The 129,339-nt window shown below is 41.2% G+C and overlaps 1 protein-coding gene, 2 long non-coding RNA genes and 1 pseudogene across 3 annotated transcripts; 2 read left to right on the top strand and 2 right to left on the bottom strand.

The window, feature by feature from the left end:
- Window positions 1-31,989: 31,989 nt before the first annotated feature.
- Window positions 31,990-56,625, bottom strand: LOC141573131 (uncharacterized). Its single transcript, XR_012498726.1, has 4 exons — window positions 56,495-56,625; window positions 47,377-47,525; window positions 38,469-38,692; window positions 31,990-33,192 (listed from the first exon to the last, which is right to left on the bottom strand). It is a non-coding gene; the product is annotated as an uncharacterized LOC141573131 (long non-coding RNA).
- A 7,224-nt stretch (window positions 56,626-63,849) lies between these two features.
- LOC141573130 (uncharacterized) lies at window positions 63,850-68,896 on the bottom strand. The gene is made up of 4 exons (XR_012498725.1): window positions 68,774-68,896; window positions 68,221-68,274; window positions 65,932-66,149; window positions 63,850-64,308 (listed from the first exon to the last, which is right to left on the bottom strand). It is a non-coding gene; the product is annotated as an uncharacterized LOC141573130 (long non-coding RNA).
- PMAIP1 (phorbol-12-myristate-13-acetate-induced protein 1) lies at window positions 68,862-74,038 on the top strand. Its single transcript, XM_019729355.2, has 2 exons — window positions 68,862-69,245; window positions 72,417-74,038. Exons 1-2 carry the CDS (start codon window positions 69,188-69,190, stop codon window positions 72,521-72,523), a joined length of 165 nt encoding a protein of 54 aa, XP_019584914.1. The 5' UTR covers window positions 68,862-69,187; the 3' UTR covers window positions 72,524-74,038.
- Window positions 74,039-105,266: 31,228 nt separating this feature from the next.
- Window positions 105,267-106,018, top strand: LOC109446198 (nucleophosmin; annotated as a pseudogene).
- Window positions 106,019-129,339: the final 23,321 nt, after the last annotated feature.

Genomic DNA, 129,339 nt, shown 5'->3' with positions numbered 1-129,339 from the left:
TCTGAAAATTTATTGGTTGCCATGGCAGGGGAAGGGGAAATGGCAAATCAAATACTTCATCTAAAAGTCTTCTGCCTTTTGCCTAAAAGTGGTGCTTGTCGTTTTCATTCATATTTTATTGGCCAGAGAATATCACATGGCCAGCTAAACATCAAGGTGGCAAGATGTTATATTCCTTTCATGCCTGGGAAGAGAAGGCCTGGAAATATTGGTGAATAGTCCCAGTGACAACTAGAGTGTGCCCTTTTGGCTACTGAATGTTCAGTTCACTTTCTTTTCTGCATGCAAAACATACTCATCTCTTCCTCCGAGAAAGACTGCCTGCAATTTTCATCCCAACATGGGTTTTAGTTCCAAACCCAGGATTTGGGGAGATTCACAGCCGTTTTTACACTCAGCTCTCACTGAGGCAGTGGTGCTCCATAATTAAGACAGTGACCACAATTCACAGAAAATGTGGAGTTTTCAGGGAACCATGAGCGACAAAGTCAAATTATCTGCCCTCCACAAAACCACCCTTCAACAGTGGAACCAGGACAAGATAATGACACTAAGTACCCCCATTCAGAAATGGAGAGAATAAGAGACATGTGGCAGGACCAGTCCGTAGCAATTCTAAATCCCACTGGGCAGACATGTTGAGGGTTCTTAGGTGGGGTAGAGAATGTTCCTTGATTATGTTCTGGTCCTGCTTCCTGGGAAAAGCTCTCTTATCCAACATCCTGGCTCCATTTCTGAAATCATCTTCTTTTTCATTATCCTCTGTGGCCACATTTGAAGTGGGCAATGAAAAATATACTCTCTTTGGATGAGCAGTTTTCTCAGCCCACTTCCTGCTCTTAGATGACTGAAGTCCCAAAGCCATGTTAAGACTTAAATAAGTACGTCTTAAGTACTTAAGTAAGTCTTTTGTCCAGGCTGGTTAATATTTCTTTTGTCAATACAACTGTGTAAAAAACACAGCTTCTTGTGTATTCTCTTCTAGTCAGCTCCATGTGCCAGTAGCCACGGCTCCTTTTGAGACACAATTGTTACATTTACTATATTTTTTGCTTTCTTGCTCCCATACCTCTCTTTATCAATTTAATTTCAAATCTCTGGTGCCATCAGGTTTCCATGAGAGAGCCACATACATACTTCATTTTTTTTCCTGAGCCAGTTTGTACAAGTAGAAAGACTTTTTTGGACACCACACCATTAATGGGAATTTTACTCAGAGATGTTTTAATTCATTCACAAGTTTTAACAGTGAGTGTGATGACCATAGCCTTAATTTGCCCCTTGATGCAAGGTCGAGTTTTAATTCATCTTTGCCACCTCAAATTTTCTTCATTTTATCACTTGCTATTTAGAATTGAGTCTTCTTTCAGTCTTTTAAGTCTCTGAACTCTTTTTTTTTTTTACATTCCTGCTTGAAAATGAGCCAATTTCTTTTTAGAGCTCACCATTTTCTTGTAACATCTTGCCAAAAACCACTCATTAGCAAATAACATGTGCTACTAACAATAATGTATTTTTCCCTAATCTTTCCCCCTAGAGTCACAAGCTCATCAGGAGTAAAATCTACATCCCCAATTACTGCAGGTACAGTGTCTGCGCCACCCACTACCTGGACCTTAAATCAATATCACTTATTTTAGGTCTTTGCTATACCGTGTTTCCCCGAAAATAAGACCTAACCGGAAAATAAGCCCTAGCATGATTTTTCAGAACCACGTCCCCTGAACATAAGCCCTAATGTGTCTTTTGGAGCAAAACTTAATATAAAACCCGGTCTTATTTTCGGGGAAACATGGTACCTGCAGCCCTCTTCTATGTACCAATCTTTGCATTATTCAGCCTACATGCAAGGTGATGCTGCAGGAAAAAAACAACCTTGATCCTTCAGTGGCCTAGAATAAATCATTAATTCCCTCTCCTGCTACATGTCCATGTCAGGTGAGTGTGGGACACTTCTTTATATTATCCTCACTCCTGGACCCAGGCTGGTGGAAGCTCTACCAACTGGCATCTTACCAGTTGCCATGGAAGATGGAAGGGAACACTGAAAATTGTGCATCTGCCCCAAAGTGGCACATTTCATTTCTGCTCATAGTTTCAGTGGCTGAAGCAATTCAGATGGCCAACCCTAACTGCAAGTGGGCAGATAAGTGAACTCTTTCCGTGTCCCCAAAAAGAGGAGAAGCAGAAATATTAGTAAATAATAGCAATGACTCCCCACACCCATTTAGTAAAATTAGAAGTGTGTATATACCCTCCCCCAAACACACATGCTATTAGGTTGGTGCAAAAGTAATTGCAGTTTAAAAGGTTAAAAATAAATGCAAAAACCGCAATTGCTTTTGCACCAACTTAATATTTATGTTGGGCTTACAGCCTTTAGGGACCTGCTCCTACAGTAAATTAAGGAGACCAAAATGGAATTCCCACAGCTTCCAGTTTCAGGTGGATGTCATTAGCATGGTTGACATATTACAGAAAAAGAGTTAAAATGGAGAGAAACATTCATAAGCAGATGTTGGAATAAGGCAACTGAATGTGAATATTTTATTTGCTGAATGCCATAAGAATGCATTTGCTTCTGAATGTACGTCTTCTCCTTTTCTAACCAAGGAGATTCTTTTCTAAGCTCCAAAGCAAAATATGAGCATTGGTAATTTCAACTGCCTGAGGCTTTAAGGCAGATAGTATCGAACACAATATGGTCCAAGTGTCATCTTTCCATTGGTTGTCTGGTTACTCAATAAATATCTAATTACTTGAGTAATCCCATGGCCCAGACAAATATTGTGGCCACAGAAAGGAACAACAATAAGCCAGATGACAAGGAAAAAAGTTTCCATTCCAATCCCATTTGGCCACAGGCACACAAACTCGTCATAAAGCTGGAAGTACTTCTCCAACGTTGATGCTGAAACTGATAGCTAGGCGCTATTTATAAACTTTGGGAAGATTTTCTAGATAAAACATTTAAACATGCTTTCGGAAAGCAAACGTCTTTGTTTAGTTTGTTGTCGGAGCTCTCTTTGATCCATTCATTTCACTTTTCTGTGATTTTCCCAAAAATTTCGAAAGAGAAAGTTCATTTTTTTCACATGGTGAGCAGCAAATAATTTGCTCATGACTGAGAGACTTTGTGGACGTACAAAATGGTATCTTCCTCAGCCCTAAGCCTAGTGTTCTCTAGAACAAAGGTATTGCCAAAAATGTCTGCCTCATGTGCATAAAACAAAGCTTTGCTAATCATAGCAGAGCCTGCCTGACTCAGGATTGTGACGAAGGAAGGATGTTCCCAGGAAACTCAGCATCATCTTTCAGTCTTCCCGGAATCTCCCATGGTGAAACCTTCTGCTGAGTCAGAGCTCCAGTGAGTAGGGATATGCCAGAGCAGGGCCGGGCCTCTCCCTGCCAGGTTGAAGTGGCTTTAGCGATAAAGAATAAGTGGGAGGCAAGTGTGGGCTGGTGGGTGTCCCGGGGAGTACAGGTGGGGATTCCTTTGGGACAGACAGAAAGCGAGAAGAAGCAGCAGGCTCCAAACAAGCAAAGCTGAGTGGAAACTACAGAGGGACCAGTTCACAGTGAGAGAGCCCTGCCACAATTTCTTCCATTGAGGCCACATACAGCAACAGGGGCTTGTGGTCAAAGGCTACACGTACCAGAGCTCATCTGGGGCCCCGGGAAGCCTGGCTGGAAGAGGTCTTTCTCTAATCTTAATGGGGCACCAGTATTTTAGAGCTCTCATTCAGTTGAAGGAGTTCTCATTCAGTTGAGGAAATAGCATCATGCCTTTTGGTCCAAGATTCCCCTCAGCAGGACTTGGGAAAATAGCAATTTATCGAGGCCTTAAAGAGAGAGGCACCAATAGCTCCTAAGAGCCATGTTTCCCCACAGATGATACATGTGTCCTTGGAGGCACCTAGAGTAACACATTGGAAAAACTATTTGCAACTCATATCTCAGATAAAGGGCCAATTAACCTAATAAAGAGCCGCTACAAATCAATTTTGAAAAAACCACTAACCCCATAGGAAAATGGGCAAAGTATAAGGAAACAATGCAGATGAAAGAAAATCAGATGAAAAGTTACTCAATCTCACCCATAAAAAGAGATGTACAAAATAAAAATGGCATGAGTTATGTTTTGTTTTATTTCTCTTACCTATCAGATTAGCAGTAACAAGAAGACTTGTAACACACTTTGTTGTGGAAGTAAGGAAAAATGCACTCTTGTACGTTACTCACTGCTCATGTAAATCATTCAAACTTAAAATAATGATTAAAATATTTATTTATATAAAGTTTCAATGTTGTGGCATTTAGTATATTTATATTTTAAAGTGTAATAAGTAGGGGAATTTGCTAAGTTCTTCCTCAGCTGAGTGTTACCTAATGAGTAAAGTCTTCTAATTTTGAATCATTGCTACCACTTGGTGATAGCATACACTAATTTCACGTTCATATCTTTCGGGTGATAAATCAACCTCTTGAAAAGTGTATTTATAGCAGCTTACACTGTCTCGCACACCAAAGGCTCTCTTGTTTTTCTCATGTTAGTCCTGTCCTCTATATTCCCTCCCAAACACACATAACAGAAACCTAAATCTTTAGATAGCTTTAACCCATTAATGGCCACATCAAACGTCAACAAGAATTTCACTGAATTCTGCAGCTCTCACTAAGAACCTATCCAGGAATCAGAGTGAGGTTTTTGTTATTTTTGTTGTTGTTTTGCCCCGTAAATCTTCTGGACTAATAGCGTTTAACTCAAAGACTGTCATCCCTGGTCCACTAGATGTCACTGTCACCTAAATTAATAGTGCTCTAAATATAAACTGCATCTGGAGGACTAGACGCTGACGGTACACCAGGTTAGTTGCAAAGAACAAACTATTCATCGGCATTACACACACATGTATACTCTGGGGGTAGAAGGCAGGGTTTCAGAATTTTGGGAAGGGAGGGCTGCAAACAACGAAAGAATGCTATGGATAGAACCTGAGATTATTGCTTGAGTCTGTGGCTAAACGTACTTGAATGAAGTGAGTGAGCAAGAGAAGAAAAGACCTAGGGAAGACCATACCAGGGAGTGGGCACCGCAAGTGCAAAGGGCCGAAGGCAGAGAAAGCCAGGAGCCAGTAGTGAGGAAGCAGAGCTTTGTAGGGCTTGGTAAAGTGTGTAAATTCCATCATCAATGAGATGGGAAGCCACTGGAAGAAACCATGATTTTGAACTTTCCATGGAAAAGCCCTCAAAATCTACTTGAATGTAATGACAAGGAAATACCAGACCTACGCATATTGAGAAAGTTTCTATAAAATAAGTGGCTTGTATTCTTAAAAATGTCAGTGTCGTAAAAGACAAGGAGACGCTGGGAAACTTCCAGAGTAAAAGAGACTAAATACAAACTGTAATCCTGAGCTGCCTCCTGAAGGACCTTATTGGGACAATGAACAATATCGGCATATAGATTCCAGAATAGATAAAATTATGGTATTAATATTAAATGTCCTGAAGTTGATAGCTGTGCTGTGATTATGTAAAGTAGCATCTTGTTTTTAAAGTAAACACAATAAAGCATTAATAGGTAAAGTAGTATGACTTAGGGGTTTAATGCCTGTTAGATAGTGGAGAACCCTCAGAAGTAAGAGCACATGCAAGTTTATAGTGTTTTGACCACTGAGCCACGCCCCAAAGGAGATTAGGAGCTCAGTAAGAAAGCTGCAAATCTACAATCATGATCCTCACAACCCTTATTTTTATACAACATTGTTATATTTCTGTTAATTTTTTTATCCCATCCCCAAAGCAGTTTCTGGGAGTCTATATTCCTAGAGACTTTCCAAAGAATACACAGCTATCCACTTGGGAAGACTTAAGATGCCTGCTTTTCACATGAGTAGATGACAGCCATTCTTTGATGATGTGATAAAAAAAAAAAAAAAAAAAAAAAAAAAAAAAAACTTTGCTCAAATAGGCAACAGTCTCAGATTTGTCCAGAACTGAAATTCCTGAGAGCACTGATTTTCATCCAAGAACATCATCCCTAACGTTTAATCCTTGTGCTTTAAAAGCCAACTCAAAAATGTGACAAAAAAGCTTAAGCCCTGAGTCAACAGTGGGCATAAATTGCCTTTGTTTTGAGTCCACGTTTTGTCTGTTTGCTAAATATGAATGTTGGAAGACATGGGAAATATACTAAGTAAAAAGATGGTTTGGGCTGAAATGGCCATTCTTCAGCGCCAAGCATTTTAGGAGTACCTAACAGTCAAGATGGCATGCTAAGGGCTACGAACAACGTACAGATATTTTAAACATGAAATCTGCTCCCCCTGCCCTGATTTTGTATCTTCATACTGGAGGACTTTGGCGAGATTTGGTGAAGCTCAAGAGAGAGAGGCTGTGATGCAGTCATTTTATTTCAAAGTTGAACGTGTTGGGAGGCATGGCGGCTGACTGACAGTGCCTCTGGGAAGGAGCTGCTCTGTTGACCATGGATGAAGCTACACTGGCCCTTGGCTTTCCAAATGAAACACAATGAGGTACAGACCTTGCACTTTAGGAATTAGGTGAAAATATGGAGCAAGTCTGGAAAAAGGTTATGATAGTGCTAAAGCAGTGCAAAGGGGGTTGTTTTTAAGAAAAGTCTAGAGAAATTGAGGCTATTTTGCCCAGAGAGGATGATACTTAATTACTTTGTTCACAGACATAAAAGAAAGCTTAATGAGAAGAGTTAGAGCCCACTTGCTCTCCATCTTCACTGAGATAAAAACAGGAGAAAACAAGTTCAAATTTTTAAAGAAGTCTTTTTAATTCAACATTTGGATTTATGGAGTTTGGAAAATCAAACCCCAAAGCAAGGACCTTCGGAAGAATATATAACCACCTACCTACTTGGGAAGGCTTCTCACCTGAGTGCATGACAGACACCCTTTGATGTGGAAAAAAACTGAAAAGCTTTTGCACAGCAAAGGAAACTATCAACAAAACGAAAAGACATCTTACTGATTGGGAGAAAATATTCACCAGGGATACACCTGATAAGGGCTTAATATCCAAAATTTATAAAGAACTCATACAACTCAACACCAAAAAACCAAACAATTCAATTAAAAAGTGGGCAGAGGACCTGAACAGACATTTCCACAAAGAGGACATACACATGGCCAATAGACACATGAAAAGATGCTCAACGTCACTAATCATCAGAGAAACACAAATTAAAACCACAGTGAGATATCACCTCCCTCCTGTCAGAATGGCTATCATCAGTAAATAAACAAACAAGTGCTGTCGAGGATGTGGAGAAAAGGGAACCCTCATAATTACACCATTTGTGGGGTTATGAATTGGTACAGGCACTATGGAAAATGGTTTGGAGATGCCTCAAAAAATTAAAAATAGAACTACCTTATGACCCACCAATTCCACTTCTGGGTATTTATCTGAAGAAATCTAAAACACTAATTCAAAAAGATATATGCACTCCTATGTTCATATGTATCAAGATATGGAAACAACCCACGTGCCCATCAATAGACAATTGACTAAGGAAGAAGTGGTATATATATACAATGAAATGGCCATAAAAAAGAATGAAATCTTACCATTTGTGACAGCACGGATGGACCTAGAGAGTATTACGCTGAGTGAAATAAGTCAGACTGAGAAAGACAAATACCATATGATCTCTTTTATATGTGGACTCTAAAGAACAAAATAAGTGAACAAACAGACTTACAGATACAGAGAACAAATGGTTGTCTGTTCCAGAGGGGAAGGGGGCTTAGGGGCAGGGTGAAAAGGGTGAAGGAATTAAGAACTACAAATTGGTAGTTACAAAATAGTCACAGGGATGTAAAGTACAGCATAGAGAATATAGTCAGTAATGTTGTAACAACTATGTATAGTGCCAGGTGGGTACTAGACTAATGGGCTGGGGGAGAGATCACTGCATAAATTATATAAATGTCTAACCATTATGCTGTACACCTGAAACTAATATAAAATAATATTGACTGTCACCTGTAACCGAATAAATAAATAATAAATAAATACCTAAAATGGAAACTCATTACCCACGTCCCAAGTAGCTTTCCCACTGGCCCTCCTATGGAGCCTGAGGTTCTCACATTAACCTCTTCTTTTTCTTTCCGATTAAGGCATTTAGGACCTCAATTAAAATATGAATGAGACCTACTAAGGATGACACATCTGCTATTACCAGTCATTAACACCTCGTCTCATTAAGTGCTCAAGTTAGTGAGTCACCTATGGGGACCCTTAGCAATAAGGGACAAAACAAGTAAGTTTTGATGATAGAGGACTTGGGAAAACTCTGAGAACTGGGAAAATATGGATAGAACAAGTAGGTGTTGATGGTAAAGAAAGTCCTGGGAAAAAGCGAGAATTTTCCTGGGGAGCAGAAGTCCAGGGGGGTTGCCACTGTTAGCAACCTCAGGGGTTCACATGACAAAGCTCTGAGCATGTGGGCTGGCTTTTCATGTCTTCTTCACATTCTTCTCACCACCACCACCACCCCCATCCTCTCCTTCTTTCTCTTCCCGTCTGCCTTTTGCAGTTATTTCTGCAATTACCTACTGCTCTGCACTAGATATTAGCAGTATGGTCCTCGGTTCTCAACATGCCTTGAACACACTTTCGTGTCATTTAATTTCCCAAAGGGGAATGCTATTCTTCATGTACTGCACAGAATTAAACTGATGACTTAGCCCCTTTTGTTCCCTAGGACTCTGAAGACTGGAGCAAACAGCACATTAAAGACAAAGCCTTCATCTCGGAGACTTCCTCACCACCAACACCACCTGCAGCAGCAGAGCCTTAGAAACACAGCACATGTGACTTTGTTTACCATGTAGACACGTATACTCATTAACTGTCAGAACGACATGGAATGCCTGTCTACTTTGTTTGATTCACCCCGGCATCATTTATTAACTTTTCTTTATTCTGGAGAGACTATTGTTTGTTCTGTCACATTGACGATGGGATTGGAGAATATTGCTATTGTCTCCTAAGTACTTGGGGTGCAATTAATTTGTGAGGCCACATATTGACTGTTGCAGCCTCCTATATAGCCCTTTCATTAAAAAAAAAAAAAAAAAAGTTCCCTGTAGGTATGTTTAACTCAGAAAGCTCAACTTACTTAGCTGTTTGATTCTGTACTTATTTTTTCCAAAATAAAGTTTAATGCAATAGCATTGTGCTGAAAATATTAAAATCACATTAGTATGAGAAATAATAGTCTGAATGATATATAGAAACACATAAAAGATTAGACACAAATATTTACCACTGACATTTTCCTCTCTAATTCCTAATGACTTCAATTACTTCATTCCACACATTTTTACAGAGTGCTTACTCTACGGGCTTTGCGCCAGGCACCGAGGATACAGTGTAAACAAAATTACTGCGAAGGTCTAGCAATCCTTCTCTCCTAAAACCAGCCTCTGGAAAGAAAAAAATGGCTTGCATACTAAAGGTCTGGTTTTTAAGTTGACCACTGGGCACTGGCAACCTAATTTCTCCTGGGAAGAGAGATATCAGGGACAGTTCGATTCCAGTCCTGCCTGTAAATGTGATGTACAAATCTGCCCGGAGTGCAGTCCTGAGGAATCGGTCTCCCCTCCCTCTAACTACGATTAGGAGAGGAGGGACACATCAGTCTGTCCCTGGGATCTTCTGCACCAAGGCAGAGAACCCAGAACACAGCACACCATTTGGGACTGCCACTGGCATACGAGAAGCCATCTCTCCAAACAAACAGTCCTCATGTGTTCCCACTTGTGGATCAAAAGGCATCTGGACCCATGGGAGGGGAGAAGGGTGAGATCATTCCCAAATGCGTGTTTACTGCTCTCTGGACTGAAAATCGCTAAGCCTCTCGTACAAGTACCTGGCACTGGAATCCAGGCAACCCCATCAAACACAAGCTTTGAGGGTCTGGGCCGCCACACTGGCCCTGTGTACTTAGCGACTCACCGCAGTGACACCCGCCCACAGCCTTGGCGGCCAGATCATTAACTCAGGTTAGTGCTCTTTCCTCAGCTGCACTTGTTATTCTACGAACTGACTGAAGGATGGAGAAACTACCCATGAGTCTCCACTGGCATTTTCCTGGATGCCCCAGGCAGTTTAATTTTTTCTACACTCTCCAAGATGCCCTTCTCCCCCACTGGTCCAGCTGGGAGCAGGAACTAGTGGGACATTTTCTCAGGTATATGTTCTGACTCCGCCTCTTCATCCTCCTTCCTGCCTTTCCACCCACCCACCCACCTTGGGATGGAATTGGAATGGACCTCTGTCCTGTGTACCAGCCTTGCTACGTCTCTCTGACACTCCCACACCTGTTCGTGTTTTCTTTCCCCACAAGATTCTACATTTGTTGAGGGCTGGGACTTTGTCTTTCTTACCTTTGACGTTCCAGTCAAACATAACAGCAGGCACTTGAGAAATGTTTGATAAATGAGTGAATATATCTAATAGCATGGCTGACTTCAAAATAGAGAGAGTCACAGCACCAGTTTCAATTCCAGATCACTTCCCTACCAAAATGCCAACACATGGTGGCAATATGTATGATTTGACATAGATTTATATTCAGTTTTTTTCTCTACCTCCAAAACATAATCACTGTTCTCTGATACAGAATAGCTTCTCAAAAATGTTTGTACTAGGCTTATAATAGAATTTACAAAATAGAACTAAATAAGTTTCAGCAAGACTTTAAGAAGATGTGAATTGATTTCTCATAAACTTTAGAGTACCAATCTAAGTAGTATTGGGTAAATAACAATCTTCTTAAAATTCAAATTCCAAAGCTGATGTCAGTAGACAGTCTGTTCTTTATTTCTTTTATTTTTCTGACTAAAGAGAGTGTTACTCATACTGAATGTGTGTGTTCCTGTATATCGTGCCACACTACAACAGACTATATAAATCACATAAACCATATAAGAGTTTGCATTATTTTAATGCATTACATGCATTAACTTAGAGTATTATTTTCCCTGCAGTGGACAGTTCTCCTTGTGCTAAAGAAATAGTGTTGCATCTAGAAAGTCAAAATGAATAGTAGGAAAACTACTGTATTTTACCGGGTATAATGCACACTTTCTTTGCCCAAATTTGTGAGGGGAAAATAAGGATGCACATTATCCATGGGTAGTACTAAAAATTAAAACAAAAGATTTTTTTCCCCTGAAAGTTTGGGCCAAAAACTTGGGTGTGCATCATACATGGCAAAATACAGTATATCCGTTATATTTCTTGTGCATAACAGCACATACATGAAGGCTGGACTAAATTTTATAGTAAACTGTACTAATGAAATAGCTTCTGTAACTATTGTTTTCTAAATGTCACTAACATGTAGCCCTTTTTCATTTTGGAAGTATTGAATTCAGATAAAGATTCCTGCATGCTTTAGTAATAACGCTTGTACTGAACAGAACAAAAGCTAAAAATCATGTGATCATCTCAATAGATGTAGAAAAAGCATCCGACGAAATACAATATCCTTCCATGATAGAGACTCTCAACAAATTAGATATACAAGGAATAATGCGCCGTCCCGGAGGCTCAGGCGGTTAGAGCTCCGTGCTCCTAACTCCAAAAGCTGCCGGTTCAATTCCCACATGGGCCAGTGGGCTCTCAACCACAAGGTTGCCGGTTCAACTCCTCGAGTCCCACAAGGGATGGTGGGCAGCACCCCCTGCAACTAAGATTGAACACGGCACCTTGAGCTGAGCTACCACTGAGCTCCAGGATGGCTCAGTTGGTTGGAGCGTGACCTCTCAACCACAAGGTTGCCAGTTCGGCTCCAGCAGGGATGGTGGGCTGAGAACCCTGCAACTAGCAAAGGCAACTGGACTTGGAGCTGAGCTGCGCCCTCCAAAACTAAGATTGAAAGGACAACAACTTGCCTTGGAAAATAAGTCCTGGAAGTACACACTGTTCCCCAATAAAGTCCTGTTCTCCTTCCCCAATAAAATCTTAAAAAAAAAAAAAAAAGGAATGAACCATAACATGTGTAGCACATGCAAATATCCGATTCTCCATATTTCTGCAGATCCTAGCTGTTATAATATTTAAAAAATGTTTTATTGCAAGTATAATTTTATTATAATAATTAGTGTAACCACATATACAGAGGGTGCCAAAAATAATATACACACATTTTTAAAAAGGAAAAAACTGTATTAAAACTGTAATACTGATAATAGAAGATGAATATAAGTTCATGTGTATACATTTTTTTGGCACCCCAGTACTTATAATAATCATTTTATTATAATTTATTATATTTTAATATTCATCGATTTTATATAAAAATCTTATATTAAAAATAGAATTTTTGAATCCTAATTGTCATTGTCTTGCTTGCAAGTAAGGTCTAAAATTTCTATAGTATGATCTGTCTTTCACATTCTTCTGCTTATTTCTCTACTGATTTTAAAAAAAATTTATACAAGGTCAAGAGCAGATAGTATCCCCATGTGGTCGTAGGAGTCACCATTTCTGGTGTCTGATCCACCTGTGGTGACCCCTTTTCTCTAATAACAGCCCCACACGTACCCTCAGCTGTGTGTGTTTCATGTGACCACGGCCCCCTGGCCCCAGACATCTGGATTAGGAGTTTACAACTGGAAAAATGGGCCACTAAGATTTTGTTATGGAGACAAGGGATGGCAATGAAAAGGCAACTTCTGGATGTGGGAAGAAGTGAGGACCTACAAGGTCAGGAGCAGTGAGGTGCATAGAGACAGGTGGCGGGGGGGGTCAGCCTGAGAAAGACAAGAAGGATGTAATGATGTAATGGTGTACACCAAGAAATGAGTGACAGGAGACTCTGGTCCCAGGACAACTCTGAGAGTGGCCACCTCATTCCCTCATTCCCAACAGCTTCTCAGCCCCTGGTTCCCAATTTCTGCCGTGGTCCAGCTAAGCTCCTGTCCTTGGAGTCTGTGAGATACTCCTATATTTTTATCTTTTGTTCTTTTCCTTTTGTAATAAGCTAGTTTGGGTGGATTATGTGCAACCCAAAGAAAACTTGAGAATTTTGTACACATCCTTTCAAAGTTGGTATGCCTTTGCTTATGGTAGTTTTAACCTGAATAAATGTTTTTTTAACTTGAATAAAGTCAAATCTAGCTCTTATTTCCTTTATAAATTTTGCTGTTGTTTTTGTTTTTTAAATAGCCATTTGTATCTCCAGATTATATATTCACCTGTGTTTTTTTTTTCTTTCCTGTATTTTTTATACAGTTTTAGTTTTTACATTAAAATCTCAAATTGGTCAGGGACTTACTTTAGTATAAGGTGTGTGGTACAAGAGAGGTATCAATCTTTACTTTTTTTCAATAGTTAAAGAATAAAAAGTATACGTTTGAGAAAAAGCTCTAGGAATGTTGTTTCATATCTAGACTAATTCCAGTTCCTTTATAACTGACCTTTTGTTTTCTAAAAACCTTGAATCTGTCATGCTTCTTCTGAAGTTGGTCCTTTGCTCTTGCTTGTTCTGTCTTCATGAATTCCTGGCCGTGAAAAAAAAAAAAAAAGAATTAGTAATTGATTTCCTTCCTAGGTTTTGTTCCGTGAATATTGGTACCCTGGGAGTGGAGCCTGCAGTTTTTATATTCCTAATCTAGCCATCTATCTACATAAAAGTCTCCTAGTCTCTCATGCCTGAAATAAATTCACTGTAATCAGCTCCCCCCCGCCCTTCACTGTATTCCTGGCATCTAGTGCAATAAAGTCCACTTCTCTAGAGAATAAGTAAACCAAGGACACTGTGTTCCATTTTTATGATGAGACACATATTTTCCAACAAGAGACAAATCCTTTATTTTAAAGGATTGAAGAGATGGTGCTTATAAAACATTCCAGCTGGTTTTATGAAGAAGGGCACTGACAAGTGTCGGTGCACATACTATTAGTTGGCTCGGGACCCATAGCATGCTTATTTGATTGCGAATTGGATAAGCCTTCGCTCATATGAAGCTCTTGTCCCTCATTGTTTTGTTCTAAAAGAGGAAAATGTGTAAGCAGCCATGTTGGCCCGCTTTCAATCTACGGAGTGGGAGGTGTACACTTCTGTTTAAGGTCGCCTCGTTCATACAGACCTGTCGTCAACAAATAGGTGTGCTAAGTAGTGAGCTGTGTCTGTGCCACTTTGCCTCTTCATCTACTGGTCTGAGTCCCACGGTACCATCTTTCTGTGAATGATTTGCCCTGGTTAGACTCTCATTTAGCTTTTGTTTCATCCCTTTATGTGCACTTCTCTCTTCCTGCCTCCTTCCTCTAGCTCCTTTCACTGTCCACAATATAGAATGAAAGTGTAATTCACATTTTCCTATTGCATTTATGATTACTAAATAGTGCTCCCTGTTAACTTCTTAAAATTTGAAATGCAGATACCCAAAACATTTTCAAATTCTCGACTGAAAAGATAAATCAAACTGTTTACATTAATATGACCCAAACTGATCGTGAGTATAGTTGGTTTTTACTTTATCTTATTGTTATATTTTTAATCCCAAAGCTGTGGATTATGAATGGATCCTGGAAAAAGAAAATAAATTGTTCCTATTCTATTCCTCCTGCTGGAGTCATCCTCCTTTTCCGTCTCCCCTCTCCCAGTCCACAGCCTCCTGCTTTGTTTCCTATTCATTCAGACTTTATTTTCCTTATATCGTGTGGCAAAAATTTGTTAAAACTTCTGAAAAATGTTGAGAAAACTGCGACCAAAAGAAGGGCAAGAAGACAGGAGATTTTAGACCAAAATTGCTACAGGAGAGAGAAGGTAGCAAGATGGGGACAGAACTGAGGCTGTAACTTGAATTCCTCAATAGATATATAGCCATCGTGTTGATAAGCCTGTGGGGGTTTTTTTTGTTTTTGTTTTTAATTTTCTGTAAAACATTTACTTAAGGTTTGGTAAAGAAAAACTTTGTTTTGTTTCTGCAGGCTGAAAGTGTCCTTAAATCTACAAATTCTAATAGCAATAAGGAACCAAGAAAGAAAAAGAAGACTATGGGGGTAACCAGTCACAGGAAAGGTCTCAGGTTGAGTTGGGGGGAGGCAGAAGAACGGGAGGAGCAAATAAAAAAATAAATCCAAACAAACCAAAATTTGAATCCCACATTTATTACTTACTAGCTATATGACCTTGGGAAAGATATTTAATCTCTCTAAGCCTAATTTCTTCTTCTGTAAAATAACAGTTATGAGAAATAAATAAACAATGCATGTAAAATCCTTGCAGTGGTGTTTAGTAGAAAAATACATGTTCAATAAAAGTTAGCTATCATCATTTTCCCTCTGTTCCACCTACCCATCAAAGATTCTCCAGAAGGAAGACGGTGCTCCATTTTCCCATAGTAAAATGACCATTGGTTCTCCAAACAATCCAAGCCAAAAGAATGTAACAGTATATTTCAGTGGTTACCATGGTTACAGCTGCTGGTTATGAAACTTCTCATGCAGATAAATCAGGCTGATCTGGCTGACAGATGGTAATCACTATTGACACGAAGGAAACCAGGTTCGTGTCACAGCATGATTTATCTGCTTTAGGGGAAACTATCAATACCAAATTGCTTTTTTTTTTGGAAACCACAAATGGAAACCTTCAATGCATCTCCTCATGTTCAGTGAAAAACAAAAGTTCAATATCAAACAATTGTTTGTGGTTGACCAACTTTGTTATTGTTATTAAGGATCCCAGAATAAGTCCACTCCATCATATTATACTTTCAAGAGTATCAGTTGATGCCTACACTGGCATTTCTTTAAAAGTCTTTGACTCCTCACCTCACTGGTGAAAGCCCATGCTTTTCTTTGTGTCTTAACACCAATACCACCTCTGTCTCACACACACACACACACACACACACACACACACACACACACGGAGTCACTACTCTTGATGTGAAAAATACAGTTCTGTCCTTTTCTGAAATTTTGCCTCCTGGTTTTGATTAACTGAAAAGGGTCAAGACAAAGTTTTGATAAATGGCAGGAGGCAGATCGTGCAGAAACGTGTTATTCTGGCCAAGAAATGGCCTCAATTTGAGAACGTAAGAGACAGGAAATGAAAAAAGAAAATAAAAATCTCCCCCAATTGTAAAGTGTATTAACGGTCAATAACTTTCTAGAGATTGTTTCTCTTTAAACATCCAGAAATAGACTCTTGGTGACTTCTTGGCTAGTTGAGCGTTATTTTTTATGAGATACAAGACTAAGATCCACACGAATTTAGAACAAAGTTAAATGAGCCACATTTTCCCAGTGAGGAATAGTTCTCTTTCTTTCTTCCTTACTTTCTTTCGTTATTCTCTGTAAATTAATAGAGATCATCTCTGTCTCCACAGGAAAGAATTTTGTCAATTACATTTTATTTGTTTATGCATTATTCACTCAACAAATATTTATTTTAAGATGCCTATTATATTTTAAATGACTGAAACACATTTTTCTCTTTTTCTGTACTCCTTATGAAATGACTAAGGAATAAAGGGTCATAGAAGTGTGACTATCCACTAGTGACACTTGAGAAAATAGAGGAATGTCACAATCCAGGTAGCAGAAATCCACTGGGAATGTGTATAGGTCACTTTAAGTAAGATGACTTTTCATCCTGGTTGCCCTGGATGGTTCTAATTTATGCTGCAGTCCTGGAGTAATTATTAACAGCTCTCCCAATCAGCTAAAATAGGTGAAAATTCTTTTGTCTTAAGACGGACATATCAAGATTGGGAAGGGGAAGGGCAGAGGTATGCTGGTTTTCATTTTAGGCAATGTAACTATTTGACTTGCAAAATTGTGCATGTGCTTAGATTTTTAAAAAATATAAATTACATGAAAAGTTCGCTTTCCCAGAACACTTAAAGTATAAATTGTTTTAAAGAGATTGGTTTTCATCCAATTTATCAAGTACGAGTTTCCTAAACACTACTCCTTCTAAAATTGATCAAAAATGCTTAATGAGAAATGGGGGGAGGGGGAGGGCTAATTTCGTTCATTCAGTTATGCAACTCAAATATTTGTGGAGAGTTTGCTGTTCTGGTCACCTGGCTCCCATCGGTGAACAAAACTGAAAAAGGGCCCATTCCTGTAGAGCTTCTATTCTTGTGGAGGAAATACGCAATAAACCATTCGTGTAAAACATACACACATTATGTAGTATTTTATAAAGTAGCACTGAGTAAAGGCAATCGGGAGTGCAAGTGAGATGGAAGGATGGCAATTTAAAATAGAATAGTCAGAAGAAGTCCCACTGAAGGTGATAAATGAGAAAGATGAGAAAGAAGCAAGGAAGTTAATTCAGAGGAGATGACTATTCTAACAGACAAACGAGACAGTACAAAGGCCAGAGGTGGGAGCGTGCCACATGCTCAAGAAACACCAAGAAGATCAAGATGATGAAAGGTGGTCAACAAGAAATGAAGGTGGGAGAGGAAAAGGCAGGAGAGGGGAAGGTGGTGGATTGGATTCAGGATGCAACAAACCCTGAGAATAGATAAGAGGAGGACTAGGGGGCAAAGGGAAACCAGTCAGGTAGCCATGTAGAAGTAAGACGGCCTACACCAGGTAGCAACGAAATTTCTGAGAAGGAGTTAGAGTCTGGATGTATCTTTTTTTTTTTAAAGATTTTATTGGGGAAACGGAACAGGACTTTATTGGGGAACAGTGTGTACTTCCAGGACTTTTTTCCAAGTCAAGTTGTCCTTTCAATCTTAGTTGTGCAGGGTGCTGTTCAGCTTCAAGTTGTTGTCCCTTCAGTCTTAGTGTGGAGGGTGCAGCTCAGCTCAAGGTGCCATGTTCAATCTTAGTTGCAGGGGGTGCTGCCCACCATCCCTTGCAGGACTCGAGGAGCTGAACTGGCAACCTTGTGGTTGAGAGCCCACTGGCCCATGTGGGAATCGAACAGGTAGCCTTTGGAGTTAGGAGCATGGAGCTCTAACTGCCTGAGCCACCGGGCCGGCCCTGGATGTATCTTAAAGGTAGGGCAGACACAATTTACCTTTGGATCAGATGTGAAGTAAGAGGAAAAAGAGTCATAGAAGACTCCAAAGTTTTTGTACTGAAAAATAAAGTTAGATTACCTGAGATGGGAAAGAACAGGTGAAGCAGATTGGGGAGAAAATCAGGCACTCAGGTTCAGTTATATAAAGTTTATATATCCAAGATTAATCGAGAGAGTGTGAGGTGTTCTGAAAACCAAGTGAAGAAGCAAAATGGGGGAAAGGGAATGGTCAGCTGTGTCAAAGGCTGCTGACGGATCAAGTGAGGGGCTTGAAACTACTCGATTTAGACATGGGGAGGTCATTGGTGACCTTACAAGAGCAGTTTCCATAGAGGAATGAGGGAGGAAAACCCAAATTACAATGAATTTAAGAGGAAAAGGGAAGAGAAAATGTGGAGATACATATAGATCACTGTTTTGAGGAGTTTTGCCTCAGAGAAATGGCTGGTTGGTGGCCAGGAAAAAAGTGTCAAGAGGAGAGTTTTCTTTACTTGGGAGAAATAATAACGATTGTTTGCTGATGGCAATGTATGAGTATAGAATTAAAATAATGTATGTGATGATGCAGGAGAGAAAGCTCATTTCTGGAGTGACTGAGAAGGATGGGGTTTGGCAGACGGATTTGGGGGAGCAGCACGGAGAGCTTACCTGTGCTAACGGCAGGAAAAAGCAGAGTACATGGTGGAGACCCTGGCAGTGGGGAACTCTAGTACCAGGCAAACATGGAGTCTCTTCTAATTGCTTTCTTCTGATTCAAGAATTAGGAAACAAGGTTGTTAGCTAAGAGCGAAGATAGCTGAGGGGGGTGAAGGTTGGAAAAGAGAGTGGAAGGCGTGAAGTAGTCACCAGGAGGGGGACAGTGGGAATAGACGAGGGAAGATAGTATAATTGGTGGTTGGCATGCAAGGCCCAGTGAAGTTTGTGGTCATTGTCCTTCCCCTCTATCAAACACCGCTTTGTACATCTGTGACCTGCTCTAAGTGTCAACAAGGAAGCTCTAGTCCAACAGGAGGAAAAAACTGAACTCAGTTTGAAGCAATGCCCAAATATCTATTTTATTATGAGACACAATAGAATTGGGACACCTTCGCTACCACCCACTTCATTTGTCATAAAGGAAGCGCCGGTGCAACTCAGCGAAGCTTTGTGAATTCTTTTAGTCAAGAGCACTATCTGGAGACAGGGAGCCGGGGAGAGAGAGAGAGAGAGGCAGAGACAGAATAGAAGGGAGGAAGAGCAAAAACTGTTCTTTCCAGAACGATGTCAGCTAATAATTGGAAGGAATAATAAAATAGGAAAAGCACCAGTTTGCAGCCCTATTGATTCAGGCAAAGATCAACAACAGACAACAAGACCCCCAGGTGTAATATGATTGGAGAACATGATATCCACACAGGCTCAAAGTACCACTCACACACTGCTTAATATAAGGGAAAATACATCTTTACCTTGGAGAGATTTGGTGGACATCACCTTAGGAAAGTGATCCAATTAGTGTCAACCTTGTGGCCCTCCTGCTGTGATGTAGAAACCAGTGTGGCATTCCTGGCAAAAACGTTTAACTCAAATCTTAACCATAAGGAAACAATCAGACAGTGTGGGACATTCTACAAGACCAATTGTCCTGGATCCTTCAAAAAAGTCAATGTCATAAAAGAAGATAGAAAGTGAGAAGACTGCTCTTAATTAGCAAGCGACTCCGGAGACTAAAGAAACCACTGCAATGTGAACCTACATTGGATCCTGGATCAGAAAATAGAATAGCCATGAAAAGACATTTTGGAGAGAGCTGAGGAAATCTGAATATGGAATGTATATTAGATGATGTTATGGGACTAATATTGATTTTCTTAGGAGTGATATTCATATGTTTATGTAGGAGACATTCTTATTCTCAGATGTAGGCTGAAGTTTTTAGAGATGAAGTTTTATGATGTTAGCAACTAATTTATTTTCAAATGTTTCAGCCAAAACAAGAATTGGGGGGGGGGGTGTCATTGTGGGTGTGTGTGAAGAGAGTGAACAATGACGTAAATGCGGGGAAATATTAACAACTGGTGAATCCGGATGGACAGTATATGTGTGTTCAACTTCATTGCTGATTTGAAATTTTTCCAAATAAAAGTTATATGAAAAAAAGAGCCCTAACTGCTGAAAGTATCCTGAATGCATAAATGGCGAAAGGGACAGGAGACCAGAGTCATTGGATGCCAAATGTTCTCTGTGTGTGTTTTTTTATAACAGTGATTGCTACATTGTTTTCCATGCCTAAAAATTTCCTAAATTCCAGCACGACAAATAATTCTACAGGAGTTCCAAAAATGCCTGACTGTTTCCACATTCTGGGCAAATATTTTCTGGGTACAAAAAACAACAAACAAAAAAAACCCCAAAACAACAAAATACCAAATATCCCCTGCTCCATGGAAAGAAGGAAGATATGAGCTGCTGATGGTTGAGTGAGAGGGAGGGAAGACTCTCCTCCCAGAAGTAACCAGCACCCCGGCTCTCTGGTTTCCTCCAAGATAAACTCAGAACGCGGCTCACGCCAGAAAGTACCAACCATTAAGTAACTGGAGATCCTGGAAGCCAAATAGAGGAAAGCAATTTTCTCTTCTACGGCTCTTCCTTTAGAACTCAACACTCGCCAGCACACTGAGCCGAGTGTCAAGCCATGCAGCTGAAGAGGGTGTAGACAACTTGGAGAAGCCTCCAACCCCATAAAAATGACTTCAGGATTAAAAGCCCAGAGGACAAACTTTCTGAGGAAGTTCTAAGAGAATCTGCCGCTTTGCCAGGAGAAGAGCAACTATGTGGCAATTTAATGATGGGTCTTCAGATGTACAAAGAAAATGGCAACCAGATGCTCCCCGCTGCCCCGAGAACGGAAAGAGAGGAAACTGGCTTGCCATAATGCAGGAATGGGTTTCTTGGAAGGTTGTTAAAAAGGGGTTGGGCATTACCAGAAGGAGAACTAGGTATGCTCTCCAGGTGATTCAAGACTCGGTCACAAATATGTTTAAAAGAACATTTTTTAAAGCAATTCAAACTGTGAAAAATCTCGTTCACCCCCAAATTTCTAGCTTTGTTCAACTTATCCAGTAGATGCTTTATTCTTCTATCTATTTTCTTTTTTTTTAACCCACCTACCAGGGAAATGAGATGGCAAGGTCTTCAGTAGGGGGATGTAAACATGTTCTCATCGTGAGTCTCTGACCATAAGTGGCATGAAAGAAAGTTTATTCCAAAGCTGTCAATCAGCCATAGTGAATCCAGATTTGGCCATGGGAGCCTGTGGTTGGAGCATTGTGCTAGGGGGCCCAGGGGCCTGGGGTTGGCTGAACGACTGACTAACTGCAGATTGGGTGAGTCACCTCACTCCTCTGGTCTTCAGTGTCTTCACCTGTAAAATGAAACTGGACTAGCCCAGCAGTCTGCAAATTTTAGCCCTAAGCTTGTTTTTATAAATAAAGTTTTATTGGAACACAGCCATGCCATCATTTACATATTGCCTATGACCACTTTCGCACTGTAACAGAGTGGTTGTACCACAGATTGTATGATTTGCAAAGCCGCAAACATTTGCTACCTGGCCCTTTATTTGCAGTTTACTGACTCTTGGACTAGAGAATTTTTTTAGGCACTTTTTCCTAAGTTTCATGATAAGAACCCCCTGGGAGGTAAGTGGGGGTGGGGGATTTATTAAAAATACATATTACCAGGCCTTACTCTGGAAATTCTGATTTAGTAGATCTGGAGTTGGATCCAGCTGTCTCTATTTTTAAGTAGCACTCTGTCACCTTCCGGCAAAGGCGTGCTAAGTGCCCTTCAAGCTCTAAATTATAGCAATACATTATTGAGTGTGTTTTTCACTTTGACTCTATCTTTCAAATTACGTTTATTTTGATAAGCACACTAATTGGTCTGGGTAAGAGGACTGTCGTATGGGGCGGCCTGTGGGATCTCTGCTCCCGCTCCCCACATAAGAACGTTGGACATGGTGAGGCCAAAAAGGAATACCCATGGAGCCATAGATAGGGCAGTCATACTATTATATTCTCGCTGGCGGCTGGGTTGGAGACACAGGAAGCAGGAGCCACACTGTCCACAACCCGCGCTTGCCAGCCACCATCTTCTTGCTAGCCCCCATTATCTGCTAGCGTAGCCACAGCAGTTATATTAGTGGCCAATGGCTCACTGGTTACAGCTGACGGCCATCCAATCACAGTTGATGGCCATTTACTACCTGAGCCAGCACGTTTCCACGTGAGGCCGAGAGCCTGAAACTGCACTCCTGGCTCTGTTCCCACAAGGATGAAGGTGGAAATGAGGACAATAGTTAAAATATGTTAACTCTCTAAGTCTCTTTCGAGTAAACATCTTCCACACACACAATTCACCAAGTTTGACATGTCCATGGAGCTAATCAGGAGTTGGCACCATGTCAGGTCTGAAGTTAGCTCCGTTCCTTTTTAATTACTGTGCTCTCTAGTATAAACGGTCTCAGAAAGTTCTCTTTCTTTTTGTAAGGGAGCATACTGGTCTTAACATGGCAGGTTACATGTGAGAAAAATAATGTGAGGAAAAGAAAACAACGAAAAAGATGGAGGCCGATTTTATCAGAAGAGCTTTAAAAGGAATGATCCTGCCGTCAGAGTGGTTTAACTTTCTATGAACAACTGGACAAAGTGGGACCAAATGTGTTCATCGCATGAAAGCAAAAGACTAATATCATCCCAAGAGTTCAGCTGTGATTTACGATGCCAATTACTTTTGTTTGCTTTTTGCTTTGGTTCAATGGTTTTTCTCTCGTTCACCCATGCCCAACTCGGTCATTTGTGCCAGGATATCTCTATGACAGTCACATCTTTCCAAAGAACATTCATAAGTTACCTTCCCCGCCCTCCCAACCCCTGCAAGATTCCCTTGTCAACAAAAGTAGAAACTCACAGGATTGGCTCAGTCTTCCGTTGCATTTTTATATCCTTTGCGGCTGGGAGCTGAGCCCTTCTAGAGGATGAGGAGGAAAAGAGTCTTATATATGCTGGCATGTGCATTTTTGTTGGGTTTGAGGAAGCTACTAAGGCCATGAGAAAGCAAATCTGAAAAGTCCCAGGCCTTGCATTTTGATGCCCTTCATCTTCTGGGAAGTGACTCCTTCTGTTGGGCTCACAGCGCCATCTCTTGGCCTCCAGCTAACAATGCTCTTGACTCCAGAAGAGGGAAGAGATCTAGAGTGCAACGCATGCGTATTATCTTGGGCTGCTATGAAAGCCATTGCCACCTGTAGAAGATATCCTGCTAGCAAATCTTTAAATAAGCAATCCTCCTCATCTGAGGTTGACTTTCGGATCCTGACACCAATAGGAGCCCCCGCAAGCCGCAGAGGTTAGGGTTCTTCATCCTTACGCCACCTGTATCTGCCTTGCTCCAGTTAATGGCTGTCTTTCCACACATCTCAGAAAATGACGTGTTTCCAAAATATCACTTAAAAATCATCATTTTAGTTCCTGCACACGCAGGTAACTTTGAGGCACAGCGTGGTCATTTTGGGGTGAACTCCAAATATCAATAAACCAAATAGACAAAAATTGTTTTTTAACAGAGACTCTCTAGCAGTCTCAGAAGACATTTGTTCTGACACTTCAGAGACCAACAAAACAGGAAGACTGGGAAAGATAAAGTGAGCAGGAGGGAAATTGAAAAGAAAATGGGTAATGTTACCACTCAAAAAAGCAACTCCCATTTTTCTAAAGCATATGTTTGTTTATTGTTTCCTTTGCTGCTTATTTGAGAATAAATAATGCTCTGCAGAAAAAAATAAATGCACAGCAACCAGACTAGAAAGCGACAATTTAATTTCATAAGGAGGAAAATAAAAATGAGTTTGAGTTCCTTGGGGGTCCGGTGTCGTGTTTGTCCAAATCAACCAATGACCCATGTTTATGCCTGGATAAATGAACACAATTCTATTAAAAACAGGAATCGCTTCCCAATTAGCCACTACTCCTAAGACACACACACACACACACACACACACACACACACACACAAACTTTTTAGAATTAGAAAGGGATTGAGAATGAATTGGATATAGTAAGCATAAGACAACAGTGGTCTTATTTCTGCTGAAGTTTTCTCTCCGTAACATAAAGAGCCTGGCTTTGGAGAGGAAGGTGCTGGGCACACCACTGTGCCCAGGTCTCGTTCCAGGGCCTTCACCCTAAAGCATTCAGCTTGACAGCACAGACCCTGGAATAGTCTATTACTTTGCACAGGTGACTTAGGTTTTCTGTCTTATTCCCTCATCTGTCTAATGGGGATGCTAACAATAATACCCACTTCAGAGCGTTGTTCAAAAACTAAATAATAAAGGTAAAGGCATAGAACAGTGCCTGGCACTTAGTAAGTGAGCACCATATAAAGCAGCACTATTACTACTATTACCCCAAAATAGGAGATTCTATTTCTTGTCGTGGTGGCCATTTAATGTCTTCTCACCCTGGTGTTTCAGTTGTTTGCTCTCCTATATGTGAAGTGATCCCTCACCATCCATCCCGGGTTAAGCTTTATCTTAACAACAACAATTAGGGGCGCCCGGGTGGCTCAGCTGGTTAGAGGGTGAGCTCTGAACAACAGGGCTGCTAGTTTGATTCTCACATGGTCCAGTGAGCTGTGCCCTCTACAACTAGATTGAAGACAACAAGCTGCCACTGAGCTGCTGCTGAGCTGCTGGAGGGGTGGAGGGGCGGCTGGAAGGCTCAGTTGCTTAGAGCCCAAGCTCTCAGCAACAAGGTTGCCGGTTCAATTCCCTCATGGGATGGTGGGCTGCGACCCCTGCAACTAAAGATTGAAAACGGTGACTGGACTTGGAGCTGTGCTGCGCCCTCCACAACTAGATTGAAAGAAAACAACTTGGAGCTGATGGGCCCTGGAGAAACACACTGTTCCCCAATATTCCCCAATAAAATTAAAAACAACAACAAACAATTCACTCCTTCTCTGCTTCCCTTCCCTCTGGACACTCAGACAGAGTAACAGGGGTTGGGGGGTGTGGGCTCCCAGGCGAGTAGGTAACTAACAAGATCTGAGGTTTCAGCAGGCCCCTGTGAATCCCAAACGAGTAGAAGCCCTGTATATCAAGAGAAGGCTAGAAGGTGACGACCTGTTAATATGGATTGTATTAGTCTGCTAGAACTGCTGTAACAAAATACCACAGACTAACTGGCTTAAACAACAGAAATTTATTTTCTCACAGTTCTGGAGGCTGGAAGTCCAAGATAAGTGTTGGTGTTGGCAGGTCACTTTTCTTCCGAAGTCGCTCTCCTTGGTTTGCAGATGACCACTTTCTAGCTGTATCCTCACATGGTTTTTCCTCTGCACGTGTGTCTGCATCCCAACCTCTTCCAAGGACACCAGTCATATTAGATTAGGGCCCACCCAAACGACCTCATTTACCTTGCTTATCTCTTTACAGCCCCACTCTTTAAATACAGTCACATTCTGAGGTACTGGGGGGTTAGGACTTCAACATGTGAGTGATGGGAGGTGAGGTGTTACAATTCAGCCCATAACATTTATTATAGATGTTTTAATGAAACAAAGCCATTGTTTCACTAATTATAAAATAAAAATTCTAAGTCCTTCACCCCGTAGATTTATCTTCTCAATCCACAAGAGAAAACAACCCACATGGCAAACTGGATAGTCTGGGCAAGTAGATTTTTACCAGCTGCTTTAGTTAGGAGTTTAGCCCAAAACAAGTTCATAGTAGAAATCAAATATGATCCTTCACAATGATTTAGAAGTGAAAATTATTTTTTATTATTATCCATGTATCTGTTTTTCCATGTAGAGGCTCTCCATTCAGCCACTCCGTTGTTCTATTTTTAATCCTATTCAGCACTTCCTGCAGGGACTATATTTGCAGTACAGAGATGAACGATACAAGCTCCATCAACTAGGCACAGATGATAACATGGGGGCTGGAAACAGGGAGAAAAGATTTAAAGAATGACAATGGCTGACATGCTGTGGCTTGTCCAGAGTGAAGGTGAGGCTGAACATGGGGGTCAAAGATGGCCAGGGAAGGCTTTCTGGATAAGACGGTGCCCAATCCAACCTTGAAGAGAGAAGGTTTTGACCAGAGGAAGGTAGGAAGAGAGAGCAGGTAGACAGACAGGTGCCCAGGCCCCTGGTGAGGGAACAAATGCCCCCAGGGCAGTTCACTTCTCAGTGAGGAGCACGTGTGTCCCCAGAGGTAATTTCAGGAAGAAACATAGCACATCTTTGGAACTGGCGATTTTACTCATTAATAAGCAATTTAAAATATACCTTTCATAATACAAGGGGTCTTGGCTAGGTCAGAGCTGAGATCTGTTAGTTAGCTGACTCTCTTCCACACCGAAAGACCGACCAGCTTTGTCCCTGTATTCTGCACGACACTTTCTGAATGGCCACTGAGTGTGTGGGAGATGTTAACAGAGGTCTAAATTTGGGTGGGACCCAGGGACCCCATGGGAAAGAATTTGAACCCTGTTCACAGACTTAATTACGAACATATCTAAGGGTCTGAGACCCTGATGACAGCCAGGCCATAGAGAAGGACAGTGGAGCCCCTGAGATTTAAAAAAAAAAAAAAAAAGAAAGAAAAGAAAGCTCTTCAGTGAGCAGCCCTGGCTGGGCTGGCCAAACTCAGCAGGAGGTGTTTAAGTCAGGGAGGGGCAGTGATGCCAGACAGTGTGGGGCTGTGCTCGCCCCTCCCCTAGGACCCCTCTGCCAGCCCCACCGGAGCCCAGGAGAGCCTGCTTGCTCTAAAGTGAGGACTGGGAGATAAAGGGAAGATGTGAAAGTTATGCGCTCCTAGGACGCTGTCCTGTGACACAGGGACACAACAAGGGGAAGGCCTTTTTCCCCAAGGCCCCAAAACAGAATGGTCAGCGAGGCAGAAAGGGGCCCAAGCCTAGTAGAATGACACGAGATGGCAGAACACAGGGTTTACAGAGCTGCCAGACATCGATATAATCTAAGGGAGACACTCTGCTCCTTCCTGGCTCCTGAAGAAACACTAGAAAAAGTCATGCTGTCTGGAACCCTCCCCTGGGTGGGGCCATTGATTCAGTGAACTTAGGAACAAACTGTGAGAGGTTGTGAGCTTGTGAGACTAGAGCATTAGGGTACTCATATAGAATCCCAGGGTTTTCCCAGAACAAATAGGGCAATAAAGGCCTGGAAAAGATGGGACAGCAGATGGGGACGGGGCGGGGGGTGGTTGGCAGTCTGAACTCTGATCTTTTCTGCAAATACGACTTCAGTTCTCTGTGTCTGGTGACACCTGAGGCCAATTGGTTGCATTATGCCCAAAAGCATATGACTGAGCTATATTTTGCAGTAGAAATGCAAAATCACACTCGCTTTTGAAATAAAACATAAGGTTTCAAAAATTTCTAAAGATAACCTGCTCGAATCTGAGAGTTTGATTTCACTCTCCTCTGGATAAGGAGGGTTCAAGCAACTTGAACTTCAGGGAATCACAGATCCTGGGGTGGAGTTTAATGCACAGGAGGGGTGCAGAAGGCAGGCGAGAGGAGAGATGAGATGAAGAAGGGGGTAGGCAGATGTGCCAAGGCCTTGGACACCCCCCCTCAGGGTTCCCCTCCAGGGAGCTTTCCTCCCTCATCTGTGGGCATCTCCACCTCTCTCTCGCCCTGTTCTACCGTAGCCACTACCCATTTCTAATACCAACTTTACCTCCAATTTCCTCTCCCTTCACTTGTCAGAATTTACCTATTCTGTGTTCTTTACCAGAATATCAGTCACATACAGAGCGTGCCAAAAAATGTATACACATTTTAAGAAAGGAAAAAACTGTATTAAAATTGCAGTACAATGAATGATGCCAGCATTCATTTGATTAGCGCCATCTTTTGAGCGCACGTCATACTACACATTGCTACTGTAATTCAACTTTGAAAAGTAATAGATAACATCTCTTAAAATGTGTACATTTTTTTGACGCCCCGGTATCTGAATTACAGCTGATACGTTGATGTATGCAAATAGATTATATATGTGCATTTTTCACAGTGGTGTCTCAGAGACAAATCCTAATTCAAAGGCTGATTCTTGGCAGAGGCGTCCCAGGCCTTTCTAGGCATGAAAGCTACCTGTTCGATCTCACCTTGGGCATCAACCTATTAGAAATTCAATTTAACCAGAGGGTAAGGGGGGTGGGGGGTGGGAGATGAGGGTAAAGGGGATCAAATATATGGTGATGGAAGGGAGAACTGACTATGGGTGGTGAACACACAATGGGATTTATAGATGATGTAATACAGAATTGTACACCTGAAATCTATGTTATTTTACTAACAATTGTCACCCCAATAAATTTAAAAAATTATAAAAAAAAAAAAAAGCAGTTCAATGTATGATATTGTCTTCTAATTGGCGTGGACGTCACCACGTCACTTGTAGTATAGTGGACACATGTCTGGAATGCAGAGCCAGACAGAAATGAGTTCAAGTCTCGACTCCAATCTTGTCTGGAGCATGTGACCGAGACCCTCAGAGCACCTGTGTCCAAACTGTGAAAGAGGGCATTGATGGCATCTGATCAGGCTCTGGTGAATATGTCAGTGAAAAACTGGTGTCAAGTTATGGCAGACACCCTTGTATGTCTGTCCAAGAGCCATTCCCCTCCCCTTCTTTCTTATAACACAGCCTACTTTCCATGCAGATGCTACAATTGAAAAGTTTCCAATCACAGAAAGGAGACACTGGGGTTGGAGGTGGGGATACTGCTTTTCTGCCCCTGGCCCCTTGGGTGTGTGGAAGTGCGGCGGCCCCCTTAAAATCCTCAGGGGTTCCCCTAATGCTGACGAAGGCAGAGATAAAAAGATGAAAGACCCCGTGTCCTGGAAGACATCACGAAGCTGCTGTGTGAAGCAATCCTGGGCTCCACTACCCGTGGGGCTCTTATCATGGGAGATAATAAACCCCCCGAGTTTACACCATTTTCAGTTGGGTGTTCTGATGCTTGCTATCGAACCACTCTGGTACAAAACCATTTTGCAAAAGTCCCTGTAAGAACTTGGTAATGTTAACTGCCTTTCTTCACCTTGATTTTCACTGATCAGGCAGGATGAACCACTTCCAGGCATCCTGCTAATTGAAAGCAAAAGACCCAGGTGGTCTAGACAGGCAGCGCCCCCCTTCCCCAGCGTCTGTGCCGATTACGCCTCTAGAGACAACAGAATGTGAAAAACTGAGCGACTGTTTTGACTAGTTATCTCACCACACCTCAAAACTTCACACATCCCCAAATGGAAGATCAAACTAGCCTTTTTCACAAAAGTAAAAGAGAATTGTATTTAGTGTTACAAAACACCCTAGCAACTACTAGTGACTGTTGACGCTATTCTAAAATGAACACTCTTTAAAGCAACGAAAATTCCAGGAGAATTTACACCCTCACCAACATGACTGGGGTGGAAATGTTACTCCAGGTCACAGTATTTGTAACAATACATTTACTTTCTCCCTCGTTCTATGTGATCCCATATGTTGTGTCTGGGGATTTCTGGGGGGCTGGTGGTGACTGGCCTTCTGGTAGCAAGACTTAAGCAAACTCTAGCACCTTAATGCAAGTTAGTTACCCATCCATCTTGATTTTTCTCTTCCTTGATCAATAATGTTGTGTTGAAAAAAAAAAGGAGCTCGCGCTCTAACCAACTGAGCCATCTGGCCACTCCCTACCATTCAAAAAATAAGAATAATAATGTTGTGTTGTTTTAGACTCTTGATTAAACAAGACAACAAGGTGGGGTGCTTTTTTTTTGTGCTCATTGTAACTCAATCTAATTCTTATTCAAATCCGAAGTTAATTTGCAAAGCAAAAAGGACAGTGGCATCCAGCTAAAATCGTTTTGCCCAATCAGACACTTGGGAAAAACAGCAGGGAATTGAGAAGGGCAGAATCAACAAAAACAAGCCGGTTGCTTGGTGCACACTTGATTTTTATTTTTGCATATGGCATCTTCCCAGACAAAAAAAATTAAGCTTTCCAACTGGGATACCTCAAATGGAATTTTAGTTCACCTCCAACATGTTGTATCTTGGGGACTTCAAAGGGGCGTGAGGAAATATTTGATAACCTTGTTTCTGGTGGCGCCCATCTGACCATATTCATTTGTCCAAAGTCATAGTACTGTACACATAAAAAGAGCGAACTTCATTAAGTGTACATTTTAAACTCGATTTACAATTAAAAGGAAAATATAGTACTTGTTATTTCACATGCCCACATCCAGCCAGTTAAAGTAATATTTTGCTACCTCCTACAAGGGTGTTAAGGGTTTTCTTTAATGTTTTATTTACCTCTCTTCTATTTTGTCTCCCAATTCTCTTCCAGGAAATACTATTTCAGGTGCTACAAACTTGAATTCAGTATGGAATCATTATGAAATGGACATTTTCTTCTTTATTTTAAAAACTGCTGTATCATGAATCCAACAGAAGGGGTTAAGAGGGATCTTCACTGTCTGAAAACATGATGGTTTCTCAGAACGATTTATTTTATCTAGCACATCTCTGAACAAATTCTGAGAGTGGCCTAGCTCTAAAATAATAAGAAAATTACCTATCTTTTCTGTTTTCAGGTTTTTAGCTATAAAATGTAGGGCGGACTACACTAACCTTATTTGTGCGACCCCAATAGCTGGTAGTGCTGCCGGAATCATTGCATTGAGGGAAGACGGATGATCTCCCACCCATGCCTCCCAGTGACCCTGGCCTCAAGGGCCTGGAGAATTTAGGTGCTGACATCCCATACTCATTTGCCATCTTGGCATCTCCTATGTGACAGTCAGTTCCATGTCGATGGGGACCTGTTTGCTTAGTTCCCTTCAGTACCTATAGTACTCAGCACAGGGGAACTCAGAAGGCATTCAGTGACTAGTATTACAAACGAGTGAATGAATATACCACTGACTTGTAAAGCCCTTGGCAGCTCTAAAGATTGAAAGATGGAAACCGTGACAACTGGTGGGCCTCAAGTTGGTTTTCCTGAGACCTTAGCACACGGATACTTCTCCTTACTGTCTTTCACTGGGTTCCCCTTCACGAGCCTCAGATTTAGATTGTAATTAAAATAGAAACACTCCCGGGCAGTATAAACCATTAAGCTGGTTATAATAATCTTCAAATTTCCCTGAATAAGAGCCCTGAAGGCATTTTTTATTAGGGAGGGTGAAATACAGCGTTGCTTGCCTAAGGGCATGATGGAACGAGGTGAGGGGGACTGATTTGGTTCCAGGGAGATGGAGGAGCAAATCTTGCTGATTTTGCAAGTGTGTCCAGAGCCTCCCTCGCCCCAAATGGCCACCTCGAGTTTACACACAGGCAGGCAGCTCGGCTTTAGGATGTCATTAAATTGATCCATCTCCAGTATACACTGTAAAACATGACTGTAAAAACACACACCTGTGCGGCCACCCTCCAATCAAGATAGAGCGCATGTCCACCACTCCAAAATAATTCCCGCATGTTCCTTGGAAGTTAATCCCCAACCCTGGGCTCCCGGGGGCCACTGATCTGCTTACTGTCCATATAGATTGGCTTCACCTCTTTTTTAAGGTCATATACATGGCTTATTTCACACAGCATATTTTTGAGACTCAGGAAATTGTTACATGAATCGGGAGTTTATTACTGGGTAGCATTTCAATATGGCTTTTGTTTAAGGATAACAGCTGTGCTTTTGTTTAGTTTTCAGTTTAAGCAACCAATTTTATTTATTTGGCTTGATTTTGAATATAACGTTAATTTTTTTTAACGAAAGGATACTCATTTGTTTATTTATTCACAAGATATAGAAAAATACAAAGAAGATGGTAAAAAATACCCTGCAATTCAAACATCGAGAGATAGCCGCCGTGAAAGTTCTAGTATTCATCCTTCCAGGCACCTTCCTGTGTGTGTACACACACAAGCATACCCAGACACACATTTTATAATAAATGGAATTCTAATATTTATTCGGTCCCATAATCTTTTATTTTCACTCAGCAATTTATTGTCAAGTGCAGATCTGCAATATTCCATTGCATGTATGAACCATATTTATTTAATTGGTTATTTATTTGGGGACATTTGTGGTTTTCAAATTTTTACTCTTAAACTACGAATATTCTCCTAGATACACCTTTGGGCTCCTGTGTAAGTATATCCTTCATAAACTCCCCAGGTCAAACAATATTAACACACTATTTTTGAAACCTATTACCAAAGGGCCTCCCTGAAAGGTTAAACCATTTATACTCCCCGCAGTGGTGCTCACGTGTTCATTTTTCATGCATTTCTTGGGTTTTCGCAATACGTATTTTAAAATGTGCCAGTGAGTAAAAATAACAAAGAGCCCTCACCACTTGTAAGGTTTCCATCTTGTTTGGTACTGTTGACTGAATAATCTAATCATTTCTATGAGATGATTAGGAGACTATACCTGTTTTTGGAGCTGTAGTTTTACACTCTAATGGATCCTGAGGCCTATTTTTCTCCACTTTTCCCACTAACACTTTTTCACCACTAGAGGGCGAAGACGCTGCAGAAACATAACCTTAAACTGGGACACAACCGACAGCAGCAGGAGGCACTGCTAATACTTAGGCAGGGACAGCAGGCCTCATCCCGGAAGGCCATGCGCATCCCCCGACATAATTAGCCCAGTACAGTTGTCTGGCTTTGAAATGTCATTTAGAATAACAACCAGTGATAACTATGTCTAGATTTATGATACCTGCATTATGTTTAGAGTTGCTCTAATAACCTCAAAAAAATTTTCAAAACAGTATTTTTAAATTTCATTCCATTAAGTATACTGTATATAACATGTTATTCCTACATCAAGTCTAAATTAACATTTTAAACACCCCAGATATGCAACCTAAGAGACAGAAACTCAATATGAAAGAAACTCTACTACCGTTATGATGAGAAAATGAGGGCGGCCGGTTAGCTCAGTCGGTTAGAGAGCAATGCTCGTAACACCAGGGTCTCCGGTTTGATCCCAGCGCATGAGCCAGTGTGAGCTGCACCCTGCACAACTAGACCAAAACAACTACTTGACTTGGAGCTGGTGGGTCCTGGAAAAACACATTTAAAAATAAATAAAATTTTAAAAATATGTATGGAGTTGGGGCTTTTTAACCAGTAGCTGGGGCCTTAATTCCTATATTACTTGGAAGACTGAGGCCATGAAGCTGTCGCATCAGCAGAGCAGCGGTTAAGTGGCGTCTTTCTCCATGAAGGTGTCTCTTCTCTGCCGGAGTCAACAGGATGCCTCTGTTACACAAATACCTCTGTTAGACATCTACCCTGTATTCCACCTCCTCCCGATAGGCACTGAATAAGTGTCTTCTCTGGCTTTTTTCCCAGAACTTTGGACGACCAATGAGCCCCCCTCCAAACTCTCCAACACTCTGTTCACACTCTTCCTCTTTCCCCATGAAACCAACTTCTCAATGAATTAGCCAACCTTGGTGGAGCCCAAGCCCCACCCTTCACTTCTTGGTGAGTGCCATTCTGCCCACAAGTAGGCAGAGATGAGGTTTTCCCAAACGCGCCAGTATCCTCCTGAAGAAAGCCACACAGGTGTAATCAATATAGTACGAAGCATTCTACAAGCTTATTTGTGAGAACATATGGCAACCTCATGAGAAAGGGCCTAAAACGGGGGAAAGGAGAGTAAAAAGTGGGGATTCGCTTCATAAATAGTGATGGAGCCAGTTGTGTGCCAGGCACTGTTCTAGGAGCTGTGAATAAATGGAAAATCCATCCTGGCTTTTGCCCTCACGTTGCTTACAGGCTAGTGTGGAATACAGACAATAAAGAGTTAACTAATGTAATGTTAGGGAGCGACCACACAAGGGGGTGGAATCAAACACAGGAGCAGAGAGAGAGGGGTGGGCAGGGTCAGGCAGATGTGAGCAGGGATCTGAATGAAGAGAGGGAGTGAGCTCTGTGAAGTTATAAGGAAGCACATTCTAGGCCAGGGGTGTCCAAACTTTTTTCAATGTTTTTCACCAAGGGCCATATGTAGTAAAATGCACAAACAGCCGGGCCACTCACTTGAGGTGAAGTACGTATTGCCTCACCTGGTTTATTTAAGTAAACTAAATATATTTTTGGAATTTGCTGCGGGCCAATAAAAAATGGATTGCGGACCGCAGTTGGCCTGCGGGCCGCAGTTTGGACACCCCTGTTCTAGGCAGAAGGAACCGCAAGGGCCAAGGCCTTGGGGTTGGAACCTCCCTGGCAAGTTGAAGAACGACAAGACCAGAGTGGCTGGCGAGCAGAGAGGGGGAAGGACAATGTTGAAGAGACCAGGGGGAAGGCTTTGCAGGGCTTCACTGGCCGTGGCAGGAATTTTGCACTTTATTGCATGTGTGATGGGATGTCACGGGAGGGTTGAGAGTGAGGAAGTGGCATGATCTAACTTACGTTATGAAAGAGCTCCGGGCGGTTGTGTGGTATGAACGAGAAAAATAACCAGAAATTGCTTGGTATAACTCAGACTGATGACAATCTGTGAATGAGGAGTATGATTAACTCAATTCTGTACTTGGCATCCAGGACGGAAGAAAAGGAGGGAGGGAGGGAGGGAGAGGACAGAAAAAGAAAAAACAAAATTTATTCTGACGCCTACTTTTCAATCCCATGAAATCATTCTCATGCTTTCTCTATGACTTTCCCAAACCCTTCATAATCTTGCCCCTCCCCCTATGCTAAACTGTTTCCAGTAAGTTCTCCAGTGTGCCTCAGTGGTCCCATGGTATTCAGTTTCTAAGGGGCCTCCTAGTCGTTAAATGTTTGCAGCTCTGAGGTTCTTAAGGATCAGCCAGTGCCACCCTCTCACTGCATGAGGTTGGTTTGACTCAGAGGTTTCCCCAGTTCTCAGTCCAGTCTCCAGAAAGAGCGGAAATAGGTGGCACAATTTGAATTCACTGCCACAGAGGCCCTGCTAAAGTAGTGGCTGTCTTCTCCCTTCAAGTTGGAATGTAAACAAATTGAAGAAAATAAATGTGTCATGAATAAATAGGACATAATAGTATCAAGAGACTCCAGAATTGAGGGAGGATGGTTTCTCTGACATTTGCTGGTTTTCCCTTTATTTTCTTTTGCCCTGGTGGTTTGGGACCCGCCCTCACAGAGATGAAATCGGGTTGGCCTTCCCTGTGTGATAGGAGAGGGGTCTCAAGGGCATCTGGGACACTGAGGGGAACTTAGGTCACTTCCATTTTATTGAGGTTCAGGTATATTTAAAAATGAGGACACTTTGAGAATATTTGCGTGTGGTAGGATAGAGCAAATGAGGAAATATTCCGAAATTGCTGGGAACTAGGGCTCTTGCTGTGGGAGAAAGAATACAGAAATAGATAATAATGGAAAATAAAGAAAAATCCTATAGTGTTGGATTTGGATTTGAATTGGAGGTATCACTAAAAATTCATTATGTAGCTATGAGTTCTGTTCACCGAAAGTGTTGTGCTGTGAAGCAATAAAACCCAGTAGTAATTAGCAAGCTAGGCATCCTGATCTTGTTCTCCAAATACAACTTCCCTATTAAATGGAATTAGGGACCCTTGAAGATCTGGTTGATTTTATATCTGAAACAAAGCACAGGTGAGCCTAGAATATCTTCTTGTACTACAAGCAATGAGGGGAAGAGGTGTGAAGGGACCCAGCATGGAAGGGAACCCACTGGCCACATTTGGGACAACTAGAGCATCAATAAGAATAATGGCAGACGTAAAGAATACTAACACTTAGAATTTTTTTTTAAGTGAATGAACAATTAAGTAAGTAAATGCAGATGGCAGAAGCCAGGTTTCTCACTATTGGAATGGGAAGTTACAGATTTGCAAGGGGAGGAGGCTAGCATGTGGTAATGGAATAGAGTTGGAGATTCTAATCAGCATTAACTCAACGTTTAGCGTAATGTAGACACAGATGATCATACATCGAAATATTTGGAGATAGGTGAATACCCCAAGAATAAGACCGGAAAATAAGCCCTAGTATGATTTTTCAGGAGGACATCCCCTGAACATAAGCCCTAATGTGTCTTTTGGAGCAAAAATTAATATAAGACTCGGTCTTACTTTCAGGGAAACACGGTATGCACAGGTTGGTATACAAACATAGGTGTCATGCTCTGTCAGCTGAGAGGGTTTAGAAGTAATGACAGCCCAGTAGCAACAGGCCTACCTAGCACCCAGATCTTTGTTTCGCATCTCATTCTCCAATAGAAAGAAGCAGGACTCCTTGGAGAAATGTCTGGCTCTAGGACCGAGGCAGAAAATATACCAGGTGAGCCAGAAAGTAAGAAAGTGCTGCAAGCAAAACCTAACCAAAACATCCGCAATGATGGAAGTATATCATAGGGACACAGGAGACAAACAAAAGAGCTCCCTTCAATGGCCAAAGCTGAAATAATTTGAGCAACAAAATTAATAAAACAGCATCAGATTGTAACCTGGAGTATAACATACATATCTGTGAGTCCACACTGATGTGAATAAGTGATGGAGAACTGTTAAAAGAGGAACTGAGCAAAAACTTTAAGAGTTTATTTGAACTAATATCAGTTTGAATCAGGCAGCACTAAACCTGAAGTGGCTAGAAGTGCTTTATTGACGGATCATAACTCCCCATTTGTTGACAGTATGTACCTTTGATGTGATGTGATAGTAATCTGTGATAATAGCATTGTCATTATTAGGAAAATGTTCTCATCCTCAGGAGATATATACACTGACGTGCCATGAGTTCTGCAAGTTAATTTATAATTTAGCAAGAAAAAGAATATATGTATGTGTGTGTGTCTGTGTGCAGTGTGTGTATGTGTGCTTCCATATATACTTGTATATAGAAATAGGAACAGAAATAAAGAAAATTGGCAAAACAATAACAGTCACTGAATTTGGTGAAGGATGCATTCATTGTATTATCTTTCAACTCTTCTGGAGAATCTCAATTTTTCAAAACAAAAAGTTGGGAAAAATAAATTTCAAAAACAAAGTATTTTGAATGTACACACTTAACAAAGGACTGCTTTTTAAAGGAAAACACAATAGAATGTAATTATGCTACATTAGGATTTCAGAATCAAACAGTAATTACAAAATCCATACAAACAGTTGGTCCATGGTGCCCCAAAGGCTCTGTGGTCTGCTAACAGACACAGGTTTAAAGTTATAAGAAAACCATCTTTTATTACCATTGCCAATGTGAGAAATATCCAAAGCTGTAGAGAATGTTTATGAGTTTATTTGAGCCAAACTGACAACATACGCTGTGGAGCAAGATCTCAAATGCTCCGGAAAGGAACACTTTTGCTGCTTCTCTTAAGCATTTGAAATTAAGGAGGGAATTTAAGGAAGCTTACATGGAGGTGAGAGAAAGCAAGGGGGGTTGGATTACAGGATGGTTGTGACTCTGTGCTCTCTTGAGGGTGGTTATGCCTTATTTCAAAGTCCTGTTAACCCAGATGAATAGAAACAATGGACAGGGCTGGCTTAAGACAAAGATTTTAGTATTTACTTAAAAAAAAAAAAAGTATATGCCTGGGGCGTGGGGCGTGACTACCCAAGGTGACCTGCCCAGTTAGGAATTAATGATCAGATCACTCAGTGAGAATGCTTTCCATAGGACCCCTTTTTTCATCCACAGCATGAGGTTATGGGGGGGATGGTTCTTTAGGGAGAACATCAAGGGTCCAAACTTGAGGCTCTCGGGATGAGCCACATTCCCTGTCAGCGCAGACCTAGCTCCTGAGTCACTGTTTACAAAGGCCTCCCCCAGCCACCCCACCCCACCCCACCCCACCTCCGAGAGCTATTCTCCACTGGGGGCTGGGAAATTCCCTCCCAAAGCATAGAACTACCGTTCAAATGCACAAACATCCCTTTTACGGTGTCTCCTTAATCCTTTCCCTTCCCCACTGCTTAGTTTACAAAATTATCACTTTGAAAGACACAGCAGGAAAGAGTATGGGCCGGTAATGCGTCCAGTGGACGCAGGAAACTGAAAGCCTGAGCGGGATGGTTCCTGGGGACGGAGCCTCACAGACTTGGAGGGATCAAGCAGCTGGGGTCTCGGGCTCCCTGTGAAGCTGGGATCCGAGGTGGGGCAGTGACACCAGAGTAGGAGGGGAGCCCCAAGACAAGGGAATAAGAAGGGAAAAGTGAGAAGGGTCCCCCCTGACTACACCCACCTGACTATTTCAGGTGCCTTTTGGGAAGGAATGGAAGTGCTTGGAAGGGGGGCGGGGAGACCCCAATTTAATACATGGGAAGGCAGAATTTCCCCTTTTCCCTTTGCTCTCTCACCTGATCAGCTCTGAGACCGGCTACCTTACCTTGTGGCGCCCTGGTTGGGTGATGCTGTGTGCAAGACCTCGAGCCTCAGCTCTCTCCCGCCGCCTGCAGACCCAGTCACTTCACAAGGCCGAGGGTGCGGAAGAGTTAGAGTCGGAGAAGACCCGTTGCACCTGGAGACCATTCCGCCAAGGCCCAGGAGAGTTACCTTTAAGTAGCAAGTGCACGTCAAACGTTTCTGCCGCTACCAGCCGAGCGGTTACTCCTGGGGGAGGAGAAGGGAGGAGGTTGGGGAGGGGTGGGAGGGAGTATGAAATTCTGGTGGAAACCGTTTAATTCTTCAGCTGGATGGTTCTTCACAGCTTCCATTGTGCCAATGCCTAGGTTATTGGTTTGCCTAACACATGTCATAATAAACCATGTTTTAATTAAGTAGAGCTCACACATTACTTGAGCGCAAGCTTTGGAAGGCATACTGCTGTCCTGATTTCAGTTCACCCGCGCAAGCATATTGCCAGGGAAGAGCCCTGTTTTAGGAGTCAGTTACACCCGGAGTCAGCAATCTGGAGCAGCTGCTCACTAGTCCAGCAATTCCGCGCAAAGGCCTCTGTGCTTCAATAGCCCACCTTTAACAGGAAGAAGCTACCTGTTCTGCCCACCTCTCGGGAAGCTCATGCAAGAAAGTCCTGTCAACAACATAAAGCGACATATAAATACAAACCATTATGAGTGGGATTTGGGGTCTGGACTGTTCATGACGTTAAATTCGTAAGTGCTGGATGTGGGGGGTTGTTAGCTTGATTGCTTTTGCAGGCGTAAAGGATGAGGGGGAAAAACCTGGTTCCAGAAGCATGAACTGGGTCACCACGCTTCCTACTCACCGCAGACCTGTTTTTCTCCCTATTTCTGTTCTGCTCGCTCTGTGTCTCTGCAAAATAGCTGCATGGGAGGCCACGAGCGAGTTTTCATCTCATTGTCCTGGCTGAGGTGGGGAAGGCAGTGGAATTATTTTCTCCCTATGCATGTGGTTTAAAAGTAAAAATTGTAAAGTTTTCTTTATCTTTCCCTAAAGTATTTTCACCTTCAGAAAAGTGTTTCCTGAACCTAATATAATATTGTTATGTCACCTATGATTGAAAAATAAATTTTAAAAAAGTGTGTGTGTGCCATGACCATAAATTCACACTAATTTATTTTAAAATGCATTGTGATTTCTAACCAGATTAATGGCACTTTGAAACAGCCGCTTTGGGAAGCTATACTTCTTGCCGATGACCTTTGCTTTGCTTAGAACATGTATGAAACTCTTCCGGGGTTGCTTTCAGAATTGCCCCACCCCCACCCCCAAACCACGCAAGAAAATCCATCCCATGAATCCAAACAGGGTTTAGACCCAAATCCTGTTACTCAGATGGACCACTTGACTGAAAGAATAACCTTGAAAGTTGTTTCTGGAAAGCAAAGCTTCAAAGAAACAAGATTTGACACTCTAGAGGATATTCAAAGGATCGACCTTGGGATCTAAAAAGTTTCTAGAATTTTCTCAGCAAAGACACCACTGAACGAACATTGAGGACAACTACTCTTCTCTGGATGTAAAAATTTTAGTCCAGCTTCTTTTAGAATTGCGCTTTTAAACTTTGTAATTATTAAAATATTTTTTGGAAGTACAATCTAATGAGAGCATCAGTGTTATTATAGTTCAAAGACTGAACCAGTGACAAAATGATACTGGAATTTGCTTTGGGGCAGAATAACTCTCAGATTAATCATTCTAAGAGACAATGACAAGGAAAATGAAAACCTGGGCGATTAGGCAAAGACATTATTACGTTTTTAATATAAGAAACTAATTCTGGTTTTGACTTTTGATTAGGTCACTGTGGTCGTTTTTGCGCCCCACTCTCTTACTGAATGATTCACAGATTTGTTTTTTCTTTTTGTCAAAATTTCATCATTTTCTACCATTCACTTTAGATTCCTGTAGATAGCTGAATAATCGGAATGCCACAACATAAGTTGAAAATCTTTTCTTCATTAACTAAATTTTAACTGGAAAAATGATTGTTGCTGTGACTAAAATAATCCTCAATCATCATTCTATTTACATAGTTACAAAAATAACATTAAATATTTGAGGTTTCTATTATAACCAAATTATTTTCTGGAGTTTAGCAGTAGACATTCTAAACAATTATTTACATTTACCTGTTATACAATTTGGGTGTTTTTAAATGGCATTTCTATGGCAAAGCCAATAAATTGAAGAGAAATTGAATAGTAACAACTGGCAATAAAAAAGGAACTATTTCAAAGAAATGAGAAAAATGTTATTTCCAAATTACCTATCCTGAAGAGGAATTAAAACAATAAAAGACCAAGCAACCGGAAAATCTTTATAATTATACCTCTTATAAAAAGCCCAAGTGTGTTTGTGCACATAAAGGTACATTAAGACAAGGGCATTTCACTGTATTGAGTGAGAAATCTATTCAGATTCCATGGTCTAACCCCAGCCCTCCAACTCCTGGCTTCAGGGCAAGGTTGCATTATCTAATCTGACCTCAATTGCTGCCAGAGGAAAATTTCATCCAGGACAAAGCCTGACTCTGAAGGCTTGTTGAAGTACACCATAAAACTTTACTGTTCCTTCTGGAAACCTGGCTAAGTCAACCAGATAATAAAAGATTTATAAGCCTACTGCCTGTTGGCACCTCAGTAATTCAGAGTTCAGTGGCTTGGATTGGCTCCCACATGCTTTATTGGTCTGAGGTATTCTTAGTGGACCAATCAAAAGCAATGAAGGGGCAGGCAGGAAGGCTGTCATCCTGTGCCCCTGACCACCTGGGCTGTGTCAACTCTCAGACCTGATTACAGTGCTTACATTTCACCAGGTTGTTTTTCTAAGTCATATTTGTTCCCTCGGTGCTCCAAAATTTATCTTTGCAGCTCACATAGAACTTTCTAGATTTAGAAAATAGCAATAGAAGCATAAATAGACACTGCTGCCTGCTTCCCTTCCAGTTAAAGCCAAACTGGAATATTTGGTTCAGTTCCTAGAAACTGGAGGAATCTTAGTAGACCATGCCCTCTGAGGATCCTCCCTCCCTTTCTTCCGCCCACTTTTCCTTCCATCCTTCCTCACTGGGCACCAGGCATGGCTCTCAGAACTCATTTGTGTTCCAGGTCCAACACTGAGTTTCCGTCTGACCTCCAAGACATGGTCACTTCTTTTTCTTCAGTTCTGGCTATTCTCCATCTCTCTCCATCTTGGGTGGCTGACCAGTAATATTCCTCTGCAGTTCCCTTGCGTTGCTCTTGCCAGTTCCCCACTCTGAGACTGGAAGTCCTGTTCCTGAGTCCGGGATGGTGGCCCCGCCACCTGCACACACTCCAGATGGTGCCCACCTGCTCTGCCTCCTGAAGACTGACTATTCCTCATGATCTATCACGGTGCTTTGCTGAGCTCTACAGGTACCCCTGGGCTGGACCTGGCGGTATACGGGACCACCTTCTGCCATCTCTTGGACTGACATTTGACCTGAGTGGTCATACCAAGAAATGAGCAAATGTGCCAGACTTACTGGGCAGTAAGTTCCTCCACGCCAGGAATGGAGTCTTGGTCAGCGTTCTATGCCCAGGGCCTAAGTGCTGGCCTGACCCAAAACAGATGCACTAAATCTTCGTTCAAGGATGGGTGAACACTGTAATTATTGTGTCCTCCCCGGGGCCCACAGCAAGCTCCCACTGGGTCTTACTGTTCTACTTAAGTGACCACATGTAGCCATGCTTTGGGGTACCAACAATTAAGTCACTCAGTTGATTTATGCAATGTGCTCATGGGCATGCGTTCACTTTACAAATATTACTGAGTGTTTTACTGTGTGTCAGGTTGTACTATAGAAAAGTGACATTTCATGTTCCCAGATAGAGGAATGGGCTGTCTGGAGCAGCATTTCTCAAAACTTAATGTGCACATGAGTCACCCAGAGACCTTATTAAAATGACATTCTGTTCTGTGGGTCTGGGGTGGGGCCCAAGATTCTGCATTTCTAACACATCCTCCCACCTCACCCCCCACAGACATAGATAGAAGCTACTGGACTAGGAAGGGTCACCAGTGGTCCTCAAATTGTGAGACCGATAGCTCTGAGGACCATGTAGGAACATGTTAGAAATGCAAACTCACCTAAACCAATGAGATCAGAATCTCGGTAGGTGGGACCCGAGCATCAGGAGTTGCTTCTTTCTTAAACTTCCCAGGTGACATTAAAGAACAGCCAGTTTGAGAAGTCTGAGCTAGAAAAGCTGCCACATCCGCAGACATATACAACCCTATGTCATAAGTGTCACTATTATCATCTGGAAACAGTCTGCCTGGGAAAGGCAGCGGGCTTCTCAGAGGAGGGGACACGTGTGAGCCATCTCTTGAATCTAGCCAAAGGTTTGCCAGAAATTGACACAGTGACACCAAAGCAATCTGTGGTTATGTCACCAGGTGTGTTCTTAACCACTTCCTAGCCCCTCCTTGAGAAAAGGGCTCTGTCTTTCATTGCTACATCCCCCGTACCTAACTTAGGGAAGTCGATAGGCAGCGAAAGATGGAAGGAGAGAGAGGTGCTATTCTGAAAAAGAGAAGTAGGAGTATTCTGCTGCTACTTCCAAAAGTGCCGTTAGAACAAGGGCTGACTGCTCTTAGGTAACACAGCGACCGTAATTCTAGAGAGGAAAACATCACTAACTTGTCTCTGAAGCCAAATGATTGAAATTTGTCAACAATTTTCTTATAACACACATTTTTTCCTACACAAAGGAGAAGAGCAAGTTTGTTTTTGTTTTGTTTCTTAACGACTGGGTGGTAGGGTTACAGGTGGGGTTTATTTTCTTTTTATATTTTTCTGTATTTTCTAACTCAAGTGAGGAGCCTTCTATAATTAGGAAAAAGTCACAGAATAAAGTCATGAACTTTTGCTAAACAGAAGACCTTCGCCATCCCGACTCCCTTGCATCTCCCATCCCCCTCACCTCCCCCCACCCCATCAGGCATCCCCTGGATTCCAAATTAGGCTCCAGTTAGAAGTCAGTTCTCCTTCCTTAGGACATTCTGGCACCGCATTTCAGCTCAGTGAAGTGGTCGCCCTCACTAGTTTATGTCTTTCTCCTTTCATCAGCCACTTCTTCCACCAACTTGGTGGCAGCAACCATTGCTTTCCCTTTGGATCTCCCATAGCACCTTTCTCCAGGCGGTTGCCGATGAAATGAGTGGGACGAAACCAAGAATACACACTAGCCTCCCCGATCACAACTCCTCAGTCTCCTCGAGGCAAGACCTGATGTTTCCCCACTTGGAAATTTTCCCTCCCCGCCCAGTTAAAATTTCCACTCTGGATTATGGAAATCACCCCCTGGAGAATGACAGGTTTCCCAATCAGGGGAAACTGACTGACCTCAGACTTGTATGATGAGGTCTGGAGACCGTGGAAAGTGCCAGGGGCACTCTGGTTCCAGGTTCCTTTAAAGGTGGTGTTTGGGTGAGTGAGCCAGCTAAGATTTTCTAGAAAAGAATTCCCAGTATATCACCGCTGCCCAGCACAACCATCTTTAAAGAACAATAGCTGATACATAATATGCAACCACTGGGGGAAACTGGGTGAAGGATCTAGGAAAGCTCTCTGTACTATCTTTGCAACTTTCTATGGATCTATAATTATTCTTTTAAAAAAGGTTAAAAAAAATAAACAGGTGGCTAACTGTCATTTGCTAAATCCTGATGTAGGTCATTATGTTGGATTCTCTCCTCTGAATAAGAGAGACACAAAAGTGTCTGAGTGAATTAAGCTTTGGGGAAGGGGATTGGGGTTCCATTGTATCTATTTCTCTATATCTGCTGATAGATTTTTGCTTTCTCTCTATCTTTACCAGCTGTTCACCACACTACACGAGATACCAATATGATGTGCTGTTAAATTGCTGAGGCTGCAGCCATAGAAGTATAGAAGCCAAAGTTTCTACTAAAGCACAAGAGAAGAAAACCCAGCAATTCCCCTAGGGTTCCTTAATTCCGATTGTTTTCAGGTGCTTCTGTCCCTCCCTTCCTGTATGAGATGTCACCATGATTATCTAGCCCATCTACAGCCCAAGCTAGCTGGGGAACATAGAAGTAAATATCGATTAAACACATGTCATTTGAGGCACTGGGATAACAAATATGAAAATATTTTAATAAGTATAAAATTGCAGAGCATGAGACAGTATGATATCTTTTACCTCAACTGGGCCATAGCAAAGAATTGGATGGAAGATGTAGCTGGGTTAAGAGTTAGAGGCAAATTCTAGCATATTCTTTACATCTCACAGGGGCTGACCAAATCCTCCCCATCGTCCTGCAGACTTCAGGGGCATGTGGAGACTGAGGCAGAATTAGGGGAGGAAATGGCTGTCTCAAACCATTTCCATATTCATTTTGCCTGTCTCAAAAGGACAGATGCTGAGCTGAGTTATGATGAGGAAATGCATGTGGGTTTTTTTTCCACTGAACATCGACACTTGACTGTTCTGACTGCTTTCTAGAGCTCTTAGGCAAGAAGCAGGCAGGGTGTGTGGCCAGCAGCCTGGGTGTCACTCACCCCTTCAACATGGTGCTAAGGCTCCAAGGTGATACCAGTACAGCTGCTCTGCTCCAGGAAGACAGCCAGCCAAGGCCTTCGCTCTTTCCCCGTGGGGCTGTGCTGGACAATGAGAACCAGGAGGCCCCCACGACAATCACATTTCACTTTATCCACTCAGTACATATCGAATACCTCGTCTGTCCCAGCCACAGCACCAGGCACTGGGTCCAAAGACATGGACATGGATCCCTCCTGCTGGCCGTGTAAGTCTCTGGCTGGGATACGTAACTCGTACTTGCTGGGCTATAAATCAAAGTAGAAAGAGATGAATCTCTGCTCTAAAGAGAAAGTTGATGGGTAATCAGCACTTCCCGGTCTCACGCAGAGCCAACATCCTAAAGAGCCAGTAATTAGTGACACAGAGACAGGACCTGGGCCTGGTTATCTCTGGGGTGCCGGCAGATGTCTGGAAGTTCCTCTGGTCCCTGGGGCACATCTGGCCTGAGCTGGGCCCGGGGAATGTGTAATTAGTGTCAGGACCAGGCTTCTCTGGCTATGACCACAATGGTTATTGAGATTCTGTTTATGTTTCCCCAGCTGGTGGACCATCAACTCCACCCCTTCCAGAAATACTAGGAAGAGCCTCCTCCTCTTATCGGAAAAAAGGATGCATCACCCAGTTAAGCACCCCATTCCCAGTACCAATAGGAAAGGGGTCAACATTTGGCACTGCCCTTTAGGAAGTTTCAGACCTCCTCAAGGAGAGGAGCAGACAGCCAAGACAGAAGTCTGGTTCTGTCCACAAAGGTTGAATGGATGCTCAATGTGGATACTCCGACCCACCTGGAGTCTTTCTGCAAATTCCCAGGATCTTTAACACAAGTCATCACCATAACAATAAGCCAAGGCTCTGGTCACTTTGGGTACTATTCACCTTTGTGTGGGAAGTTTTTGTATGAGGCTGACACTCTGGGAAACAAAGTTTGCATCACTGATAGGATTACTCTTTCATGCCTGCTTTTCAAAACCAGCTCTGGAAATGTGTACGGTATCCTGCCATGACTTCATGGCCTTTATGACACATATCGGAACAAAGGCCAAGGCAAGACTTAAAAATAAGTATATCAGTAGGTGAATGAAATTGCAAAACGAAGTCTTGATTTCTAAGAAAAGTGATTTCCAGGGAAAACGCTCAACATAAAAATTATGCAAGTGAGATAAGGGAGATAAAAACCCTGGTCATGTTATTTATAAAGTGGTTGTGTGGCTACATGGTTGTGGAGGAATAAGAGGGACTTGAGAAACTATTAGTAAACACCGTTATTATCACCTAAGTTGTTAGAAAAGGATATTGAAGTTTGGAGTAGATGTTCAGGCTAAAAAAACCCACAAAAAACATAGAACCAAACATCATTGAGATGCTGAGATTATAGAAAATGGCCTGCAATAGTTAAATTGCACAAAACTGCACTGATTAAAAGCTGTAAGGGATGGCTAGTGGGCTGTTGCTTTTCATGTAAGAAAAGCCTGGGGGGAAGAGGGGGTAGTTCAACTCTAATGTACATTATCCCTCCTGACTACACACTGCTAATCCAAAAAAGCATTGTTTTTACCCTCAGCAATACAGACTTTCACAGTCACCTCCCTCCCCGACCACTTCTGGAGTGCCAGTGTCTTACCCAGCAGCCCCAACCTTGTCACTCGGGGCTACCGAGCAATTCGGGGTCAGACAAGTGTCCTTAGGAGTGGCCCGTGTTTTCCCTACACACACGCACAGCTTTAGCCCTCCCAGAGTTGATGACCTAATCCTCAGTGGTTTGCTGACTCAAACTACGTAAGGATGTTTCCCTATCATCACCGTAGCATAAAGGAACTACCGGTAAGATGCCTCTCAACTCATCTAAGCGGCTTTAGGTAAAAATAGAGCTTTTCAGAGTGTTTCGAGAAGCTCACGGCATGCCGATGCCATCCTCCAAGACTATAGGCTTTCCTACCAGACCACCTCTGCCTGTTTCTCCTCTTTTCCCACCCCTCAGCACTGATCTTTCTTCGCCTTGACTGAACACGTTTACGATTCAATGCCACAGGAAAAAAAAGGGAGGTGCAATAGGGGCCACAGAGAGAAGATAAAGGTATGTGCTCCCCTCACAACTGCACAGAGACTCGGTCTCACCTTCCTAGTGAGCACATGATTTAATGAGGCCGCCTCGTCCTTCCTTTTCAAGACGGATCACGGACCTGTCTGTGGCAGGTTACAAGCAGCAGGGAGAGTTTTGTTTACCTAATTCTGCGCAGACTATTAGCAGTAGCTCCCAGGTTCAGAGCGAGGAAAAGTGCTCACCTGTGACCATTGCACTCCAGCTCACTCGCTGGTGCTGGTTGTCGTGGGGTTTGGCTTTGATTGAAAGCAGAGATGCGTGGAACTCAGGAACCATGACGGTGAGTGGACACCCGTTAATCGCCAGGCAGAAAGTTTTCCAATCGTTCTACCTATAATAAGCAGGAAATGTTAAATAAAAAGTGATATTTGCAGGTTCACGACAAACAAAAGTGCAGCAAATAATGACAAAGGTCGACCAGGGAGACTATCTGATCTGAGCGCACTGACGCTATGGGCTTGCAGTAAGCATAACGAAGAGGTATATTTCCCAGTATCGCTGCCTAACTCGGAGACAACATGCAGATACCAATGCAAATGTGTACAGTGGGTGGAAACCATCATGTTCTTATTATTTATGTGCCACATTTTAATGAAACAAAGAAGTATAGATAAATGGTGATGTCACGTAGCGAGGTGTAGCTGTGAGAGGGCCAGGGTTCCAAATTCACAGCTTTGAAATAGAGGGAGATGAAAAATACCACGTTTTGAATTTGAGCATTACAGGCAAGGTTTATCATAAAATAATTTGTTTTCTGTGTTGGTTGCCGTGGTGAGTGAACTGTACCGGTCTATGATTGCATAGGTGTGTAATTTGGAGCCCAAACCTCCATGACTCTATAGAGCTCTGGCTTAAGGGAAAAAAGCACAGTTCTCTTATATGGCACAGTATTTTATGTACGTCATTCTGTCTCACCCATGCATCACATGGGTAAATCAAAGCAGAGACAAAATGCATAATTTTGTCTATGGGAATCTGCAAGTGTCACCAAGCATTTTATGGAGATTACAGGTACGGTGAGCCCTCAAGATCTCTGGAGGTCCTCCCTTCTAGCCACTCAGCCCTTCTCTCAGCTTCCCTCCTGGCCCTTTGTGGTGTGAGTCCAGACCCACACACCTGAGGACACCATCAATAGATGGGTGGTACCCATCTATTGGGTCATGCTTTGCAGCAGCTCCTTGTGGGGGAGGGGCTTGTTTTGTCCCAGTATTTACCATAAACTATTTGGAAACTTTTCTCCCCCCCACCCCCCCTGCCCCCACCTTGGTGTTTATCTCCGGTCCACAACTCAGATGACACAATGTAAGGCTTCATCACTATCCCATACAGTTTAAAATACAATTCAAAATATTTGCAATGTATATAATGCACCGAAAGGGTCATATCCTTCACAGCTTCTTCTGGAAATATAAAGAACTCTTGCGAATCAATGTTTAGAAAATGAAGCTCAGCAGAAAAATATAGCCAGCACATAGCTGAATATGTTTTAAGAGAAAAAAACGACAAATGAACATATCTTACAAGATGGTTTCATGAAAAAGAAAGGATATGTGAAGTAATATGAAAAAAATACTCTTTTCTCTTCAATTTGACAACTATTAACAACAAAGACAATATGCAGTGCGACTGATGACTGTGAGAACATATTTTTGTTCACTGCTGGTGGAAACGTGAAATGGGGATAACCTTTCAGGAGGGCGGTTTGCATCAAATTGTTTTCCTCTGGGGAGCAAAAAGAAAGAAGTAACTGCATGGATGACCTTAGTGACGAGAAAATATGGTAGAACACAGTGGAAACTATTTTTATAAGCTTGATGGAGTAGTACCTGCCTAGAAGAGAACTGATTTTAAAATCTCTACAGGGAAAGAGACAAATCTGCCTAAAGAGATTACAACGCTATATGCAAACTATATCATAAAGTTAAACACAAAACATCCAATTGGAAAAAAATAATTTCCTCAATGTGTATGAGACACAAGTGCTTGGTAAGGATTGTAGATCACGCTTTCTCAAATGCCATCGGAGGGAATGTACAGCAGAGTAGTATATCAGAAATTACAATGTGTTTGATTCAACAATCCCCCTCAGAACAGATACATATACAAGAATATGTTTCTGTTCTGAGGGGGATTGTTGTAATTTACCTGTTACAGATACATATACAAGAATGTTCGGATACTCTGTTCCAGGATGTTCCTTGTCACATGTATATAATAGCAAAATACTGAAAAGCCACAAAATATTCACCACTAGTAGAATGGTTATTCATAATAGCATGTTCTATTATTTATGCCACTTACTTAATGAGAAAGCTATATGGAAAAGATACTAAGATATACCACTAAAAAGAAGATCACAAAACAGGAAACGCAGTATAACTTGTTCTAAATAGATATGTTCACCTAGGCTTGTATAGTCACGTAAACAAGTCTAGAAAATTTTATATCATCTCAGGTTGCATAAGATAACAGGGGATTTGCTTCTCAATTTTTACATTTTTATGCTTTTGAATATATATTTTTTTACAATGAACAGACATGGATTACTTATATAATGAAAAAAATGCATTTATATTTTAATTTGAAAAATGAGAAAATATCCTTATATAAAAGTCATTCTTTCTACGACTTAATTTTTAATGCATTCAACAATATAGCAACATTATGGACACAGTAAATGGTTTAATCCAAATTTTATTTAAAAAAAGAAAAATACTGTAATCTAAAGATTACAAATGAGAGGAGAAAATCCATGTCATCATCAGCTTTTAGGATTGTATTCGTGTGACAGTTTTTTATTTATATCTTAGCCATCTTTTATTATATTTTTAATTTTTTTTAAACCAACACAGTTGTTTAAGAAAGAACATGCATTTTCAAGTAAAGAGTATATTAAAATAAAAAGGAATTTCACTGCTATGGAGATAGGTGAAAGCGTTCCAATTTTACTGAGCTGTGTGGTAATGTGGGAGTGGGATGAGATAATGAATGTGTAAACCACGAGAAAGATCACAACGACAGATACCCCACAGCAAATTTTGATTAAGACATTGCTGTATTAAAAATTGCCTTTAGTATAACCCGAAGACTGAGAGTTCCTTTTTCAAAACTTTCTTGACTATGCAGATGAGGAATCTGATATTTAAAGAGAGTAAACAAAGTTTAGGTCCTAGCTTATCAGTATTCCACACAGTTTTATTTCCCCCAAAGTCCAGAAACCTGAGGTAACCTGCCCAAGCTCACATACTGACTTTGAAACAAAGTCAGGATTAGAACTCCAGACCCCCAAACCTAAACTTGTTTCCCTTCAATATTTTATAAAATGACTTTAATCCTGGATTCTATTCCTCTTTAAAACTTAGTGTTTTTAAGTATAGCCTTTCACTATTTCCTTGTTTCTTTTCAAAACTGAATGAGTTATATACATTTAAGCAACTATTTCTGAAATTTATAAAGGATAGAAAGGTTTGTTTTTCGTGAAACATTTTTGAGGACTTCTTTTTAATGGTATGCCATTTTAAAAATCTAGAATTATTAATAATTTGCCTTCAAATATTAATTATGCTGTTGCTTGCTATTTCTTTCAATAACACTGTTTAGATGAAAATACAGTTCTAGACACCCACTTAAATAAGTAATGTCCAGCTGGGAGATCTATCCCAACACTGAGCCTTATGACATTGGGCCTTCACAACAAAAACTTTAGCTTTCATCTTCATTCTTAAAAACAAAAGAAAAACAAGAAAAACCCGAGAGACAGGCATACATTTCCGGGTTTCTTCCTGTGTCTGAGTAGGGCAGGGAGAACTGTGTGTGATGGTGATGTAAAAACAACCAGCCTGTCCTTACACTTTACACAAACATGGAGAAATGAGTATCTCTACGCCATGAAACCTTCAATCTATAGGATGAAAGTCCAGATTTTGCTCCAAGATTGTGTTCTTCATCTTTCACAAAGAATCTTGGAAAACAATGAGGAAGAAAAAAAACCTGGAAAACTTCCAAACAAAAGAAAGCAGAGGAGAATGCCTCCTATTTCAGAGCCTAGCGAAATAATCACTGTTCTGTGAGATAAATCCTTTTAGGACAAAACTCTAAATGAACATGATTCCATTAGAAAGCATTACAGCCTATGTATTACAAACTCTACCTGGAATGACACTTTTCCAGAATAGCTCCACTTGAAGACTGAATAAACAAGCAACTCATAACCACAATAGAGCTGCAATAAACCCTCCTACTTTTATAAAGTTGTTTTAGGGTTTACAATGTCCACGTAGGAAACGTGCAAACCTGTAGAGAATTTTTATAAGATTTTATTTGAGCCAAACTGATGACATATACCCGGGAGCAAGATCTCAAATTCTCCAGAGATTAACAGTTTTGCAGTTTCTTTTATGCATCTGAAATCAAGGAGGGACAACAGGAGGAGGTTGGAGAAAGCAAGGTAGGGATTGCATTATAGGATAGTTAACAAGATTATGTGCTCTCTTGAGGGTCATACCCTCTTCCTAGGGTATTACTTCCGGCATTTCAATGGTATGTTAGTAGTCTAGATGCACAGAAAAAATAGAGCTTGCTTAAGGCAAAGATAAACCTTTTACTAAAAGGTTATATGCCTGGGGCATGTAACTATCACCCTGTCCCACCCAGTTAAGAATTTCCTATCAGATCACCCTGTGAGGTTACTTTCCACAGAACCCTGTTTTTCCATCCACACCAACAGGACTTCACACATATTTGGTCTTTTGAGCAGTCAAAGGAGAAATTGTATTATGCTGGTACATTTTCAAATTGTCCGGACTTAATCATTCTTGGTGATTGAATTCAAGATGCTGGTGTGATCTACCATCAAGAATTTTAACCTTTCTCATCCACTCAGGACACATCAACCCATGTCTCAGACTTTACTATTGACATTCGAGTTCAGATGCAGATCTCTCTTTTAAGAGCTGCCCAAGAGAAATCCATGAAAACAGGATTGAAAGGTGGTATGGAACAATGTAAAGATCTTCAGTGTCAAAAAGGTGGCCTGAATTTCAAAATTTAAAACTCTCATGTTTGAATCCCAACTCTGCCCCCACTTGGCTAGCTATGTAGCCAAGGGCAGTTTTTCATATCTTGTAAAATTGAAACCATACTCCTTTCACATGGTGGCGGTGGCAAGTAGATAACATACTATATATGTGAGATTTACATTATATAACCCATTTATTTACATTATTGTAGTTACCTATAGGTATAAAAAGCAAGAACAGGAGACACATTTGCTGAATAACAACATGGAACTGAAAACTTGCAACTTAAAAACAAAAACAAACCCTCAGCTGAACATAATATCTCAGGGAGATTTCCTCCCGGTGGAAAGTCACATCAGAAACCACAGCCACAAAGAATCTTCTCAAGATATGGGAACTGATGGAGGGCATGGGTGATTCTGGAACTCTCGAGGAGTGTCTTTTGTGTAAGCCATCACTTTTTGTCCTGGCTGGTCAGAGGTTTGTGTTCCAGTCCCAGAAGTTCTTTTCAGATAATAGTGTCCTAAATGCTCCATCAGAAATATTTAACATAACATATATACTCTTGTGTGTGTATAATATTTATATAAGTATACATTTATATAAATATAAATAAATGTCTATATAAATATAATATACTGGGGGGTGTCAAAAAATGTATACACATGGCTTGTATTCATCTTTTGTTATCGATATATATTGGGTATTACAATTTTAATACAGTTTTTCCCTTTCTTAAAATGTGCATACATTTTTTTGGCACCCTCTGTATATTATGACCCTGGTTATGAAAATGTCTGTAATCAGAGAAATCATAGAGACAACATGTTTAATTTTACTGACTTCTCCTAAGGTAAAATCACATTTTTGGCTGGGGGCATAGGGGCTTTTTTTCCTCTTCCTCTTTTACATAGATGGATATCCAAGGAACTAAGAATAGATGACTTCCCCTTTTCACATAAGAGATCTTACCCAAGTAAGAAGCCATTCGATTACACAAACATTCTGAGTCCTTCCAATGTCATTTTTCTCTTTATATTTTCTCTTTATTTTTTTCATATATTATTATATATTGTGTTTGGTTAGAAATATATTGCTTTGTTTAAAATTATTTCTAGGCTCCTGAGAAAGCATAACAATATGTATATTTCCTCTTCTCATTTACAAGCTATCCCATAACTCAGAAATTAGGAATTAGTTCCTTTCATAACTATACCCATTTGCCTTGGTTGTTGTTCGTGTGTGTGTGTGTGTGTGTGTGTGTGTGTGCAGTGTGCCAGCAGAATGATCTTGGACATTGTGACCAAATTGTCATGCAAAGCCATGGGTTCTGTCCAGAGTCTAATTAGAGATCTCTTTTCATTAAGAGTTGTATGGTCCTTTCAGTTATAAGTTTTGAGGATCTAATATACAGCATGGTGATTACAATTAACCACACTGTATTATATACTTGGAAGTTGTGAAGAGAATACATCTGAAATGTTCTCACCACGAGAAAGAAAAGGTAATTATGTGAGGTGATCGGGGTGTTAATGAACTTTATGGTGGTAATCATTTAGCGATATGTAAATTATCAAATCAACAGGTTGTTAAACTCACACAATGTTATATACGGAGTACATCTCAATAAAACTTGGTGGGATATGAGTTGTGTGATTGGAAGTTTATGAAAAGAATCCACGTGAGATGGAAACATATTTATTTATCTTAAGATCCAAAGAAATACAAAATCAGTAAGAGACCAACAGGATGGGAATTGCAGAAGCCCAGGGGTAGGAGAGGATGAAATAAGGTCACAATAGGCTATGGGACTTCCAAGTGACAAAGTCCTTGTTCTAGACTCTTAATAAGACTCAGCATATTCCCTTGGGGGAGCTGATGAGACTCCAATGAGCATTCCAACTCCCCAGACTACATGGGAAGATAACCCTCAAATTTGTGTAGTTTGAAAAGATAGTTTCAACCTGGGAAAGCAATGGACAGGTACAGAAGTGTTTAAGACGTCAAATCTTTTAGGATTAGTGTTTGGGGAGGAGATTGTGCATGTTTAGTCCTCTCTACTCTAGCGTTTAAGAAAATATGGTGTGTAAACATTTTGACCTATAGGTTATTCTCTGTAGTGTGTGTTCAAGAAAATTAAGCCTACATTTAAAGGAGGGGACTAGGCCAACTCCTCTCCACTAGGCTCCGGGCCAGCCGACTGCCAAAGGTTTTTGCCTATCTCCGCCCACCTCCTCAAGTACAAAAGTCATCTGAACAGGTATCGTTAACTTGTTCGCGATCCAGTCCAAGGGGCGCCACTTAAGCCCTCACCACATGACAACACAATGGTGGTCCTTTTAAAGAGCTGTCCATTGATGACCCTCACTTTACAAGGAGCCAGCTCAGGGGATCCCTCTCGCCCCTCCCCCACCTCCTATGCCTAATTAATCAGCACTGCTCTTTCACAGAGGTCCCTAACTTCAAACATCCCTTTATTTCCTTATTTTACAAAAACTGTTAAAATTTTTAAGTTTTACAGATTTTGTTAAGTTTGGGAGCAAGTCACGCTTCCTACTCTCTGTCTTCCACAAAAATGACCTAAATAAAACAAAACCCCAATCTTCCTTTTACAAATAAGACCGAACACGTCAAATGAGAAAAGGATGAGAAAATACAACTTTTATTCAATCCCAACAGGTGTCAGAGGTTTCCTAGTTAAAAAAAAAACAACTGCAAAATGCGTGAGAATTATAATGTATTTTCTTTTCCCAATTGTTCTGTAAATGCCCTGACTTCAGGACATTTACATGGGCACAGAAATGCTGTATAAATTCTTTGAGATTGCATGGTGCTAGTTTAAAAAAAAGTGAACAGTGAGTGAAGCTAGACAGGACTTAAAGTTTAAGGTGCATACAAATCCCCTGGAAATGTTGTGAAAATGCAGATTCTGACTCAGTAGGTGGGGAGTGGGGCCTGAGAGTCTGGATTTCTAGTTCCCAGGAAATGCAGAAGTCTTGGTCCCCTGCTGTCTTATTATGGAGCCAGGATGGTGGCAGTGAGTTACAGCAGTCTGGAACTTGAGAGTTTGGTTTTGCTTTGGAGGCAAAAATTTTGGCAAGTTCTGCTAAGAAAGATAAGTTTGTTCTGTATGTAGCATTTTCCCTTAGAAAACACTGGGGGATGGGTGCGTTTTTTCACAAGTCATGCAGACACTGATGGGTCTCCCTTTTTCTTGGATTTCTGTCATTCAGTGTATTAATGGTGATTCCACTGGAAATTGCCTAGATCTCTTGACATCCAGGGCCTATAAAAAAGAAAGGAAGGGAGGGAGGGAGGAAAGGAGGAAGGGAGGAAGGAAGGAGAAAGAAGGAGGGAGGGAGGGAGAGGGAGAGGGAGAGAGAGAGAGAGAGAGAGAGAGAGAGAGAGAGAGAGAGAGAGAGAAAGAAGGAAAGAAAGCGATTCTACTACTGAGGTGGGAGCCAGCAAATTTTGGCCTAGTGCTATTTGTTTAAATAAACTCTGATAATAAACCTTTAGTGCAGGGAGGCTGAGTTTTGAGGCTGAGATGAAAGAAAGTACTGGCTGAAGAAACAATGACCAAAGTCATTCAATTGTCACTGCAATGCCAGTGAGTGTGGATGCAGGTGCCCAGCCAGGACAGACGGTCACATCCCTGGGGGTTCGTTATGACCCAGGCATCAGACAAGGCCAGCCACCTCGAAGCCCAGCTGGCAGGAGGAAAATGATAGCCAAAGGAAAAAACAAGGGTGGGGCCCCTGTGAAGAGACGAAATGTACCCTCATTTTCATCAGGAGCTAGGATCAGCTGGGCAGATTACTGAGCTCTTGGCTGGGACCCTGGAGGATTCAGATTAGAGAGAGAGTGTGTGTGTGTGTGTGTGTGTGTGTGTGTGTGTGTGTGTGTGTGTAAGGACAGCGGTGGGAAGGGGACCCTCCCTTCCCCCACACACTGCTTCAGATTTTGTAACAGCTGGACCAAAATAACTAAAGAAAAGACTGGATTTGCCCCATCCTGGGCAAGTTCTACATTTTGTCACTGTAACCAATACTGTTATTACTCTCTTTGTTCTTCTGAGACAACCTTTGTCCCCACCGCCCTGACACTAATTTTCCTGGTAGGACATTTTGAGTTCCACAAAGATAACAGGATGAATAACTGCAGGCTTGGCAAGAGACGATTTCTACCCCACATGCAAAACCGCAGTGCCTGCCCCCAGACAGAGCCCCACACTTAGAAATAGAAAGGAGAAATCCTGAGGTTGCTAGAAACCAGAACTTACTGGGACCATGGGACTTCAGAGGGGTCGCTGCCTTCCTGGAAGGGGGAAGAGAACGAATGATTTTAAGAATCCTGGCGCTTTTGAAGTTCTAGTTGAAATAAGGAGAAGGCAAGACTGAAGCTGGAACAAGCAGGAGCTATTAGGGCTGCTGACTCACAGGTTCGCCCGCCCCCTGAACAAAATGATCTCGCGCCAGTCACGTCCGCTGTTTTCACTTATCATGCTGCCTGATAGCCTAAAACTACAGATCAACGTGGAGCATTATTTTTTAAAAATGCAGCCCTCTCTGGGAATGCTCATAAGCCATCAGTCATTCACATGCTGTGTATTTTAATTTCTTCTGCCACTAACAGGATAGCATCTGTGCATTCCTTAAACTTCCCCTTAAAAATGAAACAAAATGAATACCATTTAGCGAATACTGTAAAAGCTTGGATCAAAATTTCTTTTACTGTTCTGTCATTTCTTTGTGAGCCCCATTAGGATGGCTCCTACTCCTGTCTGTCTGTCTGTCTGTCTATCTATCTATCTATCTATCTATCTATCTATCTATCTATCTATCTATCTATTCATACCTTGAATTGATGTACAACATACAGACAGAAAAGGGATAACTTTTTACAAATTAAACACACCCACATAAAGAGCATGCAGTTCACGAAATGGAATATTATCAACACCCCAGGAACCCTTCTCTGACCCATTTAGTCCCTGATTCCTCTAAGGGCAACCACTATTATCTTGTCTTCCAACAGCATAGATTCCTTGTGTCTGCTTTGGAGCTCTTTGTAAATGAGACCACACACGATGTACTCTTTCCTATCTGACTTCCTTTTTTCCACATTGCCTGTCATATTCACCCACGTCGTTGCTGTGGTTGTGATCATTTATTGCAGCTGTGTGTAGTATTCCACCACGGGAACGGACTGCAATGTGTTTCTCCATTCCACAGTTGTTAGGCAGTTGTGCAGTGTCCCAGTTTGGGGCCACTACAAATAAGCTGCTGTGAGCATTTGTACATGTATTTATTTATTTGTTTGTTTGCTTATTTATTTACGTATTTTTTATTAGTTTCAGGTGCACAAAACAAAGTAATACTTAGACGTTTATCATTTATATCCCTCACACTGTGTCAACCCCCCTCCCCCATCCACTACCCCTCTGACATCGCACACAGCCATTACATTTCCACTGTCTCTATTCCTTATGCTGTGCTCCGCTTCTTGTAAGTATATCTATATCTATATCTATATCTATATCTATATCTATATCTATATCTATATCTATATCTATATCTATATATATATATATATATATGAACTTGTAGTTGACATTCATTATTGTTCAGCTTCAGCTTCAGGTGTACAGTGCAGTGATCAGGCATCTACATCATCCCTGAGGGGGTCTCCCTAATGAGACAAGTGTCCATCGATACCCTACAAAATCTTTACATTATTGATGACATTCCCCAAAGTAACTTTCGTATCCCCGTGGCCATCTTGTGGTTACTGACTGTGCTTTCTAATCCCCTCACCTTCCCCCTTATCCCCACCCCGCCATCTAGCAACCCTCAGTTTTTCCTCTACGCACATGTATTTCGATGAACATATACATACATTTCCATTTGACGTGTACTTAGGAGGGAAGTTGCTCGGTCCGTGTACATTTGAACTTTATTTGCATATTCTTTGAACAATTAATATGAACACATGTTTGAAAACACTCAAAAGTAACAAAAGAGTATACAGAGGAAAATAACTATCGCTCGTACTTCTGTCCACCAACCAGTCATTCTCCTTCTATGAAGCACACCGTTACTGGTTTCTTGTGAGATCATTTTTTTCTTGTTGGAACAGCCACATTTTATCAGTATTACAATTATAGCTTTATAACACATCCTAATTGATTGAGCTGCTCTCCTATTAATACTAATAAATTACACGTGTACATTACAGTTTATACCATATCTTTAAATCTACTGTTTCAATTAATTAATCTTCCCCAAACTTACGAGGTAGGTAGGGGGTTACAACTACCATTTAACAGATGGGTTAACTAGGTCCCAGGAAGTCAATGCTTTGCCTAAGAACACATTGGTTTTAAGTGGCAGAGCTGGGAGTCAATCAGGACTTTTGACTCTAAAAGTTGGCATTTATTGTTTCTTCATTTAAAAAAATCAAGCTTACTATCTGACAACAGCGATATAAAAGGTGACAGAATCCTATATCCTCCTGACAGCAGCTTGTAACCTCCTGACAGTAACTTGTAACCTGATAGCAGCTTGCATCCTCCTCACAGTAACTTGTAACCTGACAGTAGCTTGTATCCTCCTGACAGTAGCTTGTATCCTCCTAACAGTAACTTGTAACCTGACAATAGCTTATAACCTCCTGACAGTAACTTGTAACCTGACAGTAGCTTGTATCCTCCTGACAGTAGCTAGTATCCTCCTAACAGTAACTTGTAACCTGACAATAGCTTATAACCTCCTGACAGTAACTTGTAAGCTGACAGTAGCTTGTATCTTCCTGACAGTAACTTGTAGCCTCCTGACAGCAGCTTGTTTCCTCCTGACAGTAGCTTGTAACCTGACAGTAGCTTGTATCTTCCTGACAGTAACTTGTAGCCTCCTGACAGCAGCTTGTTTCCTCCTGACAGTAGCTTGTAACCTGACAGTAGCTTGTATCTTCCTGACAGTAACTTGTAGCCTCCTGACAGCAGCTTGTATCCTCCTGACAGAGGAGCCAGCTGGCAGGCTGTGCCCCTGAGCCCCTGAGCTGAGGTTTTCTTTACCACAGAGCACTACCACTCAGAATTGTTGGGTCCTCCAAAGGGTTCCCATGCTTCCCCACAATAGTTTCTGATCCCATGTGCCTTTCCCACTGGAATTTTATTTAGTCAGGTAAATTTGGATATTTACTTTTGCATATTTCTCAAGAGACAGCTCCAAAGAAGGAAAAAAGTCACCTGCAACCTGCAGATGGATTGGCTAATCCACCCCCACTCCCCAGCCTGCTGTGTGTGTTCAGGACGAAGGCTCAGAAAGTGATTCATTTCCTCTTTCTTGTAGTTTCCTTTCTCTGCCTGTCACCTCTTTCCTTTCTCCGAGGAACTCAACAAAGTGGTCCTGTTTATAATCATGAAGTCTGGGTGGAATTTGGGCAGCTTTGAGTTTTCCCAGGCAGGGCTTCTGTGTGGGGATAGGAACACAACCGATTACGAATTGTGTTTGTGGGGACTTTTGGGATGGAATGGATGGCACTGGCACGTTCTTGCCCTGCCTTCTCATTCTGGAAATGGTAGTGGACGAGGTAGGTAGAGAAAGATCGTACGATCATAAGTCTTCCTCACGTGACACACACTGTGGTAACTGATTTCTTGTAGTATCCTTTTTCATTCTCAAAAAAGCCCCGTAGGGGAGGTATCATTATTATTTTCCCTTTCCAAAACAGGCATCCTCGACTCAGAGAAGTGAAGCAACTTGCTTAAGTACACATATCAAGTAAATAGTGAAGCTGGAGTACAAATCAATTTTTTTAGAAAGGTAAAAAAGAACTTCATACAAAATTCCCCCATTAACCTGACTTCTGTCTATATATTGTAATCCTTTGAGACTTCAATCATTATTTCAGGTACGTATCGTCAAAGAAAATAAAGCTCATTATTTTAGCATTTCAATACCACACCAAACTTGGCAGATTTAAAAAATCCCCTAGGGATTTTGATGAAGATGAGGATGAAGGAAGATTGGCTCTGGGTAATGGAAGAGCTTAAATGGTTTGGAGGAAAGATAGCAGTGAGGGAGAAAGGAAGTCCTTGCCCTTAAGGAGTATGCAACTTTATTTTAGGGGACTCATAAAACAATCTGTGACACGGTGTACCCATGAGCCAGAGCAATGAAGTACAGACCTGCTTGGTGGACAGTGGGGCGTTATCTATTAATCCTTCAGCGAGGGAATGAATGTCAAGAAACTGGTGTTTTATAGGCAGATCGAAGGGTGAGGGGGCTCCACTGGCAGAGCAAGGCAGGTGTCCAGCTAGAAGACTTTTGAAATAATGTCAGAGTGAAACAACACGCTCTGTAAGCAGAGAAATTTGAGTAGGAAGGTTAAACCCTAAGGTCACTTTAAAGAAAGATGTGCTAGGATTGATGAATTGAATACAGGGGGTAAAGAGAGGAAAAGAGAGGAGAGAAGCTGATCACTGTTGCTGGTTTTAAGTGTTCTAGTCTGAAAGGCTGGAATAATTGTCTCAAGTTTCTGCAAAAGTGGGCTGGGAAGAGCCAAACACCTGGCTGCCAAAGGCTCTATAAAACCCTCTCTAAGGCTTTTCTCTATGCCTTTCCCAGGCTTTCTTGCAGAGAGAGAGAGAGAGAGAGAGAGAGAGAGAGAGAGAGAGAGAGAGAGAGACCCTACAAAGCTGCGTATTTTCCAAAAAAAAAAACTGAGGGGAAGGTTGTTCTTACTATAGAACATCTTTAATTCTCTGTTCTGCTCAACTATGTGTTTTCATAATTTTGTCTTTATATTTGCTTTTAATTTTAATAAAATTTTTAGTAAATGGAAGGGCTAGTTCTCCTCAATTTATTGCATTCCTGAAAAGATCCCCACGGGTTCTAACTGGAATTGTATTGCATGAGTAGAATAATTATGCAGAGTTTTCTCATCCGGGAATAACTCTTCCATTCTGTCCCTCGTGACACAGCCAGGACTCTTCATTCAGATTTTCCAGATGCCTCCGGGAGCACATTTATAAATTTTTTGCTGTCATAAATGGATGGTATTAAAAAAAAAAAAAAAAAGCATTACACTTTCTTAGTGGTTAATGTTGGGCTATAAGAAGGCTATTTAAAAATACTAATTTTTTATTATTGATTTTTATTATTGGTATCTAATCTGAGGTGGTATCTAACCTGAAATCGTTTTGATTTCTAATGGTTCTTTTTTCTCACTCTTTGTTTTTCCTGCTAGGAATGCCAAAAAACTGGGCACTGCTTCCTCCCCTGTCCTATCTGGCTGTAAGAACAAACTCTCACTCATTTTTTTTTTTTCCCTTCAGCTCTGGCACGTGGCTTTTGCAAATTTGATTTGACTCTGGGGCACCTGGAGACACCCAAAAGCCTTTAAGCTGAAAAAGGAAAATATGATCACTCTGGAAGCAGTGTAGACAATGGATAGAGGGCTTTAAGAAGGGGCATGGGGAAATTAGTATTAAAGAAAGTCACACTGGCTGCAGTGTGAGGAATAGAGAGAAGAGGGGTAGGTGTGGTGGAGGAAGGCCAGGGAGAAGGCCCCTTACATTAGCCCAGGTAAGAGGGGGTAATGGCTGGAATGCAGAGAGTCAAGGGGAGATCAGAACGACTTCCCACTGATTGGCTTGAAGGTGCCTAGGGGCGTGGGTCTTGGGTCTTAGGCTTGAGCCTCTGGAGGGGGCGGGGATGGAGGGCAGAGGATGGTGCTGTGTGTGGAGACTTCAAATCTGCAGGATGAGTGGAGACTCCAAGAGGACTCAGTGTTCACTTTTGAACCATACACATTTGAAGTTTGAGAACATGCAGGTGGATGTGGGAAAATTCCATGTTTGAAATGTGGGTGGTATTGGACAAAATCTATGAGAATGGGCTGTGAGAATGCATGAGATTTTGTAGGGGAAGAGTAAGAAGTCGGTGACTTTGGAATGGCCTGTTCCAGGAGGAGGGCCAAGAGATGAACAAGGAAAACCAGAATGCTTCGGACGATGCTAATTCTTAATGGTGTTGATTCCTCTTCTTCCTCTTCCTCTTCCTCTTCCTCTTCTTCTTCTTCTTCTTCTTCTTTTTAAGGAGGGCACAGCCCACAGTGGCCCATGCGGGGATCAAACAGGCAACCTTGGTGTTATCAGCACCACGCTCTAACCAACTGAGCTAACTGGCCACCCCTGAGTTTCTAACCGTTTAATTCTAGAGGTTTATTGGTAAAGACAAACACTTTTATAGAAAAACAACAACAAAAAGGAGAGGCTTATTTTAAATGTCCATTGTCTGTGATCTCTTCTGATTGTTGTCAACTGTTCTGTCAACCAAGAACTTTAATTACTCTATTAGCTCTGTGAATTTAGGCAAATGACTTAACCTTTTTTAGCTTGGGTTTTCTCATCTGTGTGTGGAGAACTGGAATCTTAGTCCACAAAATTTTTTAGAGAAGTTCCTTCTCAACATACCCCACAAAATCCATGCATTTACTCAACAAATACTGCATTTGTCAAGTGTCTACCATGAGCCTAGCACTATGGGTCTGGGCACTGGGCATAGTGGAGAACAGTCATGTAAGGTCTGAGCTCACGTGGATTTTGCTCTCAAAAGGGGAAGTTCCTGACAACAAACAAGTCAGGCAACTAAATAAAATAGATTTCATGGTGGATAGTCCTTTGGTGGGTGGGGAGGGGCCATTTTAGATGAGATAATCTGGGAGGGCCTGTCTAAGAAAATAGCATTTGTTCTGAGACCCTAGTGGCCAAAAGTATGTAGACATGGAAAAATCAGGAGAAAGAGCATTCTGGGCAGAGTCAAGGGCCATGTCCCCGAAGCAGGAAGGAGCTCAGTGAGTTTGAGGAAGAAGCCGGGGGAGGTTGGTATCACACGTGTTGGTGTTCTGCTGCCCTCCCAGGGTTCACAGTTCCTCTGTATTAGTGACACTCAATCCACGGTGTGGGAGGGATTGTGGATTCGATTAGGCACGAATGATGGTAATCTAGAACTCAGCCTTCATCCATTTCTAAGTCTATCTATATGCAGAAGTGAAATTGTATCCCCCCTTCCCCCACCCTTGAAGGCAGCAACTGTCAATTATCCACACAGCTGGATAACAATTCTGTTTGCTGGTAATAACACTCAAAGCTTCCAGACACTCAAAACATCTCCTAATTCCCTGTTCCCCTCTTCTCACCAACTGTTTTTGTTCTGCCCCTTCTGCCTCCCGGGGCTCATGACAATCACACATTTTAGTTCTGCCTCTTTCTCCTTCCACAGGGCAAATGCCATGGGTCGATTGTGTGTTTTTATCCTTTTGTCCTGAGCCTATTTTTCCTAGGGGTTGTGGCTTCTTTTATTTTCGAGAATAATTAACAAGGCCCCCTTTTTTTCTTCCCCTACATAGATTGTTGACATGGTGAAATATAACACTCAACCAGAAAAGTATACAAAATACAAATTATGTTCACTGAACTGCTGTGTAAAAATATTTCCACGTGTTACAACATCAAAATAAATTATAATCCATTTTCATTTATTTGCTGCTAATTCATAACATTGTTATTTCTTGAACTAGACTAAAAGCTACATGAGGTCAGATATCATTTCTGAAGTGCTTTTTCCTCATCTCCATTCATGTACCAACATCATCTTAGAAGCTTGTTAAAATGAATATTTCCGGGCTAAGGCCCCAAAGATTGTCATTTATTAGTCTGAGATCAGGTCTGCATTTTAAATAAGTTCATCAATTGATTCTGAAGTTGTATTTACACAGATTACACTGGGACAATAATTACTTTCTACTCTCACACAGGACTGAATTACCTTCCTAGTAGTCATTCGATAGTAACTACCTAAAGTGATTTTATCATAATGAATAAGATTCTAATGAACATAATATTTATGAATAGTTTATTCTATTAAATCCTCTGTGCTAGTTGGATTTATTTACTTGTTGAAACTACATTAAATGCAGTGCATTTCAATCTTCAGGCAGTCCCGACCTCTCTCCATCCTTCAGCTGGTGCTGTTGAACATATGACTGCTCATTTCTCTTCTGGAATCTTTTCAGTTAAAAAGCACAAACCTGCTTGATGATCGTTATCAGTGATAATCCAGAAAAAAGAAACAAACAAATGGAAAATAATTAGTAAACGAGGGAGAATAAAATGAATAGAAACTTTGGGAAATGAAAATAAAATTTCTCCTCTGTTTTCCACATTTTATAACCTGCTTATATATTGCACTAAAGAAATTAAATTTACTTTCCAGCTTCATAAAAGCATATATGGAAAACTTGTTGAGTGGCAAGCCTGGGTGGGGTGAGGATGGGGTCACACCACAACCTCCAGCTTCGAATGTACAGGGTATACCTATCTTCTAAACCTGTTCCCTCAGGAGGCATCTTATTTCTTACATTATCTATACTGCTTTTGAGCTTTATTTCAGGCTGCTTAAATCCATTGTCAAGTTTACTAAGGGAATTTTGGTTTCTAAAATGTGCAAATTACAGGGGTAGCCAGTTATCTCAGTTGGTTAGAGCGTGGTGCTAATAACACCAAGGTTGCCGGCTTGATCCCTGCATGGGCCACTGTGAGCTGCACCCTCCTTAAAAAAAAAAAAAAGAAAAGAAAAGTACAAATTACAAATAAGAGGAAAGGTTTATTCGAGTACATAGAACTTTTTTAAAAAGGCAATTGGTAAAGGGAGATGTTATAGATTGAGATGAGTCCCCCCCAAAATATGTTGAAGTCCTAATTCCCCACTACCGCCCACCTGCCAACCTATGAATGTGACCTTATTTGGAAGTAGGGTCTTTGCAGATGTAATCAAGTTAAAATGAGGTCCTATGGGATTGGTGGGGGCCCTAATGCAATGACTGATGTCTTTATAAGAAGAGGGAAATTTGAACACAGACACAAAGAGGGGAAGGTCATGTAAAGACCAGGACAGACCCTGGAGGGATACATCTAGAAGTCCAGTGTTGCAGGAACCGCCACAAATTGGAATTGGCAAAGGAGGATTCTTCCCCTGGAGCCCTCAGAGAGAGCATGGCCCCGCTGACACCTTGATTTCAGCCTCCCAGCCTCCAGAACGGTGCAAGAATAAATTTCCATTGTTTTAAATCATCCAGTTTGTGGTGCTTTGTGATGGCAGCCCCAGAACACTAATATAGGTGAAGATGTCAATTACATTTATGCTGAAAAATATCAAGTCTTGCTCTAATAGAAGGGGGTCCTGTCCCAGTCAGGAAATGTGAGACTTTTAATAAGAGCGGTTAAACAGTGAGTCTGTTGACACTACCATCAGGTATGAGAATTCCAGCAGGACCTTCACTAGTCACACTGTCTCCAGTCTCAGCTCAACTAATCTAGTCACACTGCAGCCAGGGTGAGCTCTCTAGAATCTGATCATATCGCCCACCTCCTTAAAACCTTCAGTGGTTCCCCCCACCCCCGCTGCTTCCACAATAATACCCAAATTCCTCAGGCAGCTTCTCTCCCCATTTACCTCTCACCATTTCCCAGTGCTCTTCACTCTCTCCAGGGAACACACTTCTTCCCTTCAGCCTCATTGCTTGGCCAACTCCTATTTATGCCTCAGGTCTCTATGTAGAGGCCCTTTCTTGCTTCATTGACCGCCCATGGTCTGCCATAATTTCCCTGGCCCAGCTCTAGGCACATCTTATTGTACCTGCCTGTGTGGTTACCTGTATCAGCCTCTAGCCTCGTCCATAGACCAGAAGCTTCAGCACCACCAGTATGTTTAAGCAGCAGAATGTTAAGGCCGGCTAGATCTCCAGAATCAGAGGCGAACTTGAACAAGGCAGGCTTTCGCACCATGCGTTTGTAAGGTATTGCTCTTTTCAACACAGGTTCCATGGGGGCTGGAAAGCACTTTCTCCCCGGAGCCTAACCCAGGGTCTGTCTTAAAGAAAGATTTAATCAATTAATGCATCAGGGTGATTTCGTGTTAACAAACATGCTCTACAGGAAAAGACAAACAAGTCCCCTTTTATAGGAATCAACAGACTTAGGTTTACAGCCTATACATAATTCTTCACAGGCTTCCTTTAAATTTCCCCGTTATTCATCTCTCATGTCTTCTTGTCTTCCTGTTAAATCCTATTTTCCACATGAGCTATACGAATGACTATTCTATTACTAATCATGTTTGCTGTTTTGTTTTCCAGTATATATTTTTTTAACATGGGAAGTGACAACACAAGCATGACCAGATTTGCATTGTCATTGTTGAACAAAATTTATATCTGGTAGTAGTAGTAGTAGTTTAAAAAATTGTCACTCTCACCAGTCCCCAAAACAACAACAACAACAACAACAACCATAATAGGGGATTTTAATGCTTCATGAGAAAATTTTGTTTTATCAGCACCAGTGGTCAAAATATCTCCATGTTCATATTTCTTGCAAGTTCTTATTAAATGATACATCACTTTTCCAGAGACGTACTGGGGGAGCCAAAAAATGTAGACAAGTGGCCACTTTGGTCAGCGTTGCTCAAGCAGTTTACCGTCATCAGAAGTGTCTGGACGCTGATAGTAACCACTTTGAGCACCTCTTCTAATTGCAGAAGTCAAATGTGACGTGTGTTCATCTTTGGTTATCGGTATATATTGAGTATTACAATTTTAGTAGTTTTCCTTTCTTAAAATGTGTATCCATTTTTGGGGCACCCTCTGTAGATAGTTAAGAAAGCCTTTTCACATTCAGCTCCTATTTCCCTTAATAGAATGTTGCGTCTGAAAAAGACTGTGAGGCGTCTCAAATGCAACATCTTAGAAAGTCCTCCATAAATGGCTGATTTTGACCCCTCTCTGAAGCCCACGTCCCCCCACTTGCTCCTTTCTTTTCTTCCGAATTTGCAATTCTCTAAAAGACACAGCTTGCCTAGGTTTGTGTGGACCACGTGACCAACAAGCTTTTATAATGCTAAAGTTTCAGGACCGGATTGACACACCCTTTGTAGGTAAACAATGACATAATTTGTTTTTCTTTTGTTGAATGTTCTCATTGCCTTTCCGCGTCCATGATTGTCTCAGAAGTTTACTAATTTATCCTATCAGAAAGTTAATGATGTTCCTTCAGTATGAGGTTCATCAGAAGGAGCCTTGAGGAGAGCCGCAGTGGTTTTGGGCTCTCCAGCAGCTCCGCAGGGCTTTCTTTGTCACGTGGTAGAAAACTCCCGAATTCTCTTAATCCCAATGTGTTTACCACACTCAAAACGAAGTTGTTTAAACTCAATCGCAGTTTTGTTCCATGCTTCCAGTGTTGTCTATACTTCTGCTGGACCAAGCCAAAATAAATAGTCGCAGATTTGTGTTGATTGAATGATTTCAGGTAAATAAACAAGCTCAACTGCCTACTGGGGCCAGATAATGTAAATGAGAAAACAAACAGCAGGGAGTGTGGCTGACTGGGGCTCCAGCTCCCTAAGGGAAGAAGCACATTTGGAAAACGGATCGCAAGTTTGAGGAGCTTCTGAGTTTCCAAAGGACGCCAGAAATCCAGGGTTTTAATGCAGTCTCTCAATTTTAAATGTTGGTAACCAATGCAAACGTTCACAAGACATTCTGCAGACCAATCCCGTGAGCCAAACACTTCTACTAGGAAGCCACGCAGCTCTAAGCAGCCGATTTGCAACCTCTGCATGAAATAGCCGGGCTAATAAGCAGCACACATTTTCTCAGAAACTGGTCACGGGAAGGCTGTAGTGGACAATCCTGGCACTGCTTTCTGCCTCCGTGAGCTCGAATAATTCACTTCATCTCGGTAAACCTCAGTTTTGCACCTATAAATTGCGCAACACCACCAGGGTAAAAATGCCCGTTTCTTGGCGTTGTTTTGAGGACAGGAGAAAATGCCCGCTTAAAAGCCCTGAGCATGAAACGGACCTCAATACTTGTTAACTAACCCGAATTACTTCTTTTTATAATAATGGAATTATTCAAGGGCCAGCCACACATTGTGCAAATTACCTTCATACTCCCAGGTAGCTCATTCCTCCCTCCACAGAAGCATTTGAAAGTTTTCTGTAGGATAAAGCACTTTTTTTTTTTTAGGTTACTTAGCATCCGGAATGAGCAATATCGACCTATCCAGAGAGGAAGCCCCCTCTTGACACACACACACACACACACACACACACACACACACACACGCACTTCCAAATCAAAACAGTGTTTCAATTTGTAGCTAACTTCCCAAGTTTCAATCTGGTACTTTATTTACTCACATGGCCTCTGGCATCATGCCTACTGTTATTAAACGTCTCTTCACTGCACTTTCCTGAAACTACCCACGCTCTCCGAGTGTAAAAAACTTGCCTTTCCAAACTCTTTGGGGGGTTTGTTTACAGAAGTCTATAATTGCCCATTTATGATAAGGGCGAAGTTCCCGGCCTCTCCACCCCCAACTTGCCTGCTAGGAAAACCTTTCTCCTCCCCGGACTCCTGAACCCCGCTACAACTGCCGCTGACTCCACCTCAGATTCTCCGTCCCCACCCCTTCCTCCCTCACCCCGTTTGTTACAGAAGTGATTTCGGGACTGGGCAAGGTCTCGCCCGCCAAGCGCCCTGCACCTCCCGCCGAGGGTCGGCGCCGCCGCCGGTCGGGAACGTGTTCGCGAGGTGGCGCGAGGTGGCGCGGGGTTCCCACACCCCCACCCCAGGCCAGGCGCGCGCACCCCGAGCCACTGCGGCTCGCGGGGCGGGGAGAGGGGCGGGCCTGGCGTCTAGTTTCGCTACGTCATCGGGAAGTCCCTGTAAAAACGTGAGCTTGGGCTCTAGCGTTTCCCCAGAACCCCAGGTTCTCAGGTGCTCACTGAGTTCGGTCCGCCCGTCCGGCGCACAGCTCGCGTCCTGCAGACCCAACGTTGCAACCCAAGGTTGGGGGACTGAGTTCCCCGGAGGTCTGCAGCAGACTTCCCGCCGGCTGCTTGCGGAGATGCCTGGGAGGAAGGCGCGTAAGAACGCGCAGCCGAGCCCACCGCGGGCCCCGGCAGGTAGGGACCAGATGGGGTCCGCGGCGATCCTGGCCGGGGTGGGGGCCGGGGCCGCGGTCGAGATCTCAGTTTGGGTGGGGTCAGTCAGTCTGCTCTGGGCCTCAAGGTCCGGCGGGGTCTGCGTCCTTGCACGTGTTGTAAGGGCGCCTACTGGAAGTTCTTCAGGGGTTTTACCTAGGACCGTGGAGACGGCGAGGGAGGGAGCCCGGTCTGGGATTGGGATGCAGCTGCGTTTTAGCGGATGCAAAAAATCTCTTCTACGCGCGCCTCGTGTCCCTACTTGCCCTGCCTCAGGGCCACCGGGGGAAAAAGTGCAAGTGCGGGCGTCAGCAACGAGGAAAAGTCATTATCCCAGCAGGTGGGGAAGGGAGAAGCTCCGGGAGCCGCCTGGCCGCCCAGCACTTCCTACGGCAGGGCCTCACCCTCCTGAGTCGTGGGGCGTCGTGGGCCGTCGAGGGCCCTGCTCCGAGCATTATCACTCGCTTCACTCCCAACAGGAACAAAAGCAGTGAGGACGCTTGATAGGATCGCAGCTCTTCCACAACCGGCTGAAGAGTGGTGGAGGCCGCAAAGGGCCCATTGCATTCAGGGGCCCAGAAAGTCTTGCTTCTTTGTTAAGAGTACATTGTATAACGTTTGAAACAATCGATATTAGTTGCGGAGTAGGGAGAAAGAGCAGCAGTTGGTCCCCAGTTTTTAAGATCCTTCCATTCCTCTCCCCCGCACCCCCGTAGCACCATCAAATAACTTAAGGTCAGCTCCCACCCCCGCGCCCTTTTTATAAATCTTATCAAACAAGGCATCATCTGTTAAGGGGCAGTAGCAAAAAAAGGCAAAAAAGCTTTGGCCTCAAAAATTCGTGTGGGCCATACTGCTGTTACATCAGCTAGTAATAGGCCCCCTTTTTAACTTAGTTTCATTTTATAGAGCCCTAGGGACTTGCAAAGGAAGGGGTGCATTGGCAATTTGGCCATGGCTAAGTTGGCACCAGACTGCTCTCTCTGGCTCTTGCTTGGGAGGGAATAATTTTTCTAAAATCTTTTGTGATGTCCAATAGTTCTGACCATGTTTTGGAAAGGTACACTTGTGCGTAAACTTTATCCAGCCAACTTACTTAGTTCCCAAGAACAAGGAAGAGTAGAAAGGTCCCTCTTAAACTTAATTAGATAGTACTATATGTAAAAGTTGAGATACAAGTGACATATAGCATTGTATTAATTTTAGGGGTACAACATAATGATTTGATATGTGTGTGTATTGTGAAATAATTACCACAATAAGTTTAGTTAACATCCATGACCACACATAGTTACAATTTTTAAAGTACATTTATAGATGTGTAACTGTAACAAAAAGATTAAGGAAACAAATAGGGGCTCTTTTCTGCCTTTTTTGGGGGGATGAGTGCAAGGGGTAATTTTTCCGCTTATAATTCAGGGCTTCCAAAATTGTATGCAGCATAATTTTTTTTTTAAGGATGGTAGGTTAATATATCCCACTTACTGCAAAGAACATGACTGTAAATTCAAATTCATTCAATACCTCTCTAAATGTTTGATTTGTATCTTATAAAGAATGGCACCTTAGGATATTCATTAGGTCTCTTGTTAGAGATTATGAAAATTTCACCCGGCTCTTGTAAAGAGAGAATTTTAAAATACCCTTTATTATAAATTTACAGCTTTTCATTTTGAGCCTAAATAGGGTCTTTGCAGGGTCTGTTTACAAAATAAAACCAGATTTCAATTTGTAGTCATACTGACCTTTTTTTTACCCTTCCGCCTCCCCCACCCACCCACCTTCAAGCCGTTGTTTCTCAGTCTAGTTGTATAGGACACAGTTCCCTGGCCCATGCTGGTATTATGAGCCTCGCGCTCCTGCAGGTTGAGGTAGTCAGTCGCCGTAGGTTGGCAGCTCACGGAGGCTCTTGCTGGCTGCCGGCCACTCATGCTGCTTGTGCTGGCCACTGGCCGCTCAACAGCAGCCCAGCTCTAGGGAGTGCCATTGTTCACAATCTTAGCTGTAGAGGGCGCAGCTTACTGGCCCATATGGGAATCCAACCGGTGACCTAGGCATTAGGAGTACTAGGCATTAGGAGCACGGGGCTCCCACCACCTGAGCCACCGGGCTGGCCCATCATAATAACTTTTAATGTTCGTGGTCATGATCTTGAAGTGGACCAAAAGACCCTGAGTTGCTCATTGAAATATCCACAAAATTGAAATTATGGTCAGTATATATTTGGTGTTAATTTCACTTGCTTAAAAAATTTACTTGGAAATTAGATGATAAGCAATATTTTTCTTAAATTAATATCCAGTTGATTACAATATCTGTATCCTAAAAAAGTAGTAAATGTGTGAAGTAAATATTACTTATTTTCTGCTTCAGTTGTCTCCGTGAAGGCAGTGGATTGATAGAGGTTGGGTTTGGAGGAAGAATTTGGTTTAGAGTAAAATTTAAACTTCTGAATTATTTTAGAGAATGTGGGGTTAATTTTAGAATATGGTTTTATAAGTCTTTTATGAGAAATTTTTAGAGGTTTTTTAAATAAGGAAAAGAATACCTTTAGATTTGCCTATAAATGAGGGCATAATCTGAGCTATGTGTTATCGCCATTTAAAGAATAAGTCCTATTTGAAAACAACACTGAAGATTTTAGAATTTGACTTCTGTTCCCCAACCCACCTTAAATGAGATAAAAAAGGATGACATCACCTGAGGCTGCCAAAGTCTCACTGACTCTGTGGTAATTGACATCTGTTCTGCTGTGTTTGGCATATTCTGTTCCCCAACCAACCTTAAGTGAGTGAAAAAAGGATGACATCCTTTGCCTGAGGTTGGCAAAGTATCACTAATTCTGTGGTATTTGACATATTAAAACTTTGTGTTTCAAGGTAACATAACAATTGCCTCATCCAGTATTCTTTTTTTAAAAAAAGATTTCAAAGTAGATGTCTATTTTTACCTTAACTTGTTTTTCTTTGGTTTATGAGTCACAGTGCCTTAGTATATGTCACGTGTTTTCCATCTCACATTAAGAAAACAGGTGTAGTGAAGCTAACTTTTTAAGAGAAATGCTTCACAGGATAAATACTCAACTTGTCACGCTTGCTGGTTACAGTTTGGAATGTTGTCGGTGCAATGCTCATGTTTTGCTTTCCTTTTCAGAGCTCGAAGTTGAGTGTGCCATTCAATTCAGGAGAATTGGAGACAAACTGAGTTTCCGGCAGAAACTTCTGAATCTAATATCCAAACTCTTCCGCTCAGGAACCTGACTGCTTCTGAAGCCTTCTAATGAGGAGCCTCCTTTAAAATGAGATTCCCCAGTAGGTGCATATTTCAGCAATTAGAGAAGAGACTGCCTTATAGTGGAGAAGAATGTGAAGGAGCTCTCACTTGCCCTTGGAAATGAAGATGGAATACATCACAGTGAATTTCTACTAGAGGTTTCCCAGAAGTCATTCTTTGGGAAACGAGAACATTATAAAACCACTTTGTTTATTTTAAAGCAAAAATTGAAGAGCTTTGAAAATACAGAATGAATTATTTATACGTTTTGTTTTTGCTTAGAGAATTGTTCTAGTATTTTTGCTGAAGGTTGCTGCCTAGCATAATGTAAGAGGAATTGACGAAATGATGAAAATGTGGCCTGGGGCCAAGAAATAGAATATGTTCAGTTTTATTTCTACTTTGGGATGACAACTCCAGAACAATGTGTCATATCTGGTTTATATACATATTATCTTGTTAAAAGTAAAATTTTCATTCTGAGAACACTGAATGTCATAATGAATGTTGATTTCATAGGTCACTACAAAATATCAAATAATTTGATAATTTGTTTCTTTTGACTTTGCTATGTATTACTTCTGTTCAGGTGACCTTTAAGTAAATGTGTCCCTGTGGGTCTTAACTGAAAAGTATGTATTTTGAAATATTTGATAGAAGTTATAAGAGTGTTTCTTGGTGCCAGTGAAATTCTTGCGGTTGAATATTAAAATATAAAGAGCGTGGAGAATTTGCATAACCAGGAATAATTTTAAAAAAGTGAATTCAACTTCTTATTGCTGTAATTAAAACTTAGTAAAACAGATATTCTAAAGTAACCATAAGAAAATGAATGTGTTTCTAAAGTTTCTAAAATCGGAAGTTCCCTTTCTCATACTAGTTAGCGTGTATCCTAGAAATAGTGATCTTTTAAGAGAAATTAGGCATGTTTTCATAATTGGGATGTACTTAAAAAAAAAAATGGAACAGATTCCTCTTCCAGAATGAATCCCATTTATATACATAAATATACATTTTGCATTAGAGTGATGTGTAGATTCTGAGAAGGGTTTCATGCATTATTTTTTTAATTAAAAGGCCAGGCTATCAACAAAGTCCCCAAATATATATTAAAAAAAGTGATAATTCAATTTCAGCAATAATAATCTTATTTATTTTACCTATTTATAATTAAAATATTTTTGGTTTAGTTTAAAAATGTTTATTAAAGTTACAGTTTTGGGTTATGAGGCAAGGATTTTATAACTACTTGAACTCTTATAGTAAGAATGTCTTAATATAGACTATAGTCACTTTAGATAAAAAATTACCTCAGCATCCATTTTTCTTCAGTATTACTTAAGGCGTGAGTTTATTTAGTTGGAAAGATTTGTGTGTGTGTGTGCCTAGAGGCATATCCTTTGCCATATGGATATTTATGGTCTACAATTATATTTATACATGTATATATACTTTTCAAACTGCATACTGTAGCTGTAAACCATTAAAAATTATCACCATTCTCTTTTGTGTTTAGTTTTTCATCATGTAAGCTACTGAGTGTTCATTATGAAACCAAAAATATTCTATCTTAACTGATTTTCATCGGCAGGCACCTTTTGAACACACCATCCCCTCTGTGCCAGTTCTGTGGTAAGAGTATACGGGGACATTTAGCATGATCTCTGCTGTCCTGGGAGAGGAAATGGTGCAAAGTAGGAAATTAATGCCAGGTGTAGATTTTGAGTGCTGCTGAGTGCCTTACATTAACGCCGCCGGGAGAGTGATTAATTTAATAGCCTACTGAGATTCATGATCTAATTAGAGGTACGGTGAGTCTTGGATGTTCGTGAGTTTGCCAGGCAAGAGGAACTTCTGGGCAGTTTCCTTTTAGTAACCTCAAAGCTTTTCCCTACTGCCCCCACCCTGAGCAGCAAGTATTGCTTCATGAGAAGCTAGTCATGTGCAGAAGTAGGTGTAACTCAGTGGCCTTCCTGTTCCAGTGAGAACTGAAACGATATCCCCCAGTAGCTCTGTAGCTTTGATCTAGGAACCACATCTTCCACCCCTGCCCTCAGAAAGTCTGCTGAAATCATGGAAAGTAAATTACCTTGTTCCATTGTGTAATGGTTAGCACTCTGGACTCTGAAAGTAAATTGCCGCCCTTAAGTGGGGAGGGCGGGAGGAAGAGTTACAGGATTTAAGGGCGGGAGGAAGAGTTACAGGAGGAAGGTGACGAGGAGAAATGGCAGCTAGAGAACTGGGATGAAGGGCCGTGGAGACAGCCATACAAACCAGTATCACCAATACCACCGGCTCCCCCAGAGGAAGGACTTTGCATAGCAGGAGCAGGAGGGGAGATTGGTTTCCTAAAAGGTGGGATCAACCTGCGTGATTTGATTGGAGGATAGAGTAACTCCTGTCCCTAAAGCTCTTTGCATAGTGTGAATTAAACCATTGGTGCTAATGAGTTTTGCTAAAAGTAGCCTTGATTTTTAAAAAATAAATATAAAGAGTAACACAAACGCTTAGGCACAATTTACAGGTTTCAGGTATGAGAACTATGTAACTTTGAAAACTATATTTTGATGTCAAATAATTCCCAAGATGTCCACATAATTGTAATTGTATCTGATGGCTGACAAAAAGCATCTAGGAATTTAAAAAAAAATACTTTGACTTGCATTTATGTTTAAAAAAACCTCACTAGTCTTGCATATTTGAAAAATCTATCATCTATTATCTATCTGAATAAGTTGTTCTTCAGTCTAATGATCCAGTGCACTGTGATTTTGGTTTTTTTAACCCTTTGCAATTATTACACACACACACACACACACATCCTGGGCAGGAACAACATAAACTGAATATCCTGTCAAACTACTCAAACCTTTGTCAAATGGAATGATCCACCAGGAGCACAACTGAAAACTTGAAGAGAGTATGTTGACTCATAGTGAAAAGGTGCCAAGAGCACCCCACTTTGGAATCCTGAAGCTGGACATTCAAAGCAAAACCATCAGTGAGCTGTGTGACCCTGAACAAGGCAGCCTGTCGGAGGCAGTTATTCCTCTGAAATCGAGAGGACCAGATCATCTTTAAGGTCACTAGTGACCTGAAGGAGAAAATGGGATGGCAAAGGGGGCTGAAGGAGGTCTGCCCCAACACTCACCATCCTACTAGCTCCGCTTCTCAGCTTCTCACTTCATTTCACACAGGGTAGGAGAGAACTAAAGGGTTTGTAAAAAGAAGTAGGGAACTGACTGTAAAGAGCCCCTCCTCCCCCCACCCCACCCCCCAAAAAAATCTATTTTCCAAGTTTTCTTCTCCTAAACATTGATTCTAAGTCCTGGAGCAGACTGGGTGGTAACTTCTCGGAGTTGGATGTATTTTCTTGGAAATGAGAACTCCCCATGCATTCTGGCTTCCCTGATGGTGTGTCACTATCTGGGCTGCTTCTCCTATACAGGTAGCTAAAAATAGAAATGGGGTCACCTGACAGACCACACCCTCCAGTGTGATCACTTGAGTATTCTCATGTAATAGGTCACGGCTCAAAGACAAAGCCTTGGTCAAAACAATCGGGAAACTCATGTTAGCTTCTCTTTTAAGGAGTTTCAGAACTCAGTTTAAGAAATTCCCAGTGAAACAGTCACACCACCTACGTCTTTTCCCGAATAAGTCTGGGTCCCAGACCACCCCCTAGTGATGAGAAACTGCACAGTGCATGGAGCCAGGGCTTGAGTTTGGGTTAAAAGCAGACTGTGCTTGGAATTTCTTTTCCTTTTTCTTTATTTTGACATATTTTATTCAAAGACCAATCTGGTCACACATGGTCCAGGAACATTCAAGTAATAAACCCCAAAGAAACAGATGTTAAAGATTGGTCTTCAGACATTATTACCAATAATACCACGCTGGCCTGGGTTTCGCAGACATAAAAACACACCCACACGTCAGTGGCCACCAAACCATTCGGCAGTCTTTAACTGTGAGCTGTTTGAAGTTACAGGTTTGTGTACAATGTTGACTATTATTTTCAAGCTCTGAATAAGCTGTAGGGATGTCAACAGGAATTGGAGGAACAGCTCAACCGTGGCATAGTGCCAAACTGTAGCCAATTGAGGTTTTGAGTGAGTCACAACAGTATTTAGCTGAGTGGGGGACTTCCCTGTATGGTGCTGGACAAATCGGGCCAGGCACAGTTACAGGAGGGAAAGTCCGTGACCTCGAACGGCTGACTGAATCGGCATTTCTTGTGTTTTAATAAAAGGCTTCTCTTTTCACTATGCTGTCTCACTAATGATCTCTAATGGAGATTATAAGATTTGCCCATTTCCAATTTCACATCTATTTTCAAAACTACAAAGTTCCTCTCATCACAACTGTTACTGACTTTTGACTTTCGAATCTGCCAGTTACTCTTGAAGGACTGAAGGATAAATTGCTTGATCTCAATTTTTAAATAAAATGGTGTAAAATATACTTATTTCAAACCACCTTGAGAATCAAATGAGGCGAGAATATGAGTGGTGTCTGGCTCAAAGTCATGCTCAGTAAATATCAATTAACTTTTCCTTCAAGATGGATGGTTCGATATCAGCTTCCTTACAAAGCTATGGAAGGCTTTGCCCAATTAAGATTAATAGATGAAAATGAAACCTTTTGAAGGAAGGCAGTAGGGCAGAATTGGAGCTGGAGAGGAAGTGGCAGTTTTTCCCTTGATGAGGCCATCTGTTTTTCATTTGTAACTTCTTAGTGATGGCAAAACGTTTATTTTCACCCCATACACAATAGATTTCATGAATACTACTGAATTGCCTGAAGCCCCTTATATATATTCATATAAAAATTTGGGTCTTGATTTATATAATCAATACAAGAAGATCCTATCTAGTTATTTTGGACTTGATTAATTGGGTAAGTCCATGTCAGCAGGGAGTCCTGAAGGGCTGGTGGGGGGCTCTCACCTGAGACGAAACTGAAAATTCGTTAATTTGGAAGACTGAGGTCAATTCCTGGCTTCTTTGTTTTTGGCTTTGGGGAACTTGAGTTGCATCACCCACAGGGTTTCCATAGGGCGAGTCTGAGCGAACCAAACTCTCACAAGACAAAAAACGATTTCCTGATCCCCCATGATGAGCCAGGCACTTTAGAAGCATATTTTTATTAGTTCATCTAATGCTCACGACAGTCCTATTTGGAAAACATGACTATCTTTGTCACTTTATAGTAGGGGAAACAGCTTCAGAGAATCAGCAATTTCACCAAATCAACTGATAACGTGTGTGGAAGACTCAGGATTTGAACTTGCTGTTGGCTTTTCCAGCCACCACAAAACAAGTGCCTCCCCTGGAAGGTCGGGGAAGGGCCCCCATTCCAGAGCAAAGCTGGTTGTTTTCCAGCCCAGAGACTCATAAAATACAGCCAAGTTTTATATCGCTGGGTTTTCTGAGACTGGAAGGTTGATTATTAAACCAGAGGATATGTGAAAAATACTGATAAGTGAAACAGTCACACCACGTACGTCTTTTCCCGTTCAAATGGCTCTCGCACAGCATTGCATTACAGCTAGTTGCTTTCCAACCTCCCCCGATGAATACTGCAGCTTCTGGAAACTTGTCTCACGTTATTCCTAGAGCGAGCGGTCGGGAAGGTGATGATGGTGCATCTGGTCCCCGGAAGGGACTTTGTGATGGGCGAGTACAGAATTAATTCTGAAAAACACACTCCCCGCCGGCTCGCTTTTTACGAGCTAACGCCCAAGCAGCACCTACTGAGCAAGACCTGCAGGAGTTATTTGTAATGGGAAAGAAAAGGATTCAAAAGAGACTGTTAAAACAGCAATTTGTGTGTTTTGTCGGTTCCCCTGTATCCGGTCCTGTTTCAGCAAAGCCCAGCAGAGGTTAGGAAGGAAGAAGTAATTGCTGCCACCACTTTTTTTTTTTTTTTTTTAACCAAACAATAGAGAACATCTAAATGAACCAGCCTGCATTCTTGGTGATTCATTTGCACAAGTGTTGGAGGAAGGGCGAGTGGTTTTACCAAGGTTATTTTTAGTAAGAGATTCCCAGATCCTCTGTCTTCAGGAAACATACACATTTATCAGTTCATCAGAAAGCAGAGGGGAAAAACAAAACACCGCCTTTGCTCATTGTTAAAAAAAGAGACCCATCCAACACAACATGGCTTGTGAAATTAAAGTAAGAAAAGACACTTCTTTCCTCCTTTTGAACGTTTTACTGGTGTCGCATCATAAAGACTATATTTCTGAGATTTAGCAAATCAAGACGAAAACTTTTAGGTAATTTTTAAACTGTAGTTGCCGAAGAATATAAGGAAGTCAGGCGATTACTACACAAATGACTCTTTGTGGATCTGGGAAAGTACCAGCCTGGATGATAAATCTAGGCTTTTCTTCCAGCGCTAACATAAAACAGGAAGAAAGGTATTGGTAATATAGCCTAGATGTGGCTTACTTGTAAACCACACTTTTTCAAGAAAAAGCTGGTGAAATTAAAAAGTGTATTTTTCTACATGTTTAGAAACACTTATAGTTTTCAACCCAAAACGCTGTTACAGTCACACTGGAGCTCTTTTCATAATAAATATTGCTGGTGGGCTATAGGTATTGGCACCTTTCTTTGTTACAACATTTTTTACCATTGCATCACTAAAGACTATGGAATGTTCCCTGCTCCTGGTTTGCCGGGGACTACCCTGGGTTTAAAACCGAACATTTCTTGTCCTGGAAATGCCTTCAGTTCTAGGCAAACCAGAATAATTGTGTGGTCGTAACGTGTTGGCACATGTACCTTTAGCAGATTTAACTCCAAGGAACCTCATGTAAATAAACTATGTCCCACTTCTTTTTCCACTTTTGCCTCATTTGTGAGAAGGTAAAGCCCTGTGGAATCACGTTTGTAAGGGGATTAAAGGAGGTCATGGAGGAAATGCTTTCAGGCCGGGGCCTGGCCGTTAGTAAACCCCTAACACATGGTTGCTGAAAAACATACTCTGGGGGATTACAAAGAGTTTACAAAAGCCAAATGTTATCATGGTTTTATTGGAATTATCAAATACATGCTGAGTGAAGAGATGAAGCAAACATCCTCTCTGATGTGTGGCTAATTGCAGGTTAGTAGAGGAGACAGGTGAGCACAACCAGATGAAATAGCTGTAAATGGTCCAGAATTAAGTCATAAACCATGAAGGTGTTCACTGCAGAAAAAAGTCAAGTAGGGTCAAGTATTTTTTTATTTCAAATAAAGACGTTGTTGATCAGGTATTTCACTATCAAAATCTCCAGTGACTTGGAGGTCTTCGTAGGCAGATCTACCAAGGTATTATTGGGACGTTTCTCCAAAGGTCAGTCTTCCCCAAACGCACTGTACCTTTTCCCATTTTGTAATCTGTTTTCCATTTCCATTATTTTTCATAGATACTTTTCTTAAAGGTCACTAGCGGCCTGATTGCCACATCCCCGGGCCTCTTTTTATGTTGCATAATGCTCCACCTCCGGGCATCACCTCTTCCTTTAAACTTCCTTTAAACTGATTAGCATACCACACCAGGCTCCTGGGTCCTCTTAACTTATTAGCAAGTTCCTCTTTTCTCTTATTCTTTAAATGTCAGTTTCCCAAGGTTCTGCTTTCAACTGGTTCTCTAAGAGTAATGACCTCACATGCCCCCTTGAAGTTCATCGATTTCCAATTTTCTGTTCCATTTGGCTTCTTCTCCTGGGTACAGGCTTGACTGTCTCCCTGCTACATTTTTTCATTTTCTAGGATTTGTTTATGCTTTTCATTAATTTGGATTCCTTTCCTTCTCATCTTTGCTGCTCAAAGCTCCTTTATCCTTCAAGGTCAATGTCAAAAGCCATTTCCTTTGAGAAGTGTTTTCAGATTACCCAGATCAGAAAAGACATTCTGTTTTTTGTATCATAGCACATTTTTCTTATCATGATCCAACACTTTTTTCACTCACACATATATTAACTGACTTTATGTTTGCTTCTCCAACTTAATTATAAGCTCCTACATGTATAAAACGTAGATCTAATTTAGTTTTTAATCCCCAGTATCACTTAGCAAAATGGCATTCATTCACCTATAAAATAATTTGACCATTTGTACCAAGAACTGCATTGGATCCTAGAGATACAAAGACAAAATAAGGTTGCAGGGGGTGCAACCATCCCATGTGGGAATTGAACCAGCAACCTTGTTGTTGAGAGATCACACTCTAACCAACTGAGCCATCCAGCCAAACCTCTAGAAGCTCAGCGGCAACTTGTCTTCAATCTAGGTGTGGAGGGCGCAGCTCACTGGCCCATGTGGGAATCAAACTGGCAACCCTGTTGTTAAGAGCTCACACTCTAACCTACTGAGCCATCCAGCGACCCCTATAATTAATTTTTTAAGTACATTGCTAAGAGGTGAGGACAAAGTGCTGTGGGAGGTCTGAGGCTCATAAAGTGTGTGTGTCATGGAGGGTGGCATGCGGCATGTCATGCGGGGTCTCTGGTCCTGCTCCCCACATAAGAACGCAGGACATGGTGAGGCCAAAAAGGAACACCCACAGAGCCATAGATAGGGGAATCACACTACTATATTCTCGGTAGCGGCAGGGTTGGAGACACAGGAAGCAGGAGCCACACTATCTGCAACCTGCCGTCCCCTTTTCTGCCAACCAACCAACACCACTTGCTAGCTGCAACCTGCTCTTGCTAGCTCAGCCACCATCTTCTTGCTAGTCCCCCATTTTGCTGCTAGCATAGCCACAGCAGTTATATTAGTGGCCAATGGCTCACTGGTTACAGCTGACGGCCAACCAGCCACAGCTGATGGCCATCCAATCACAGTTGATGGCCATTTACTACCTGAGTCAGCACCTTTCCACGTGAGGCCGAGAGCCTGGAAACTGCACTCCTGGCTCTGTCCCCACAGTGTGTGTGTGTGTGTGTGTGTGTGTGTGTGTGTGTGTGTTAGGAGCTATTGAAATTTTCATGGAATAGATATTGTCTGAGATGAGTGTATTAGTTACCTATTGCTGTGTAATAAATTACTGCAAAATTTAACCGCTTAAAAAAATACACATTGATTATCTCATAGTTTCTGTGGGTCAGGAGACTAGATAGACATGGATTAGCTGAATCTTTTGCTGAAGGGTCTCTCACGAGGCTGCAATCAGGTGTTGACTAAGGCAGTGTGTGCTCTCACTCTGAAGGCTTGAATGGGGAAGGATTTACCCCCAAGCTCTCTCGTGTAGTTGTTGGAAGGACTAAGTTCTTTGGTAGTTGTTGGACTGAGGACCTACGTTCCTAACTGGCTGTTGGCTAGCGAGGCCACCCTCAGTTTCTTGCCACATGGGCTTCTCCAGCTTACTTTGTCACAGGAAGTACTCAAGAAGAACGAGAAAAAGAGAACAAGACGGAAGCCACAGGCTTTTATAACCTAATCATGTGAGTGACTTTTGCTTTATCACTTTTGCTGCATTCTATTTTTCAGAAACAAGTCACTAGGTCTAACCCACCCTCAATGGGAGGGAATTATGGAGGACACAAATACCAGGAATTGGGGATTATTGAAATTCCTTTTAAAAGGCTGCCCACCAGCACAGTGAGTCTTAAAGAATAAGTTAACTAGCTTACTTCTCTCAGAGGAACCAGGATGAACAAATGTCTGATTAGGAAAACAACATGGCATATGAGATATTTTGATGCTGCGGGATCTTAAAGTTTCAGGCTGGAGAGATAAGTAGGGCCTCGTTTGTCAGGTAGGGACTTGGACTATATTTTGGAGAATGATTGTGCTAGTAGAACTGAGAAGTAACTGGAGAGATATTGTCTTGGTTACTGTGCCTCCATAAAGGATGGACTTGAAAGAAAGAAGTCTAAAATCTGGGAAACCATGGAGGATATATTGTAGAAAGAAGCCAGAGGCCTTGATGTTGGCAGTGGTTTGGGGGAGGAGAAAAGTAGACAGATCTGAAATATAGAGAAGAGGTCCAGTTGATTGACATTTTTTTCTTTCTGTATTTGTGGGACATTCAGGTGGAAACGTCTATATTTAAGTAGGATCTTCCTAAAAAGCAGAGCAGAGGATAGCCCCAGAGTTTCCACAGAGGAAGTCTCTTCACCAAGTCCACAGGAAGGCTGGTGCACAGATCCCTAGCAGCCCGCCTCATGTCCCAGCGAAATCCTGGGACAATTAGACGGTGTATTACTTCCCTGGGGCTGCTTTACCAAGTACCACAAATTGCGTGGCTTAAAACAATAGAAACATATTTTCTCACAGTTCTGGAGGCCAGAAGTCTGAAATCAACGCGTCAGGGGGCCATACTTTCTCTGAATCCCGTAGCCTTTCTTGCCTCTTCTCAGTTTCTGGTGGTTGCTGGCAATCCTTGGTGTTCCTTGACTTCTGGATGCATCACTCCAATGATTGCTTCCATAGTGACATGCCATTCTCCCTGTGTATTGAGGTTTCACATGGTCTTTTCCTCTTCTTATAATGACACCAGTCATAATGGATTAGGGCCCATCCTAATGACCTCATCTTAACTTGATTACATCTGCAAAGACCCCATTTCCAAATAAGGTCACGTTCACAGGTACTAGAAGTTAGGACTTCAGCGTATCTTTTGAGGGGACACAAATCAATCCATAACTTCTCTCTCTAACAGTGGCCTTTACGGAAAAAAGGTCTAGTTTAGGATAATTAGTAAACTTTAGTCAGGCCAGTTTCAACAGACTGATGAAGTTTAGTATTATCACACGATTTGCCTGAGATCTGCTTAGTAAAGATCAAGGGCAATCATTACCTGTCTCACTTGTTGTGGTACCTTGCTAGATTAGGTCACAGAAAATCGTTTCTGTCGAGTGCTCACCACTAAGAGAGGAGGAAGAATATTCAGCTGGCTTTTTGTTACCTCACTATCCTTATTATTGGGCTGAGGTTCCCAGTCTCACTCATCATTTGCCTAAAGAAAAGTCTGGCCTGACAGGGGAATCTCAGGGTGTTGGTGTCTCCCCTGAAATTGTGGATAAAGAGGTTGGTTTTTTGTGCAGAGGGGGTCTATTGTATTTCTCAAAGGAGCCTCTGACTCAGTAATGTCTAGCAGCCATTAGACTGGACGGGTGGTGGTTGCTACATTTAGCTGCACCTGCAAATCCCCTGTGGAGACTGAAAGTGCTTGTCCCAACCTAAGCCTCTGATTCCGTGGTTTCTAGGTGGGCATCAGTCCTTCCCAAGCTCCACGGGACATTATGGTGAGCAGCTGGGCTGGGAACTGCTGCGCCAGCTGATTCCTCACCCCTCCCCCTCGGGAACTAATATTCAGACTCTGAGCGACCCCTCCTCCCACACCATTTAAATAAGCAATAGAGCACACCCATCAAAACCCTCAGTGCCATGGGGAGGGCTTGTTGAGGCTCACCTCTGTTATCATTTAAAATACTTCTGGTGTACATTTCAGGAACTTCCCTTTCGGCTTCTCAGTGATTTCTGCTGCGACATGCGTTGAGGGGGAGAGCCCTCTCTGTCCCACTCCCTATACCATGATGCTCTCAGGAAGAATCAGAGTAACAGAGGGGGACCTTGCATAGTTTCCAAGGGGGTGTGGTGAGAGGGGGTGGCTAAGCAAACCCCCCAACTAGGTGGGGGGATATCAAAGGGAAAGGAGGCATGTGGGGGGGGGTGGGTGAGATCTGGGCCTCTACTGTGGACCTGAATAGTGAGTCAGTGCACAGACCTGTTGATTCTCAAAATGGGCCACAGTCACCTTTATAGGGTGACTCAGCAAGTTAATTTTCAGGAAGTGTTTTTCTTTTTTCTCTTTTCTTTCTTTCTTTTTTTTTTTTTTTTAAGAGCTAGTGAAGGGGAACAAGCAAGCCAGTTAATAGTACTGAAAAAGACTTCAGCTTCTGTCAGCTATGGAAAGAGCTATAATTGTTTCATTAGCTGCCCACAAAAATAATCTAGTGACCCACACTTCTCCCCTACGTTTCTCCACAGACTGGTGTATAAGCCGGGGGTCTCGCTGCCATCCACACACAACCCACGGCTGGAGAGAGACTCAGATAAGACGCCGGTCCACAGCTGATTGCCCACAAACCCAGAACACACAGCCTTCCTCTGTGTCTTTTATCTCTCCGCAGACAGGAAAGCTGGGTGTGGAGTGTTGTGGCCCTGGCCAGGGACACGGTCCCTTGGGACTTCAAACTGCCCTGCCAGCAGCTGGGATGACTCAGACGGTGCTCGTTAGCCAGCAGAGGGGCCTGGGAGGGTGGGGCCGAGTGCAGCTGAGCACGAGAGACCTCCCCAGTTGCTCTATTTTAAGCTACAGGGTCTTATAATAGGTTTGGTAGGAACTACAGTATTGGCTGGGGAGTGAGGAAGGATTAAATACTGTCTCTAGGTCCCTGTTTTAATAATAACCCTTTCCGATTGCTTGATGTTTGCCAGCTGCTGCATTAAGTGCTTTGTAAGTATAATTTCATTTAATCCTTTCCAACAACTCTTAGGGCTAAGTATGATTATCCCTCCTTTTTTTATTTTTTATTTTTATTAACAAGGAGAGCGGGTGAAATGGAAGGTTCGAAGCTTTGGAAGCCTGCCCAAAGTCAGAAGACTAAATGCAGGGGTAGAGAGAGGACTTCGATGGGTCTGATTCCCTAGCCTGTGTCCTTGGCCTTCGTGATGGAGCTGCCTGTGTCCCCTCCCTGTGAGGATTTAATTCAATGAACATTATTGACAGCCTGCCATGCATCAGGTGCTTTGCTGGGCACTGCGAAGAATGTAAATGTGGACACACGTGGCCCTTGTTATCAAGAAGTCACTAGCCTTTAGAAGAACTGCCCAGGTGAACTGGAAAAACATTCTTTTTAGTCTCAGTTCTATCCTTCATCAGTGGTGTGGCTCTGGATCATTTATTGAGTCCAGGATTCCCTTTTGTTCAGCTATAACATGGAGATAACGAGACTATTGTGAATCTAGACAAGAGACGGGATAGGGACAATGTGTTGAAAGTAACAGGTGCTTAGAAAAGGGCAGCTTCCCTCATTTTTTACAAGATACCTGGGTTTTAGCTGGGTTGCTTCTGAAGCCAAGTACACTTAGGCCAAACTCAGGAGTGTCAGTGCATCTGAGATACCTCTCTTTCTATCACACCTCACATTCTGTCACTCCATCAGCAAGTCCTGTCAACTGTACCTTCTGAGTACAGACAGACTGTGACCTTTCTCTGTTCTAGTCCAGTCAAAGCCACCATTATCCCTGCCCTGGATCACTGTAATGACCTCTTAGTTGGTCACCTGCTTCTGCCCTCAGTCTCTTCAAATATCACCTGAGCAGAGAATACCTCTGAGCATCCTTTAAAAAACTGCACCGTCATCCGTGATACCCCAACCCTGCTTTATCCTTCTTCCTCACTTGATATAGATTTGTTGATGTGAGAACAGTCTAGATGTGTAAATAGTCTGATGTCCACTCTAGAATGTAGGGTCTCTGAGGATGGGGGTCTTGGCTTTTCTGTGTACGGCCCTATGGCCAGGCCCTAGAACCTGGTACTCCCAGATACTCCCACACTTGACCCCTTTCAGTTCCTTCTCAACACAGTCTGCTCTTCTTCACTTACATTTTTAATATTCAAAAATTCAGAAAGGTAGAAATACATGGGAGAAATTTACCCTTCTTGGCAGTCTCAGAAATAATCAGGTAATACATTTAAAACAATTTGAATGTTTTAATATAATTGAGTATTTTAATTACAAAGATTAACCAACCCTCTTTACCTCATATACGTTCTAAATTTTGACGTTTCATTTAAAGCATTTGAACACCAGAGTGACCCGAGTTTGGGGTCTATGCTTAGCCTCATTAATAAATTTAGGGTTATCAGCAAACCCTTAGCCAAATACTTCGGGAATGTTAGACCTAAGAAGCCCACGTGCGTGTGGTTGCTGACTGTGTATGATGCCCTGACAACACACCATACTTGACTCACATATTCATGCAGCAATTCATTCCTGAACTGCTTATTCAGTGCCTACTGTGTGCTGTGCCTACAGTTTCCTGTCTCAGTTAGAACCTTGCACTGACATGGTGTCATCCTTCACGTGAGTTTTCATTGTGCCATCCTGCAAGAGCCATGGTTGTGGTAGCAGTGAAAGAAGATGGCGTGGCTTGTGGCCAGTAGGTGGTTTTTAAAGCCCATGACCACCAAGGAGGCAATATTCTGAAGTGGGGAAAGTCTTGGGCTCAGAGACAGGAGAACAAGGATCTCATCCAAGTTCTGCAACTAACTTGCTGAGAGAACTTGGAAAGTCACTCACTCTCCTGACACCAGTTCCCACACTGATAAAATATCAGGGGTTGAGAGAGAGAGAGAGAGAGAGAGAGAGTATGTGTGTGTGTGGTAATTCCATAAGTCCCATTAAAGATACCTGATCTTGACTAATTTTCTTGTGATTTGCCACCTATTCTATAAATTGAGTGCGGGCATAAACCAAATTAAATCACACTCTTACCCAACCAGCCAAATCATCAAAACCCGTCTCAGCAGCACTTACCATCAGCTGCTCAGATTACCTGGAAGAGCCCACGCGGGGTGGGGGGGGCAGCTCTTAGTGCTGCTTTTTGCATGTTTATGCCAATCTCTGGCTCTTTGTGAATACGAGGATGATTCTCTGGTCTTTACCAGAGCCTCCCATCTCCAGAGAAGGGTAAAAAAATTGAGAATTCAACCCCACCTTAAATGATAGTCTGAGCAGGGACCAAAATGCTGATTGTCACCTGTGGCTTTCTGTTACTCTCAAATGCAAAATGTCTTATAATGAGAAGAGTTGTGTAGAATATGCTGGTCTTGAAGCTTGGCCAACTTGACTGACACTTGTATATCATTTCAAGCTTTTAATGTTTTAAATATACCACGAGGTTGACTTGTATCTTGTTCAACCTGCTGTGAAACAGAGGGAAATATAGACATCCTGGACAGGTTGATGTTTACTGAATTCTGTGTCAAATGTAGTATTTCTTTTTTTTATTAGTTTCAGGTGCACAAAGCAATGTAATAGACATTTATCATTTATATCCCTCACACAGTGACAACCCCCCTCCCCCCACCCACTACCCCTCTGACATCGCACACAGCCATGACATTTCCACTGTCTCTATTCCTAATGCTGTGCTCCGCTTCTTGTAAATATATATATATATATTTGTAGCTGACATTCATTATTGTTCAGTTTCAGCTTCAGGTGTACAGTGCAGTGATCAGGCATCTACATCATCCCTGAGGTGGTCTCCCTACTGAGACAAGTATCCATCAGATACCCTACAAAATCTTTACAACATTATTGATTACATTCCCCAAGTTGACTTTCGTATCCCCATGGCAATCTCGTAGTTACTGACTGTGCTTTCTAATCCCCCTCACCTTCCCCCTTATCCCCACCCCCCCATCTAGCAACCCTCAGTTTTCCTCTATGTCTCCAAAACTGTTTCTGATTAGTTCATTCACTTATTCTTTTCTTTAGATTCCACATATAAGTGAGATCATATGGTATTTGTCTTTCTCTGTCTGACTTATTTCACTTAACATAATGTTCTCTAGGTCCATCCATGTTGTTACAAATGGTAATATTTCCTTCTTCTTTATGGCTGCATAATACTCCATTGTATAAATGTACCACAGTTTCTTAATCCAGTCATCTACCGATGGGCATTTCAGTTGTTTCCATGTCTTGGCTATTGTGTATAGTGCTGCAATAAACATAGGGGTGCATAAAGATTTTTCAATTAGAGTTTTGGATTTCTCTGGATAGATGCCTAGGAGTGGAATTGCTGGGTCATAAGATAGTTCCATTTTCAGATTTTTGAGATACTTCCATACTGTTTTCTGTAGTGACTGCACCAATCTGCAATCCCACCAACAGTGCACAAGGGTTCCCTTTTCTCCACATCCGCGCCAGCAAATGTAGTATTTCTAAGCTTTGTTCAGTGTTGCCTTGTAATTGAATAGGAGCCTCCTTCCCCATGGTTGTAGCTCTGGCTGGAACACCCCCAGATGACATCTGCGTTTGGAATGCCACCAAACAGGGCCACGCTTTATCTGCAAGAGGACGCCAGTGTCTGGTAACCCATCAACCTCGTGTCGTCTCTGAGGGGTGTTTCATTTCACCTGATAGCAGGCGACTTCTCTGTCGAATACAGAGTGACCATGTCATCCTATCGGATTCCTTGCCAGGGACTCCCACAGGAGGACAGATTGCCTTTGGGTGCAAATGTTTCCTTAGATAACCTGTAGCTTTCTTTAATCGTTTCTCTCCACCAACCAAACATAAAACGAGGGTGACATTCTCCCAGCTCTTTATTTTGACAGCATGGCAGGAAGATACTTTGATATATTAACTGAGTTTTTGGTGGGTTACTCCACTCCTGCCGTTGGGCAGACGGAAACCACGCTCTGTGCCTCAAGGGAGAATCGTCATAGCAGAATCGGAGGAAAAGAACCAGACTCTTGGCTTTTAGGTTCCAGAGATGAGAAAGATCTGGAGGAATCCATGGGGAAGCACAGCCAGTTCTCCCACCACTGGAAATTAGATGCAGTTGCCCAAGACAGAAAAGTCAGGAAGAGGTGGAGGGTTCAGTGAGGCTGCACAAGGGACCAGATGTGGACACTAGCAGGGTCAGCTGAAGCAAGCACTGTCCCAATCTGGCACCAGGAAGCTGCGAGGAAGCTTCTGTGGGATCTGTGGATGCCAAGCTCTATTGACAAGCATCCTTCATCTGCTACATGCCTTCGGTGCCCTTCCCTTCAGGGAGCCTGCCCAGGAGAAACACTCGCCTGTATCCCAAATCTTTGCTCCGCATCTTTTTCCTGCTCACTGAGGGAGAGATTTCTTTCAGCAACCTAGGATATATAAGCTGTCAGGGAGCTGCCTTTCTAGTTCCTTTTGTTCTTTCCTAGAAGTCCTAATGCATCGCCTCTGAACAGAAGAACACTAGGTGTTGGCAAGCCCTATGCTTCCAGTCACACTTCAACATACCTAGTAGAGATCGTAAAGCTGTCAGAATATGGGGCTTGAACAACATACCAAACAATTGCAAATTAACTAACTCAGATGTATTAATTCTGTAATCCTTTCAGGCACACACAGGACCCAGAACTATTCATTGCACCTAAAGAACATTGAGTTCAAATTATTCGTACGATTTAGTGTTAATGTTTTATTGTAATTCATTATAGAGCCTAATGTGCATGGTCAATTTCACCAAAGCAATTTGGGAGGATACAACTCTAGAATCATTTCTCTTTATTCACACTCTTTTCTCCTCACCTGAAGCTTGGATATCAATTCTTGATTTAATTAGACAAATTCAGTAGGAGTTGGTTGAGTTTTCTTTCACTTAAGTATTGTTCCGTGTAGGCTAGCTGTTATAGACAATCCCAAAATATAAAAATGAGTTAGCAGAATGAAAAGTTCATTTGTGGGTCATGTAAAGTCCAATACTGATGTTCATGGTTGACAGGCGCTTTAGGCTTCTCTCTTCCAGGGGGTGATTCGGGGACTCAGGATCTTGTGGCTCGGCTATCTTTTGTCTTTAAGGTTAATATTATGAGCTGAACTGTGTCGCCCCAAAATTCATATGTTGAAACCTTAACTTGCTTTACCTCAAAATGTGATTGTATGTGGACATAGGGGCTTTAAAGTGGTGATTGTTGAAATGGGGCTATTGGGGTGGGTACTAATCCAGTCTGAATAATGGCCATATATGGAGAAGATATTTGAACATATAAAGAGACATGAGGTATGCATATCATGAGGACACAGCGAGAAGCCAAGCAAGCCAAGGAGAGGGGCCTCAGGAGACACCAAACCCTGCCAACACCTTGATCTTGGACTTCTAACTGGAGCATTGCAAGAAAATTCCTTTCTGTTATTTAAGCAATCTGGTCTGTGGCATTTGTTATGGCAGCCCGAGCAGACTAATAAAGTGACTTTGTGATCATCCTGAGAACAGATGAGGGGACAGAGATTACAGAATCCCATCTGGGAGCTCTCAGTGGGCCTAGTCTTTCGGTAGTGTGAGTGGTGGGTAGCTTTTCAGCTATATTCCCTGACCCAGAATTTAGTCACAAGTGGTAGTGGTTTCACAAGTGTTCACTTATAATTATTCGTTCATATATGTTTTAAACACTCTTTGATGTACTTGTGGTGCATACCACAGTAAAAAAATTGAAAAGCAAAACAAAAATGAAAACCATATTCTGGCACCTCAAAAGTAGTACTTTGTTTCATAGAAGGATTACTTATTTCCTTTTTCCTGGGTTTAGGAGTCAGGAAGGGAAAAACAATCTTCCTATCTTCTTTTAGAAAAATCTCTCATGCTTTGAATTTATATCATTTTTGTTGCTGTTGTTGTTTGCATTTGTAATTAAACACAATGAAGAGAATCATAGTTTAATTACAAATGCAAGTTGAATTCTGTTATTAAGGACATTAGCTCTTCTTGAAGAAACTTATGTTGCTTTCATTCTCTATAAGGCTGTTCTGAAAATAGCCAATGGCATTTCTTTAACAGACTTACCTTTGTTTCCCCCCAATTTCTCAAAATTAGTGTTTTATTGCATGAATGCACATTCATTTCCTCCATTATTTTTCTCACACAAAAAAAGACAGTCGATGTTCAGAAATGAGTAGCTGACCAAAAAGCCTATCTCAGATTTTTGTGTTTGTATTTGGGGCCCGCCATACCTGTTGAAGGATGGAAGCCTCCTGAGGTTTAAATTACGGTTCTCATTGCTGTCTGAGACTGTTGCTCTTATTCAGAAATATACCATCTGAGAAGCAGAATTGTGTGGCAGTGAAGGGCATCGAGCCTGACCTTGAACTCATCACGCAATAGCTGTGAGACTCTGGGCAAGTTATTTAACCTCTCCAGGACTAATCCGTAAACTAAGAATAATAACAGAATCAACCTTATATGATGAAATGAGGTAATATATGGAAAGAACTTAAAACAGCGTCTGGCATACAGTAAGTGCTACATAAGTATTTGTTACTATTGTTGTTAATACCTAGTGAGGTATTATCATCTTCTATGAACAAAAAGCTGCCAACCTTTTCTACTTTAGCATGCTGTTTTCCAGGAAGAATAGAAACTATCAATGTGAAAAAAGATAATATGTTATTATTAAAAGTGCAAATTAACTAATGGAAAATGAGGACAATTTCCCAAGAGGCGACAGGGAGGAAATGAGCAGCTGTCTTGGAGATTCACAAGTTGAGGCATGCCTCCGAATCCCACTGCGTCAGGAAAGACTTGCACTTCCAACCCATCCTCACAATCACAGCCCTGGGACCTTCTTGCCCAGTTCTCCAGACCCGCCCAACAGGAAAGACTAGCATGGTGTCGCAATTCCATTCTTAGTGAGAGGGTTATTTTTTTTTAAATTTAAGTAGAGTTGGTATACAATTGGTTATATTAGTTTCAGGTGTACAATGTAGTGATTCGACATTTTTATACCTTTCAAAGATGTGATCACCCCACTGTTGTTATTTTAACCAGAGAAAGGAACTGCATAATTGGTGAAAAATCCCAAGCTTAATCTCTAAGCAGTTAGAGAGGTCTGGAGGTTTGAGAGAACGGAACAGCTAGGCCAAGACTTGCCAAGTATGTGTGGGAGTGTCCATGACTCAAATTCAAAAACTTATTTCTGAAAGTAGGTGAATGAGGGAGGGAGGGAGGGAGGGCGGGGGAGGGGAGGAGGGGAGGGGGGGAGGGGAGGGGAAGAGGGAGAAGACACAACTATTTACCATGTGACCCTCTCTCTGACTTCTCACAAAGAATTCTTGTGGGGTCCGAGAGGGTCCATCCAGAAGACTGAAGTTTTAAGGACACCCTGCCCGTGCCAACCTCCGTGTTCTCACTTTATGCCCAGAGGAAGGTTTTCTCCCTTCTCCCTTACTGGGTGAACCGCCTCAGCCTCCCCAACAAAATACTGAACCGGAGGAACTTTCCAAACGTCAAAGTAGGAATCGGTGTGTCTGTGAGGATAATAATCGAGGACCTTCTCCATGTGAGGGAGTGGTGGTCCCCTAAGGCAGGAATCCATTCTTAAGTCAAACGGTCTTGAGTTTCACTGAGTGGAGGACCACAGACATGTGACTCTTAGGCTCTGACGCTATTGCTACATATGCAAGATTGGGCAAATTAGTTTTATATTTTGAAGTCTCAATGTTCTCATCCGAAAAACAGGTATTCTAAAATCCACTGAACTAGTTGGATTCAAGTTTTCTAACTTCAGACCTGGAAGTAGAAGCAAATTCGTTTCATCCCAAGTGATTAGGCCTTTACACAGACAAGCCCGCTGCACGGGGTATGACTCACACAAAACACAAACTTGAACATTGCCTCCAGCCTATTTCCTACAACAGGAGGGAAGAGAGACAGAGGAGAAAGTGGTCCCAGTGTTCTCTACTTCAGACAGGCACTTCACTAGCGCCCCAGAGACGTGGCGCGGTCACTATTCCAGCAGCTTACTGGTATCTGAAACAACTAGCCTCTGAACTGCGTTATCGTACACTTCTGACACCAAATGTATGGGAGTTTTTTTCCACACCAAGTAATTCCCCAGTTCTTGGGATTCAGTTCAGTCGATACCACTTTCCCGGAGTTAGTGCAGGTTAAGGGCTCAGTCCCACAAGACTGCCCTTACACCCATAACTTCTGAGTTCACCGGCTGCACATCTGGGGTGCCATCAACCCCTCCTCAGGTTTGATAGTTACTAGAATGGCTCACAGAACTCAGAAAAACACTTTGCTTACATTTACTAGTTCATTATAAAGAATATAGCAGGACCACTCACGTGGAAGTGATGCATAGGGCCAGGGATGGGGGGAGGGGCGTGGACCACCAACCCAGAAGGTCCAGAACCCAGTTGTTTAGAGATTTTTATGAAGACTCCATTAGGTAGGCACGATTGATTAAGTCATTGGCCCTTGGTGATTGAACTCTACGTCCAGCCTCTCTCCTCTCCCTTGGGGTTGGGGCTGAAAGTTTCATCCCACTAATCATGCTTGAGCCTTTTTGGAGACCTTGGCTCCCAGCCCCCAGCCATTATTAGCATATAAAAGACACTCTCATCGCTCCAGAGATTTCAAGTGTTATTTTAGAAGCTCTGTGTCAGAAACCAGGACTAAGAACCAATATGTATTTCTTATTGTATCACACTGACTCTGTTCATCCAATCAGAAGAGGAACAGCATTTCTGCAGAGGGATCTCTGCAGAGACGATGGTGATGAGGAATGTGCAGGCTGTATGTCCTGACACATCACGGCTCCCTGGAGAGATGGGCATAGAGTCCTTTCTAGGGGCCAGTGTGGTCCTGACTCATTGCAGTGGCCAGGCTTCAAGGCCTGGGATTCCTACCATGGGAATAGAAGAATACAATCCAGTCATAGTCGTCTGTTGTGATTCAGTTCTAACAAACTCCTCCATGCTTCTCAAGGGGCATTTGCCTGTTTATGTTTAAGGCCTGTGGTTTCAACTAAGGTGGGGGCATGCTGATGACTGGAAAGAAAGTCCTCGACAGGTGGTTTATGTCAGGTAGTTTTCCAAGAAGCCTACCTTGCAAAGTTACTATAGGATAAGTTATGTGAAATACTTATCAAGATTCTAAACACAGCATCTGTTACGCTAAGTGCTGGAAGGTGAATAAGACACACTCAGCCCTGTTCTCGTGATCCTATGGTTTAGTGAGAAAATAGAAAAATAAATAGGCCATGTGAACTATGGTCGACCAGGGATGTCATACAGAGTTTGTGGATGTCAATAGATTTAATAATCTTTTCCTTCAAAATTTAGGATTTTGTATCTCTGCTTAAAAATGGCTTCCCCACTCAAGACTATACAAATTCCCTTACGATTTCTTCTAGTAGTTTTATGGTTTTTCAATTTAAACTTTTGACTCCTCTGGACTCTCTTTTGGCTTCAGGAGTGAAGCTGGGATCCCGATTTATTTATCTTCAAATGAATTGTCCCAGTACCGTTTATGAAACAGTGCTCTTTTTCTCATTGATTTGAAATGCCAACCTGACTACAAATTACATTCTGGATTGCAGTTTGGTCTGTTTCTAGATTGTACATTACTGTTTATTTCTTTTGTAGTTCCTAGGTGTTTTAATTATTGTACCTGCATTTTATGTTTTCATACCGGAAAGAGCAAGTTTCCAGAGAACCTTAAGTATTTTCAAATGGTGAAGGGAAGGTGCAAGCAGAGAGGTTGGTGATACTACAGGAGAAAGGTGGTATTTAGATGGGAGATTCATGAGAGGCAGGGAGATGGTTTCCTAAGGCTGTTTGAGGAGTTAGTCTTTTTTCTTATTTATTTGTTTTCTCTTTTCTCTCTCTCTCTGTTTTGTTTTCACAGTTGACATTCAATATTATTTTATGTTGATTTCAACACATTTATATAACTTATGCAGTGATCCCCCAATTAGTCTAGTATTTACCTGACACTATACATTTAGTTATTACAATATTATTGACTATATTCCCTATGCTGTACTTTATGGTAAAAATTTGTAACTACCAGTCTGTACTTCTTAATCCCTTCCCTTTTTCCACCCAGGCTCCCAAACACTCCCTTCTGGCAACTATAAGTTTGTTCTCTCTGAGTCTGTTTCTGTTTTGTTTGTTCATTCATTTTGTCCTTTAGATTCCACATATAAGTGAGATCATGTGGTATTTGTCTTTCCCCGCCTGACTTATTTCACTCAGCACAATGCCCTCTAGGTCCATCCATGTTGTAGCAAATGGTAAGATTTCATTCTTTTTTATGGCCAAGTCATATTCCGTTGTCTAGACCAGGAGGAAGGGTGCCCCTGACACTGTGAGGGGACAGAGAGGGCAGGATGGCAGCAGCAGGCTCACCCCCCTTCTTGGGGAAGCTGTTACCTTCTTTCTGATGCTGGCAGTCTCAGGCAGCCCCCTTTTGTGCCCGTGACTCCGTGTCCATCGCAATCATCCCTGATTGAATCAGAAAGACTTGAGCAAGACGTCATTTCAGAAGTTATTGTAAACCTGTGAGATGATGTGATATGAAGAGGTATGTCAAATATGGGCGAGCTAGCTCAGTCAGAATCCCCAGTGTGTTGATTTGCTGAACAGTCACTTTCTTGTTCCAGAAAAACGTATAGACTCACACTGAATTACAAAGCAAGTTTGAATGCTGCCTCTCTTCCTCCCTAGATCCAGGAGTAAAGGAGAGAATAGTGTCTCTGTCCAAAAGCAAGTCAAGGATTGGAATTTCTTACCGCCGTGGTCAGGGTCCAACTGTTACTCGCTGCAGAGAAAGAGACAGGGACTGCTGCTTCTCCCGAGGAGGCTTCCGGTCCTAGAGTCTTGCCTCGTCTAATTATGGAGAAGCAGCAAGCCTGCCAGGCTGTCTCAGCAGGGCCAACACTGCACGCGTGAGCGGATGTCCTGTTGTTACTCCAAGCGGCCCCAGGACAGATGGCCACAGTGCTCTTTTGTTGCGCTGCAGGAGTTACACACTTGTTTTGTTTTGTTCTGTTTTTTAAATAACCAGCTCAGAGTCAGTCTAAAATTCTGACTGCTGCTCTATACGCACATGGCATCGATCTAGTTTATGCTTAAAGGTTTTCATGAATTTAAGAGAACAGTCTCTACTACTAAGGGAAGAGAGTCTCTTTACAAAATGACATTTGTTTTTTTGGGTCATACCTTCAAAGGAGATTCCTCTGGGGGCCCTATCAATTCATTAGGTTAATGGTCTTCAATTTGCTTTAGGCGTACGGTCCCCATATATTTGGAGAGTATGCAGAGGCTTTCCAAGGGGTCCTCAAACCTGGGGGTAGTTTTAAGGAAAGAATTTCCTGATTCTCAGCTTTTATATTTATACTTTTCTAAAATTTATTCGACTGAGAGTTTGCCTTTAAAGCCTCTTTTAAAACCACCCTATACTCATTATGACTCTTACTGAGAAGTATGGTCGCTGGATGTGAACACCAGTGCATAAGAAACTGAAGGACAGTTGGAGGTTGGCGAGGTGTAAAGAAAGTGAATGATTAATGATGGACTGATAGGGTTTTTTTTTTTTGTGCAAATGAGGGAGATTTCATTGGAGGAGGACATAAGCATGTTGTTAGCTTTTAATCTGACAGCTAGTGATTTGTTTTTGATATAGACAACAAATAAACTTATTTTTAGCGGTGTATCTTCAAAATAATTTTATATTATCAGGAAAACTGAAACGTGGTTCAGATAATTGAGTAACATTTCCATACCCCAATTCCTTCCCTTTCTGTTTATGTGACCAAAATTTTTCAATTGTTCCCTCCCCACAAAAAACCCCAAGCAAACAAAAAATGAAAACAAGAATAAAATTGATGCTAAACTACTTTCAGTGTATCATCCAAAGATACATTAAATAATTGGACAAAAACCAAACAGTTAAAATAGTCCCATTCCTGTCTTAAGAGTTCCTTCCCCATATATTTTATATTTTTTACTTTATATTTAATGACTTAAAATACGTAATATTTAGGTGCTTTGATCAATTGTTTACTGATAACTGTAAAGATAATTCAATTCAGAAAAAAATTGTTTAACATAGAGCTTTATGGTCAAAGGAAATAGTTATTTCAACTTATATACTTATTTTTATTATAAAAACATAAGTGATCAATAAAAGATTTTTGGCATAAAGGTATTACATTAGGATATAATTCTGGGGGGGAGGGGGTAGGAAAGGCGGAGCACAAAGCCAGGGCCTGTGAACTCCGTCTGCCCTCAGGTGGGCCCCTCCTTGCTGAGTTTTAGAGGCTGGAGGCCATCTGATGAATTCTGTGACTTCTTCTCCCCCATGATGATAGGTATGATCAAACCTTAATTACTAAGGCTACAGTACATTGGTCTCCATCACTTAGAAGAAAACAGAATACATTTTCATTTTTCTTCTTTAGGGGAACAGTAGGCCATTCCCCACATGCGGAGTATAAGGATGCTGAGGAGGGTGTATGGTTAGGTCAGCCTAACAGCTGTAGCTGATATCCTCCTCACGCCCTGCCTCAGTGGTTTAACCTAAGTTTATTTCTCATTCAGGTGATTTGCTTCACAAAGTCATTCAGGATAGAGGACCTGATTCTTTAACTGGTGACACCCAAGTTTGCCCCAGGCCTTAGCATCCACCCTGCAGATGGGGGAAGAGAAACAGCAGCATTTGTGGGAGGTTTGGGTCGGCCAGGAGAAAGGGACTCTCCCTGGGCTCACAGTCCATGACCAGTGCTCAGTAGCACGGCCACACCATATGCAAGGGGGCCTGTGAAGGGTAGTCCTCCTGGGTGTCCTGGAAGAGGACACGTGGGCTCCTCAGCTGGCTGTATCTGCCATCTGGGAGAGAAGGTTGGAAGAAAACTGAGAAGTTTGAAAAGAGCTGTGGAAGAGGAGAGGAACAGCTGACCAGGAAAACGCACTGGTGAGCAGCATCCATGCCAAGTTCCATCTGTGGGGTGGAGGGATTTCCTCCAGCAGCTCATAACCACAAGCTGGATAGTTGGTTAGATCTAGGTTGGGGTTTGGGGGGACAGGCATGACAGAAAGTCAAGGGAACAAGGGAGTTGAGGATGGTGACGAATGACCACCTATATTTTGGGTAAAGAAGAGAGTGGGGCATGGCTGATTGGCAGACAAGGAAGGGCTCACGTGCCTAGAGGTCTTGAAGAAATTGAAAAGAGATGTAGTGGATGGAAAGGAGTGAGAGCAGGGAGGTAGAGACTGCCATCCAAGAAGGGTGTGTGTTATGGACTGAATGTTGGTGTCTCCCCAAAATCCATATTTTGAAACCCTGTTCGCCAATATGATGTTATTAGGAGATGTGGCCTTTGGGAGGTGATTGGGTTTGAAGGTAGAGCCCTCATGAAGGGGATGAGTGTCCTTAGAAGAGTCTTGAGAGAGTGTGCTTGGGGGGACAGAACGCCAGAGAGCAGTTTCCAGGCTCTTGGCCTCGCGTGGAAAGGTGCTGGCTCAGGTAGTAAATGGCCATCAACTGTGATTGGATGGCCGTCAGCAGTGGCTAGTTGGCTGTCAGCTGTAACCATTGAGCCATTGGCCACTAATATAACTGCTACCACTAATATAACACTAATATGGCTACGCTAGCAGAAAAATGGGGCTAGCAAGAAGATGGTGGCTGAGCTAGCAAGCGCGGATTGCAGTTAGCACGGCAGATTGCAGCTAGCAAGTGGGGTTGTTTGGTAGAGAGAAGTGGACAGCAGGTTGCAGATAATGTAGCTCCTGCTTCCTGTGTCTCCAACCCAGCTGCCAGCAAGACTGTAGTGGTCTGACTCCCCTATCTGTGGCTCCGTGCGTGTTCCTTTTTGGCCTCACCATAACCTGCGTTCTTATGTGGGGAGCGGGAGCAGAGACCCCGCAGGCCTCCCCACACGACAGTGCTTCTCTCTCTTTGCCATGCGAGAACACAGTGAGAAAACAGCCATTTGCAACCCTGAAGAGGACTTTCACCAGAACGCAACCACGCTGGCACCCTAATCTCTGACTTCCAGGCTCTGGAACTGTGAGAAAGAAATTCCTGTTCTATACGAATCTATAGTATTCTGTTAGAGCAGCCAGAATGGACTAGGACAGAAGGTTTGATTTATAATTTTGGAGTTGGGTCCACCCTAGGTAGAGTTGCGATGCGATGTGTGGCCCAGAGAATGAGCAGGAATGTAGTGTGTGTGTGTGTGTGTGTGTGTGTGTGTGTGTGTGTGTATGTGAAGTGAAGGGGATCTTTCTTGTTCTTTGTTTCCCCAGAGATACCACCCATTTCGGATGTTGGGTCTCAAACACATCTGTTATCTTGCCCATTAGAAGATTAAATGACTCGAATTAGAAGTAGTTTTAAAGATAATTACTAAGTGGATTTTGTTTGTAAAAATATTCAAAAATTTTTTTTCAGTAATGTGGATTTGTAAACCGAGAAAAATATATTAAAATACTACGACTTTTCCAGATAATTATGTTTACCATCCGTTTCCGGCATATATGTGTTGCATTCTGTATAAAAAAAGTAAAGCATACTGTCACACAGCAGGTGTGGTTTCAATTTAGCAAAATGTAAAATTAAACTCTGTCTTGGGGGTGGTTGGAAATGAAATGACCCTGATGCAGTTACATAGTCCCTGTTATAACTCACGTGATATAAAGTGAATGATTGGCAAATGGAAAATAAGGACAGCTTCAATGCATAATACCTTCTGTTATATTATGAGATAATATTATTAGTGTTCTGAAAAAGAAATGAGAGTTTTCAGGGACATAATTAGAAATATCAGTCATGATTTAAACTCTAAAGATTAAGAAATACTTTTATATTTCAGCCAAAGCTAGTCACGTTTTCTTTTTCCTATAAAGCCTTACCAGGAGTCAGTTAGCGAGCCTTTCCAGGTGGAATCCTGGTCAGGTAGGATTCCTTCTGGGTTGAAACAACTGATGGGATTATCATGGTTTATGGAGGCAAGAATGCTACCTATTAGGTAATGTCTGTATCGCTTAGGTATGAGGGTTGGGGAATTCCAGAAAGAGATTGCTATGTATACACACTGTGCTTTCCTCTTGCTCAGTATGTATGTTTAAACATGGCTTTAAAATCAAATGGAAAAAATACTTCTTTGCGTTGACTTCAAATAACCTCTCATCATTTAGGCCACAAATAGAATCCAATAAGTAGACTGCTGAAAGTTTAATGCAAACACCACGGGGTGGGTTGCTTTACTTCCCTATCTCCATGAATTGCTAATCCTCAGTGAGAAGTTAGAGCTGACCTAATAATGACTTCCTGTGCCAATCTACAGTGCAGTTTCCCCCATGCATGAAGTTGAGCGAGATAAGAAATCAGAAGTTTGGGTCTAACTTAGAATACTCCCTTCTATTTTAGGAACTAAATGTGTGTATTTTTTTTTTTTTTTAAGAAATCTATTTGGGTCCAAGAGCATTCAAAGTTAAAGCGTCCATAAAAATCAATGTTAAAAATTCAAAAATTCACAAATTTCCGTTTCTTGGGAAATAAAAAAAATCTTTTTTTTTTCCTTCAAGCCTAAGTTCAAAACTTTTGGTTATTCCAAAAAAAAAATCTCAAATATACAACTATTTCTTCTCATCATATTCGAACCATTGTAAATTCAATCTCGGAATATAAAATGTCTGAGCTAGCCACTCTCCCCACATAGTAAGTGTAGACTTCCTCAAATTTGTAGTTTCACCGCATGGCTCTGCTCTTTATCTTAGAATAATGATGACTATCATCTGTTTTCTATAGTATATTTGTTGGTTAACTGAAGCCAACAAGTATTGTGAGTTTATTTAAGTCAGGATGAGAGAGGACAGGGGGAAAAATGGAATCAATTTTGTAACGACGAAGTGGGGCATAAAAGGAGAGTGTGGTCCTGAAGAAAGTCATGTTCCAAAAGCCTGGACAGATGTGATAGATTTCCCCAACAGTCGAAAGCGTTTTCTTTTTTCAAACAAGGAACTGTCTTTGGTTAAAAAAAAGAGAAAAAGATTTAAAAAATTAAAGAAGAATAACAGCAATGTGCGTTGCAGTAGGACAAGTTGTCCAATGCTTAGGTATAATTTCAGTCATTTGAGCATCAAGGAAAAAAACCCCGTTTTAAACGGTAATTTGGAATACTTGTATTTGGCCTCTGAACACAGTGCATATGGTTAGAAATTGTAGAAGACCAGAGGACAGCTGATTCCTAAAAAATATTTTTATCATTGGTTAATATTCTGGGTTGAATAATGTCCCCTGCAAATTTGTGTCCACCTGGAACCTCAGAATGTGACCTTATATGGAAATAAGGTCTTTGCAGATATAATGAATTATGTTAAGATGGGGTTGTATTGGGTCAGTTTGGGCTCTAAATCTAATGATTGGTGTCCTTATAAAGAGTCCTTATGAAGACACAGAGACACATAAGAAGTAAAATTTAATTTTACTTTTAGTTAACAGTTACAAATGCTATGTTTCTTGTCCTACGAATGCACTGAAAGTTATTCTGTTGCTTATTTGCCAAACTTTATAAGGCTATGAACCTTTTAATGTAATTTTTTTGAAGTTCAGACAATATTTTAATATACTGATAGCCATAATCAAAGCACAGAGATTACTTAGACTAACAAGTAGCGATCCATCAGAATAGAAATGTAACTAGAAATTTAATTCATCATTGTGTTAATGGCTCTTCCCTAGTACATTCATTTGCCTCCATTCCCTCTTTTGCCCTAATACATTCTATTATTTTATAAACTTTTTTCTGAGTGTTAATATCAGAAGGGAATTATTACGGCCCCCTTTACAGAGACCTAAAGGAGCAAAGGACTTGCTCATTTTTCCTATTAGTGTGTAGGTCTGCTAGTTGAATTAGTGCCACCTCTTTTTCCTACTTTCAGTGCAAAGTTCATCCTCTAGCACTCTCAGTTTCGTTTTATGCCAGGACAGAATTCCATGTTCTTAAGTGTGCATATGTACCTTGAAATAGTCAACCAACATGAGTCACCTGATGTCAAGATAGGGAAATAAGGCAGAATAGTAAGGCCAGGATCTTTACCTAAACTGATTTGCAGCCCAGATGGCAACTAAACACCATTGACTAAGTATGACCATCAACCGACATAATCATAAAAGCATAGACATTTGTCCTTTGGTGATTTTTCCCTGGAAGCACAGTGAAGGTTAGTCTAACATCGGATTTAATGTTTTGATTTTTCTATTCTGTGGTCTGATCTTGTTGTAAGCATGGCGTTGGTACTTCTTTACCCAGATGAGCACAGGGTTTGAGAAAGATTTTGAAAGGTTAGGGAATTACATAAGCTATACTGCACCATGAGGTCATCTAAAACTTTGCTCTGCCTATGAAGCGAATACCTATGTTTGCCATGTTCTTGAACATACAGGTAGCTTCCAGGAAGATAAACATAAATTTTAAAAATTACCAGTCAGCTAACACAGGCAATGTATTAGATTTACGTAGGGTTTTAGAATTTGAATTGTTTGGGGTCCCGTATATTCTCTCTTGAATGGCAGCTCCAACTGGTAGTTGTTCAATATCATCAATTCAGAGAAAATGAGAAGAAAGACAGCTGAGTTCTGGGAGCTACTACTATGGGACAGTGCCTTTAAATATGGGGGAACTTAATAGCGATTGTCTTGAGAAGAAGATCGCTTTACAAGTCACCAATTCTGTGGATTCTCTGAAAGAGAATAGAGGCAGGTGGTGAAAATAAAGGCATACAGAAAAAGGGTAAACAAATAGGGATGACAAACCTCTGGATCAGAGAACAACATCAAACATTCATTGGACTGGCTATCATCTTTTTCTATAAAGCATCAAGTTCCATCTGTTAAAGAATTTTTCTTCCTTAGCATCTATAAAAAGCTATTTTCTTAGAACTGGGTGGTAGCATTTGTATTTTTAAGATGGTTCTTAGATTTTTTTATCCCTCTTTCTATCAGATTAGACTTCAGTTTGCAATTGTGACTTAAAGAAAAAAGGCATTGCAAAATATGACCAGTAGAACCCAGCAATGCATATTTTATATCCCAACCTGTCAACAGGATGCAAACCCGCACACGAATGAAATGTCCCATTGCCTGTCGACGTTTACCTTCACTGCTGTGCAACTCACACGTCATCTGACTAAAAGCAATACTTCATCCCCATGTTTCCCTGTTATTTCAGGATCTGACTGTATCACAACATGTCATTGTGGTATAGAATTAAAAGGGGAATTGAAAGAGGGCAATTTATTAAGAAATTAAGAGGGGAATTGAAACAGGGCAATTTAGTAAGAAATAATGCTTCTTTACCAATAATTGTCACCCCAATAAACTTTAATTAAAAAAAAAGAAATAGTGCTTCTTTATCCACATGATTTCTATGCTTTCTCATTATACAAACTCTACACATAATTTGCATAGTCATAATGGCAAGAATTTCATCTTTCATCTTGACTTTCTTTGGCCGAGCTTTTTGGGTATTCTCCATTGTGACTATCAATATACATTAAGTGTTTAATAAGGAGACAGATACCCATATATTGGCTCCCAGTATTCACAGTGTCCCCCAGTGATTGTGGACATGTTGGAAGAATCGGCCTTCACCACAGACAATGGCATATTTCTATTTTTATAGATTGGGTTATGTAGCTAAAAAAGCTATGTAGCTTCTTCATGTCATATGTTGAATTTTGGTTAGTTCACTATTAAAGTCTATAATGACATCAAAATATAAAGAATTGAAATGTAAGCATAAAAAATTTGATGAGTAAAATAGTGGCCCAGAGAAGTAAAAATTGAAAGCTACTCATAAAGGCAGATAGTCATATAGCTTGTGTTAGGTAGCATAGGATTTGTCCATATGTTTGGGGGGTGTATTAGTGTGCTATGGCTGCCATAACAAAGTATCACAGGCTGGGTAGCTTAAACAACAGAAACCAATTTTCTCATAGTTCTGGAGGCTAGAAGTCTGAGATCTAGTCAGTGGATTTCTTCTGAGGCCTCTCTCCTTGCTTTGCAGACTATCTTCTTCCTATGTCTTCACATGGTCTTCCCTCTGTGTGTGTGTCTATGTGCAAATCTTTTCTTCCTATAAGGGCACCAGTCACACTGGATTAGGGCCCACCCTAATGACTTCATTTTAATTTAATTACCTCTTTAAAGACCCTATTTCCAAATCCCATCACGTTCTGAAGTACTTCAGGTTGGGTTAATATTATGACATATGAATTTGGCAGGTATGGGGACACAACTCAGTCCTTAATAGTAGTGGGCCTGGAGCTTTAACAACTTTATTGAGGTATAATTTATGTGTCATACATTTTACCCGTTTTAAATTCAATGAGTCTTAGTGAATTTATGTAGCCCTGAGACCATCACCACAATCCAATTTTAGAACCTGATGGTATTGTTCTAAGTCTCAAAGAACACAATGATATAATGGGAATCGTGAATGACAGCCCAATTGTTACATTCTCAAATTACTTACTAACGTTATATTTTAATAATAGGTTAAAACTATTGCTTTTATGCATGTATGGAGTTAGGAAGTATATGGGAATTCTCTGCACCTTGCCCTAAGTTTTGCTGTGAACCTAAAAGTGCTATAAAAAAAATAAACTCAATAAAAACAAAAGAAAACAACAATTACCTATTGGCCTGAGATTTCCCATAATCAATTATATTGGTAGGTGTTTTGTTTTATTTTTCCGTGGTTCTTCACATAAGGATGAGGGCAGAGGTTCCAAACACTTGTAAGCTATCATACGGAGGGTTTCATCTAACTGTTGAGAGTGAATATGATAGAATGGAAAGGATACTGGACCATGAGTTGGGAGACCCAGGTTTAATTTAGTCCAAGCTCCATGCTTTCTACTGTGAGCCCCAGTTTCCTCAGCAATATTAGATCCTGCTCACCATATGGGATTGTTGTAAGTATCAAATGAGATTACGTAGGTCAAAAACCCTTAAAAATTATAAATTGCAATGAAAATGTAAGGTTGTATTACTTTCTGAAGAGAAATAAAATGGGATCTCTGATTAGATAGAATTAAAATAGGACCTTCTCTGTCCCTGGTACGATTCCTCCCTGTGTGCCTGTTCTGCTGAACAGTAGTCATTTCTCTCTGTCCGTCTTCTCTCCCACCTAAGTGTGTGCCACCGCCCCATGGAAGATTTGATGGACATGGACACAAGCCCCCTGAGGCCCCAGAACTATCTTTTCAGTTGTGAATTAAAGGCCAGCAAAGATTGTCACTGTGAGGTGGACAATGATGAAAATGAGCAACCATTATCTTGAAGAATGGTCAGTTTAGGGGCTGGTGCAAAGGATGAATTGCACATCGTTGAAGCAGAGGCAATGAATTACGAAGGCAGTCCAGTTAAAGTGACATTGGCAACTTTGAAAACGTCTGTACAGCCAATGGTTTCCTTTGGGGGTTTTGACATAACACCACCTGTGGTCTTACAGTTGCAGTGTGGTTCAGGCCCTGTGCATGTTAGTGAACAGCACTTAGTAGCTGTGGACGAAGATGCAGAGTCAGAAGACGATGAGCAGGAGGATGTGAAACTCCTAAGTATATCTGGAAAGTGTTCTGCCTGATGTGCTAGCAAGTTTCCACAGAAGAAAGTAAAACTTGCGACTGATGAAGGTGATGAAGATGATGACGACGATAATGAAGATTTTGATGAGGAAGATGAAGAAAAAGCTTCTATAAAGAATTCTGTATGAGATACTCCAGCCCAGAATGCACAAAAATCATACCAGAATGGATAAGACTCGAAACCATCAATACCAAGATCAAAAGGTCAAGAGTCCTTCAAAAAAACAGGAAAAAAACTCCTAAAACACGGAAAGGGCCTAGTTCTGTGGAAGACATTAAAGCCAAAATGCAAGCAAGTATAGAAAAAGTGCATTGAACAATCCTGGGAACTACTGGTAAAGTGAGCCCAAAGATGGGGACAGAGGAAAAGTAGACAAATATAGTCCATACTGAGTATCACCAACAACCCAGACTGAAGTCTCCTGTTTTAATCTTAATTCCCTTTCCTGATTTGCCACCCATCCATGCCCCTTCCAGGCTCGAAGCAATCTCACTCTTGACCTCCTAAAGCACTTTCTGTTGATTGCTGTGATTCAGTGAACCTTACACTTTGCTTTCTACTCACTTGTGCATTTGCCTCACCTCTTTGACCATATTTTAATCACCATTGTATCTCCCTACCTGCTCAATAAATACTTGAATGAATCAAAAAATAAAAAAAGCAGACTCTTCGGAACAGTTCAGTTTACCCAGTTACTTCAAAGCATAATTATCTTGCTAGAACCTCAAATTTGGCTTACAGTCTAATTACAAATGCAACGAACCACCTGAAGAAATTAGCTCAAAAGCACAAAGAGAGATTAGGGTATATGTTAATTATTACAAAATCAGCATTTCAAGTTCATGGACAGAAGTCATATTTTATAACTCCTTAAGCATGTCCCTTGTCAGAATGCGTTTAAATACATCGGGAAAGGTGTTTTCAGTTTGAAGTATCCCTTGTTTTTGCTCACAAGGATCTCTTTCAAAAGAGTTATATGTACTATGCATATATATATTTAAGTAGAAAATAAGTAGTGAGTTAATTAGCCTAGTGTTGGTATGTAGACAAAATAGGTTATGAGAAGAAAAATTCACTGCCACCACTCTACCCTCATATATCTGAATTCAGATCATCCCAACTTCAGCCAAAATATTCTGGTGCTAACATCACACTTGGGCCTTACTAGAAATATATGCAGTGAGGCAGGTTTATAGCAAATTAATTTATCCTTAAATAAAACTTTCTCAAAACCCATAATTTTTATTGAGATCTTTGGTCCTTGGAGAAATGCAACAGAATAGAAGGTAAGCATCTTCTTTGTAAAAGGGAAGAAAGAGTGGCAGGAGATGTGAACGTGGAGAATGTGTGTGAATATGTGTATGGTTCTTGGGCAGGTATTTTTAAAAAATGATGTTATTCCCACAAAACTACGCACACTCACCCCTTAACTCCTATGAGATTTCACTAAGGTGCGTGTATGTGAACCCCCATTTGTGGACCATAGTTTAGCACTCGGATCTTCAAGTAAAATAAAGTCCCGGTTAACGACATTTAAAACTCAAGACTGGTTATTCTCAGATTGAATCACTCAGACTTCTAAAGAACATTAAGTCTTATTATGTATGTTATAAAACATCTTTCTTTCTAAACGAATTTGCTTTTTCAAATGGAAATCATTAGCAGTGCATTGAACCATATGTGGAAAGAAATCAGATAACCGAAAGTTCTGTTGGTTTCCCCAGGATGTTAATTTTAAGTACTGTTTTTACAAACAGATCTATCTTAATACACTTGCTTTTTATTCATTGAGACTGAAGTCTTAACCCAGCAGTAGAGTTCAGTGTCTCAACACACATAAGGCTTTTCTTTTTTACAATTAGAGTTGACATTCAATATCAATTTATATTAGTTTCAGGTGTATAGCATAGTAGTTAGACATTTACACAATTTATGAAGTAATACCCCCCAATTAGTCTAGAACCCAGCTGGCACTACACATAGTTATTACAATATTGTTTACTATATTCCCTAAGCTGTACTTTACATCCCCTTGACTATTTCGTAACTGTGAATTTGTACTTCTTAATTCCTTCAACTTTTTCACCCAACCCCCCAACCCTGCTCCCATCTGGCAGCCATCAATTTGTTCTCTGTATCTATAAGTCTATTTCTGTTTTGTTTGTTCATTTATTTTGTTCTTTAGAACAAATCTTGTCATATAAGTGAGATCATATCTTGTCTTTCTCTGTCTGACTTATTTCACTCAGCATAATACCTTCCAGGTCCATCCATGTTGTTGCAAATGGTAAGATTTCATTCTATTAATGGCCAAATAAGACTCCATTGTATCTATGTACCACATCATCTTTATCCAGTCATTTATTGATGGGCACTTAGGTTGCTTCCATATTTTGGCTGTTGTAAATAATGCTGCAATGAACATAGGGGTGCATATCATATAACTTTTCAAATTAGTGCTTTGGTTTTCTTTGTATAAATATCCAGAAGTGGAATTGCTGGGTCATAAGGCACTTCTATTTTTAATTTTTTGAGGAACCTCCACACTGTTTTCCATAGTGGCTGCACCAATTTGCAATCCCACCAACAGTGCATGAGGGTTCCCTTTTCTCCACAGCCTCATCAGCACTGGCTGGTTGTTGATTTATTGATGATGGCCATTCTGACTGGTCAACACACATAAGGCTTTCAAGAAAGACATTAAACACAGCTAGGGCAAAGTGAGGCTCCACATTTTAAGGCCATGGCTAAATTATAAGACAAAGGGAGCATCTAGCTGCAGGGTCTATGTTAGACAGATCTCTTAAGGGAAGAGCAAAGTGTCTTTCCTACTGAACCCCACAGAGCGCATTTTGTTCTTTAGGCAAACGTGGGAAAGAGGGGACTCTACAGTTGTTTGAGATGCAATCTCTAGAATTGTATGTGAGATATTAGGTTGGTGCAAAAGTAATTGCAGTTTAAAAGGTTAAAAATAATTGTAAAAACTGCAATTACTTTTGCACCAACGTAGTCATAGTCATTAAAAATAAACTTCAGTGGAATCTCAGAAACAGCAGTGGCACCAAGGTAGTACATGACCTTTTGAGCATCAAAGGTAACTACTAAATCTGCCTCTGACATTCCTAGCAAGGTTGGTGAAATTGACCCAGGCTCAGACCTACGTTTTTAAACAGAAACTCTCTTCCTTTTATTTCTGCTCCTTTAAAAGAGGAGTGAATAAAAACCTGATATTTTTCCAAGCCTAAGGTTCATGCATCACTGATTCTTTTCATCAAAATATTCTGGAATACTCATTTCTAGATTAGTGAGACTGGTAAATCATAAAGACACCTAGTTCTAAAGAGATTTGGAGAAATGTTAAGCCATCCATTTTAATCCCAAATAGTGCAACATGAGTTGCTGGGTTTATTAATGAACCGTGATTCTTATAAGCAATGGCAATAAACGTTAGAACGTACACTCATTTTCTCTGACTTCAGAGGCCGCACATTCTTGCACTGTAGGGAGCTGCTCATGTTTCTCCAGTTTTCAGATGGTTTCTACGATTCCATTCTCATTCCTAGGACATCAGTCCTTCCCTTGGTAGGGAAGGGCTTCTATGTAGCAGAAGACTGGGTCCCTCGCTCCCTTAATCATTGACGATCCCTCTGCCGTTGCTGCTGGTAGAAGGCATTCAGGATATCTCTGTAGACAGAATAAGCCCATGTAGACAGAGGGACATCTCAGACACGGCCCCTGAGGAAGACCTGTGGGGAACAGGGAAAAGTTAAGAAAACCCAAATCCACTGATAACCTTTAGTAAAAGCAATAAGATAAACTACAAATCAATCTTAAAGGAAATATATTAAGGGCCAAGTTTTCCATACCAAATTGGTGTTCATTTGTGCATGTCAGACACTTGTGTACTAAAGAGGGAGACACTTGTGCACTAAATGTGATTTGCTGATGATAGCAACATGTGCCTGCATTTTCACTCGGCAAATATTCATGATTGTCAACCATGTACCCTGGATCCTGTTCATTACTAGAAATACAAAAATGAGTAAGACACAATTTCTGCCAAAATGGGACACAATAAAGGTCTTAACAATCCCCAAAGGGTATGTGAGTGATATTTTAAGAAGCATCCTTTTGAAAGTGTCACTGCAGAGCAAACACCAAGTACATATATGAATTGGTTCTGAGGCTTTAGTGCCCTCATAATGAAACATTAAGACAAATCATATACATGTCTCCAACATAACAGTTAATATTAATTTGTTAACCTATAATACTCTGATATCAACTGTGTATTAAAATGAGCTCATCTTAATCCAAAACTCTAATTCAAAAATCTTTATGCACGCCTATGTTTATTGCAGCACTATACACAATAGCCAAGACATGGAAACAACTGAAATGCCCATTGATAGATGACTGAATTAAGAAACTGTGGTACATTTATACAATGGAGTATTACGCAGCCATAAAGAAGAAAGAAATCTTACCATTTGCAACAACATGGATGGACCTAGAGAGCATTTTGTTAAGTGAAATAAGTCAGACAGAGAAAGACAAATACCATATGATCTCACTTATAGGTGGAATCTAAAGAAAATACTAAATGAATGAACTAATCAGAAACAGTTTCAGAGACATAGAGGAAAAACTGAGGGTTGCTAGATGGGTGGGGAGGTGGGGGTAAAGGGGAAGGTGAGGGGATTGGAAAGCACAATCGGTAACCACAATATTGCTACGGGGTTACGAAAGTTAACTTTGGGAATGTAATCAATAATGTTGTAAAGATTTTGTAGGGTATCCGATGGACACTTGTCTTATTAGGGAGACCACCTCAGGGATGATGTAGATGCCTGATCACTGCACTGTACACCTGAAGCTGAAACTGAACAATAATGAATGTCAACTACAAGTTTATATACATATATAGTTACAAGAAGCGGAGTACAGCATTAGGAATAGAGACAGTGGAAATGTAATGGCTGTGTGCGATGTCAGAGGGATAGTGGATGGAGGGAGCGGCGTTGACACAGTGTGAGGGATATAAATGATAAATGTCTAACCATTACATTGTTTTGTGCACCTGAAACTAATACAAAAAATTGTTCCAGACAAAGTTAAAAAAAATAAAATAAATAAAATGAGCTCATCTTTATCAATGAAAACATGATATAGTTTTCCATTTTAATAGTAGCCAACAAAAATAACTAACCTTTAATGGGCTTATTAGGACTCATTGACTTGGGTTTATAAAATAAGCCCTTGATTAAATTTTAAGGTAATTTGAAAAGAAATTGGCTGAAAGAGGTAACATCTTTTACAATAATTGCTTTTCACTCTGTATCGCTACTTCATGCTGTAGGGAATACCATACTTGGATCTCCTTTGTAGATATTTTCTTGTTCTAATAGAAAAAAAAATAGAGAAAAGTTACTCATTTTTGTGCTAAGAACAAGGAAGTTCATGACCACGAATCACTCAGTGGCATCACCAAGGACAGACTCACGTCTGACCACGTCGATCCTGACTGTTCATGTTGGACTGACCTGCCACAGAAATTCCAGAGGGGCTCTGAATCCACTACCTCACAAACTCGGGGTGGCATTTGTGTGGCGAGTTTAATAATCTATTCTTTAGATGTAGAAAACTGAGCTACAGAGGAGTGAAAGCAATCGTTAATGCTTTAGGCTGAAGAGAAGCTCAGAGAAATGATTAGAATTCTTGAGTCTTGACAAGCTGTTCTGATCCCTGGGTCTGGTTTTCCCCTAAATTAGGTCATGGACCATAATTTTGTCTAGAAGAGAAATCCTATGCTTTCACTGGAAAGCTTAACCTCCAGCCCCCAAAAGGCACGCAAGACTGCTCCTACATCAAAGTGCCTTGTGTCAAAGAGACAGCATCTCTCAAATCTTCCCCCAATTCTCAGTTTATTGGAAGTAAGGTGCAATGGAATAACTACTAGTTATAGAGCTGAAACATGTAGTATTCAAAAGTAAAAATTTTTTTTAGCTCACATTCAAGCTATAAAGTTTCTTAATAGTAATTTAGAATATGTCATAAAAGACTGTGCCCAAGCCTCAAACTTTAATAAGTCACTTAGCAGAGTGGAAGTTTTTAAAATAGAAAAAAGTATCCATGTGATCCCATGGAATGAGATGTCTTTCAAGACACATACTTGTTCATCTTTTTTTTTTTTTTTTTTTTTTTGTCACGGTTAACTCCAGTATCACCAAGTTTACAAGCTGTTTTGCAACCGATTGTTTCAGAGTGTTCTCAAATAGGTCAGAAGACAAGAAAACCTTTGAAGATGCTCTTCACACTCTGCTTTGGTGACAGGAAGTACAGAGGCCAAGAAAAGAAGAACCACTTCTGTACCATAAGCCTACAGTTCGTTTAGTGTTTTGGGGGACACAGCATACGTCATTCAGGTTAAAGGTGTTTAGTTAGTATTATAATTAGTCATATAATCAAATGGTCAACTTACCTTGGCCATTTCTGCTGTCTTAAAATGTGAGTTCAGCTTTTATCCCATTGTATTCTGTTGTCTCTGATTTCGTCTGTACAAAAATTACTTTCACATTTCTTATTTATTTATTATTAATTTCAGGTGTACAGAACAATGTAATTGTCAGACATTTCACCCCTCACAAAATGCTAACCCCTCTCCCCCAGACTTTCACATTTCTTGAGGGTTGTCCAGAGGTCCAGAGACACTGTGCTACAGAAAGGGAGACAGACTTATTTCTCAAAGAATGATGGGAACAGAGGGATGACACAGTATTTCGTGTGTGTCTTCTGGGAGCTGTGACTTGGATATTGAACTCTCAGCACTTCTGGGACATTTAAATGGTTTATGGGATAACAGAAGAATCTTTTTTCCAAATATTTCATGCATTGAAGTTTTTTTATTCAACTATTTTATTTTTAGCATGTTGAAATATTTCAAACCTATAGAAAAGGAATATTTCCATTCATTTAGTGCCGATTTATTAACAGTCTACTACATGCCGGCAAGTGAGCTCCATGCATGGGATACAACAGAGAACTATCTAGACAAAATCCCCAGCTTTATGGAGAATATATTCTAGCAGAGGAGACAGGCAGTAAAGAATCAGTGCCGAGAGAACTCTGAGTAAGCAACAGGCAGGGGGACCTGGTGACAAACAAGGAATTGGATTTAGATCATGACTCTATGGTAATGGGCAAGGAAGCAGAATGTATGAGTCCAGCTGCTGGTCGTGGGGGTGGTGGCTGTGGTCAGGGGAGGCCCAGGAAGTTACAGCAGAGTCAGTGTTCTCTAGGGGTGTAGGAAGCAAGATAGTCAGAGAAGGTGTTGGAGATTTGAGTAAAGACGCTGAAAGGATGAAACATTTATCTGTTTGGTACAGAAAGTGATGTAACACTCTTATAAACAACCCTGAGGTCAATCAGATAATATTTTGACACACTTTGTTCAGATTTTCTTAAAAAATAAAGAGTTACAGAGACAAAGTTACTCCCCACTGATCATTTTAGCCTTTTATCAGCCCAAAGGTGACCACTCTCTAGAAGCTGGTGTGTGTGATACCCAAGCACGTTGTTCAATTATTATTGTTTAAGTTGGACTTAAAGCTGCTTACGAGTATTTCTCTTAGAAACAGAACTGAACAGTTTTCCCTCTCTTACTTCTCTTATTGCTTTTTTTCCAAGCATGGTAAAATAACATAATATTTATCATTTTAACCATTTGTAGGTGTATAATTCAGTGATATGATATCCATGCATAATGCTGTGTGACCATCACCACTATCGGTTTCCAAAAAATTTTCATCACCCCTAACATAAACTGTATGCATTAGACAATAACTCCCCTTCCTCCCTCCCTTCAGCCCACGGTAACCTCTATTCTACTTTCTTTCTCTACGAATTTGCCTATTCTAAGTACCTTATATAAATAGAATCACACAATATTTGTCCTTCTGGTACTGGCTTATTTCACTTAACACAATGTTTTCAAGTTTCAGTGTTTCCATAACGTCACAATGTTTTACATCCATGTTGTAGCATGTATCAAAATTCCATTCCTTTTTATGGCTCCATAATATTTTTAGCAGGCTTTTAGGACTCACAGAATATTACTGCAACAGCCATGCTGTAGGTACAGGGGTGCTAAGGATTAGAAACCAGATGACATCTTCTGTCTTCCTCTTCAGTATCTCCCATGGTCCATCCCTAGCACAAAACTGTTCTCCATAAATACTTCCTGAGCTGTTTCATTAGCATCACCTATAAACCATACTGAATTTGTAGGTAAAGCAGGATCTTGTTCCTAGCAATGTATCAAGACTCTGGAAGGCTGCCAGGCTCCCAGCTCTCAGGCCACGCGCTGCAAAGGGTTTCTGCTGGGCTGGGCGGGGGCAGGGGCACAGGAAGATGGCCACTAGATGTTGAAAGCAGCAGTGGCTTTCTCACTGGAAATAAGGTCGTCACAAGTAGGGGCTTCAGAAGAAACTTTTGGTAATGGTTTCCATAATTTTTCTCCTTGGAAGGAGACTATCTTTAAAATGGTAGAACCCCCCCCGCCCCCTCCCCCCCAAAAAAGAGAATTACAGTAATTGTATGTAGCCTTTTATAACTTTGCATTATGTGGCTTAATGGATGGCTTTTGAAGTTTGAAAGACTTAGATTCGGTAATACTCAAGTTTAAAGTCAGTTGGGCATTTTATCTCAAAAATTGTTGTTTTAGAAGAAATACTGCCACACTTTCCAGATATCTTTCCTCAGAAGAACTAAGGCTTAAAAAATATTTTCTAACATTCTTACAAGGAGCAATCTTATTTTTGAAATGAGAAAAAAATGTTAGAGAAAACACTCACTTTGGTCCTTGTTGTTAAATGCGTAGTGATTTGTGCTTTCTGTATTAGATTCTATTTCTTCGGTAGGCTATCAGTGATACACATAACAGTAAGGGACTGCTTTTTTGAAGACTTGGTGTCCACTAGTGTCCGAGTAGACATTTTATATACATCCCTACTTCATGTTCGTAAACTATTCTATGAAGTAGATGATATATTCATTATCATTATTGTGGGGGCAGAGCCCCAGAAAGCAGTTTCCAGGCTCTCGGCCTCACATAGACAGGTGTTGGCTCAGGTAGTAAATGGCCATTAACTGTGATTGCATGGCCATCAGCTGTGGCTAGTTGGCCGTCAGCTGTAACCAGTGAGCCATTGGCCACTAATATAACTGCTGTGGCTGTGCTAGCAGAGAAGAAGAGAGAAAGAATGGGGGCTAGCAAGACGATGGTGGCTGGGCTGGCAAGTGTGGATGGCGGTTTGTGGACAGTGTGGATCCAGCCTCCATTGAGAGTATAGTGCCGCCAGAGAGAATATAGTGGTATGACTCCCCTACCTATGGCTCCGTGGGTGTTCCTTTTTGGCCTCACCATATCCTGCGTTCTTGTGTGGGGAGCGGGAGCAGAGACCCCGCAGGCTGCCCTGCACGACAAATGGCGCAGCGAGCAGGGTCTCCCGCACGACAATTATCCTCATCTTAAATGAGGAAACCGAGGCTTAAGCACAAAATAAAAAGCAAAACCATCATTCAAGGTCAGCATTAATAATGTTTTTAGTCACTACACTACATCAGGTTATCAGAGGAAATTCAAGATAAAAGGGTAGCTGGAAACCATCTGGTTAAACACCTCGTCTGACAAACCAGGAGAGAGGCCCACAGCCGTGTCAGCTGGTTGGCTGTAGAGTAGGACCTGGAACCCAGTCCCCTATTGCCAGACGACTCCTGCACTCTCATACCAGATTGCTGGTGTTTTCTTTACATGCAGCGACTTTAAAACTAAAGCTCTTGTAAATACTAACGCATAGACAACAAGTTGAAGAAGGGTGAGCTGGGAGGTCAGGTAGCAGGGCTTTTCTGGAGAGTGATAAAATGGTTTGTTTGCTATTGCAAGGTTTTCACTAACTTGGCAACCACATGCAGCGGGAAGAACGTTTTCCTCCAAACCATCCTATTTGTCTTCTCTCCTCCCTTCCACCCTCCTGTCTTCTACTTCCCCAGGCTGCCCTTCAATAGTGGATTATCTCACCCTAAAGGCACTGCCTGCATTTCCGTGGAGGTGTCATCTGATTCCAAGAAAGTTTATCGGACCTGCTAGATAATTCAAGTAGAAGCTCAAAGCAAGACACAACCCGCATTAGTAATAATCCTTAGTTCTGTGACAGGATGTAAGAAACCAACGGGTTTACTTGTGTCTAAGCACAAAGATGCGTACCCAGTTGTCCTTTGCTCTTTTTTCCACATTCAGTATTACTGTCTAACGTATTTTACATTTATTTTTAGTTACCAATTGGCTTCATTGTCTTCTATGGCAGCTGCCAGTTTAGTTGCTGCTGTATTTTAGGGCACTGGGGGTGGGTGCGATGGGAAAGGATGAGACAGTAGATGTCTCCTTAGATCTGACTGGAGTGCATGTTCAAACTCTGGTAGTGAAGAAACTTCTGTTAATTCACTGACGTATCCAAAGGCTCAGTTTTGCTCACACTGGAGCCCAACATCAACTGTGGGGTGGGTGAGTGCTGCTCCTGGAAACTAACTACAGAAGGTCGCCCAAGCCTTTCCTTCTGAGGAGAGTGGCTAGAACCAGGAGAGGTCTTGGAACTCACAGTTCCACCAGCAGGGCTCCCGCAGACCTGCTGCTCCAGGGCCAGCTAGCTGCAAAGCACACACACCTGGACACTAACAGCAGTGGCGGTTTCATCTGCAAAACAGGAAAGCCTGTTATAGCAAAACCTCAATTAACAGGAAGGCAATGAATCCAAACCTGTCATTAACTGGTGACTCTTGTAGCCAACTGATCAGCTTCTCTAATAATGGTACTTCGTGACAAATGAACAAAAAAACCTCAGAGCTCAGTTTATACCCACTTTCAGAAAGCACAAGAAAATCTTTAAAAAAAGTTAAAAAAATTATAAATTACAGTTGACTTCAATATTATATTAGTTTCAGGTATATAGCATCGTGATTAGACACTTATGTAATTAATGAGGTGATTCCCTCCAAAATTCTACTGCCCATCTGTGGGGATAGAGTCAGGAGTGCAGTTTCCAGGCTCTCAGCCTCACGTGGAAAGGTGCTCACTCCGGTAGTAAATGGCCATCAACTGTGATTGGATGGCCATCTGGCCGTCAGCTGTAACCAGTGAGCCATTGGCCACTAATATAACTGCTGTGGCTATGCTAGCAGAAAATGGGGGGCTAGCAAGAAGATAGTGGCTGAGCTAGCAAGCAGCGGAGTGTGGCGGAGTGTGGATTACAGATTCTGTGGTTCCTGCTTCCTGTGTCTCCAACCCAGCTGCTAGTGAGAATATAGTGGTATGACTCCCCTATCTATGGCTCCGTGGGTGTTCCTTTTTGGCCTCACCAGGTCCTGCGTTCTTAAGTGGGGAGCGGGACCAGAGACCCTGTGTGACTTCCTGCATGACACATACATAGTTATTACAGTATTTTTGACTGTATTCCCTATGCTGTGTTTTACACCCCTGTGACTATTTTGTAACTGCCAATTTGTAACTTCTTAATCCCGTCTCCTTTTTCAATCCTGTCTCCTTTTTCACCCAGCCCCTCAAAATGCAAGAGATCTTTTGATATACATTGTTGTATAGTACTTATCTTCCAGTTTCATTTGACCATTATTATTATTAATATCCTTTTGCCTTAATCACAATCTCTATTTTTATCCTACAGCATTTATTATGCATTATTACAAATAGCTTCAAATTCCTTTTGAAATAAAACTAAAAGGAGGTAAGGATAAAAAATACATACAAGTTCGGACAATTAAGCTCGTGAACTCATCCTAGGAAAGGTGCTACATACCTCATTGCTGAATAACACCATGGTCACCTTCAAAGTACTCCCCTTGGGAAGTACTCCCACCGACACCAGAGCCTAGTCCACCCTTCAAAGCAATTTTGGAACTCTTTTTCTGGAATTGCTATCAGAGCTGTTGTCGTATTACCCTTGATGTCCTGAATGCCATCAAAATGTCTTCCTTTCAATATTTCCTTTATCTTCAGGTAAAGAAAGAAGTCACTGGGGCCAGATCAGGTGAGTAGGGAGGGTGTTCCAATACAGTTATTTGTTTACTGGCTAAAAACTCCCTCACAGTCAGTGCTGTGTGAGCTGGTGCATTGTCGTGATGCAAGAGCCATGAATTGTTGGCGAAAAGTTCAGGTCGTCTAACTTTTTCACGCAACCTTTTCAGCACTTCCAAATAGTAAACTTGGTTAATTGTGTCCAGTTGGTACAAGTTCATAATGAATAATCCCTCTGATATCAGAAAAGATGAGCAACACCGTTGCAACAAGTTTGCGAACTTAATTGTCAGAACGTGTACTTCTGTTAAGTATGGCCTTTATAAAAGGTCTACAAAAATTGTTTATGTCTGACTGCTAATAACCTCTGTCTCCATATATGTAACCTTGTATAACACTGCTATGCCCATCCTCCCCTTTTCGTCTCCCTGCCCTAGTCTCATCCCTCAATTATTTTCGCAGATGCCCTTTGGGTCTCTGTTCTGAGACTACCCTTTCCAAATAAATGGTGTACTCCCACTAGCCCTCTCTATGAAGTCCTTTTCAAAGCTCTCTGAAGAGTCCATGATGCCTCAGCATTTTCTCCATTTTCCTTAATTAGCATACCTATGATTCTGTATGGTAATTATTTACCCCTTAATCGTCACTCCTATATATAGTGTGAGCCCTTCAAGGAAGATGCATGTTTCTTATTCCACTTCTTGGTGCCTGTTCTGTGACTACCGTGTTTCCCTGAAATAAGACCTAGCCGACCATCAGCTCTAATGCATCTTTTGGAGGAAAAAGTAATATCAAACCCTGTCTTATTTTACTATAATATAAGACTGGGTCTTTAATATAAAATAACATAATATATAATATACTATACTATATAATATAATATAATATAATATAATATAATATAATATAATATAATATAATATAAATGTAATAGAATAGAATAGAATAGAATAGAATAGAATAGAATAGAATACTGGGTCTTATATTAATTTTTGCTTCAAAAGACGCCTTAGAGCTGATGGTCCGGCTAGGTCTTATTTTTGGGGAAACATGGTAACTCAAAGAATATGCATAATCAGTGATTATTTAATTCATGTGTGTACCTTTGTTTAACCTTTAAAACTTTGAAACTTGTGTGGAGTAACTTCATGTGCCCAGTGTTCAATTTTTCCACTGGGAAGATGAAGTCGGCTACTTTGTGACAGGTCCTCAAGGGAATTCTTTCGTGCCTTGACTACCACCCCCATCTTCCAGATGATTTAATTTACATGCATTCACCAGTGTTATCTCCTTTGGATCTCACCTGGTCTCTGTACCTGGCCACTACTGATGTCTTCTTTTGAAACAATTAGAAAGTGAGACAAAGGAAGCATAAACGATTTGACTGAGGTTGTGCAGCTAGAATTATGCAGCCATCTCCTAAGGAAGAAACGATACTGAAAGGAAGAGGGGAAACTCTGGACCTGATGATTTATCGCCTGAGGGGAAATGGGACTGAGTGAGGTAGAGTTTGTGTACATTGTGTATAAAAAAGGAGGAAGTATTTTTGTCTTCACTCTGTAAACGGATAGTTACAAAGGCATTCCTTCATGAGTTATTAAAGGGTACAAAGCAAGCCTTTCCGTGTGACAGCTTATGGCTGCTGCCTGCTGGGTGCTGTGGTGAAAGCTTTCTGTACGTTTCCTGTCCTCTAAACCTGTGAGCCGAGGGAGGTCCCCACGACCACTTTAGGGTCTCTGGGCTTAAAAGAACCAAGAACTGAAGAAGGAGGTTAGGTAGTTAGAAACAGGATGGGTGACATCACTTGCAGGGCCCACTGGAAATGAAATGGGGGCGGGGCCTTGTACAGAAAGTATTAAGAGTTTCAGGAAGCTGACAGCAGAGCAATCACCCCAGCTGGGAGCCCTTCTAAGAAGGGTGTGGGTGGTCCTGCATGGGTTGTAAGGCTGTAAAGCTGGCCCCGGGCAGAGGTACATACCCAGAGACAAATTCCTTCCCAGAATTATGCGGACACAACAATGACATATATTCTATTAAGGAATATGGCCTGAAAAAAAAATGTTGCCTTGAAATGTTTTTGACTATAACGTAGCTTATACAGTAATTATACTTTCTATGTGTCGGACATGGTTCTAAGTGCTTTGCACTTTCTGACTCATGTCCTTGACGACTCTAGGAGGCGGATACTATTATCAGACTTTTCAAAGATGAGGAAGTGGAGGCATGAGAATTCAAGTAAATTGCCCCAAATTCTACAGAACTTAGCTAGCCTGGCTGAGTCAGCATTTCTAACCATTATACATACACTGCCTCTCTGAAATAACACGCAAGACCTATTTACTTTACTACATGGCTCTGCACCAACATATTTTGGAAAAGAACAGTTTTGAAGGCTATCTTACTTTTTTGATCCTAACAGAGAGAGGATGTAATTAATTGCAGGTCCTTGTAGAGAACTCCATGGATCCTTTAGTTTCCTACAGACCAAACTGTATACGTGTACGTCCTGGTCCTAATAATTGTTAATGCCTTTTCTTCAGGCCTCTGAATTCAGTCACGACTATTCAAAACCACATCTGAGAAACAAACAAATATACAAAAATAAATCCCTGAAATGAACAACAAATCAATAAATCTTACTACTCTCAGCCTTCCAGAAAAGCAAACAACCTAAGCAAACTAACAAACAGCATTTAGTGTAGCCTGCCTGACATTGTTTCTCTACAGATTGCTCAGGAAAAAAACTAGCATTTTTGAATGAAGAAAAGGTTAAATTGGAATTTGTCCTATAAAAACGGGTAAAGTATAAAATGAATTTTAGAAAGTATTTTACTCAATGGTCAAAATAAATACAAAGTTATGGTATAGCTATAATGCATTTTAATTATATGGAAGCTTCTTCTATTCAGCCCTGTTTACCTTTCATGAGATGTTGGCTAAATGTATTGTTTCTGTCTTTTACTTACCCCTGTGCGTGCTTTAGCTTCCTGAATGGGAATTAGGATTGTGGATTTGAACCTTGCTGGTGATGAGACAGTAATTTTTCTTTTTTAATTTATTTTTATTTTTTAAATTTATTGGGGTGACAATTGTTAGTAAAATTACATAGATTTCAGGTGTACAATTCTGTATTACATAATCCATAAATCCCATTGTGTGTTCACCACCCAGAGTCAGTTCTCCTTCCATCACCATATATTTGATCCCCCTTACCCTCATCTCCCACCCTCCACCCCCCTTACCCTCTGGTAACCACTAAACTATTGTCTGTGTCTATGAGTTTCTGTTTCTCATTTGTTTGTCTTGTTCTTTCATTGTTTTTGGTTTATATACCACATATCAGTGAAATCACATGGTTCTCTGCTTTTTTTGTCTGACTTATTTCGCTCAGCATAACACTCTCAAGATCCATCCATGTTGTCACAAATGTTCCTATATCATCTTTTCTTACCGCCGAATAGTATTCCATTGTGTATATATACCACAACTTCTTTATCCATTCATCTATCGAAGGACATTTTGGTTGTTTCCATGTCTTGGCCACCGTAAACAAAGCTGCAATGAACATTGGAGCACACGTGAGACAGTAATTTTTCATTGAGACTAAATTGATCCAAATCAAATGAGGTAAATATACTGAAGAATATTAGAAAGAAAAAAATCTCACTACAGAAAGATACATTTAAAAAAAGCTTTCCCTAAAAAGTAGTTACTTCAAAGCTATTGAAAGTCTCTTGAAAAATATTGAAAGCAGGGAAAGAACTCAAAGTTTTGCAGACGTTTTCCCACCTATAACCTTGGGTTTCTCTCCTGTATTGTGCTGCATTTGTGTAAGGCAAAACAGATACCACAAGAACATTTTAAACATGCCAGAGATTTCCCTGTTAGTTTGTCATCTTCAATTGGTTTCAGGTAAAATTGTCTTTAGTTGAATTGACTCTTTTCCCTACTCCTCCATCTCTTTCCCTTCTCTCCTCACCCTTATGAAATCTGTCTCTAAAGTGTGGGGCCATTATCTGTAAAATGCTCTCATGAGCACAGAGTTAACAAATTGAATGTAAAAGTTTCAGACTAGGAGGCCAAAGGCTGCTTCATCTCGAACATACTTCTTTCGTCAACTTCACAGACTTGTTGCAGGAGAATCAAATGAACCTTGGGAACACCACCAATTTCTTTCTTTCTTCTTCTTTCAATTGGGAAGGTAAATAAGAAAAAACAAACAAACAACAAACAGTGAAAAATAATATAACAAAGCACACACAAGAAAATTCCAAGTTTTTGTCATTTCTTTTGTAAACAGTACTGGTTAAGTTGAAATCCCCTTGAATCCCTGCCTGGTCCTCTCTCCCTTAATTTCTCCCATGGTGACTTGGGCATGGTATCCTGTCAACCATTCTTTTGCTATAGCTACAAGCATATATATTTTTTATAAATAACATATAAATATTGCTTGGATGTATTTGCAAAGTTTACAAACATAGTATCATGTCTCGCCAAGGTCAGATTGAACTATCTTGATCTCTGGGGATAAGAGGATGACATTTCCTTAAATTATGACTTCTCTTTTAGAAACTGTTCCTTGGAGCAAATTTTAATTTCTGGAATAATCCAAGCAGTAAATCTGCTACAGACAACAATTCTTGAGGTGAACCCTTTTTGCCTTGGTGATTATGAGGTTCTTTTAGAGAATGAAACTGCATTATCTCCTACTTGTGATCTGTAAACTTGAGTGAAGCTTGCTCATGGAACATTTCTGACATTAGATTTTTTTCCTGGCAAAATGACTTACTTTTTATAGCTATCAAAATCTTCAGGTGGTCACTATCGTGAATGCATAAATACGTGTTATATTTTAAGCCCCTGGATACTAGATGTTGTTGTAGTCAGTTTTACCTGTGCAAATCGAGACTATTTTCATGTTAGTGTGACAAAAGTTTTAGAATAAAATTCTAAATACAAATTGGTCATAGTAGGTAAAAATTCATCTTTTTTCTACATGGAAAATTTTAATGGTTATCAGAAAGATGCGCAGGAATTAAAAATTCTTCAAAGATATATAATAGTTATCCTTCAGTCTTAAACGAAGACTACTAGTACTACGAAAAACAGCTGGATGCTTTAATAGTTTGGAATGTAGTTTCCTCACATCAAATTGGGAATGTTAATAAATCTAACAGTCTAGTGCCACCTTGTGACTAAAATGTGCAACTACATCGTGTTAGATTTCAGAGAGTAAGAACTTGCTTTTTTAAAAAGTTTCACTCATTCATTCAGTTTCCAATGTTTATTGGTAATCGGGTTGACAGTGTCTTCTAATAGGGTAATCAGCCACCCCAGTTGTTCCTGGACAGGAAGGCATGAGTCTCATGCCAGGACAGTACTGGGGAAACGGGACCAGCTCTTCACCCTGCCTACTAGCTGCAAAGCACTGTGTAGGTGCTCAGGATACAGCAATGAATAAGAGAGGGAAGGTCACTGTTTTCATGTAGTAACAGTTATTGGGGGGAGGCCCAGGCAATATATAGTCATGTAAAATATCAGATAACTACAAGCTATGCAGGTAACTAAATTAGGTTAATCTAATACGTAGAAAGGGACTTAGGTGGCTCTTTCAGGTTGAGTGCTTGTTAATGAAGGAGGTGACATGTAAGATGAAAGCTGAATGACAGGCAGCAGGTGTCATGAAGATGGGAAGAGAGGAAGAAGAACATTTGGGCCAAGAGTAATTTAGAACAGATGCCCTAGGGCAGGAATAAGCTTGGTGTGTTTAAAGAACCCGAAGGAGTCAATGTGACCTGCACATAGTGGGTGTATCAGTTTCCTAGGGTTTTTGTAACAAATTACCACAACCTGGATAGCTTAAAACAGCAGGAATTTATTGCCTCCCAGTTCTGGAGGCCAAAGGTCTAAAGTCAAGCTGTCAGCAGGGCTATGCGCCCTCTGAAGGCTGTAGGGAGGACCCTTCCTTGCCGCTTTCTAGCTTCGGGTGGTCACCAGAAATCCTCGGTGTTCCTTGTCTGGTAGATTTAGCATTGCAGTCTCTGCGTCCATGTTCATGGGGTGTTCTCCCTGTCTTCGTGTGGCTTTTTCCTTTTCTTGGCACGACATCAGTCATTGGATTAGTGAGTACCGTAAGGATATCACCTTCACCTGATTACCTCTGCAAAGATCCTATTTCCAAGTGAGTTCACGTTTACAGGCATGAGAGGGCAGCTGGGATTCAAGATATCTTTTTTTTTTTTTTTTTTTTGGGGGGGGTACAATTCCAGCCACTAGAGTGGACAAGGCTGGAAGTGGTACAGGAATTGGACAGAAAGGTAGTCAGGGCCGTGATCATGCAGGGGTTTGCAAGGTAAGAGAAGGAATCAAAGTCTTGGTGGGTTTTCAGGAGCAGAGAGATGTGATATCACAGCCATTTAAAAGGAAGATTACTACTGCGGGGAGATGGTCCCTAGGAGGGTACGCGTGGAGAGAAGGCGGTTAGGAGACAGTTGACTGGCTGGGATTACAGTGGTGATGGTGAAGAGGGAGAGAAGAGGACAGAGCCGGGATATGTTTTAGGGGTAGTGTTGGTAGGTTTTTCCAATGCGCTGAATGCTGGTATGATAAAAGAAGGTTATCAAAGATAAGTGATAGAGTTTGGACTTGAAAAATCTGGTGATATTTCTGTGACTTCCTGGACTGAGGAAACCTGGGGGGAGAAACAGGTTTAAAGAAGAAAACTGAGCCTCTCATCTCTGTAATGGGAACACAGAAGGACAGTACCCCATTTCCAGACCCCAAGTGACATGGGGTATGTGAGAAAAGAGGGCAGTGGGGAAAGTTCCTAGGAAGAGATGTTTTTATGAAACAACCAGGTTTCAGACAGGGCATGAAAGAAAAGATAAGGTTTAGAGAAGCGTTTGAGAAGAAAGAGAGTTTCTGATGATACACCTGAATTCCACAGAACACCCAGGCAGGGTCTGGAAGGTGGCATGGAAGGCAAAATGGGTCACATTAGTGTGTGTGCCTAGTAGTTTGGGTGATGATGGCTGATGTGTGAGGCTTGGGCTTTTGCCAGTGACAGAAGTGAAGTGTTTGTCAAGCTTGATGAGGTTTGATAATCTCTTAGCGGAAGGTATCCAGTTTCATATATTCGGACAGTTCTATCTTGCAGCTTCCAGGAAGTATGGTGGAACCAAGACAAGCAAGAGCCTTCCCGATGCCTTCTTTAGGAGGTGAGGAATTTTAGGCTCCTTGACAGCTGGCAGAGAGCTGGCAAGCGGGAGGCTAGGCAGCACCTCTTTCTGGTGACACAATAAAGCAGGAGGCTCTTGTTTATAAGAGCCTCTTCTATTGCAGGCAGCCTCTTCTTCTCACATGTCAAGTAGTCATGGCGTTTGGATTAAGAGTTGCTCTGGTCAGCTCTGCAGTTCGGAATTCATATGTGGAATGTGAACCATCCCTTCTTCAGGCTTGATAATTGCACACTCCCAGTGTCTTTTAAATTACACCAATCTAGTTAGAAAACTTTTAAGTCGACTTTTATTTTTAGTATTCTTTCTTTGACGGAACACAGTATAAGACAAAGATTATAATAAGAATTATTTCACATTGAAAATGTAGCTCTAAACTCATATGGATGCATCAATGCATCAACAGATTTATTTATTTTTTCTAGGCCAATAAGTGGTTGTCCATTTAGATTTCCAGGTCAGGCTAAGGTTCTAGGAACTCCATCATAATAACTTTTTATGGTTAAAGGGAGAGAAACAAGAGGAAGAGAAAGACAACATCTGTTTCTTTCTTTCTTTTTTTTTTTTTTCCCTCTCTTTATCTTTCAGTTTAGACAGATTAGGCAGTTTAGAAGCTGAAGGCCTATTAGGCTAGTTCCCATGTCACAGCATATTCCGGTCCTTGGGCGTATTCCCATCTGGTCCTGGGCCAGGGAAGGGAGGAGAAGCTGGCCTTCTCCAGTCCCCCATTTCTGGGCTGACCTCAGGGTTGCACGTAAGTGTGAGAATCAGCGTCCCCCTCAGGAGTGAAACTGGAAAGATCTAAATGGGACTTTCCTTTCTCAGCACCTCCAGAATGTGTTGTCAGTCACCCACAGAACATCAAGGAGGTTCAATGCTTGGGTTCTCATTAACTGCTTCCTTCTACTCTGGACTCAGTGTGTAGAATGGTATAAACCGGAAGCTCTCTTTGGACAAAATTAGCTTTGTGTGATTTTTAAACTTGACATTTTTTGACTAGTGGTTTATTTTATAATTTACCCACAGTAAAATTTATACAGAACAATTCCATCCCACCCTCCCCCCAAATTCTGTCATGATGCCCCTATATTTAATCTTTTAAAGTAAGTTACATTTTTTATTTCTTCTTCGGCGCTTGATCTATATCAACTGGGTGCATCTCAGGGAAAAAATTTTACATTTTAGGAAGGGTAACCAGTCATGCTGTATAATACCAGTGGTTTTTTCCTTTTTTAAATTAAAGTTTATTGGGGTGACAATTGTTAGTAAAGTTACATAGATTTCAGGTGTACAATTCTGTAATACATTATCTATATCTCACATTGGATGTTCACCACCCAGAGTCAGTTCTCTTTCCATCACCATATATTAGACCCCATTTACCCTCTTCGAGAGCCCCGCTCCCCCCTGCCCCTTATTTTCTGGTAACCCCTAAACTATTATCTATGTCTATGAGTTTTTGTTCTTCAGTTGTTTGTCTTGTTCTTTTGTTGTTTTTGGTTCATATACCACATATCAGTGAAGTCATATGGTTCTCTGCTTTTTCTGTCTGACTTATTTTGCTTAGCATTATAATCTCAAGATCCATCCCTGTTGTCACAAATGGTTATAATACCAGTTTAAGAAATCTTGTTTAGCTCTGGGCCCACAATGACTCAAAGAGAACCCTGTAATGTGACCGCAGATGTTTTCTGTACCCAGAAGGACTAAGATTGCTTTTTGATGTCACGCCTTGCTTACCTCCACGTGACCTCACCTTTCTTTGTGTTGCTTCCACTTTCCCTCATAAAATGGTCATTGGTCTCCTTGCTATTTTTAGTGCTTTAAACGTGTCCAAGCAACTCTTAAAACATGGGGCCCAGAATTAGGTGTAATAGTGCAGGTATCCATATTGTTTGTCTACACGGGCCTGGCCTCTGTCTAAACAGAATCTAGACAGATTCTGTCTAAAACTGTCGTAACATTTTAATTTTTTCAGCCACAGTTTACTGTTTACTGATAATGAGTATCTGGCCAATTAAACAAATTTAAAAAATTTACCACATGGCTGCTAATTCATTTAGACCTTATCCTATCTATACATGTGGCACTTGCATTTTTGCATCCAAGTAGACTTTTATATTTATCCTTATTAATGTTTTCAGTGTAATGTTTTCTGGATGGGTCTAGATCGTCTTCCGGTGACATTATGCATGTGTTCTCCTTGCTCAGTTTTCCTCATTGAGAGGATGGAAGGTAGCCAGGCATTTCTCGCTCACTGCCTTGTGCATCTTACCTCAATCTTTCATCTCATTGTCCCTCTTTGGCCATTTTCTCATTTGCTCATATCTTTTCACAGATGAAAGATAACACAGCTTGACTCATCTAAAGAATGAGATGAGAAAAGGGCAAACCCACTGATTTCCTGTTTAGAGGGTTCTCAGGACACTGATAATTTGGTCTTATCTAAAAAAGCAAATTGAGGGCTTAGTAAAAAAATTGGCTCATAATTGGGACTATTACCTTATTATGACATATTAGGCAAGTCATAGAAGGGTAATGATTTGGTCAAAAGGTTAAAAGGAATGATCTATCAGTAATATTTTATCAGTAGATCATTCATGAGTTTTATACAAAAATGGGAGGAATGGATTGGATTAAATGGTGTGTGTTTTAATAAGAATGCAGAGAACAATTTTCTCATTTAATGGGACCTGTTTCTAGGGCATTCTGTAATATTTATTTATTATTTTTATTTTAAGAGCACGTAACATGAAATCTACCCTCTTGACAAAATTTTAAATACACAATACAGTGTAGTTAATTACAGACACAATGTTGTACAGCAGATTTCTAGAACTTATTAATCTGAAACTGAAAGTGTAGGCTACCATTCCTTTGATTTTAACATTTTTGATAATGAAGTGTGTGGATAGAACCCATGCTTTCAAACGGGAATTTTATTTACTATTAATATAGTTTCAGAACCATGTATGTTTATTAAACACCAAAGGCAGTTTATGAAATTATTCCAAATTTACAAAACCTGAAAGTAATATAATAAATACTCATGGTCATCCTACATCCCTTTACTCATTTCCCATTTATGTGGCAACTCCGTGTGGAGTGGAACTCCACCTAGGTGTAGTTTGGGGAGAGAACCTCCATGGGCACAACTAATACTGAGTGGGGACTTCAGAGGGCTTGTGGAGTGTCTGACGGAGACGAGGTGAGGTTTAGAAGGGGACTGTCATATGAAGAGAAGACTAAAGGGACAATAATCTGAACAGGGAACCCAAAGCATGGTGTAAAAGTGCTATGAGAAAAATGTGAAGTGTTAATTTTAGTTCACTGAGAAAATGACAGAGGTGGGAAAATCAATAGCCTAAGACAACAGTTTCCTTCCTTCCTTCCTTCCTTCCTTCCTTCCTTCCTTCCTTCCTTCCTTCCTTCCTTCTTTCCTTCCTTCCCTCCTTCCTTTTTTCCTTCCTTCCTTCCTCCCTCCCTGCTTCCTTCCCTTCCTCCTTCCCTCCTCTCTCTCTCTTTTCTTTCTTTTTGAGATTAATGGCATTTTTCCAAGAGAAAGAAGCCAATTCTTGTATTGTGTTTAGAACAATACCTCACACACACACATACACACACACACACACACACACACACACCGTAAATGTTGTTTTAATCAATTATTAAAGTTCATAAAGATTCCCACCCCCATTAGATAACACACAAGTTAAAGCTGTCAGTGCATGTCAGATTTTGCTCGTGTTTTGTTGTTCCTAAAAGAACATTGGCAATAAGGAGATAAAATTGTTCTTGTTTTAAATTACACCCTGAAAAAAGATGTCCTATGACTTTTTAATATTTTGAAAGCAGTCTCTTTCTTCCTACCATAATGTGCAAAAGGCATTTTCATTCTCTGCTGGTAAGAATAAAACTTATAAAAACAATTCCTTATCTTTATGAAGACTAACTTCAATATTTAAAACAGTTTTTAATTTAACTTAAAGACACAAAATAGTTGGACACTCTGCCTTTTCTTTTAACCATTGCAGAGTACATTTACTTTTTCTCATAAATACCAATACATCATAGGAGATTCCTAATCATACTTTATAAATACAACATCATTTTTCTATTGCAATGATTTTAAATACGTTTTATAAAAAGGGGGAGGGGTGTAAAAAAGGCTCTTCTTTTTCCCTGGGAATGAAGTCACATTGCACAGAGTTTGACACAGCAGATGGATATGACACAATTTAAAATGATGACTATTTTGCATTCAGACATAGAAAATTCACATTTTATAAAAATCATTTTCTGGATTTCCACTTTGCTTT

This window comes from Rhinolophus sinicus, linkage group LG09 (genome assembly GCF_036562045.2).
Source record: "Rhinolophus sinicus isolate RSC01 linkage group LG09, ASM3656204v1, whole genome shotgun sequence".
In the NCBI taxonomy this organism is placed as follows: Eukaryota; Metazoa; Chordata; class Mammalia; order Chiroptera; family Rhinolophidae; genus Rhinolophus; species Rhinolophus sinicus.
Note: the sequence above shows the minus strand (reverse complement) of the source record. Positions and strands in the feature narration are given on the sequence as shown.

Coding starts and splice junctions, on each gene's coding strand:
- PMAIP1 (XM_019729355.2), top strand. CDS start 69,188: ATGCCTGGGAGGAAGGCGCGTAAGAACGCGCAGCCGAGCCCACCGCGG. Junction 69,246..72,416: donor CCCACCGCGGGCCCCGGCAG/GTAGGGACCAGA, acceptor TTTCCTTTTCAG/AGCTCGAAGTTGAGTGTGCC.